General features: G+C 35.8%; 3 protein-coding genes, 4 long non-coding RNA genes, 1 other non-coding gene and 1 pseudogene across 10 annotated transcripts in view; 5 read left to right on the plus strand and 4 right to left on the minus strand.

Annotated features, from left to right (window-relative positions):
• Positions 1-1,668: 1,668 nt before the first annotated feature.
• On the plus strand, positions 1,669-6,270 carry LOC108208777 (uncharacterized). Its single transcript, XM_017379304.2, has 11 exons — positions 1,669-1,918; positions 2,074-2,170; positions 2,528-2,589; positions 3,402-3,458; positions 3,861-3,920; positions 4,159-4,215; positions 4,465-4,507; positions 4,639-4,716; positions 5,156-5,486; positions 5,555-5,708; positions 5,805-6,270. The coding sequence occupies exons 1-11, from the start codon at positions 1,820-1,822 to the stop codon at positions 5,892-5,894; spliced, it is 1,128 nt and encodes a 375-aa protein (XP_017234793.1). The 5' UTR covers positions 1,669-1,819; the 3' UTR covers positions 5,895-6,270.
• A 131-nt stretch (positions 6,271-6,401) lies between these two features.
• Positions 6,402-110,984, plus strand: LOC108207219 (disease resistance protein RPV1-like; annotated as a pseudogene).
• On the minus strand, positions 54,315-54,934 carry LOC135150228 (uncharacterized). The gene is made up of 3 exons (XR_010288509.1): positions 54,866-54,934; positions 54,663-54,776; positions 54,315-54,404 (listed from the first exon to the last, which is right to left on the minus strand). It is a non-coding gene; the product is annotated as an uncharacterized LOC135150228 (long non-coding RNA).
• LOC135150681 (uncharacterized) lies at positions 62,189-62,456 on the plus strand. The gene is made up of 2 exons (XR_010288917.1): positions 62,189-62,297; positions 62,386-62,456. It is a non-coding gene; the product is annotated as an uncharacterized LOC135150681 (long non-coding RNA).
• LOC135150135 (uncharacterized) lies at positions 73,344-74,203 on the minus strand. Its single transcript, XM_064086282.1, has 2 exons — positions 73,492-74,203; positions 73,344-73,402 (listed from the first exon to the last, which is right to left on the minus strand). Exons 1-2 carry the CDS (start codon positions 74,120-74,122, stop codon positions 73,386-73,388), a joined length of 648 nt encoding a protein of 215 aa, XP_063942352.1. The 5' UTR covers positions 74,123-74,203; the 3' UTR covers positions 73,344-73,385.
• Positions 92,058-92,164, plus strand: LOC135150948 (small nucleolar RNA R71). The gene has a single exon (XR_010289408.1). It is a non-coding gene; the product is annotated as a small nucleolar RNA R71 (small nucleolar RNA).
• Positions 110,985-116,890: 5,906 nt separating the features above from the next.
• On the minus strand, positions 116,891-119,333 carry LOC135150136 (uncharacterized). Its single transcript, XR_010288438.1, has 2 exons — positions 119,234-119,333; positions 116,891-117,163 (listed from the first exon to the last, which is right to left on the minus strand). It is a non-coding gene; the product is annotated as an uncharacterized LOC135150136 (long non-coding RNA).
• A 17,279-nt stretch (positions 119,334-136,612) lies between these two features.
• Positions 136,613-144,179, plus strand: part of LOC108208779 (uncharacterized) — an 8,996-nt gene continuing 1,429 nt past the window's right edge. The window contains exons 1-3 of one of the 3 annotated variants that reach the window (XR_010288708.1): positions 136,613-137,111; positions 140,984-141,048; positions 141,134-141,449. This is a non-coding gene — a long non-coding RNA (uncharacterized LOC108208779). Of the gene's footprint in view, positions 137,112-137,227; positions 138,567-140,983; positions 141,049-141,133; positions 141,450-144,179 lie in introns of those variants that run through there. The other 2 variants (XR_010288710.1, XR_010288709.1) reach the window with 2 other exon arrangements.
• Positions 139,694-141,058, minus strand: LOC108207220 (long chain acyl-CoA synthetase 9, chloroplastic-like). Its single transcript, XM_064086266.1, has 3 exons — positions 140,155-141,058; positions 139,907-140,024; positions 139,694-139,837 (listed from the first exon to the last, which is right to left on the minus strand). Exons 1-3 carry the CDS (start codon positions 140,214-140,216, stop codon positions 139,694-139,696), a joined length of 324 nt encoding a protein of 107 aa, XP_063942336.1. The 5' UTR covers positions 140,217-141,058.

The raw sequence follows: 144,179 nt of genomic DNA on the forward strand, positions 1-144,179 counted from the left end.
AAATTTTATTCGCTTAAAATAAAATAACACAGAGAAATAAGTTATATATATATTAAAGTATTAAAACTATAATTTTCATATGCCATACATCAATGTATAACATACGAGTTAAATAAAATGATTCAAACTATAATTAAATTAATTATTCATTTACAAATTAAACTAATAAAATATAATTAATTCTGGAATGGATAATCCGACGCGATAAGATGAAAACTAATATCTGATTAGACGGGAATAGAACAAGAATAGTTTTCCATAATCCAGAATATCGAACACCTGATTTGATCTTTAACAATTGAACATGATATGCTACATTGCTCACCCCTAAGAAATAAGAGTATCAAAATATTTAAAAATGTGAGTTTGCACAAAGCTAAAAAAGTAACTATACGACTAATTAAACTAAATATTTCTTATTTTTATGAACTCCATGGTGCCTAACTAAAATCTACTCTATTTTTGCTATTTGAGATCTGGTTTATAAAGATTACATGAAAAATATTAAAAGTCTTAGTCAACAAGCTCAGAAAACTAATGATAAAAAATTAATATTTTATAACAACACAATATTATAACACGCGGTATCAAAGTAATAATCATCTAATATTTTAAATTAACAAAAAAAATATATAAGGCATTGAAGTACTATATAATTGGAAAATTAAAAGGGTAAGCCACATCAAACGTGTCAGAATTTTTCGGGTACAATTATAAGGTTAGTAGTTCAATTAATGCTTTTATAATAAAGTAAGGTAGGTCTTTTACATATGTTTCAATTATTATTTATACAAAGTGTGTGCAACATATAATAAAAAAAAATGTGTTGATGGTCTGTCCATCATATATCACTTAACTATTACACAAACGTATGCTCAAAAAAAGAGAAATATATATAATATAACGCGGACCACACATATTCATCTAATCATGATTGAGGATATCGTAATTCACATATCAAGAACAAGTTTTCATATTTGATGGAATAATTTAATAATTTTCAGTAATAAATTACAGATCTTTTTAATGAGGTATATTATATTTAAATTTTAAAAGTTTCAGTATTAATTTCGAATATAATTTTGAACATGTAGATAATATGATAATGGCCTCTATATCCTAACGAATTTGAATATAGAAAAATCAGTTCAAATGTTGTTTTTGATCCATAATTTTTTTTTAAATACAGTACATATTATTACTATCAATGCTATTAGATTGCAAATGTTACATTTCATATTTACATATTCTGTTAAAAAATAAGACGTAATAGTTATGCTCGAAATAATATGATGACACACGAATATTATTTAAAACACAAAAAAAAAACTAGAGTCCCGTGCCTCGCACGGGCTTTTATGCTAGTTTCATGAGATTATGGAAATTAAGAGGTTTGGGACAAAATTATAGGTTTGAGGTGTTTTAGAGGTTTGACTACTAAAAAGTGTTTGGTAGTTAGCGGATTGAAATAGAAATTTGAATCCAAAAAGTTAATTTTGAAAAAGTTACTTTGAGAGAATTTTTGAATTAACGGTTTTGATTTGTTTGAGAAAAAACTAAACCAAACAGTTTCACAAGAAACAACTACCACTAATCAAAATATCTAATTCAATCCGCTAATCAAAAACAGTAGATTCCTCAGCACTGCTAATTCCCAAACATAGTTTATTATAAAATTCTAGCCCAGTAGCCCACCCCGTTTCATCTGCTCTGTTGGGTCTGTCAATTCAACCTATCCCTCTCCCACTGAATTCATGAAACTGCGTAGACACACAGAGTTAATCAATAAGCAAAAGGGTTGCAAGTAACTAGGTAGGCAATGGCAGAAACACCCAGAAAACTAAAGGGTCACAAGAGCTCAACCACTTATTGTATTGCCTCAACTCACCGCCCAGGCCTCATTGCCACTTCAGGAGAGGTACCCTCTTTCAAGTTCATGTCTTTCTTCGCTTACACATGCATACACACACACCCATGTAAGTATTTGTGATGATTATTAAGTATGAGGTGTGTGCAGTGTATTTGTTTTTGATTGAATTGGTAAAGATTTGATCTTTTTGATGTTTGGGACAGGATGGTTGTGTTTGCTGGTTTGATTTGAGGTGTAAAGATGTGTTGTTTGTGATGAATGTTGGTGATGATCCTGTTTCTTCTTTGTGTTTTAAGCAAGGTTAGTTACCCCGAGCCCCTTTTGGTAGTAAATTACATTTTTTCAGATTAGTGTGTTGATTAATTGTAGTTCTTGATTCTACTTGATGGATGAATTTGTTCGTAAATAGGAGCTATTTATTTATTTTTGTTGTGAATTATTTGTTATGTTAGTTTCATTGTTATATTATTTGTCAATTTCATGTAGCTACAGTTTGGTTCGTTGCACAAAAATGTTCTCTTTTTATTGTTAGAAGCAAGGAAGATAAAAAAACTTATTAGATTTTGATGTGGGGATGTATCGTTTATCATGTCGTGACAATTGGTGCGCTTTCTTTTGCTAAGTAATATCCTGCATTTCCTTTTTGGCTTGGTACAGATAATGAAGATATAATTTATGTATCCTCCGGGAATGGGGTCAAGAGTTTCGATGTGCATCAGGTTAGCATTTAAGTTCTTTCTCATTCGATATAATTTTCGCTACAGATTATCATTCATTCTTGTGTAAGCCAACATGAATTTGCTTAAAGCTCTGATGCTTTTATTAACCATATCAAGAAAGATGAATGCAAATAGCTGTTGCAAAGCTGCAGCCCTTCAAATATAGTTCAGCGCCATTTCAAGTGATGGAAAATAGAAACCATGTATGATATTAAGCCGTGCTGACCCATCAACCTAATATAATTACAGATATAGATATGTAATTGATCAAAATGAAAAAATTATTTAGTCATCTACAGGTTTTTAATCTCACATGCACATGACTTAACTGAGGTTAAACCCTTAACCTCTTATTACCAAAGAGAGAGAGAGAGATATCCTCTGGCCTATGGTCTGAATTCTTAGGATCATCCATTGCGAACTAATACTAAGAAGTTCCTCAAATCATGTTTCTCATATGCCGTGATTGGCTTACAACACTCACTAATCTAGTGTGATCGATCATTATTTATGCTCATATTAGAGAACTCGAACTCTGCTTATTTATTTATCTTTGTATGTGCATATACATTGTGCATATATCTTTAGAATGTGATATGGTTAGACCTACTTGCCTAATTTGTAGTCTAAAAGGATGGACCAACTAAAAACTCTTATATGTTTCTCCAGCTATTAGAATTTGCCAATAGCATGATTCCTACTAATAATACAGTACTACAGCATCTATAGCCTTCTTGTCAGAAAAGGTTCGTGCTTTAGTATCGAGTACCCATGTCTGTAGTACTAATATATGATCAATGTATTTCTGGAAGATGGGATCATCAAAGCCATTACAGAGTTACAACTACAATCAAGAGGAAATAAATCAGGTAATTATATGATTTTCACATTCCAAATTGTTTCCTCACCATTCATTTTACTTTTTAGAAAGAAGTTATTTGCATCATAAGTTTGTTCCACAAAACTATATATTCATCAAGTTATGAATGTTGGTGGTAGTCCTTTTCCATCTTTAAGTTTGAATTTTCTTGCCTATATTTTTGTCGTTTCCATTAAAATCCATTTATTGCTAAATTATTACTCCCTTTGTCCCATTGATTGTATACGTTACTTTTTGACACGCTTTATAAGACTTCTTTAAAGTATATCTCCATAATACTTTTTTAAATTTTTTCCTGAATAAAAGTTTAAACAATGAACGTATACAAATCACCGGGACGGAGAGAGTAATATTTTAAGCTTAAAGTATAAGCATAGTGCTTTTCATGCAGATTGTCTGTAGTTCAAAGTCATCCTTTGTTGCTGCTGCCGACGATGGTGGTGATGTCAAGGTATCATGTTTTGACTTGTAGATAATTAACTTACCATTACTTTTCTTTCCTTCACACACATATATAACTCATATAAAATGAAAGAGTCATGATTCTAATATCTATCTAAATTTTCGATATATTTCTTTGGACGTTTATTTGTTATAGAGGCACATTATTGATTGTTCCTGCTAAAAACTTGTATTTGGAAGAAACTAACTATGCCAGATGTTCAATTACTGATTGTTGATTCTTGCAGATCATTGACATTCGTCAACACCGCCCTTATAAAACATTACGAAATAGCCATGAAAGTGTATCCTTTCCGATCATCTTTTGTCTATAGTTATATGGACAAAATATTACAAAATTTTAAATGTTTTGCTAGCATTGAGATATGCAGTTTATCTGGTGTTTGAGCTGTTAATATCTTTCAAAGCTCCCTTCGTTCTTATTTCTTCTTTTGCATTCAACATTTACTTTTTTAAAGTTTGTTTCAACAACATAAATGAGTTGTCAATGTGGAAAAAACTATTCTGTAAGTTGCTTTGACTGCTTTCTTCAGATATGTAGCACCGTCCAGTTTCTTCCTTGGAGAACTTGGGAAGGTATTTTTTTGTAACTTGGTGCTCATGCTAGATGCTAGAGTCTTTAGAATAACTGCTAAGGAAATCTGAAGTTTATGCCTCTAAATGTGTTTAATACTGATGTGCTATTTCTTTGGGGGGATTTTTTGCAGTCATCACAGGTGGACTTGATTCAAAGCTCATTATGTGGGACTTCTCAAAAGGACGTCCGCTTAAAATTTTAGACTTTGGTGTGTTTCATCTTATTATTTCACTTTCATATCTTCTGCAAAAATCTGGATATTATTTTTTGAATTCTTAATTATATATTAGATGAACTTCTGACTTGTTTTTAGCTCCTAAATGAATCTGTGAAATCTAACGAGCACAAAACTGTCCACAGTAGAGAAAAAAAAACATATGCTCCTTAACAATGCTGTTGCTGTATTATCCCATTAATGACAGATTGGAACACATGAAACTACTGTTCTCATTTAAAATTAGGTAGTTTATTCAAATAAGGTACTGTTAATTGTTAAGAATTGAAAGCCAACTCATTGCAAAAAGAATGGAACTTTGAAGCCATACATTCTATGAAAATCTGTTTGGTTTTATCTTTTCTGTACATGTAACAATTAGTTAAAATACATTATCATTGGTTAATTGGTGTCGGTCTTGTCCTCGTTACAGGGAAGCCCGATGTCAATGCTAGAGGTAGTGCAGAACAGTGCTTTAACCCAGCTTTTGTCCATTCCATAGCAGTTCCTCAAGTGGATATGCTGGACAGAATAGGCAAAGTATGTGTTGTGGGAAGGGGTGATGGCATTGTTAGTGTTATTGATATAGAATCAGAACTCGATGATCCGAAGTTAAAAAATTCTTCAAAACATAAGAAAAATAGTCAATTAAGATCAAAAGGCAGTGTTTCTTCCTCGAATTCTGAATCCCAGGATCAAACTCGGAAAAAGAATATAAATCTGGATTACACTATTGGAGGACATACAGCTGCTGTTTCCTGTGTGTAAGCACTTATTCCCCGCCGTATTATTTCCAAGTGTTGTTGCTATGGTAATGAAATTTACTCCACAGGACACTTTCTACATTTGGAGAGAAAGGGAAATACATTATATCAGGTGCAAATGACAAATCAGTGAAGGCTTGGAATTGGTCTGCTTATGCTGATCCTTGTCAACCTAGCAACAACGATAGTCTCCTACATCTAAACATTAACTTGAATAGAAAAGTTAGCTTACCTCTTTTTCAAATATGACTTGTTCTCCTGATATTTTTCAACTTATACCCAACTCCTGACCTAGATTTGTATAACAATTGTTTACAGGTGAATTGGCTCTGCACCACTCCAAGTGATTCAGAAAACCTTATAGTCTGTGATACGTCCAAGCTGGTGAAAGTTTATACTATTGCATAAATCAAAATAAACTTCTGCTTACCTGAAAGCAAAATGGTCTGGGTGTTGCGAGCAGGCTGCAGCTTTTGAATGCACCTCACTTGTTCATTTAATCTTGTAGAATTGAAATTGCCGAGAAACAAGAATCTTGTGAATTTTTCAGGCAGCATTTGGAACATGAGACGAATCGAAATTCTAAAGGTTAGTAAATGTGAACAGCTAGAAGAATTGCATGATCAATTGGGGATGATTACAAGCTTAAGGGAGCTAAATGTAATGAAGGCTACTATGTTAAAATTGGCTCCTGATATTAGTCAGCTCTCGAACATAAAATATTTTGATTAGGTGATTGTTGTCATTTGTTGTGCATTTTATAACAACTATGCACCTTCAGATATGCAGAAATGATATAGGCATAAAGTCAAGGAGAAAAAAATATAAATATTAACATATAAAAGATAAAGTAGGTTTGTAGTACAATTTTTATTGTTCAGAGTGGATTTGCAGTAAAATATGAAGAATGATTAGAGAAGAAATAATGATATAAAGTGAAGAAGGTGAAAATTTAAAGATAGAATTGTTTTAACAATTGAGTAATGGTTGGAGATGCCTAACAAATTAAGCTAAATTGTTTAAGACTAGCAAATACTGGGAGCCAACCATAGATTTATTTAAAATTTATGCGGTCATTGAATTTTTATTAAATTATTTATTAATATTAATCAATAATAAACAATAAATATATTTATGTGGTAGCATATATCTTTCTTCCGGCCTTTCATTAAGGTGTCTACAGTGAGTACTACAATTATGTCCACACTGGGCTTGCCATCCTGCAACATGAAAGATGCAGACATCTCCCTGGGATATTTAGAGGAGTATCAAACAATAAAATGCAGGGAAAATTCTCTACTGGATTGGGTTGGTGGGAGGTACCCTGATATTTTGAAACATAAATTTTAGTGAATTTCAATGCTTCACCTTTAAATTCCTAAATTGAATGGAAAATCTAATAGTGAAAAACCCGAAAATAATATTTTGAATAGTATGCGCGGTGGAAAAGAAGAGTATCATACTTAAAACTGACAATGATGTGTGAAGAAAATTTTATATAAAGATAACAGACTCCAACAAGAGCATTTACAAACTCACAATCCAATTCAAACTTTAAACATAAAATGATGAAGTTGATCACCTGCTTTTTGGCAGCCACAGTGTTGCTTATTGTGTTGCAAAACCACCTAGTTGCTTCATTAAGTCGTAACCTGCAGAAAATTGCATTGTTCCAGTTTAAGCAAAGCTTGACAATTAGTGCTCCTACATATTGCTCCTATTATTCTTACTTGGATTCTATCAATGTTTATAGTATTCCTTCACACCCAAGAACGATGAACTGGAACATGAGTTCAGATTACTGTACATGGGAGGGAGTTAGCTGTGAACACGCGACAGGGGACGTAGTTGGACTTGATCTAAGTTGCAGTCAGCTGGTAGGAGCCATACTTCCAAACAACACTCTCTTCCAACTCTCTCATCTCCGGTTCCTCAACCTTTCTTGGAACGACTTTTCCCTCTCCAATCAGTTTCCTCAAGAATTCGGGTTTTTTGCAAAAGGTTTGTCACATCTCAACCTCTCTAATACTCAATTTTCAGGGACAGTCCCCTCAGATATATCTCATCTGTATAAACTGGTTTCACTTGATCTTTCTGAACTCCGTGTCAAGCTGGAATATCAAGTGTTCCGATTACTCCTGCAGAATTTAACTCAACTGAGTGTACTGAAACTAAGAAGTGTTGACATCTCCTCTGTTTTACCAATGAATTTGTTTGCTAATCTAAGAGTTCTTGACCTTGGGGGTACTGGCTTATATGGAGCACTACCCGAAGAGGTTTTCCACCTTCCCAACTTGGAAGTACTAGATATAAACAATGGTAACATTAACCTTAATGTTATCTTACCTAAAGTCAAGTGGGGATGTAGTGGAAGTCTCCAACACCTTATTTTCGTGGGCATAAACTTATCCAGAGGTATGCCAGATTCAATAGCCCTCCTAGAGTCTTTAGCCACTTTGGTTCTCTGCAACTGTAATATGTCCGGATCTATACCAAAATCAATAGGGAACCTTCGTCGACTTACTAAGTTGGACCTCAGTCTCAATCATCTCAATAGCCAAATTCCAAATGGTTTAGCATATACAAACCTAAGAGTTCTTGATCTTTCTTATAACAATCTCAGTGGACTATTACCCACTTCGTTGTTTGAGTTAACGTCATTGAAAACCTTAGAGATCAGTTGTAATGGTTTAAAAGGTCAACTACATGAATTCGATTCCTCTAAGTCTCAGTTGGAACATTTTTCTTGTAAAAATAATTTACTGTATGGACAGATTCCACAATTATTTTCTGGACTTGTAAACCTCAGTAAACTAGACTTGTCATCGAACAATTTCAGTGGTATTTTGGATATTGAGATGTTTTCACCCCTTAAATACCTCTCTACACTTTCTCTGTCATATAACAATATTTCACTCAGAAGTACTGGTATGGCCACACTCCCTCCCAAGCTCAAGTACTTGTACTTGTCATCTTGCAACATGAAAGACTTCTCACGTGTATCAAAAGATGCAGAGAACATTAAATATGTTGACCTATCATATAACCAGATTGATGGGGTGATTCCTCACTGGATTGGATTGGTGGGTAGGGACTCTTTGTCCTATTTGAATCTCTCTCACAACAGCATACAAGGTGGTCTTGAGGGACTGCCTTGGAATGTTTTAAATATTCTTGATCTCCGCTCAAATTTGCTCAATGGATCATTGCCTAGCTTGATCTGTAATACGAGCTCTCTCGAGATTCTGATTTTGTCTTATAACAATTTGAGTGGTGTCTTGCCAATTTGTTCAACGGACGTGAGTCGCCTTATAGTGTTTGATGTGCGGATGAATAATATTCAGGGGAGCCTTCCATCAAACTTAACAAATTTTAGGTATTTGAACAGTATACATTTGCATGGGAATAAATTAGAAGGAAGAATTCCGTCTTCTTTTGCTAAATTTGTTTTCTTGGAAGTTTTTGATCTTGGAAGCAATCAAATAACTGATACATTCCCGCAGTGTTTGGAAGCTCTTCCAAATCTTCAAGTTCTTGTTCTGAAATCAAATAAGTTTTATGGTCTTATAAACAAGAGTTCTAGCTCAGATCACCCCTTTCCAAGCTTGAGAATCATTGATCTGTCAAACAATGAGTTTTCAGGTTCACTTCCAGCGATGTATTTCAAAAACTTCAATGCTATGATGGATGGTGAGCCGTATAAAATAAGGCCTAGTTATATGGGGGATGACTATTATAGTGAATCCATAAGTCTAGTGATCAAAGGAGTAGAGATTGAGTTTTTAAGAATAATAAATGTGTTGACAACCATTGATTTCTCGAACAACAATTTTGAAGGAAAGATCGTGGACTACATTGGGAATCTAGTTTCACTCAGATTTCTCAATATATCTCACAATTATCTCACAGGCCACATACCATCCTCGATTGGAAAATTGTCAATGTTGGAATCACTAGACCTCTCATCCAACCAACTTGATGGAGATATTCCTCAACAGCTCACTAGTTTATATTCATGTGCATTTCTTAATCTATCTTGCAACCTACTTAGAGGCCGTATTCCAAAAGGGGCACAACTCGATACGTTTGAAAACAGTAGTTATGCCGGTAACTCTGAGCTGTGTGGACATCCCTTGTCTAGAAAGTGTGATAATTATGATGGGACTCATGAAGAAAAGGATGAGGATGATGATTACTTTCTTACTGGTTTTACTTGGGAAGCAGTGGTGATTGGATATGGCTGTGGAGTTGTTCCTGCATTTATCATCGGGTACTTGATGTTGCTAGCAGGAAAACCAAAGTTTGCTGGAATCATTGCCAAGGAATTGGGTCTCAAGATCAAGAGGTTGGATATTAGAATGCGATAAATAAAGATTCCCTTTAAATTGTAATATGTATTTTACGTTAACTGTCAGCCCAAGTATTCATTAATTGTGAAATAATATGTCTATCTGTTTCCTACCTGATCTAATTCTATAATCCTTTGGGCGATAATTCTTTTTGCAAAGTGCAGATGTATATTTTATGACAATATTTTTTCATTGGTGGAAGCAGAGTATGAAATAGGTTGTCTTTTGATTTGGTAGAGATCAAAGGAAAGACTATTCTAAGCTAGGATCTAAGATGACCTCTGGCTCTCAGCATGCAATCGTTTAGAGCATCTCCAACAGCCACTTAGTTAACTCTTAACTATAATATAAAATATTAAATTTCTAGTAAGTTAGTGCAAATTTAAGAGCCTTAACTCCAACAATGTTCTTTATACTTGCTCTTAAGTTTATGTTTTATTCTTGTTTAGACTTATATATGACACAAATTCAAATGCAATTGGAGTGAATGAATATTTTATTGTAAAAAATAAGTTAAGAGCTATGTAGTGGCTCTTAACTTTGAGGAGAGAGGAGAGAGAAACAAGAGACTCTTAGTGATTTAAAGAGCCACTAAGAATCTCTTGGAGCAACATTTTTTATCTTCTTCCTCAAATTTCAAGTTAAGAGTATCAATAAAGAGCCTCTTAGAGATGCTCTTATAGATACCGGAGTCGGCAGCTTCACAGCAACCTCTATTCTAAGTTCATAAAGTATCCAACTCTAGGGCTAACAGTTTGTTATAGAAAAGTGGCAGAGATAAAAGTTATAACTTGACTAACAGACAGAACAACACAAACTCTAATGTTAGGAATCAATAATTTTTGATGATAACATAAACATTTTGTAACATGTCTTACTTAGAATCTTTATCAAATTTCAGTTGTAATTGTTATATTTCTTGTCCTTGGGAATTATCAACGGATGGGTAGAATAGGATGGCTAATTGTAAATATCCAATGCCATGTAATTTTATCTAAGTGAAGGATATTCAACTGATAAGATGTAACTATTCAACTGATGAAGACTGGATGATGTTTCAACTGATGAAAATCAAGCATTCAACTGAAGACAAAGTATTCAACTGATGATGCTGAGGAATTCAACTGATGAGACTGGAACAGCATTCAACTGATGGAGTTTGTAATTCATTCAACTGATGAGCCTGGCATTCAACTGATAAAGTCAAGAGCAGTTGAAAGCAACCAAAACTTTCAACTGATGAAGCAAAGATCAGTTGAAAGTGACTAGAGCTTAAGTCTGACAAATCACATGGATCGAATTACACTAAAATAGACATGGAAGCCTAATTAGGAAAATAAAGAAGAAGCAGAAACATACTTATCTCATGCAGTGCAATATGGATCAAATCAAGATGATGGTCAAAGATGAAGACATCTCAGAAAGCATGCATAAGACAAAGTTGTGCAGCATTGTTTTTAGATTAGAGTGCATTTTGTAATCTAGCTAAAAGCTTTGTAAAACTTGGAGTATATAACCAAGTTAGAAGCATCAGTTGAACTTGTTCAAATTACTTGAGTGAAAAATCTGAGAGTTAGAACTTGTTTGAGTGATGAACCAGCAGCTGTGCGAATTGTAATCAATCCACAGATTCTTATATATAAAATCTCACGGGTGGATCTTTCAATCCACCCGTATTTTTAAATACTTGGTGTTTTCTGTTTTACTGTGATTAAGTGTATTGCTTCTTGAATCTTTTAATTTGTAAAAGATTGTATTCAACCCCCCTTCTACAATCTTTCTTATAGTTGGTGTAAAATAACAATTGGTATCAGAGCGAGGTTCCCAACAAACAGGGAAAAAGATCAACACTGCTAGAGAAAGATGGGAAAGAAGGATGCTGGAGTGAAGATTCCTGTTCTTGACAAAGACAACTATTTTCACTGAAAAGTGAGAATGCATCTGCATCTGTTGTCTATTGATGAAAGCTATGTGAACTGCATTGAAAAAGGACCTCATGTCCCCATGAAGGTCTGCACAAGTATGGGAGCTGATGGTGAAGACATGGTAGGTAAGATGATTCCAAAACCTATCCATGAATATTCTCAAGAAGATACTGAAGAAGTGCACAAGGACAAGAAAACCATGAACCTTCTGTTCAATGGTTTGGATCAAGAAATGATTGATAGTGTTATTAGCTGCACAAGTGCCAAAGAAGTTTGGGACACCATCAGGACCATCTGTGAAGGGAATGAGCAAGTAAGAGAGAACAAAATGCAGCTTCTGATTCAACAATATGAGTCATTCCATTTCAAGGCTGGTGAAAGTTTGAGTGATACATTTAACAGATTTCAAAAACTGTTAAATGGTCTAAAGCTCTTTGGAAGAGTATATCAAATTAAGGATTCAAACTTGAAATTCTTAAGAGCTCTTCCCAAAGAATGGAAACCCATGACAGTCTCTCTCAGAAATACACAAGAATTTAAAGACTATACTCTAGAGAGACTGTATGGAACCTTAAAGACTTATGAGCTTGAAATGGAGCAAGATGAAGAAATTGAGAAAAGCCAAAAGAAAGGGCATTCATCTGTGGCTCTAGTTGCATCTCTAGAGGATACTGTCAAGGACAAGGGAAAGTCTCAAGTTGAAGAAACTGAGAAGTTGGTCAAAGAGGAGAGCTCAGAGTCAAGCAAAGGAAAAAGGAAAGAGAAAGATGTAGTTGACTCTGGTGAAGAAAGTGATGGAATTGATGAGCATCTAGCCTTCCTGTCAAGAAGATTCTCCAAACTAAAATTCAAAAAGAATTTTAATTCTGCAAAATCATTTAAAGGCAATCCCAAGTCTGATAGAAGCATGGTAGACAGATCAAAATTCAAGTGCTTCAACTGTGGGAATGCAGGTCACTTTGCAAATGAGTGCAGAAAGCCTAAAGTTGAGAAGAAATCAAGTGAAAACATTGACTACAAAAAGAAATATTATGAACTTCTCAAACAAAAGGAAAGAGCATTCATCACAAAGGATGATTGGGCAGCTGGAGATGATTCTGATGAAGAGGAGGAGTTTGTCAATCTAGCTCTAATGGCCAACTTTACAGATCAAGAAGAAAACACTGGAAGCAGTAGTCAGGTATTCACTACAAACCTAGTTGAGTTAACTAAAGATGAATGCAATGCTACCATAAATGAAATGTCTACAGAATTGTATCATTTGCATGTTTCTTTAAAATCTCTCACTAAGGAAAATAGTAGGATTAAGGAAGCTAACACCTTTCTTAGTGATAGAAACAGTGCCTTAGAAGCTCAATTTATTGAGTTTGAGAAGCTGAAAATTGAGTGTTAGACAGCCAAGGATGATCTCTTGGTTGTTCTGAAAAGAGAAGAGATCATAAGAAAGCAGCTTGATAAGGAACAAGAGATTATTGCCAAATGGAAATCTGGAAGAGATGTTTCTACCAATATCATTAACATGCAAGGTAGAGAGACTTTTGTAGAGAATGAATGGAAGAGGAATAAGAAAGTGCTTGAGGTATCTGAGAACAGTTCAAGTGATGAGAATACTGATGATGATCATCAGTTGAAAAGCAAAGTCTCAACTGATGAGAGTCATCAGTTGAACAAAAACTCATCAGTTGACAAGAATGTTCTCAAGAAGCTTAACAAGAAATATGGCTCTGTTAAAAAGAATTTTGTTAAAGGTGAGAATAATTCTTCTGAGACCAGTGATAGTGTTAATAACACTCTCAATTCCAGTAACAAGAACAAAAAGAAGTTGGATACTAATGAGCATAAATCTGAGGAGACTAAAAAGAAGAAAGGAAATAGAAATGGCAAAATAGGAGTTAACAAGACCACCAATTACACTCCCAATGCTAGTGCTCTTAGGAAAACCTGCAGTAAGTGTGGTAGTGTAAATCATTTATCTGCTAATTGTAAAACTGTGATTGCTCCTAATTTATCTCTACCTGTTTCTATGACATCTGTTCCTCACATGAACTAATCTGCTATGAATATGATGCCTGGTTTATTGCCTCACAATCCTTATTCTCAGCCTAACATGCCATATATGTTCAATCCTTATTTCAATGCCTTCAACATGCCTCAATTTCATTCAAATTTGCATGGAATGAACAATGTATGCATGCCTCAAAGGCCTGTGTTTGAAAACGGAGTTGATATTCCAATTTCTCAACCAAAACCAAAGATTGAACCAATTCAATCCAAGGAAAAGGTTGAGAAAGTGGAAAAGGCTGTTAAGACTAACAAATCTGGACCCAAAGCAATTTGGGTACCAAAATCAACTTGATCTGTTTGTGAAATGTGTGCAGGGAAACCACAAGAAGAATTTGTGGTACTTGGATAGTGGATGCTCCAGGCACATGACTGGTGATTCCTCCCTGCTCACAAAGTTTGTGGAGAAAGCTGGCCCTAGCATTACCTTTGGAGATGACAGCAAAGGATATACTATGGGATATGGCTTGACTGCAAAAGAGAATGTCATCATTGATGAAGTTGCATTGGTGTCTGGTCTTAAGCACAACTTGCTTAGCATCAGTCAGCTCTGTGACAAAGGTTACAAAGTTAATTTCACTCCTGCAGCCTATGTTGACACCAAAGGAGATGACAACAATGTGGTTCTGATTGGACAAAGGAAAGGAAATGTGTATGTAGCTGACTTCAATTCTGTAAAGTCTGAATCTATCACCTGCCTTCTCAGCAAAGCAAGCTCAGATGACAGTTGGCTATGGCATAAGAGATTGTCCCATCTAAATTTCAAAACCTTGAATGAGTTAGTAAAGAAGGACTTGGTAAGAGGTCTACCTAAGCTGGAATTCTCCAAAGATGGACTATGTGGAGCTTGTCAGCTAGGAAAGCAAAAGAGAAGCTCTTTCAAAAGCAAATCTCTTTCATCAATTGTGAAGCCCCTTCAGCTCTTGCATATGGATTTATTTGGACCAGTCAACATAATGTCCATTTCAAAGAAGAAATATTGCTTAGTGATTGTTGATGATTTTTCAAAATTTACTTGGACTTTCTTCCTGCATTCTAAGGATGAAGCTGGGAAAATCATCATCAATCATATCAAGGCATTAAACAACAATCCAGATGTCAAAGTTGGAAGGATAAGAAGTGACAATGGAACAGAATTCAAGAACTCTGTGATGAAAGAATTTTGTGAGGAAGAGGGAATTATTCATGAGTTCTCTGCACCAAGAACTCCACAACAAAATGGTGTAGTTGAAAGGAAGAATAGAACTCTTATTGAGGCTGCAAGAACCATGATTAATGAAGCTCAACTTCCTACCTATTTTTGGGCTGAAGCTGTGAATACTGCATGTTTCACTCAAAACATTTCACTAATTACCAAACCTCATAATCTAACTCCCTTCCAACTCTTCAAAGGAAAGAATCCAACAATTAGCTTTCTTCATGTATTTGGATGCAAGTGTTATGTTCTAAGAAATCAAGGTGAAAATCTTGGAAAATTTGAGGCCAAGGCAGATGAAGCTATTTTTGTTGGATACTCTAATGGAAAATCATTTAGAGTGTATAATCTGAGAACCAACATTGTTATGGAATCAATCCATGTAGTTTTTGATGATAAGAAGATTCAAGGATTCTCTGATGAAGGATTTCATGATAATCTCAGATTTGAGAATGAAGGTGAAGGTGATCTGTATGATAGTGATGATGACTGTGATGACATTATTCAAAATGTTGAAATTAATCCTGGAACTAATGTTCCAACTGATGACTCTCTAGTGCAAGAAACAATTGCTATTGGAAATTCAACTGAAGCATCAGTTGAAACTTCATTGGAGGGATCAGTTGAAACACCTCAAGGATCATCAGTTGAAAGAATGTCTCAAAGTTTCAATCAGTCTAGAAATAATGAGATGTCAAATGTAGGGGGAGCTTTCCAACATGGGAACCTGAACTTCAATAATGAAGCCACATCATCAAGACAATCACTTCCACCACAAAGAAAATGGACAAGGGATCATCCTTTTGAGCTAATTATTGGAGATGCATATGCATCTGTACAAACAAGAAGAGCAACTCAAGATGAGTGTTTGTACAGTGCATTCCTTTCACAGGATGAACCTAAAGTCATAGAAGATGCTCTCAAAGATGCTGATTGGGTTCTTGCTATGCAAGAAGAATTAAATCAATTTGAGAGAAACAATGTATGGAAGCTGGTACCCAAACCTAAAAACAGGACAATTGTAGGAACAAGGTGGGTATTCGGAAACAAGGTGGATGAGAATGGAGTTGTCACCAGAAACAAGGCAAGGCTTGTTGCTAAAGGATACTCTCAATCTGAAGGAATTGATTTTGATGAGACCTTTGCACCAGTTGCAAGACTGGAAGCAATAAGAATCTTCCTGGCCTATGCTGCTCATGCAAACTTTAAAGTTTATCAAATGGATGTCAAGAGTGCTTTTCTAAATGGTGAACTGGAAGAGGAGGTATATGTCAGTCAGCCTCCTGGTTTTGAAGATCCAGAATTTCCAGAGTATGTTTACTTTTTATTAAAAGCACTCTATGGACTAAAGCAAGCACCAAGGGCATGGTATGACACTCTGTCTCAATTCTTGTTAGATAATCATTTTTCCAGAGGAACTGTGGATAAAACACTATTTTACAGAAATGTAAATGGTGCCTTTATTCTGGTTCAAATTTATGTAGATGATATAATTTTTGGTTCTACAGATGAGAAACTTTGCAAGAAGTTTGCTAATCTAATGAAAAGTCAGTATGGAATGAGCATGATGGGAGAGCTCACCTACTTTCTTGGTTTACAAGTTAAACAAGTAAAGGAAGGTATATTCATAAATCAAACCAAGTACATCTATGATCTACTTAAAAAGTTTGATTTATTGGATTGCAAAGAAGCTAAGACTCCCATGCCAACAGCCACCAAATTAGAGTTAAGTCCTAATGAGAAATCTGTGGACATCTCTAATTATAGAGGCATGGTTGGTTCTCTTTTATATTTGACAGCTAGTAGACCAGATATTATGTTTTCTACATGCCTCTGTGCTAGATTTCAATCTGATCCTAAAGAATCACATCTTATTGCTATAAAAAGAATATTCAGATATCTTAAGGGAACACCAAATCTTGGTATATGGTACCCTAAAGACTCTGGATTTGATCTAATTGGATATTCAGATGCTGATTTTGCAGGATGCAAAATTGATAGAAAAAGTACAACAGGCACCTGTCAATTTCTTGGTGACAGATTGATTTCTTGGTTTAGCAAAAAGCAAAATTCTGTATCAACCTCTACAGCTGAGGCTGAGTACATTGCAGCTGGAAGCTGTTGTGCACAATTATTGTGGATAAGAAATCAATTACTTGATTATGGATTAAATCTCTCAAAAATTCCAATATTTTGTGACAACACCAGTGCTATTGCTATAACTGAAAATCCAGTACAACACTCAAGAACCAAGCACATTGACATCAAATACCACTTCATAAGAGAACATGTGATGGCTGGTACTGTTGAAATGCATTTTGTTCCAAGTGAAGAACAGATTGCAGATATTTTCACCAAGCCTCTTGATGAATCCACATTCACAAGGTTGGTAAGTAAATTAGGTATGTTAAATTTCTCCTAATTTAGAGTGAATTTTTCTGTAATTTGGCAGCCAGAATTTGATTAATTTTGATTTATCAAAATTGAATTAGTTATAATTCTGGATAAAGTCCATAATATTTCAACTGATGAACTAGTGAAATTGTTTCAACTGATGTTTGAAACAATATCCTCTTGTTTTGTTTTTCATTCAACTGATGACACCAGTTGAAGACACCTTCAACTGATCTTTATCAGTTGAATAGGAAGTTTAAAGAGGCGCTTATTCCATCCGTTGAAAGCATTATCAGATCTGAGCCGTTGAAATTTCTTTTGTCTCTCTCCTACTTTATACACACGATCGTGTGTGTAATTTTTGTAGAGTTCAATAAGAGTAATTTCTTCTCAACGGTAATTTCTCAGCCAATCACAGCAATTTTCTGAGAAAGTATTTAAGTGCTTTAATTTATTTTCATTTATTTTCATCTCACTCTTTCGAATTCTCAAAGCTCTCTTCTCTCTCTGTGCAAAAGCAAGCTCTAATTTTTCTTCAAGTTTTCTCTGTAACTGCAATGGCACCAATGAAGAAGTACACTGCACCAAGTGGGTTCATTTATGAGAAGAACAACTTCGCATCATTTGTGGATACCAAGGCTGTAGAGGAGAAGGAGTATCACAAGATGATGGAGTTCATCAAGTCAAGCCAGCTCTCTTATGCTATGCTTGAAGCTCCTACCATCTACCATGAGATAGTGGAGGAGATGTGGACCTCTGCAGAGTTTAATAGTGAGCATGAAACTCTAACCTTCTCTGTCAATAATGAAATTCATTCTGTCAATGCTGATGTTATGAAAGCATGCTTTAAAATTCCTGAAGACACTGTTTTATCTTTGCCTAGTGATGTTCAGCTGGTTAATTTACTTTATGCCATGAATTATGTTTTGCCAACTGATGCCTTAGGTAAAATAGAAAGAAGAGGTCTTAGGAGAGAATGGAGTTATTTGTGTGATGCATTTATTAAGGCATTCTCTAGTAAAATTAGTAATTTCAATGCTCTTACTTCCCAGATTGTACAAATGCTTTACATGTACCTGACTAATGAATATTTCAACTTTGGTGGTTTGATGATCCAAGAAATTGGGGAGAAACTAGGTGATAAAACTGGTAGACCTAGGAATATTTATTATGTTAGATTTCTCATGATGCTAGCTAATCATCTTAATAAAAAGCTAGTTATCACTAACAAGGAAGCCAAGCTTCCCAGTTTTGTGCAGGAAAAGAGAGTCTTTAAAGACCTCTTTAGGATGAATCTATACCCCTCCTTGGAGGTGGTGTACCTGCCACTTATGGAGGCTGGAAAGGAAAAAGAGGTACATGGCTTTCCTAATACTCTTTCTCAACCCTCACCTTCTTTGCTTTCTGCCATCAGGGCTGTTGAAGAGGCCCATCAACAGTCCACACAAGTGGCAAAACCTTCTAAAACCAAATCTTCTAAACCAACCTCAGATGCCTCCCAAAAGGCATCTGTTGTAAAATCCAAGAAACACAAACCTGAGGGGAGTGTGATTGGAGGTTGTGAGGGGGAGGGAAAGGGTGAACATAAAAGAAGCCCTAAGAACAAGGATGGAGAGGTGAGTGTTGACCAGCCTGGCCACTCTGCAGTCTCCCAAAAGACTGCAGATGTTAATATGGAATTAAACTCATCCCTAGCAGCATCCTCCCAAAAGGATGTTGCTATTGAAAATAGTCCCCAACCAGGGACACAACTAAAAAGGGGGAGGGACACCACTTCTTCACCAATCAAAGCTTATGGGAGAAAGAAGATGAGAAGTGACAAGGTTAAGCACACTGCACACACACAGGCATCCATTCTGGATTTTATGCCTGCAATTTCTCAAAGTCAGATTGATGTGACTCCAATAAATGTGGAGTCACAGCCCCCTTCTTCATCTCAACAAATCACCCATATTTATGATCTTACCATCTCTCCTACTCAAACACAATCCCCAACCTCTTCTGTGGATGTGGAATTAATTCACACCACGCTTGTAAATTCTCCATCTTTGGATTTCATGGAGAAGCCCCCCTCTGAGATTGATCATCATCATTTTGATGATTTGTTGGATCTTTCTCTTCCATTTCCTTCTTCTGTGACAGTGTGTTCTGTGGATTTTCCTTTAAAATCAATCACCACAGACTCAACTATCACAGCCTCTAAACCTATTTCTTCATTTTCTTCAACTGATCACCCTCATCAGTTGAATAGTGTTTGTCCTTCAACTGATCTGCTTAACATCTCTCATCAGTTGAATGCCTCCTCTACTCATGTTTCAACTGATGTCCCTCATCAGTTGACAACTGTACTTCAATTAATTTACCTTTTTCTACAGCAGTTGATCACATGGTAGCACAAACACTTCTAGGATTGAGTGGAGTGAGCTAGCTATGGAGTGGAGAGGCAGCCTAGTGAGCTGGCAAAAGGAGAGGGTGTGGAGGGTCTGGCATTTTCTTCTAGCCAGGAAAAAGGAGAGGAAAAGAGTGACCCTTTAGTAAGGGTAAGTGAGGGAGAGGTAAGTGGTGTGGTGAGCCAAGGGGAGCCCTTGATGCAAGAAAAGAGAGAAATTGAGAGAAATGCAGGTGTCAATGAAGGGTTTAGTGAACAAGATTTTCAAGCTGAATACAGATCCATATTGGATAGTGTTTCACTAGACCCTGAGACTTTTACTCATGGGATGTCTTCTATTCAAGATTTTGCCAGATTGGATAATCAAGCAGCTAAGAGGCACCTCAATCTGATTCACACTACATCTTCTATGATTAGAGCAAAGGAGGCACTTACAGCTCTGCCTGCCAATGCTGGAGATGATTTTCAGTATGATGATAGTGATGAAGACCTCAATGATGCTCTTGAGGAATCTCTTGTTGAACAACCTACAACTTCTCTACCTTCATGGCTCTCCATGCAGTCTGCCAATGCAATTGTTGTTAGCATGGAGCTGCAAAGGCAAGCTTCCACCATTCTTCAACCACAATCTGGAAGCTCATCCTCCTCTCCAGCCATCTCTGCCACTATTGCCAGTCAGGCTCTAGATAATCTCAAGCTTCACAAATATCAATCTCTCCATTTTCAGCATGAGATAGAGCATCTCAATTCTCTCATTGCCTCTGTTAAAACTGATCTGACCAAGCAAATTGATGAAAAGCATCCAGCTAAAGTCAAATCAGCTCTTTCTGAATCTGTGCAAAAGCAACTCCAATTGGAAAAGCAAGTGGAAGTTCTGGAAGGAAATGTCCATATCTTAAACTCTAGAATGGAAGAGATGTTGCAGCATCAAAGAATTCAGACTGGACTTCTTCAACATCTTCTTCTTGCCTCTGGTGTTTCTCTTCCCAGTCCATCCCCTACACTTGCTGCTAACAAAAAGGGGGAGAAAGAATTACCAACTCCTGCAGAATTGATCAGCCAAATTCCTCCTCCTTTCCACACTGAAAGGGAAAAAACAAAAGATTGAAAGGATGAAAGAATTAGACTCTATTGCAAAGAGAGTGGCTCAACTGGGCAAGAAATCTTCATCTTCTGCAGCCACCACAGCTCAAATTTCTTTTCCAACCTCAACTACAATTCTCAGGGTAATTACACCTGAGATTGTTATTCCTTCCAAGACAGAAAAGGGTGAGCCATCATTTTTGAATGAGTTCAAGGCCATTCTATCTCCAAGCAATTGTGGTTACTCCAAGCCTGGAAAAGACTCAAGCTCAATCTATTTTCCACTAGCCAGGCCTGACAAAAATGAATACAAGCTTTTGGGCCAAGAGATCAAAAGTTACAAAGACTGTACAGATGTGGCTTTAAAAGCTCATTTTGCCATCATCTACAGAGAAGGCCAGAAGCTGTTTATTGGAACTGGCCATCCTTACTACTCATTTGCAAAAGCTGAAGAGGTGGCCAGAGAATGTGAAAAAGAGGAGTTTGAATCTCAACTCTCTTTGAATCAAGAAATAGAGGTTGATGAAAGATATGCTATTGAGCTGGAAGAGGAGTTGGCAGCTGAGCTTCTAAATGAGAAAAGATTGCCTCTTGAATCTTCTCCAAAGAAAAAGAGAGTCAAATCTAAAACTAAGATGCCTGAGGCAGCCAAGAGAAGAGAAGAAGTGCCAGAAAAGCCTATCTCAAAGCCTTCCTATCCAATCAAGGACACCACAGTGGTACATCCAGATGTCAACTTCCATGATGAGCCAATAATGCCAAAGGAGGAGCCAATTGACTTGGAAGATATCCCAATTCCAGCTTTTCTTGTTCAAGAAACTTCCAAACCTAAGAAGAAAGTCAAATCTGTGGCCAAGAGGATGGCCAACCCTCCTAAACCTCCAAAAGAACCTGAAAATCCTGATGACTATCTCATTATTGCTAACATTGAAGAAATTTCTGAGTTGGAGCTGGAGCTGGATGATCTTCAAGAAGTAAGAGGAATAGAAGCAACTTCAAAGTTACCTGAAAGATTGGTATTCTCTTACAAAAACAAAGGTGATGTCATCTGGCCTCTTCACAGAGTTCTGAATTCTGAGGGATTCAGCTCTTTAACAAAAATATATGGATCTATGAAGAGGACAGGAGGATTTACACCACCTGCAAAGCAAATGGTACTAAAGAGAATCCTTGAGATCAGGAAGGAATGGAACTCAGATGCTAGTCTGCAAAGAAGGCTGAAAATTCCCTACACTGGAAAGAAAATTCACCATGAACCTACTCCAGTCATGGAATTTAGGGACAATCAAGGTGTTAGGAGATTTTTCAGACCTAAAGATCAACTCAAGGTTGCTAGCTTGAATACTCTGAAGACTCTCCAATCCAAGCTCAACAGACAAGATAGTGATGAAGAATGGTTCTACAGGATCTTTCAGAAACAGATTAATATTCTTGAAGAAAAACTTAAGTCCAGAAGAAGAAGATCTTCTAGGAACAAGTAACTGCTCAGTCTAGAGGAGCATAATCATCTATAAACTTTTCTAACTCTTGTATTTAAATTCTGCATTTTATTTTATTAATGTTTTGTTATCATCAAGTGTAGAATTTATGTCTGCATCTTCTCCAGTCATAAATTGGGGGAGATTGTTAGGAATCAATAATTTTTGATGATAACATAAACATTTTGTAACATGTCTTACTTAGAATCTTTATCAAATTTCAGTTGTAATTGTTATATTTCTTGTGCTTGGGAATTATCAACGGATGGGTAGAATAGGATGGCTAATTGTAAATATCCAATGCCATGTAATTTTATCTAAGTGAAGGATATTCAACTGATAAGATGTAACTATTCAACTGATGAAGACTGGATGATGTTTCAACTGATGAAAATCAAGCATTCAACTGAAGACAAAGTATTCAACTGATGATGCTGAGGAATTCAACTGATGAGACTGGAACAACATTCAACTGATGGAGTTTGTAATTCATTCAACTGATGAGCCTGGCATTCAACTGATAAAGTCAAGAGCAGTTGAAAGCAACCAAAACTTTCAACTGATGAAGCAAAGATCAGTTGAAAGTGACTAGAGCTTAAGTCTGACAAATCACATGGATCGAATTACACTAAAATAGACATGGAAGCCTAATTAGGAAAATAAAGAAGAAGCAGAAACATACTTATCTCATGCAGTGGAATCTGGATCAAATCAAGATGATGGTCAAAGATGAAGACATCTCAGAAAGCATGCATAAGACAAAGTTGTGCAGCATTGTTTTTAGATTAGAGTGCATTTTGTAATCTAGCTAAAAGCTTTGTAAAACTTGGAGTATATAACCAAGTTAGAAGCATCAGTTGAACTTGTTCAAATTACTTGAGTGAAAAATCTGAGAGTTAGAACTTGTTTGAGTGATGAACCAGCAGCTGTGCGAATTGTAATCAATCCACAGATTCTTCTATATAAAATCTCACGGGTGGATCTTTCAATCCACCCGTATTTTTAAATACTTGGTGTTTTCTGTTTTACTGTGATTAAGTGTATTGCTTCTTGAATCTTTTAATTTGTAAAAGATTGTATTCAACCCCCCCCCTTCTACAATCTTTCTTATAGTTGGTGTAAAATAACATCTAATCAGAGTTATATATCGTAAAATCCGTGATTTATTTATTAATTAGATATTAGATATTAATTTAATTAGATAATTATTGTATTTAGAATATTCCGGAACCTTTTGTGCAAGCTAATTGATTAGAGATAATATTTATTATTTGTGGAAATAAGTTTAGAATTGATTTGAAAATCGATATCTTTTTGAATGAAGAAAATTGTGTATTTTAAATTTAGAATTTACTTGGAGAGGTTGTAAGTCAACTAAGAGAATTCGAATTAGGGTTTGTGCACCTATATATAAAGAGCCCTTAACATTAAGAATAAGTCGTACAGCTCTTCCTCGGCCAACAAGTACATAGCCTCTCATGTTCAATATATTTTATTTAAGTGATGCATCGTGTGTAATTGGCTTCCTGGTTGAAAAATTATTTTATTCATTATTGTGAAAATGATTGGCCATGCGTCCATTGCCATGCTAAGCTCCTGCTTCTTTTGTTATACATGATTTTGTATGTCTGATGATATTCATGTTATTTAGTTTTGTGTGTAGTATCATGCTTTTATTCTAATGTTGATGCTTCGGACATATATATAAAGGTAAATATGTGTAATATAATTGTGTGCTTGTTGATTACCTAATTTATTTATTTATTTAATTTAATGTAATTAATTTAGTGTGTCAGTTAATTTGAACTAGAACATGTGTTTCGATATTTATTGTGTAGTAAATTAATTTTTGTGATTAAAAGTATAAACATGATTGTTTTATTAGGTGGCTTTACACTTAAAATAAGTATAAGTTTTCGAATACTATGAACTTGGTTTAATATTGATAGGTTCACTATGACATTTTATTTGATTTAGTAGTTGACTGCTTGTTGAATTAGTTGATCAAATATGCATGCAGGATGTATTAGTGTATGTGTACATGTCATTTTTTTTATTTAAACAAAGTGAGCATGTGCAGCTTTGCAAATTGTTTAATTGTGTTAGTAGGCTTAAGCTCGGTTTTATTTTATTTTATTATAAATATATGATATTGCATTAATTTCATTACACGTTCCCTGGTTAAGACTAATTGTTAATAATTAATTTAAATCGTGTAAAATTTATTAGTGGACTAAAATGCATAAGTTATTAATTAAATTATTGCATCACTTTGTTTTAGTACGTTAGTTGAATATAAATTTTGCATGTGTATATTTGTCTGGTCAGAACATGTACTCGACTGCTCCTTCTATGCTAGGTGGATTATAATTTATTTAAATGTGTAAACTTAAGTGAATTCTATTTTCTTGATTTGATTAATTATAAGATCTGTTCGTGAGATTATTTGGATTTTAAATTTCGTATTCGAGGTAAGTACATTTGACTTACTTTTCAATTTTGAAAAGATATTTTGATTCTGCTTTTAATTTCGTATTAGATATAAGAGTTTTTGACTTTGAATTTATAAGATATAAATATTTGTGAAATTTTAAAACACAATCTCTAAGTTTCGAACCCGTTCGTAGTCTACGCTATAGTTCTGGAACTAGCCTTAGATACCCTTAGTAGGCGTGGATACCTGCTCAGGGTGCGTGATTATTGAACTTTAGATCCCGGTCACTGGGTAAGTGTGGCGAAAGAATAAGAATAAGTTCCCGGTCACTGGGTAAGTGTGGCCGTAGAGCAAGACTGTAATATTTATAAGGTTTTCGTTTTGTTTTATTTTGTTCTTCCCTGTTTTCTTTAAATTGTAAAATTGTTTTTTTTAAAACATAAACTTCGGGTTGGATTTAATTTTGCAAATATTTTACAAATTGTTATTGGTTTTCAGAAACAATGTTTTATAAACCGCCCATTAATTTTGAGATTTACAGTCAAATTGTTACTTGCTGAGCTGTGTAGCTCATGCGTTTTTCTATATTTCAGGTTCTTTTATGTGGAAGGATTTTGAGAATAAGAATGAGGCTTGTGGATTTTTGTGCTTCGTGATTGTTTGCATTAGTGAATAAAGACTTAGTGTTTATTTATTAAGAATAATTTGATGAATTTATTAGATATTGGTTTTGATATTTATGGAGCCGCGTCTCTAAGTTTATGATTTTTGGTTATTGGGTTTGACCGCTGCTTTGACTTATATATTATTTGACGATTTTTATTTAAGTAATGGTATTATTTATGTCGTGAAATTAGTTTTTAATATTCCGAAAATTCAGGATGTTATAGTTGGTATCCAGAGCCGAGGCTTCGACCTGTAGAACATCCCTATACACCCGTGGGTAATGGATTTCGTACTAACCTTAGATATTTATGAGTTACTTCGTAAAATTGTAGATGGCCAACAATGGAGAATTTTGGATTCTTGAGTGTGAAAGCGACATAGAAGACGACCCCGAAGAAGATCCAGAGCAAGAGAGTGATGAAGAAGATTTAGAGGGCGATGAAGAGGAGTGAAACGTAGTCGTTGCCGGCGATAATGACGAGGAAGAGGAAGAAAGACCAATAGAGATCGCTGATGAAGGGCCGATTGAAGAAGAAATTTGGATGGTTGTATGTTCCAAGACTTCTCGCAAGAAAACTCAAAACGGGGAGTGGGATCGACTTTCCTCTACTTTGAAAGGTGTGCCAAATCATATGAAGCAGCTGGAGAGACGTAAACGTCATCGACAGAACTATGGTGGGGAAGTTGACTCGGCAAAGTGAAAGATTGCCTGTCTTGAGGAGGACGTCCTCCAATTGAGAGAGGAACTTAGGAATATAAAAGACAGTTCAAATAATAGAGAATAGATATCTTGTTTCAGATAATTAAGTGTTGATGTGATTAGAATTGTGTTTCGACTCTATGAATATTATTGATATTTCCTTTTTTGTATTGACATGAATTATAGTTGTGTTTAATCTTTCGATTAATATAAGTTCATTGTTTGTGTATATAAGAGTTTGTTTTATTGTTTTAGAAAATATGGAAGGGGAGGGCAACCAGAATTCCAATTGTAACGTGAACAACAATGGAGATGAGAATGTATTTGATCAACTAGCTCAGACCCTGGCCGTACTTGTGAATCAGCAACCAAAGCCGAACATCGTCTCTCAGTTTAAAAGATTGAATCCGCCAACATTTGATGGGGCAACTGATCCAGCCGTGGTCGAGACGTGGATACAAGAGATGGAGAAAGCTTTTGGATTGAGGAGCAAAAAGTCACTCTAGCTGTCTATCAACTACAAGGAAGTGCTTACGATTGGTGGCTCTTGGAAAAGAGAAAGAACGAGCAGAATACGACAACAAACACTGAGGGGATTCACGAACCTTATACATGGGCAAAGTTCAAGAAGGCATTGGAGGACAAGTACTTTCCTCGAACAATTCGTGTGCAAAAGGAGAGGGACTTCATTCGACTCGAGCAAGGAAGGAAGACTGTTAGTGAATATGAAGCGGAGTTTGCAAAGCTTGCCAAGTATGCGTCGACTCTAGTTGCTGATGAGAGTAGCCGAGCAAGAAGGTTGGAAGAGGGACTTCGAAGCGACATTAGAAACTCGGTGGCGTCGTTTGAACTTCAGACATACGAGGCTGTCCTCAAAAAGGCTTTGGTGATCGAGAGGGGCTTGGTAGAATCAGAGAAAGCTACAGACAACTGGAACAAGAAAAGGTTCGCTCTAAGTGGGGGACAATCATCTGAAGGAGCAACTTTCAAAAAACCACACGTGTACGATAGATTGGGGGGCCAAGAGGATCGAGAGAAGTGTTCGAGGTGCGGTAAAAATCATCCAGAGAAGGACTGTCGATGGAATACGGGTGCTTGCTTTCATTGCGGAGAAAGAGGACACCGAATTTCGGAGTGCCCACACAATCCACCACCAAGGAAAGAAGCAAATAAGAAGACAAGAAATGGACGCGTATTTCAGCTCACCGGAAGTCGTAACTAAGGTATGCTTTCTCTTTACGTATATATTCATCATTTATTATTTACTTTGGAGAATTTGGGGACCAAATTCTTTTGAGGGAAGAATGTAAAATCCGTGATTTATTTATTAATTAGATATTAGATATTAATTTTATTAGATAATTATTGTATTTAGAATATTCCGAAACCTTTTGTGCAAGCTAATTGATTAGAGATAATATTTGTAATTTGTGGAAATAAGTTTAGAATTGATTTGAAAATTGATATTTTTTGAATGAAGAAAATTGTGTATTTTAAATTTGGAATTTACTTGGAGAGGTTGTAAGTCAACTAAGAGAAATTTTATATTTTCCTAATTAGAATTAGGGTTTGTGCACCTATATAAAGAGCCCTTACATTAAGAATAAGTCGTACAACTCTTACTCAGCCAACAGGTACATAGCCTCTCATGTTCAATATATTTAATTTAAGTGATGCATCGTGTGTTAATTGGCTTCCTGGTTGAACAATTATTTTATTCATTATCGTGAACATAATTGGCCACGCGTCCATTGCCATGCTAAGCTCCTGCTTCTTTTGTTATACAAGATTTTGTATGTCTGATGATAATTCATGTTATTTAGTTTTGCGTGTAGTATCATGCTTTTATGTATAAAGGATTTGGATTGAATTAAACTATTTTATAATTTTATTCTAATATTGATGCTCGGACATATATTAAACTATTTATTTATTTATTTAATTTAATGTAATTAATTTAGTGTGTCAGTTAATTTGCACTAGAACATGTGTTTTGATATTTATTTTGTAGTAAATTAATGAAATTACACACCTAGAGGGGGGGGGGGGTGAATAGGTGTTATGGCTAATATAACCGATTTTTAATGTTACCGAATAGTTAAACTGTCACAGACAACTTGCTGTTAATTTTCAGAGTAAACAGTCAGCTAGCTAACAATGCAGATGCAATGCAAAACAGATATAATCAGTAAGCTAGCAACACAGAGAATTTTAGCCAGGTTCGACCCCTAACCCTATTGGTCTACATCCTGGTCCCCTACCAACTGGTAAGAGATTATATTATTAATCAATAATGTTAACAATTATAAGATTCAATAATATAACTCCCTTTCACCCTTGTTCCTGTTATCAGCTTGCTGAAACCCCTGAACCACGAACCAAAAGCTCTCCAAGACCTATACTTCCCAAGTATACTCTTCTAGCTAACTAGTCCCCTTGTTCCCTTGTTTCACAAGCTGGATACACAGCAACAAAACTTTACACTTTGAACAATACAATGTATGAGTGTAATACAACCGAAACTATTAACTCAATATAGATATATAATCAAATATAAGTACTAGAGCTCAAAGAAGATTTTGCAATGAAGATATGTTGTATTTCAGAAAGCTTGAAGTGTGTTCTTGTCAATGAAAACGGAAACCACACTCAAGTATTTATGCACAAAGATCCAACGGTCAATTTGCTAACAAATTCCAACGTTCTTGTTCCAACCGAACTCACGTATAATTTGTTCCTAATTTGAACGTTTAATCTTGTGAGGTTTACAGAGTAAAAAGCGTAGATATGTTGTGAATATATCTCAGTAAAACGTTTATATGAAGACGATAATTTGAAATCAAATAGGAGTAGTTAGAGATAAGATCGAGTAAGAAATAAACTCTCCTATATTTTAGGAAATCGTTTTTGTTTAAAACTCTTGTTTAAAAACTGAGCTCTAATATTTATATAAGATATATATATATAGAGTTTTACTCCAATAGAAACCTGCTTAGTCTAGAAACTAAAAACCAAGCTGAAATATCACTAAATCCTAAAGTAGATACCACTAAATTCTTAAACAACCACATCTCCACCTCTATCTTCACCAACCCCACCTCCATCTTCACCAACCCCATCTCCACATCCGCCATTGCCACCACCTCCGTCGTCACCTCTTCCATAACCACCACCACCTCTATGCCACCCACCTCCTCCATCTCCACCTCCATTATTTCTCTAACAACACAATCTCCACCTCCATCTTCACCAACCCCATCTTGGTCGCTGCTTCAACCTCCTTCAGCCCCGTTCATACTTCTTTCTCCACCTCGGCTCAACTTCAAAACGCGGCGGAGCCGCCACTATTCCGGCAACGCTCCAACCCCCTACTTCAAGTCACCCACACCTTCGCTACAATCATCCTTCCTCCATCTCTACCTTCACCTCCACCATCTCCACCACCGTCACCACCATCTGAATCGAAAACGTGAACAGATCTGGAGATTTGAGCAGTTTTTCGAACATATATGGAGATTCTGGGCTGTTTCTGCAAGTTTTCACTAATTCTTGCAATACATATCACTAAATCCTAAAGAGAATATCACTAAATTGTACTGCGAATATCACTAACTTGTATTGGTTTCTAGTTTTTATTTTAAAAGTGGTTTCTATTTGATCATGAGCCTATATATATATATATATATAAATATTAAAGTCCTTACAAATCGTTTCCTAATAAATCTCCATGATTTTAGGACTTCATCTTTATCCAACTGCTGTTCTGTTCACGCTCTGAGCTTGCTGATAAGACTGGATAATATCCTGTAAGCTTGCTGACAGTTGAACATAATACTGAAACTTAGCAAACTGTTAGCACATGTTTATAACGTTGATAGCTCGCTAACAAGCACCAGTTTTATGCTATTAGCTTGCTGGCAGTGTGATCATCAAAACCTTGAGAGTATCAATTAATTTTTGTGATTAAAGGTATAAACATGATTATTTTATTAAGTGGCTTTACATTTAAAATAAGTATAGGTTTTCGAATACTATGAACTTGGTTTAATATTGATAGGTTCACTATGACATTTTATTTGGTTTAGTAGTTGACTGCTTGTTGAATGAGTTGATCAAATATGCATGCAGGAGGTATTAGTGTATGTGTACATGTCATTTTTTTAATTTAAACCAAGTGAGCATGTGCAGCTTTGCAAATTGTTTAATTGTGTTAGTAGACTTAAGCTCGTTTTTATTTTATTTTATTATAAATATATGATATTGCATTAATTTCATTACACGTTCCTCGGTTGACTAACTGTTAATGATTAATTTAAATCGTGTAAAATTTATTAGTTGACTAAAATGCTTAAGTTATTAATTAAATTATTGCATCGCTTTGTTTTAGTACGTTAGTTGAACATAAATTTTGCATGTGTATCTTTGTCTGGTCAGAACATGTACTCGACTGCTCCTTCTATGCTAGGTGGATTATAATTTATTTAAATGTGTAAACTTAAGTGAATCTATTTTCTTGATTTGATTAATTATAGGATCTGTTCGTGAGATTATTTGGATTTTAAATTTCGACTTCGAGGAAAGTACTTTTGACTTACTTTTCAATTTTGAAAAGATATTTCGATTCTACTTTTAATTTCGTATTAGATATAAGAGTTTTTGACTTTGAATTTATAAGATATAAATATTTGTGAATTTATAGAACACAGTCTCTATGTTTCGAACCCGTTCGTAGTCTACGCTATAGTTCCAGAACTAGCCTTAGATACCCTTAGTAGGCGCACAAGCGCGTGATTATTGAACTTTAGATCCCGGTCACTGGGTAAGTGTGGCGAAAGAATAAGAATAAGATCCCGGTCACTGGGTAAGTGTGGCCGTAGAGCAAGACTGTGATATTTAGAAGATTTTCGTTTTGTTTTATATAGTTGCTAAATACAATTCATTTTTGCTTTGTACAGTTCGCAGATATTACAATTGTGTCCTTCCTAAACTTCTGTGTAATACCATGATACAAAAAAAAGTCAACCCTAATTTTTTGTGCATTTTGAACAGGATTAATGTATCGCGCACTAACTAATTACTCCATTTAATTATCTTTTTTGAACTATTAAGTGATGCATGAATATTATTTGAATTATTAGGCTCTAATGGGCTAAAATCTCCATAACTTAAAATATTACAAAGTTAACACTAATATTTGATATGTTATTTTAGTCAAAATAAAAAGTACTTGGATTTTTTTATAATATAACTTTTAGTTGGTCTAAACCTTTTAACATGTATTAAGAATTTACAAAGATAATTTAATTGTATAAATAATCTTTATGCATGTAATTTTTATTTTAAATTTATGTATAATTATTTAATTTAAATAGAGTAAAGTGCATTGTGTGTCTTGCACTTTAAGCAAGACACCACTTACAATACTGCACTTCGAAAAATAGCACATTCAATACTGTAATTTATAATTCGATACAGTTTGTGGCTCGCCGTCTAAAATAACTAACGCCATTAATAAAAGTAAGGGTATTTGTATCATTTTACTTCTGTCAGTCTATAACCACCTTTTTGTGTCTTCAACAAGAAGTATTTGTATAATATCTTCAGCAACACTCTCTTTATCCTTCTTTCGACCCTTCAATTTCCCCATTTTACTAGTCTCTACCTTAACACGATCACCACCACTTGGTCCCATTTGTCAAGAACTCTTCAAATCAAACTCCCCTCCACCACCCCCCAAACAAGCCTAAACATAAAAAAGCAGCAATTTTTGACTTCAAAAAACGCCCCAGCAAACGTTTTCTCCAAAACCCACAAAATATTACACAAATAACATAAACCCAATTAAGATGTTACATAAAGATTCAATCTTTAAACACCAAAAGAAAATATAAGCAGATTTAGATCACCTAAATAAGCACATTACACATAATGCAAGCCCCTGAAAAGCTCTTAAAATCATCATTTATTTGCACACAAAGATACACACAGTTGTGTTTTTTTGTTTTCAGAAATGAAATGTATGAAGGATGAGTAATTATCATTCCTACCTTTTTAAAACATAAAATCGAAGATTATCAAAAGTGATTTACAGCTGCCCGGAAAATACGGGCATTGTGATAGACAGACTAAAATATCCTTGAGACCAAAATATTAAATTAATCTCGAATTTTCAATAAAATAAATATCTTAAATAATTTTATATGTTTAGTAAAATTGAAAATATACTATCCCTTAACATTAAAATTGGATAAGAATATTTATTTGACGAGATTAGGGTTTTGAAGATTTCTATTTATTTAAAAATTATCAAAAAAATTTAATAAATATTTTACAATTTATTGATTGCACCATCATCTAATTTAAATTATATGATTTAGCAAAAAAAATATAATATATTTTTTGTATAATATATTTTTAATAAATTCTAAATTGATAAATAAATTAATTAGGAAGAGCGGAAAAAGGTGGGCAGCTTGGGAGTCGGGAGGGAGAGATAGAAGTTAGAGTGGACCCATCGTATGGTGATGTGTTGTGTAAACGCAAACATGCGTGTCAGGATGATCTCAATGGTGTTGTGTTCGCACAAAATCACGCAAGCGTACGCGGTCACAAGTAGTATAGAATTAAATTCAGTTCGTTCCCACAGAGACTGGTGTATTCAGAAATATGCACTTATGCACCAATGTATGGTTATTATTCAAAGCTCGGACAAATACAATTTGGTTGGTTTTATCTAAATTAACTAATTAAAGTCGAATTATAACTAAGTGATTAACTGGATTACTAATTAGAATAAAACATGGGATTCTAACTTCATTATATACTTCATTCAGAGTTATGCCTTATCGATATGTGATGGTTGATAACTAATCAGATAACACGAAATTGATACACGCTAACTCTCGTTATACGCGCACCATACTGCTACACATCCACAATTAAGATAGAAGGTAAACATACACCAATTATGCTTAGACCCTATATGTCTATAGAATTTGAAAACATAACGGTTGAAGAACAAGTTATCTATCAAGATTACATAGGGCGATGCAAGATGGTTAAAATCACACCACTAATCATGTATATCGAATACATAATCCTATGTTCACATGGAAAGTTCTAAATCAATAGTCGCTTCAATAAAGATTAACAAACAATCTAAGATGTTAGCTACGCATCCAAGACGAATAAGCACAACCAATACGAAGAAATCAACATTCATCACACAAATAATTAAGGCAAATTAACTACTGAAATCCATATATAAATCCGCTAGAATCCCACGATAATGATTATTTCATAATCGAACTTCTCATCATCATGGGAATAAGAGTAAACATGGTACTGAATAGTCTAAACAATATCAAAAGAGTAAAACAAGAGTTTCGAAACAAATCCGAATGAGCATCCAAAGTTACGCCTACTGCGAAGAATTACAAAGGTAAAAACTATGAAATTCGATCTTGATCTTCTCTGTAGCCGTCACGTGCTCCTTAGAATGTTTCTAGGTTATATTTTAAGTCCCCCAAGCCTTTCTTTTACTTCCCCAGCGAACGGGCCTTCAAACGGATCAAAAACGGTCAAAACGGGCCAAAAATCCCACCCAGAGTGTGAGGTGGGCGCCACACATCTCAGGCGGGCGCCTCATAATGGCAGAACGCGCACCCGACACTTCTTTGCCCATAACTCTCTCCTCGTGAATCCGATTGCTTCGCCGTTTTTTTTCAATGAAAGCTATGAATCTCCTCTTCGTCCTCCTTCCAAGAAACTTACACAGCACAACACTGAAAAATATCAAAAACATCAAAAGCTTGAGGCCATTTCATCGTTTTAAGTCAAAACGAAGGCTTCCAAGTGGATATGAAATCCACTTATCATGTTGGGGGCATGTAGCTTATGTTGGGCTATTTTTCATTTTATTGTTAGTTAACGGCGTTAGGTGATTTTAGACGGCGATACACAAACTTTATGGAGTTATAAATCATGGTATTGCAGGTGGTATTTTTCGAAATACAGTAGTATAAGTGGTGTCTTACTTAAAGTGCAGGTACACAAAATGCACTTTACTCATTTAAATATTTGACTTTATATATAATTTTATCAACGTCTTTATTTTTTTATCGATGTGATTAATACTTTTTTTCTTTGTTCATTCTCATTTAATCAAAACAACTTAAAAGAACACGGTGGGATAGCTCAGTGGTAAAGAGCTTATCCTTTGTCGTCCCAGGTGCTGGGTTCGACCCTGGCTCACCCCGAGAGTTTCTGTAGAACAGATACTCATTTGTAAAGCTATAAGCCATATTTGTCAAAAAAAAAAAAACAACTTAAAATTTTGAAACTCTACTAACACGACCAATTTCCAATAATATAAAATATTAAAAAGTTAACACTAGTGTTTGATATAATATTTTAGTCAAAATAAAAGATACTTGATTTTTTTATAAAATAACCTTTAGTTGGCCTAAAATTTTTATTAAGTATTAAGAATTTAGAAAGATAATTTGTTATATATAATTTTTATTTGAATTTATGTTCACTTTGTTTCGGTATGTATGTATATATGTATGTAAAATTTATCATGATTGAATTATTAACTCATATTATATTCTTTAAATATTTTAATCATTATTTTAGATCCCTTTGAACGAAATTGTCTGGTTTTGATTCAAATTTCATGAAAACTATGGATGCTCCTCTAAAAGCTAGAGTCGAGGAATGGAAGTAGCTGAATGTTTTTATTTATAATATTGAATATTGTCACATATTTTAATGTATTTTTTAAATACATTGTTAAATATGAATTATTAATATAAATTTTAAATTCATTTTAATGTGTTAAATGTTTCTTCCCTTCTTTTATTTATATAAAAACTTGAATATATATACATATGTAATAATCCATCCAAAAATAACGATTACAAAATATTATGAAAGTATTTTTTAATAATTTTCTTGTAATTTTAATTATTTTCTTGTGAATAAAATTTACTTTTTGCACAAAAATTTAAATGTATTTAAAATTTATAAAAGTAAAGATCCCTTAACAGTCAACAATTTTATTAATTTATAATATTAATTTGACAAACTAATAGATTACTGAAAACGTGATAATCATACTCCCTCTGTCCCATTTTAACTGATGTTTGACTTTCTAGCACGTATATTGAGATGTAAAAAAACAATATCTACACTTAATAAAATAATTCAATTCTTATATCAAATAAAAGTTTAGGTTCTAAACTTTTATTTGATATAAATTTATAAAAAATTATTATGTTTAGATGTGACTTTTTTAACATTTTAAATACGTGTAAAAAAGTCAAAAGCAGTTAAAATGGGACGGAGGGAGTATTTTATAATATATTTATGAAAAGAGTGTGTGTTTAAGAATTAAATGTAGTGTTGTAGCACAGTCTTTTATGTCACAGCCTCACAGATAAACACGCTGTAATCAACCCCTTATTTATTAGGGTCTCACGCGTTTAATAAGCTAAAAGTTATATATGTAATCTCTGCAAACTGCACAAAAGAAAACTGAACTGTATTTAGCAACACCAAACTAGGGCTGGCAATTTCGGGTTTCGGGTCGGGTTCGGGTCGGGTTGACAGTCGCGGGTCAAAAAATTTACCCAACCCGACCCCGACCCGAAAATTTAATGGGTCAGAATACCCAACCCGAACCCGACCCGCACTACCCGCGGGTAACCCGAACCCGACCCGAAAATTAATATTTATTAATAAAAATATTTTTTAAATAATAAATAAATATTATTTTAATCCAAATAAATTAATTTTAATTAAATTAAATAATTTATATTAAATTTAACTAATAAATTTTATAAAAATAATAAAAATAATATAAATATATATAATATTTATATTATATATTAATTTTCGGGTAATTTCGGGTAACCCGAATTCAACCCGAAAATGACCCGATTTTTCTGGGTTGATTTTGAGTCAACCCGAATTCGACCCGAACCCGAAAACCCCCAACCCGAATTCGTATTTTGCGGGTCGAATTCGTGTCGGGTTGTTGGGTCGGGTCCAATATTTCCACCCCTACACCAAACACCTTGTTTTATTCTGTTCTTCTCTGCTTTGTTTAAATTCTGAAATTGTTTTTTTCAAAAATAAACTTTGGGTTGGATTTAATTTTGCAAATATTTTACAAATTGTTATTGTTTTTCAGAACCAATGTTTTATAAACCGCCCATTGATTTTGAGATTTATTTACAATCAAATTGTTACTTGCTGAGCTGTGTAGCTCATCCGTTTTTCTATATTTCAAGTTCTTTTATGTGTAAGGATTTTGAGAATAAGAATGAGGCTTGTGGATTTTTGTGCTTCGTGATTGTTTGCATTAGTGAATAAAGACTTAGTGTTTATTAAGAATAATTTGATGAATTTATTAGATATTGATTTTGATATTTATGGAGCTGCGTCTCTAAGTTTATGATTTTTGATTATTGGGTTTGACCACTGCTTTGACTTATATATTATTTGACGATTTTGATTTAAGTAATGATATTATTTATGTCGTGAAATTAATTTTTAATATTCCGAAAATTCGGGATGTTACATATTAACACTAAAATGTAAAATACGAAAAGATGAAATATAAAAATTTATCAAACGAATGAAATGGTTGTCAGTCACAGAATGCAAGTACCTTGACATCAGAAATCCTCCTGCTTGGACTGTGACCAGGACCTCGGTTACACTGATCCAAAATCCGGCAATATCTTAGCCTGTTTTCGACCCAACCACCCACATATTAGAGCATCTGCATTGGAGGGCGTCAGTTCCCCTACCCCCTGACAGTTTTATTGCACGTTGTTTGGACATGGTTTTTAAAAAAAGTGACCCCAATCCATCCACTACTAGAGCCCATTTCCCACATTTTGCAGGACCGCTTATATAACATATAATATATATATCATAAAATAATTTTATTATTTAATCTTAAAATTAATTTATTAGTATTTAAATTTTAATTATCGAATTAACATGATTAAAAAATTAAAAAATTATTAAGAAAAAACATGTTCTTCAATTAAAATGCATCATATTATTAAAAAACATAAAATAGAAAACAACACACAAGAAAACATTAAATTTAAACGTTACAATATAAAAAAAATTAAGGATTATTGTGGAACTACGAGATATGCTCAACCAAGTCATTTTCTAGTTGACGATGTGCCCGTCTATCATGCATTTGCATACTATTTTGAATATACGTTTCATACGGGACTGAAGGTTCTTCGCCTAAATTTGGTTGCGATAAGTCATTTGTTGCATCATCATAATTTGGCAATGGACCAAATTGAGTGGCATATGTGTCCCTTTCATCTTCAATAATCATATTATGAAGTATGATGCATGCTCTCATGATTCTCCCAAGATCTTCTTTGTCCCAAAAGCGTGTAGGACCACGTAAAATTGCAAAACAGGACTGTAGCACAACAAACGTGCATTCAAAGTCTTTTCTTTGGCTTTCTTGATATTTTGAAAACAATTTTCTTTTCTCACCTTGTGGACGTGGTATCGTTTTACCAAACGTTGTCCACTCTGGATATATTGCATCAATTAAGTAATATCCCATATTATATAATTGTTTCCATTGATAGTATAATTTATCTCTGCAGCACGACCTTGTAGCACATCATCAAATACTTGTGACCGATTTAAAAAATTTATGTCATTATTTGATCCAGCAACTCCAAAAAATGCATGTCATATCCAAAGATCGGATGAAGCCATCGCTTCAAGTATAATTGTTGCAACTCCTTTATGACCACTCATGAACATTCCCTTCCATACTCTTGGACAATTTTTTCATTGCTAATGCATGTAAGCAATGATGCCCATCATTCCAGGAAAGCCACGAGCTTCACCCATTTGGCAGTAGACGTTGCATGTCATTCGAGTTGGGCTTTCGTAGATATTCACCCTCAAATATCGTAACTGCATTTGAGATGAATTTTTTCAAGCATTCAACTGCAATACTCTCTCCAATACGAACGAAATCATCAACAACGTCAGAACCGTATGCCAACATACGCATCGCCGCAGTGCATTAGCTTCAAAAGCTTCATATTCTTTAACTTCGGCAGCTGTTGCCTTCCCCTTTCCTTTTCTTTTAGCTGCTTTTGTACCTCTAGGACGAATCAGTTCAAATTCATCGGATGTTGGTGTATCATTATTTCCCCCCGATGAGTAAGCTCCAGAACTACTTAATATAGTTCTTTTAGAACTCGCACTAGTTGTAGGAGTTCTCCACTTGGGTTGTCTACGAAGCTCACGCCAATGATTGTCAAAGTTAGACTTCTTCTTGTAATATTTTAAATGAAGTGCATGAGATTTCTTAATTATGTCGTCCAAGTTTGAACCGCTCCCGACTATTCATTGAGCCTCATCATGATACGATCCAAATTTCTGAGCACCTTCATTTATTCGTTGCCACCTTTTTTTCATTGCCATAACTCCTCTCTTAATGACACCGGGATTATATTCTTCACAATATTGACAATTTGGTTCCAAAATGCTTCAGCTTTTTGATCAGTACCGATTAGTGGATCACTTGACACATTCAACTATGCACTTATTAAGAGTTTATCTTCAACCCATTTCCACTGAGCAACTGTTTTTCGTGTCTCTTCGACTTCTTCACAATCATCATTAGAATCAGTACTCCCTCCGTCCCCCTCAATTGTTTACATTGGAGGGAGACACGGAGACCAAGACAATGTATGAAAAATGAGTAAAGTTAGATGAAAAGTGGGTAAAGTGGTGGGACCTATCAATATTTAATAATAGATTTGAGATAGTGGAGGAAAGTAGTGGGTGTAATAGTAGTTTTTATTGTTAAATATGCGATAGTAGGGGAAGATAGTGGGTGTAATGATGGGAAAAACTTATTATTTATAGTAACTTAAAGAAATGAGAGGGACATCCCAAAATAGTAACTGTAAAGAAATGAGAGGGACAGAGGGAGTAGTATTTTCATGACCAAAGGACGGAATTTGTGTTTTTGGAGAATTTTGAATATTGATAGGTGTTTGTTGTGTTTCAAATTGTGGATTTAAAAATGGAGGAAAAAGAAATTGATATGGAGAATTTCGAGGATATGAAAATGAAAATTGAGAATTTTGAGAATGTGGAAATTGGTATTGAGAATTCGGATTTTGAGAATTAAAAGTAAAATTATGGGTTTGGAAAATATGAATTTGGATATGCGTATGGAAATTGAGGGTTTAGATTTTGAGAATTTGGATTTTGGTTTGAAGATGGGGCATTATTTGGATTCATCTTTTGCTAATATTTTTTTTAGAATTAGAGAAAATAAATAATAGGAGCCTGGGAATTGGTATTTATAGGAGAAAAAAATATTACCGTTAATATATTCGTTATTATTACAATGTTAATATTAATAACAGTAACATAACGTATACATTTTTATTTTTTAACTGTACTACTCAGTTGGCACAACAGATTTTGACATGATTTGTTAATAAAAACACAAAGGAAAGCCAAAGTGGTCAGGGACGGCGAAGAGACACCGGACTACTTTCTACTTAATCATCCAAGGTTGTCCAGGGTCATTTTTATATAGCAAGGGCATTTTGCGCGTCTCAAGACGCGATATGTCCCCCGTTCCTGCTGCTCTTACTGCAACAATGACATGTGTTAATAATATATCAGTCTTAGAATAAAAAAAGACTTGCATCTATGAATATGACATCTTGCCTTCTTGTAATTGTAAAACAATCCTTTCCTCATTTGTATTCTGAGCAACCAGTTCCCTTTAATTAATGAGACAATCATACTTCCTTCTAGCATTTGCACAATATCAACAAGTTACACTAAGATCAGTTGGATCGTCCAAAATGATTACTTAAAAAATAATTACATGTTTCTAATAGGTATTCCATCAAAAGCCAAGTAATTTGACCAAATTTGACTATAAAATCCATAAAAGACTTATTTTTTGTCAAAAAAATAATAAAATAAAAGACTAATTTTATTTTAAAAAATAATCAATATTAACACATTACAATATCATCCGTACGGTTAGATCATCCAAAATATTTTTTTAAAAAAAAAGTTTAATCTTTTGGATAAGTATTCATTAAAGGCTAAGTAATTTGATTGTATTTTTATTCAATATTATCACGTTAAAATAACATCCGTACGACTGGATCGTCCAAATTATTTTTTATAAAATAGTTTCATATTTCAGGCAATTATTTAATTACAGACTAAGATTTGACCGCATTTGACTACAAAATCCACAAACTATATAAAAGACATATTTTTTAAAAATTTATTTTAATCCATCATAAATTTCAACACAAAAATGTCATCATTTTCGGGACTAGAACTTTTTGATCATTTTTGGGACTATAACTTTTTGATCATTTTTTAATTAAGAAAAAATATTTAAATAAGTGAATTTATGACGGGATATTATAACCGTCGTTATTCCCAATACAAAAACATCATCCTTCTCAGGAGCGGAACTTTTTGATTATTTTTAATTAAGAAGATATATTTACAAAAGTGAATTTATGATGAAAAACTATAGCCGTCGTAAGTTCCAAAAAAAAAACGGGCCGGAACTTTATTGATTATTTTTTAGTTAAGGGAAAATATTTAAATAAGTGAATTTACGACGGAATATTATAGTCGTCGTAAGTTCCTACACAAAATCATCATTCTAGAATTTTTTGATTATTTTCTAACTAAAGAAGAATATTTAAATAAGTGAATTTATGATGGATTGGATTTCCGCCGTAAATAATCCTGTTTGTATACTGTATGTTGGTGTTGCTCACTCTCTGTTCCTGATGTAAAAAGTTAGTTTTCAATGTCTGAACTGTGCTCCTTCCTCCGTAAATGTTACATGATAATAATTGTATTATGTTATTAAAATATATTTTATTAATATCTATTGTTATCAAAGTTTAGAAAATATAAATGTTATCACTAAAATATGCTCAACGAAATTCCCATAATGAGTTTTAATTTATTTTATTTTTATCTTCTTCGATATCTAAAAGAATTAACCAAGAATCGCAAAATAATAGTTGAACTAGAAATATTTAAGAAATAGTGATAATAGTTGAAAATGGTTAGTCCGAGATGACCTCAGAAACCCGTCCCGGACACCATTCTACCAAACAAATCAAAATATGTCTACATAATCTTCAAATTAATACTACAATAAAGCTTAAAGACATTTTTAGTCTTACATCTTAGGTTTCTAAAACTTCAGAATAAAAGTCTAATACGAATACATGTTAAAACACTTCTTTCAATTACAAAATACTACTATTAGAATTCTACGCCAATCCATCTAAGTCTGTATCTCAGTTTATCACATTTTTACACTTGTCTGAATATTCTTCTCTGAAATTCTTTCATTTAGAGCTATTAACATCAAAAAGATGAGCTCATAAGGCTTTAATTTCTTCAGTGCCGTCAAAAATATTTTTGAGTTTAAAAATATGTATGAGTATTTAAACACCTTCAATTCAAAAGTTCACAAGTTCTACTAGTAGTGATCCTCACTAGCTAAACAATTGGTTTAGCTTTACATCCAAAAGAAAATAACACAATTCATATATCAATGTAAGAATACTCGTTTTTCATTAGTAAATCATCAATAAGATATTCACCAAATCATCATAAATTATCAAAAAAATATTAACAGTAAAAGATACAATATATACTTAAAGTGCAGAACATTCAAGTTTAAATATTTCCTTTTTTTTAAAATCTCGACTCCCGCAACTTTGTTCCTTGTATTTAGTCTCTAATTATTACTAATCTGAAATTTAAATTAAAAATAATTAAACTAAATCATAAATAAACTAATAATATAATTAAAAACAATTAAATTAATCACAAATTAGGAATAGGCCAGTAGACTTACCAACATAGGAAGGTTGCGCTTTGCTTGACTCATATGTTTTAGTGTTTGGGTAACTAGGCCACTCATTTTATTCATGAGGATATCATATCTTGTTATAAATGTGGTACAAAGACAAAGGCAAAAAAAAAGTCCAAGGAAAGCTAGCAATGGTGCCAAAGAATTAACAAAAGATGCTTGAGTTAGTAGTGCCTTGCTTGATATACTAAATCAAACAAATTTAATTAAACATAGACTTGTCTCTTACCATTTATTCTCAATTCTTTTCTTTTCAATTGTCGATGTGGGTTGTGAGATTTTTTTCTCAATCTACGAGGCTGCATCTATCCACATTGAAATGATATTGGAACTAAATTCTTTTTAAAGTCCATATAGTTAAACCCGACTTTGTTCATTTTCCCACTTATGAAAATTTGAAAATTTCTCTTGGCTTCAATATAACCAATCAAATTCAAGTTTTTAAAGTAAAATAGATAAGTTAACGCATAATTCAATTAGTCACAAAAATAGAAGATGGGGCGTTGAAATCGTAAGACATGATTTCACTAAGTCCCACATAGATGAGATTTAATATATATATATATATATATAGGCTCATGATCAAATAGAAACCAATTTTAAAATAAAAACTAGAAACCAATACAAGTTAGTGATATTCTCAGTACAATTTAGTGATTATCTCTTTAGGATTTAGTGATCTGTGCTGCAGAAATTAGTGAAAACTCAATCTCCAGATATTAACTAGCTTAGAATTTCCAGATCTCTTCATGTTTTCGATTCAGATGGTGGTGATAGTGGTGGAGATGGTGGAGGTGAAGGTGGAGATGGAGGAAAGATGATTGTAGCGGAGGTTTGGGTGGCTTGAAGTAGGGGGTTGGAGCGTTGCCGGAATAGTGGCGGCTCCGCCTTTGAAGTTGAGTCGAGGTGGAGAAAGAAGTATGAACGGATCTGAAGGAGGTTGAAGCGGAGATTAAGATGGGCCTGGTGAAGATGGAGGTGTGGAGGTTGTGTTGTTAAAGAAATAATGGAGGTGGAGGTGGAGATGGAGATGGAGGTGGTGGTTATGGAGGGGGTGGGCGGCATAGAGGTGGTAGTGGTTATGAAGGAGGCGACGACGGAGGTGGTGGTAGTGGAGGTGGGGTTGGTGAAGATGGAGGTGGGTTTGGTGAAGATGGAGGTGGAGATGGGGTTGTTTAAAAATTTAGTGGTATTTGCTTTAGGATTTAGTGATATTTCAGTTTGGTTTTTAGTTTCTAGGATAAAGAGGTTTCTATTGCTAATGATCAAATAGAAACCAATTTTAAAATAAAAACTAGAAACCAATACAAGTTAGTGATATTCTCAGTACAATTTAGTGACATTCTCTTTAGGATTTAGTGATATGTGTTGCAGGAATTAGTGAAAACTTAATCTCCAGATATGTTCTAGCTTAAAATCTCCAGATCTGTTCATGTTTTCAATTCAGATGGTGGTGATAGTGGTGGAGATGGTGGAGGTGAAGGTGAAGATGGAGGAAGGATGATTGTAGCGGAGGTTTGAGCGGCTTGAAGTGGGGGGGTTGGAGCGTTGCCGGATTAGTGGCGGCTCCGCGTTTGAAGTTGAGTCGAGTGGAGAAAGAAGTATGAACATGGTTGAAGGAGGTTGAAGCAGCGATTAAGATGGGGATGGTGAAGATGGAGGTGTGGAGGTTGTGTTGTTAGAGAAATAATGGAGGTGGAGGTGGTTGTTATGGAGGGGGCGGGCGGCATAGAGGTGGTAGTGGTTATGAAGGAGGCGATGACGGAGGTGGTGGTAGTGGAGGTGGGTTGGTGAAGATGGAGGTGGTTTTGGTGAAGATGGAGGTGGAGATGGGGTTGTTTAAGAATTTAGTGGTATCTGCTTTAGGATTTAGTGATATTTCAGATTGGTTTTTAGTTTTTAGGATAAGGAGGTTTCTATTGGAGTAAAACTCTATATATATATCATGATCAAATAGAAACCACTCTTAAAATAAAAACTAGAAACCAGTTTCCCTACCACTATTTATAACTACGGGTATTACTAATTTATACTGCACTAATCACTGTTTTTATACAGTATGTAAACAGCGATTTTTATTATCAAAATTGAGAAAATCTACTTATCCAAACTATTGATAATCGATTATAGATGATCAATTTCATCCGTAGGAAGGTTCTTCACGGTAGGAAGCCGCAAAAGAAGTTGTATGATGATGGTAAGTAGTCGTTAGTTTTGTAAGTTATGATGGAAAGTGTATGTGACTATTGGTGATGATAGACAATGGTGGCAAGTCATGGAAACGTCTGGTAATAGTGGTAAGAGGTCCAGTATTACGATTTGGGTGAAGATGATGGTCATATACGTTGCATATATGTGTGTATATATATATTTATATCCGCGAGATATGCTATATATAAATTAGTGATATGTTATGTACAAATTAGTGATTTCTGTAGTTAAAAATAGTGATAAAAAACCGTCCAGAAACTGGTTTTTAGTTTTTAGGCTAATTTGGTTTCTATTGGAGTAGGACTCTATATATATATATATATATATATATATATATATCATCTATTTTACTGTATAAAAAGGCTATGAAGTTAACACTTGACAACAAACTAAGACAAGTTGCTTGGTTTTGGATTATCTATAATCCCCACGACGAGAAGATATATATAATTCAAATTAGTTAAATTGTTTAGCTTGATTAACTAAATAGTTCAAGGATTCTAAACCTGTTAATATGAAGACTAAAGAATCGACTACTATGAAATTAGTACTAAGATCGAAACAGTCATCTAAGTTGTAAAGTATAATGTAACGTAATATGTAATAGTGATAACTCAACAAGATAATTAAGACAAAAAACAATGAATAAATAAGACACAAACATCTATAAAACGAATATCAGGTGATTGCAGTGAGCTGGCGGTGTTGATGGTTGCAACGTGGCAAAGGTGGGTGGTGGTAGTTACGATGCAGGCTGGATGGTTGAGGGAGGGTGGGTGGCTGGTGATATTGCATTGAGGGTTTGGGGTTTGTTTAGTGATTATACTAAAAAATTAGTGACCGTGTTTAGTTTTTAGGCTTATATTTGTATTTGATAATCTCCCTATGTATATGTGTGTTGTAAAGCATGAAGATCCACCACTGATCATATGACACGACTCTGAAATCTTTCGTTATTTCAAGAAAGATACTTATAGAGAATTTGTGGTGATCCACATAGAAAGAAGAATTATTCGCATGATACAAAGATAACGATTAATCCCAGGGATCACATAGAGAATTTGACTTTACTAAAATAATAAACATATAACATATTGGGATATTGGACGACATACATGGTCAAGTATTAACCTGTGTAGTCAACCTAACTACACGGGGCCCAAAATTTTGAAGGCCCCCCAATTAGTTTAGACCTAAGTGTATATGTTGCATGTATTGGACAGAATTATACTAGCTCTGTAAATAAGCAAAAGACATGTAAATAATACCTAACACATTTGGTGATTACTAATTTTTTACATAATGAAATATGTAAATATTGTGAAGTTATGATCAATGTAATAAAAATTTAAAATTTATGTTAAGGTTGTATTGAAATTATTTATGTTGTGTGCATTTTTTTAATAGAGGGACCCAACATTGAAATTTATCACAAAGCCTTTTTTTATTGAGTCGGGCCACATACCCTTGTTAATTCAAACATTTCTACAAGCATTGACATATATATAAGTACAATCAACAAACATTTCGATAACTCAAACCTATATAATTGTAATAAGGTTTAGGGATTCAAAAATCCCTCCAACAATAGAGATTTAGTCGACCATAGTCATTGGTAAAACAAGTAAGATTCATGAAGAGATTAAAATATAGAGCCCGTAAGTCACGTTAAGTCATAAATCATAAGCTCAGTCAAACATACTCTTAGTCTATTACCCGTTAAACAAGTGTTGTATAAGACTTCAGATGGTCAGAATTATAGTAATCCATACTTCACTTTTACTTATTATTGGCATTGTTATGATATGTAATTCTGGAGATACAAACTATTTGTTATATTTATCTCTTACTCGGTGAACTCATGAAGTTAATAGAATAAAAAGGTTTATGATTTGATTCATCCATGACAAAGCAAAGAATGTTCGTTCAGGCCATACATGTGTCAGAAATTGAATTTTTGTGTGCCCAAGTCAGTGAGTATGAATCAGTTTTTGATAAATTTCGCATGTCCGGTTGACAAAACAAGAGTGTCGGTTTCTTGATTGAATAGATAGAATAAGTTTTGTTACGCCTAAAATTCGCATGGGCCTCGGCAGGACTATATTCGGATATGGATCGTTAAAATGGGCTCACACACCTATGTTTATGAAAGGTATTTGCTCTCCATGCCAAGATGAAATTGGACCAGCCTCCTGGGCCCGTTATCTTGCTAGGGCGATCTGCTAGAAAGCCCTAGGAAGGGGGACCGCTTGGGGTGCCCGTTATCTGACCCTAGGGTCTCTATAATAAGGCCTCACTAGTCTCTGGGTTGTTACCCCTGGGGTCGCTTGACCCAGGGTCGCCCTAGAGGGTCGGTGCTTCATGACCCCAAACCCTCGTGGCCTCGTTTATCTTGGGGTCGCCTTTATTGGAGATTGCTAGCCTAGGGGTCGTTTCCCCTAGGGCTCATTCTCTAGCTAGGCCATCGTGCCTCATCACTTCAGTTACAAGACAGGCCTCATCTAACGGGTCATCCACTTATTTTACTAAGTCCTTTGTGAGCTCTCACTAGGGTTACGCTCTCTATTTTGGGTCCCCTCGCCCTATAGGAGGATGATTGGGCTCCCTCACCCTTTATGAGGATGATCAAGACATGAAGGCTTATGACCAGTCCTGGCTAGGGCTCATGGGTATGCATCTCGAGTCTCTACCTCTGCTTATTGGATCAATATCCATTCTCCGACTCGCTCCATGATAGCCCCTTGCCATATAGGCCTATGCCATGTGAGTACGGGCCTCCTTTGACGGTGGCTTTCACGTTCCTACGGACTTGGGCCCTGATGGACAGGACTTACATATAGCTCGGGCTAGGAAGTTTGGCCCGAAAGAACTACGTGGTAGGTTGAACCCCTATAAATAGGGTACGTAGGCCTCTTGTGACTCAAAACCTGATTCTGGCTGAGAACGTCTGAGAACACTTTCTCTCGTTTGCTCAAGGATTAAACACATGCAGGATCAGCTAAAATATCCATAACTCTCTATCTCGTGTTCTTCGTGACATTCTTCCTACAATCACGCAAGTGCACACATTTGTTGTAAACCATTTTATCCCGTTAACAAGTTCAAAAATGTTTTTGACAAAAAAATATATATATATCCCAAAAACTTTGATTCAGAAGAGAACTAATAACCAATTGATTTCATCCAAGACGTAGTCTTTGTTATGGTGAGAGTGCGACAACTTATGATGAACTTGGCATGTCAACAAGTGACCATGTTTCAAGAGTTGATCTATGTCTTGTAGTTCTTCCGTTCCACCAATTTTTTAGTGTTTTTGCATTATTTGACACACATCTTAACATTTTTATAAAGAACAATTTTATAACTTATTTTTTGAAATTTGTGTTTTTAAATAAAAATTTAAATACATAATATGAAATATACGAAAATGAAAATATATTTTATAAGAATCTTAAAATACGTACCGAACCGTTCGTCCCAAACATATACAATTACAATTAAAAGGGATATAGAGAGTAATACATCTTTAATAGTTACTACGAGTTATCTTCATCTATTGGTGGGTAAACTCAACAAGAAAATTACGTAAAAAAGTTCAAATCTTCTTATAGCTACAGGTCTAGTAACTGTACTCTGCTTCTAGTTTTCTTCTTTAGTTTTGTTTTTGTACCTTTTATTATTACAATCATTTGATTTCTCTTTACTAACATTTTTAATTAAATTTCTTTGGACCCCTTCTTGTTTTCTATGCTTTTCTTACTAAATAAATTGAAAAAAGAGATATCAGGCTTTCAGTATTTCTATCATTCTCAATGTACTTACATATATACAGATGATTCTGGACAAATATATAAAATCTTGGGCTAATTACTATAAACAAAGATTGTGTTAAGGTGGAATGAAATTTGAAAATAATGAGGCTGTTTGAGCAAGTTTAACAAAAGTGACTTCTCGTTTAAAGTAAAAAGGTAGATTAAAAGTTAAATTAATAAAACATTTGAAAAAGAAGTAGAATTCTGAAGAAAAAAAAGGTAGCCTTCTCAACTTCTTAAAAGTGCTTCTACTAATTTACACAAAAGGATCAGGAAAAAAAAACTAGAAGCAACTTCTGCGTCTGTTAAACAAACCGGCAAAATGTAATGGACTTTGTACACTTCTTTGAAGGAGGCTGAGTAACATGTTTACATCTATTCTTTCTCCCTTCATTTTATTCCAAAATATTTAGATTATAAATCCAGGGTCACAAATATAGGGTCATGCTGAAGAGACAACCCATGCTTAAAATAGAATCTTAAAACCACTAAGATTCTGCCGCGGAACCCTAAATTTTAAATAGATTTTCAGGATCTAAATCTAAATACATGTTTCTTTGCATCGTTGTTTGTGTTCAAAAATAATTTTACATATTTTTTGCATCGTTGTGTGTGTTCAAAAATTATTTCAAAATATAATACATAAACACGACATTTTTTGCATGTTCAATTCTGCTGCAAATCTTAATTGATATTAAAAATAAGGCTAAGGGTTGTAAGGATTTTTAGAGGCTAACACCCTGCTCCCGAGTTTTAAAAAGGGAGGAAAGCAAGTAAAGAGGAAGGAAAGTTATCTAACTTTCACTCCTACTCGTGCTCCCGAGTTTTTTAAAGGAAGGAAAGCGAGTGAAAGTGAGTGAAAAAATAGCATACTTTCACTCTAAAACTTTCACTCCAAAAGTGGGATTGCATTCACTTGCTTTCTCTCCTAAAAAAACTCGGGAGCAAGGTCTAAGGGTTCTAAGTGGAACAAGACCGTAGAAATCTTAATCATATTAGATATGGATCACTAGTTTGACCTTTCTACATTATGGGCCTCTCTTACATTTCATGGACGTTATTGAGATATTACTAATTTTAAACCAATTATTATGATATGGATCATCTTTTCAGTCCGCTCCTAGGCCCAAAGTGTGTTTTTTGAACTAAGGAAGATTCTGGAATGACCTGGGATCACCTGGCGATCAACCTTTTTTTATTATATATATCATGTTTGTGATAAGCCATTAACCTACAACAATAGAATGCTACCCTCTCCATCTTCTCCATTTCGGAACTTTTATCTCCCTGAAAACTCTTTAATCTCATATATTTATATTGGTTCAGCTAGTACTATAGTATATACACACACATGTGTGTCGATATTTATTAACAATTTTGGTTTCAAAGTATGTATGTTATTACATTTTATAATACCACCATCATGTATGTCATTTTCATCACTCATACTTCATCTTTATAATCAGCGATATTTATTATAGTTCTAAATAAATTTAGATTATTTTCTTTAATTTACTTGATTTTGTTGAAATAATCTTGAATCATTATGATCGGTCCGAATTTTGATTGACCCGATTAAGACCTGAATCGACTTAACGAACGGAATACGTTGACAAATATTCCTCATTATGCTTTTTGATTTAATTTGCTACAATTATTTCTTCAAAATAATATCAAATATTTATGTAATTTGTATAATCATTTACAGTCTTATAGTGTTTTCATATCTTGTAGTAAACAATGAAGATAATACTCCTCAAAAAAAAATTTAGCCCACAAAATTGGGCGAGATCACATCAATGTTCAAGGTAATTTTTAATTTTCTCATATTGTTGCCAGATTAGTTAGTGCGGTCATTACTCAATAAGCAACACCCATTTTTAGAAATATTATTTAGCTACAAGACCATATGGAGCATGAAACTTTTTGTATTGTATAATAAGTTCTCTTCTGAGTTTTTTGTTTAAGATTTGTAGATCCTTGGAATTTGGAGAAGCATTGTAACAATAAATTATATTTGTTAACTGTTATTTGGTGTGGAATATATATATATAATCTAAGAAACTTAATTGTTGCAGGAAGATATCATTCACTACACCATAGAATGCATATAGAAACAACAAAAATATATTGCCTTATGGGCTATTTATGTTGAAGTATAGTGTATTGCAATAAATATGCAAATTTTTGGCGTTGCATCCGCCCGTGTTGCAATAGAGGCCTTATAGCAACAATTTGAGCGATGTAGTGCAACACCAAAAAATCATTGCAATAAAGTATATGTAGCAACAAAATAATTTTTATAGCAACACGGGTAAATCATTGTAGTAGTAGTTTTTTTTTTGGCTAACTAACCACCACTACAAGGAAAACAGCATCAGACAAACGTTTTTGCCCGTTGTCTGATACCAAGAAAAACCGTGGTCTATTGCGATGCCGTCTGATACGCGCCTCAGACAACGGTACCGACCGTTGTGTGAGATGAAGAAACACATCGGTTTATGTTTAACTGCGTGTTGTGTTAAACCCTTGAACGACAACGGAATCATTTTACAAGGTGTTGTTATAAACAATTAACAACAACAGACATGTTTTCAATTCGTGTTGTTATTAGGAGTATCCACAACAGTTCACGGGTTTACCCAGTTGTTGATAAGAGTATCAGACATGTTTAGTTCTGTTATTACAGCTCGTGTGTTGCTTTCTTGTACAATGGTCTGATAGAAGTGGCCACTTGTGTAAGGGTCCATATCACAATACTTTTTATACTAGAACTATTGTGTGAAACCTTTTCTACAACAGTTTTTGTTTTGAGATTCTCGAGTGATATTGCTTTAGACAAGTATAGTTCTGTTATTAGGGCTCGTGTTTTGCTATCTTGTACAATGATCTTGGAGAAATGACCACTTGTGTAATCCTCCATATAACAATACTTTCTATGTTAGAACAATTGTGTGAAACATTTTCTACAACAGTTTTTATTTTGAGATTCTCGAGTGATAGTGCTTTAGACAATGGTTTGTTCTTAATATTGTGTCGTTTGTCTGGTTTGGGACAACTGTTTTTTTCATCTACTTTGTTGTCTCTTAAAAATATGAACAATTGTTTTTGTTTCATTACTCTTGTAAGTCGTTTGTTTGGACAATGGTTTAATAAAAAAGAGTAATTTTTTAAGTTTTTGTGAGACAGTACTTTTTATCACAGTGGCTATTGTATAATGTTGTTTATAACAATGGTTATTGACATGTCTCATTAGCTGAAAATGTCATAGACAATGGTTTTATCAGAGTGACCATTGTATTATGTGACTTGTAACAATGGCCCTTTACATGTTCCATTAGGTAAAAGTACAACACACAATGGTTTTCCATGATTCAAATATGCTAGCCTAGACAATATAATTAATAATGCCAAAAATTGAAAAACAGAAGTTTTCATTACCAACAAACCAACCAGTACAAACAAAATACCAACCAACAACCACCAACCAACAACTACCAACCTATATATCCACCAAGTAATAATATTCACCAACCAATATTCACCCAAGAACCAACAATTCCATCCAACAAAAATTTTTTACATGAAAATAAACAACTCCTGACTGGCCAATGTTAATATATTTTTGGATGCACATATCCAAAAAAGAGAGACAAGTCTGATTGCATGCAACAAGAACAACAATCTAAGTCAACGACAACTCCCAAAATATATATATGTGTGCATCCTAAAATAAACCAGTCATGTAAGCGGCTTAACTAGCATGCTGCCTCATGAAATACTTCGCCCACGTACACTTGATTTCATTGAGGTCATCGGTATCACAAACAATGTTGGTCCTCTGCGCCCACTGAAATAATAAAAATTATTAGTGCAGGCGAGCAATGAAAAATGATGACAAAAATTATGCACAAAACACAAGCATACTAACACAGAACTGGAAATTGTACTTTTTATACCTTTGTTGCAAACTTCAGTTCCTTGTCGAGAGAGATTTCCTTCATATAATGCATTAGAAAAAGACCACAATCAGTGGTCCCAGTCTGGGCAGGAACTCCCTACAAAAAAAAACTACCACATAAAATGCTTATAAAAGTCCCAGAAATTAATAAGACTTCAAGTTTGAGAATATTTATACCGCTAAATTCTCCCAATTTATTTTCTTCTTAACAAACCTCTTCAGATCCTCCTTGTAAATTTTGATGCCACCACAACAAAATAAAATGAAAGAGCATAAATACATTTTTCCTTAGTTGATTCATAAATTAACACAGAGTTTTTGTACTCACTTGTTAACCACTTCGGTCCATTCTTCATTTGCGATTCGTCACTTTAACGGGTCCATATGGTAAACCATTTGTGCATCTTGATTAACCACAGTAAGTGCCCAGTGGTTCCTACAAGTAAAAACCAAGTCATCCTTCAACTTTTATTTATTATTTTTAAGTAATTGACCGAAGTGGTATTAATTAATAATCACGTTAAAAAGAAAAAAGACATGTACTTACGTGTGGTGATATGGCAAAAGAAAAACTTGGCCTGGCTTGGCATTTTTGAATCGAAGAGACAGGGCACGTGACCTCTCTGCTGGAGTACCACAACCAATGGCGCCAATCTTGGCCAGATTAACAAAAGTGATCATGTATGTCATTTTGTGTTTTCTCAAATTATCTTGGAGAACACTGCATAAAAAGAAGTAAACAATCATCACCAAAAAGTATAAATTGCATCGAGGAACTAATATAAAAGTATAGGAAAATTTTCAAATTTGGCACTTACTTGATAAACATGCAAATGACCGCTCCTGAAATTTCACCTCCAAAGCACAAAGCTTTCATATCTGATTGAAACAAACGCTTCTTATCCTTCGATCCAAAAGCTTCTTCGGATAACTGAAAAGTGTGTGAGCGACCATCTTTCAAAGAATCGCTTGCCCAAAGCCATAATTTCTTCAAATCAACAGGAAAGTCAGGGCCCATGGTAACCACATACTCTGGTTCCGAGACCAAGTCATTCATCTTCTTCATTTTCCTTGCGCCATTTTTCTTGCCTCCCTGTAAATAAAAATTAAAAACAAAATTAGAAGACAAAACTAAAATAGACCAGCTAAGTGATTTGAGAATTATATAACTTAATATTGATAACAAATCTAAGTATCCACATAATTAGTCCAAATAACATGTTAATAATCTATCTTATTATATTACAGATTTTCTTAATAATGGATAGCCATGTAAATCAAAATAAATAAAATGAAAACTAAGTACCTTGGTACATATGACAGGCATATACAACAATTATCGTATATTATTTCACCTATATTTTTAGTGTAATACTTAACAAGATAAATGACAAAGAAAAGATGGGGTATGTACATGTACTTTCACAGTTCTAGATTTCACCAAATCATCACTTGTTGCCTTCACTTCCCGTAAGTGGTTTCTCGGCCACGCAATAAATGTCCCAACAGCTTGTTCAACAGTCGTGATCTCATCTTCAATCGGAAACGGGATCTGAGCAGCTCCTTTAATTACATGAGTAATGGAGACTCGTGCATTATCTTTTCCAATTGGCTTTCCATGAAGAACAGTACAATCCATGTCAACTGTTGCATGAGCAACAACATTGTTGGGCGTTTCAATAGACAATTCTCATAGAGAAGGACACTCATTTTTCAATGCAGTGTCCATAGGGTCATCCACAACTACTACCTCAGCTCCCTTCTGTTCACCATTTCTCTTCCTTTGAAAACCATCTGTTTCTTCAATATTTTTCTTCCCTTTAACATCATCTTTAAAACCAGACTCATCTTTTTCCGAATCTTTCCCTTCAGCAGAACCAAGATCTTCATTGAGATCCAATTTCTTTCTCGCTGCTAAATCCAACTCCACATTATCAAGTATGCCTTTAGAACAACTTCCTTGTTGTGATCCAATATTTGGACTCCCATCAAAACACAATTTCTTTCCAACTAAAGCTTCTTTGAGCTTGGCCATTTCTGCAGCCCAAAATGCATCTCTATCTCGAATAATCCTATCAGTCTCTTCACTCATAAACTTTTGAATACCTTCCTGTATCTTCTCTTCAATTGTTCGGCTTTTTCTCTTTTGTCTGGGAAGATTGAAGTAGACAAATTGTTTGACATAACTCCCTTGACCACGGACCCGTCCGTGGTGCTCAGGATTCCCAAGAACTTTGGTCAACACATCATCTGTGCCTAACTCTATCACATCCCCTTCATGAACTTTCTGCTTCATCTTCACCTATATTAAACAAACACACTTTGAAATCCATGGAATTCGATGATCATAACCAAAAAAAAAAAATCAAAACAAAACCAAACAAGTTTTACCATAATATGGGAGTGAAGTTACATAATAAATATTCAAATCACCATTTATAAGCCATATTTGAACACAAGAATAACACTTTAAACTAAACACAATTTAACATAATTATCATAAATATACAGAACACAAAAATAATACAGTTATAACAAATTTATGATTAACAGCCCTTACAATATCTTCAGCAATGGTCTTAATTTTATCTGTCTTATAATTTCCAGCTTTATCGCACCGTGCACGAAGCCATGTGCTTGACCGGTCTATCTCAATTTCTGGATCACCACCAGACTGCATGTATGAGGAGGTTTAACAAATTAATTTCAGAATATAATTAAACAATGTCAAGTGGGAAAAAAAATGACGATATTGATACTTACAATTTCTTGTTCCAGGTTGGCATAACCTTTCCGAGACATGTAGTGACCATATACATTCAAACTCCTTCTAGATTTCTGCTTATTGTGTATTTCCTACAGAAGAATATCAAACATATATATTAGCACACACCACAAAGTATGCATCGATTTGTAATCAAAAAAGATTTTGGAACTCACTAGAAAATCTTTAGATAAACGATCAGCAACAAAAATGTCCCAATGTGCCTTCTCAATAAATGTATAGTCTGCCGGTGGATGTGCAAGCAACTCAGGTTGTTCACGAAAAGGAAGAATATAAGCTGTTGTTAAACGGATCTTGAACTCCCTCCACTTCTGGCAAGCAGATTTTAACACCATCCTCCTTGCTGTTAATGGCACATCAAATGCCATCTACAATCATAAGCATGTTCAATAAGTTAGTTAGTGTTCAACGTGAATAGAAATTAGTGATATTTGAAACAAAAAGTGTCATGGAATCGGTTTTACCTGAACACAATCCCAGATTTTGTTTTTTCTTTCTTTTGGAACTCGTTTCCAAGTTTCGTACCAAATAGGGGCCTTAGTTCTCGCAAGAACCCCAATGTAAGACTGCATCTCTGTGGCAACAGTACCGTATGGCTCGCCCTTTGCGTTGAAACTCACGGTCTTTTTGATTCCTAGCATCTTTCTCCTAATAATCCTATGCATCGTAACTGCGCCCCGTTTTAAAAGCTTAACTCCTTCTTTACTAGCCACCGGTTCTTCCACCCGTTTCCTCTTCTTATTCAGTTCCTGTTGTAGGTTGGTAGAAATTGCCTTTTTCTTTATAGACTGTGGGGAGGAATCTTGAGGTGAAGGCTGCAGCACCAGCTTCTTCTTCGCCTTTTTGTTTACCCCTCCCGTTTCCACTGAATTGTTTCTTTTTAATGCCTTTAAAAGGTTGGCGGCAGTGGTATTAGGAGCTGATTTTGTCTTTGTTGCTTTCTTTGAAGGTGCCATGATTAATTTCTACAAGATATAACCAAAAATATATTAATAAGACCTAAGTTAAGAAAATAAACTATACATTAACTTAAACAAATAACCAACACACATAACACACAACCTCTGTTGCAAATTAACAAAAGCAAAGCACTCCCAAAAACAAATTAGGCAAAGAACTACCTTAAATTGTTTCACATAACACGCATAAACACTCTAAATACCCCAGTTACCAAAAAATTAAGCATGACCCTTAAAAACTCATAACCCACAAACATTAGAGACTCGTTAAAACAAGGATAGCACACCCACAAACAAATCAGACCTAAAATCGTTTCACATAACACACATAAACACTCTAAATACCCCGGTTACCAAAAAATTAAGCAAGACCCTTAAAAACTCATAACCCACAAACATTAGAGACTCATTAAAACAAGGAAAGCACACCCACAAACAAATAAGACCTAAAAATCCTTTCACATAACACATATAAACACTCTAAATACCCCAGTTACTAAAAAATTAAGCCAAACCCTTAAAAACTCATAACCCACATACATTAGAGACTCATAAAAACAAGCAAAGCGCACCCACAAATAAATAAGACCTAAAAACCCCAATTACCAACAGTTTGAGCATACTGTAAAACCAATTAAACATATACAAATGACATGCAACCCTTAAACTCATATCCCACATAATTACAAGCATAACCCATACACCAGGTGTAAACAAAAGGGCTATGGAGAAGACGAAAACAAAAATCTAAAACACATTCATAGATGTTAAACAAAAATCAAAATGAGCTACGAAGAGAGAGAGAGAGAGAGAGAGAGAGAGAGAGAGAGAGAGAGAGAGAGAGAGTGTGTGTGTGTGTGCGACATAGAGAGAGAGAGTGTGTGCGAGAGGAGAGGAGAGAGTACCTAGAGTGAGTGAGATGAGATGCGCGCAACTGAAAGAAAATGGGGGTTTGAAACGAGGGTTTGAAAAAGGGGGGAGAAATGAGTGGGAAGTGAAAAAGGGGTCAAATGACTGTGAATTGTAGCCATTTTTTATATTATTTTTTTTACATTATTTTTTCTTATTTTTAATTAAGAAAAATAGTGAAAAAATCATTAGATGCTAGAATATGAAAATATACAAATATAAAACAACTTATATTATATAAATAAAAATAATTAGGAAAATATAAAAAAATTGAAAATATTTAAAGTACTTGGTGTAATTTGGATGAAAAATCCATTAACATTCATACAACCGTTTACTCGGGAAAGTATTGTTGTAACGGCTTTCAGATAACGGCTTCTGAGCGCGAAACCGTTGTGTTATTCACACAATGGTTTATATAAAATAAACCATTGTAAGAAGACCAATTCTACAATGACACAGATAAAAACCATTGTGTCATAAAATTATCAACAATGGTTTATTAGACGCAAACACTTGTCTCATTATTAAGTGCTTTTGTTCCTAAAATAGGCCACCCGTAAACAAATCAAATTACGCAACATTGTAAATATATAAATGAGTACATTATAGCAAAAGACTAGTATTATCATACATTATATTCGCTTATTAACAAATTAGCATGATATTTTAAGTATCTTGTAACATTCGATACACATTACTCTTGTTAATTTACCACATTACAGTTTGTTACACGACATATGACTGTGATGTATTGAATTCCGATACCGATATTGTTGTTGTTTGTAATTCTTTTTCTAATCATCATTCCTATATAAACACCGAAGGTCGGACTTGATAAATTTACGATAATATGTATAACAGAACCACTAGAATCGGGTATATCCTATTAAGTATCAATGATGTAGTCATGATTACTACTGGAAAACACACATCTCGACAAGATTTCATACCGAAACTATAAAGTAAGAGAAATATATCATATATAAATATGTAATTGTTACTGTAGTGGGTCATTTGCGTTTTTGACGGGACATATATTGTTAATCCGTACGGTAAAGAATAAAATTATTCGTGAAAAATCCATTAACATTCAAACAACGGTTTAAGCGGAAAAGTATTGTTGTAACGGATTTCAGATAACGGTTTCTGACCGCGAAACAGTTGTGTTATTCACACAATGGTTTATGAAACCGAAACCATCGTAAGAATACCGATTCCACAACGACTCGGTTAAAAACCATTGTTTTATAAGCCGATGAACCACAGTTTTCTGTTAGTAAAAGCTTGTCTAATTAGGAACTTTTTTGCCACCTACTTTACACAATTCGAACTTGCTTTTATGAAATCATTTAATACAGTATCTTTGTCATTACCAAATCTTTGTCTGAATTGAAGCCGATTAAACCATATCTGGGCGACAAACATCCTCTCTACCCGACAAAAATCTTCACATATCAATCTCCACATCTCATCTTCACATCTCATCTTCACATCTCAATCTCCACATCTCAATCTCCATCTTCATCTCCGACGAAGAACACAATCTTCTCAAGATCTCATTCTGTGAAAGGTCTCATTCTCTAACCAAGAACACAATCAAGCCTCAATCTCATTCTGCGAAAGGTCTGATTTCAAGGTATTACGCGCACTCAATCTCATTCCTATCATTTTTATGTAATTTGTGATGAGTTCGATTTAATTTTTTTGAAATTAGGGATCATACGTAATATTTGGGGATTTTGGAGAATGTATGGGATTTTGAGAAATTAAAACTAGGGTTCGTGCTCACTTTTGGAATCTGTAGCTAATACATTATTTACAAGCAACTATGTAGCTAATTTATCAAGCAAATTTGCTATTCCCTCTGTTAACATCTCTAATTTGCTATTTCCTCTTTTAAAATCTCTAATCTGTAGCTTTTGCTTTTTACTTAAAAATGATCATAATATAGTTGTAGTAAACTGATTATATTTTTAATGTTCAATAGATGGACAAGTCTTGGTTGAGGGCTGATAGAAGAACAAAGTAATTTCAAAGAGGAGTAGATGAACTATTGTTGTTTGCATTTGAGAACGGATTTGATGAAAACAAAATCAGCTGCCCGTGTTTAAAATACGCACATAGTAAATTTTGGAAAGCTAAAACAGTGAAGTGCCATCTTTTTGAAAATGGAATAGATCAGACCTACACTCGTTGGATTTGGCATGGTGAATTAAATACAGAAAGTGTATCTCCCGCTGAAGGGACGGCCAGTTCTGATTCTGTAGACCAAATCCCTATCAATGCAGAGAAGAATGATAGTGATGATGATGTTTCCCTTGATTCCTCAGATTTCTTTAACCATGTTAAATCTGAACATGAACCACTTTATCCGGGATGTGAAGGATTTACAAAGATGAAGGCTCTAGTGAAGTTGTATAACTTGAAAGCAAAATACCAAGTATCGGAAGCTTGCTTCACTGAACTTCTTCTACTGGTTGGATCTATGCTTCCGAAAGGCAACCATTTTCCTTCTTCATTTAGCGAGGCTAAGAAAAGCTTGTGTGCTCTTGGAATGGAGTATGAAAAAATTCACGTGTGTCCAAATGATTGTTTATTATACCGAGGAGAAAGAGATGAAGATGAGACAAGTTGTCGTATCTGTCAAGCATCTAGATGGAAGTTGAACAAAAAAGGAGAAGAATTGGAAGGGGTTCCGACAAAGGTTCTATGGTATTTTCCGTTAATACCACGTTTGAGGACTTTATTCAATTCTCCTCAAATAGCTAAAAATATGACTTGGCATGACATGGGGAGAATAAAAGATGGTAAATTAAGACATCCGACAGATTCAAAAACATGGAAGGATGTCGATGAAAAGTGGCTCGAGTTTTCTTCAGATTCTAGAAATGTCCGGTTAGCTTTATCCTCGGATGGATTCAATCCTTTTTATAGCACAAATGTTGATTACTCTTGTTGGCCAGTTTTGATGTCAATATATAATCTCCCACCATGGCTTTGTATGAAAAGGAGGTACATCATGCTATGTTTATTGATATCCGGACCAAAAGAACCCGGCAATGATATCGATGTGTTCCTTCAACCGCTTATTGAAGATTTACAAAAGTTATGGACCGGAAAACAAGTTTATGACGCATACAAGAAGGAGTACTTTTTGCTGCGAGGCATTTTATTATGGACAATTAGTGACAATCCAGCCTATGGTAACCTTTCAGGGAACATTGTAAAAGGGTATAATGTGTGTCCTGTTTGCGTTGATGGAACAAAAGCAACAAGGCTGGCTAATTACCGTAAGTGCGTGGTCATGAGGCATCGGAGGTGGTTGCCCCGTGCACATCCATATCGCAGGAAAAAAGAAGATTTTGATAACACAGTGGAAAAGGGAACTGCCCCTATTCCATTAACCGGGGAGGAGGTGCTTCAGAGAACGAAACACTTAAAGGGTCATGTCTTTGGTAAGACACAACGCCAACCTCGATTCAAGAAAGGTGATGTTCGACCTATTTTTAAGAAGGTTTCTATATTTTTTGAACTTGAGTATTGGAAGTTTCTGCCGGTTAGACACGTTCTCGATGTGATGCACATCGACAAAAACATTTGCGAAGCTTTACTTGGTACTATGCTTAATATACCCAAGAAGACAAAAGATAAGGAATCTGTCCGGCTAGACATGGCTGAAATGGGAATAAGAACGGAGCTAAGGCCAAAAATCCCAGGAGAAAGGAGAAGTTACCATTGGTATCTTGGAATTTAACTCATTCGGAAAAAAAAGTAGTTTGCTCGTCATTTCTTGGCATGAAGTTGCCTGATGGCTTTTGTTCAAATATTAGAAGTTTAGTTTCAATGGAAACTCTTCGACTTACTGGAATAAAATCTCACGACTGCCATATGATCTTGCATCACTTGCTCCCAATTGCGATATGATCGTCACTGCAAAAACAGGTCAGAAACACTGTCATCAGGTTTTGTCTCCTTTTTAAGGCAATTTGCAGTAAAGTTATTGAGGTTGATAAGTTGGAGAAAATGCAATCCCAGCTGGTGGAAACTTTGTGCCACCTTGAAAAGTACTTCCCCCCTTCCTTGTTTGATGTGATGTTTCATCTCTCGGTCCATCTTGTACGAGAAGTAGAGCTTTGTGGACCAATTTTTTTGAGGTGGATGTATCCATTTGAGAGATATATGAAGACATTTGAAGGGTATATAAGAAATCGGGCTCGCGCAGAAGGTTGCATAGCTGAGGCCTATATTGCAGAAGAAGCTGTTGAGTGTTTGGTGAACCATGAGGAGGCTACTGTTGGGATACCAAAAAATGGCAGGCATAGGAATGATGTTGTTTGTAGGCCATTATCTGGTGCATCAGTTATAACTCCGAGCGACAATGATTTGCATTTAGCCCATTTATGTGTTTTACAAAATACGGCTTCGGTTAGGCCATATTTTAAGTAATTCATTTCTTAATTTTCTGCTTAATTGTCAAATTATATAGAGTAAATGACAAAGTGGTGGCTGTAGTTTCCCAAATTTTACAAAATGTTGGCTGGAGTTCAAAAAATACAAATTGGTGGCTGGACTTTATCTCCGCCTTTTAATAAGGTGGCTGCCGTCAAGGTCCGTTAAATCTGGCCGTTAAATCAAAAAAAAATTAAAAAAAAGGGGTAAAAATTGATTTTTACACCACTGTAACTCCTGTAACCAATCTGCCACCCACCGTGGATTTAACCTCCCACCACATGAATCTCGACAACAGCAGCAGCTCAGGTGTGCTTACCACGACTCTGCACTCCAATTCAAACCTCCAGCCTACAATCTCACCTACGAACCATTAACTTCAACTGCTCAACATCATCCTGTACAATTCATCTTTGCAATTTGAACTCACCACCAGCCATTGATTCTCCCATTACAACTCCCTCCCATATCCCTCGCCGACTATACAAAACCGAACCATTTCCCATCTCGTTACGCACACCTAATCAAGCACTGCCTGACCTTCACTCACCCTCCGTTCAAGCATCATCCGACTTCCTTCAACCACAAACTATCGCAGCCACCTACCAGTCAAGCTCGCCGTTTTCCGGCGAAGCTTCGCTTCCCACCATATCCTATAATGCTGAGCCTGGTCGTGGTCGTGGTGGTCCTAAGCAGAGAACAGAGGCATGAGATGATAGGGAGGCAAAAGGAGATTGATGGGTAGTCAAAATAACGTTTTTACCCTTATTCTTTTTTTTTTTTTTATTTAACGGCCAGATTTAACGGAACTTAACGGCGGCCACCTTATTAAAAGGCAGAGGTAAAGTTCAGCCACCAATACGTAGTTTTTAAACTACAACCAACATTTTGTAAAATTTGAGAAACCACAGCCACCACTTTGTCATTTACTCAATTATATATCATTATTCTATTATTTACATAGTCTTTTCTAATTGTATGCAGTGAACACATGTGTTTTTTGATGACCAAATATCCGGAAAATGAAAATAATGAAATGTGGCTAAAGAATAAGCAAAATGAGACATTCCCAGAATGGTTCAAAGAAAAGGTATTATGTGCACTTTATTTATAACATTTCTTTGCATTTTTAAAACTGTCACATAAGTCATTTATAACTTTTATGATGTTTAGGGCAGATTGCTTCAAATTTTCTCGACGAAATGGAGATATCACAAGAAATCAGATGGATCGCAGATGGGCCCAATAAGGATCTCCCTATATTCAATGGTTACAAAATGGATGGGATTACCTTTAGCACCAAAGATCGTGATGATACACGTAATGTTCAATGCAGTGGCGTGTGTGTTCAAGCCGATACCATGGTTGTGCAGGGTAAGGATCAAATTTTTGAGCATGCCTCGCCTACATTTTATGGACTGATAATAGGTATATGGGAGTTAGACTATAACAACTTTAGGATCCCTATTTTTCGTTGTAATTGGATTGATATGAATAGAGGGACTAAGGTAGATGACTTGGGTTATACTTTGGTTAATTTGAATAGGTTGGGGTTTTTTAATGATCCATTTGTGTTAGCAAAACAAGTTAAACAAGTATGTTACATAGATGATCCTCTTGATAAATTATGGTCCGTGATGTTGAAATTACCCGAGAAAAACTATCATGAGGACAATGATGAAGAAAATGAGGGATCCGTGGAAGTAGAACTTGAGAATGAGTTCTTTATACCAAATTTGCCGGATGTTGATTTAGACGAGGCAACAACTAGTTATATGCGAGACGTAGATGAACTAATTCAACTTTTATGATGTAATTTTATTTGATTCTTAGTTTGGTGATGAACTAAACTAACTTTCATGATGTAAGTTAGTTTCTTTGTTTTTATCTCTGTTGGTTGGCTCTGTTTTGAGTCAGATCTGTTAGATTTGTTGGTGTACCTCTGTTTTGAGGCTGGTTTACGCAGTTTTTCTTGCTATTTTTTTTCCCATGGTGGCCAATCAGACAAGCGTTTTTGTAGAAAAAGGCTTGTCTGATAAACATTCACATAACGCTAAACAAAACAAGTCTTGTCTTTATAGTCTATTAACAACACTTTTACAATACAAACTGTTGTATGTTGCTTAAAAGTCATTCAGTCAGACAACATTTTATATATTAAAGGCTTGTCTATAAGGCCATGTTACAATGGTAACAAAAACACTTGTATGTTAGCTTTCCAGTCACACAACACTATATAAAACCCTTGTTTGAACTGCTCGCAAACAACACAACAAATAAAACACTTGTCTATTTACAACAACGGTTTCCTGAACTATTGTGTGAAGTTTCTTCACACATCGGCTCCAAAAACAGTTGTCTGACATGCATATTTACACAATACCACAGTTAACAAAGTGTTGTCTGATTGAATTTACCAGACAACATTTTTTTAACCATTGTAGGTCGTGGTGTTAGACAATAGTTTTTCCAGGGCGAAAATAAAGTGTTGTGTCTTTGTTTTGGCCAACGCTTTTTTCAGCGTCCGTTGTATGATCAGTGTTGTCTGATTCCAGTTTTGTTGTAGTGCACCTTGAGGCAACATTAATCAGTCCAATCGCGATGAATTTTGAAGTCAAATGTAACAAAAAATGCAAAAATTTAGACCCAATTATAATATATTTATAGCTGTTAGTGATACTAAATGACAACATATTTGGACACAATTGCAACAATATTTAAAAAAAATAAAAATATATGATTGAAAATATACTAACCAGGCATAAAAGCCACAAATTTCAATTGTCAATTCACAATCCAAGCATCAAGTATCCAACAATCCTAAAGCGGTACCATGACCCTTACAAAATAATCCTACAAACCATTCCAACTCTAAGTTAGAAGACAAATAGAGTGATCCTTGTATTTTACTTTTCTTCAAATTTTAAAAAAGATTGCAGTGCTGCCTCGTTATTCTTTTCTTTGTTCTCATATGCAGGCTTTCTAGTCAGACTTTGTTGCTGAAATTCAACTGGGAGCAATGCAGTTGCAAGCGTGGCTAATGCTTCTTTTCCTGCTACTGTGATGTTTCCTTTAAGGTCCTGCATATTAGGGAAAAAATCAGAAATGAGATAGGAAAGATATATCATTTGTACATCGTATTTAAGATCCCCTGGCGTATAAAATACTAAAATGATGTTCTGTCACCTATTAGGACAGCGTGCATAAAATAAATGGATGATGAAAGATAGAAGATTAAGCTAGTGAAATTAATAAATTAAGAAGATTAGAGATAGTTAAAACTAACGGGGGGGTGTTCGATTGGGATTTTAATGGATTGTTTTTAGTCTATGGATTTTAATGGATTGTATGGGATTTTGATTTTGTGCGGATTCTTGATAAAATGTCGCAGAGTTGATAGGATTTAAGTACAATGCTTCAAAATCCCATTGATTTTGGTGGGATTTCAAAAAACTTAAAATACACTGAAGAATGCTACAAAATCCATCATTTTATGAAATGCAAAAAAATCCATCAGCATTTGAATACCATCAGATTTTAATGGATTTTAAACAATCCCAATTGAATACCATCGGATTTTAAAGCATAATTTAAAATCCCAATTGAATACCACCAGATTTTGTAGCATAAATTAAAATCCCAATCGAATACCTTAAGATTTTAATGGATTTCAAACAATCCCAATCGAATACCCTCGAATTTCATGAATGCAAAAAAAAGCTTTAAAATCCCAATCCAATACACCCCTCTAAATATCTAAAAGTTTCCGGTTAAGTTGTTCTGTCATTTTTCCTGCAAGCTTTTTATAGTCAGGAAATGGCAATCGATACAACCAAGTAACTCAGATTTCAAGGCTGCTAAATGGATCTATCAAAGCTCCAAGATAAACAATTGTTAGCATGAAACTTGGTTCAAAAATGATAACTACAAATGAAACAGGATATAAATATAGATATGGAATGAAGTGCTTAACACAATGACTATTAGGAGCTAATTTCCTCAATACATGACAACTTCAATGTTATTTTAGAAATAAGCTCGTCATGGCTACCTGCTTCACTTGATCATAGCTTGCAAGTTCCACAACATTTATAGTTGCATTTCGCGCAATATTGTCTCCCAGTCCAGTCCAAAATGCGGACAGTCCTTCCTGATTATTTTAAAGTTAGCTGTAAATAGTAAAATTATAAATATATATTCATGAAATCTTATTCATCAGACGATAATGGATCCACCTGTTGCACTATATATGGTGTAATATGCACTCAGTGCACTAGAATAACGTCTAGCAACACCAGCAAGCAATTTACCTTCTCATTTAAGTCGAACTTTCACAAGATCAGATGGATTAGTTGTAGATTGACATTATGAGACCAGTAGCAGTAAGAGGCTGGAGAGAACTACAAGCATGTGTGAGATTTTGGGAATCACTTAGAGTAGCTTCTGTAGTAATGACACGTGCATTGTCTTGGCAACCAATCAAAATTTTAACAGTAGTTCACCGCATCTATAGCCAAGGCACTCCCCACAATATTGATTAAAAAAAATCTCACCATTCAAAATTTTAAGGACTTGTACAATCCCAAAATACAAACAAACTCAAGTACATATAATGGATACATAAAAATTCCAAATTAACAAAATAGACAAACATAAGCCAAATTCTTTTCTAATTTTCTCAATCAACAGCCCTAATTTTCGGAATCAACACCAAAAATATCAGACCAATAATATCGGAAAACGAAGTACAAACATAAGCAAATAGTGCACAAACAATAGAAAAAATAGGATTAAACCAAAAAACTCACAAAATCAACTCCAATGGTGCTAAGAGCAACTCCAATGCACCCATTCCTTACCTATATTTGATCTACATGGACAAGATTTGAGGATCGAGAACAAAAAGAGTTTCTCCAACGTAACTCCCTATCCCCTATTAATTTTAGGTGAGAGAAAGTTCAACCCCTTATTTGAGGGATGATAAAGCAACCTCTATATGATCCATGTCATCACCAGCTCATATCTCCTCTTATTTTTCTGTTATTTATTAGTGCAATCTTTCTCTCTCCTTGAGTTGTATATATAGATTTAAAATATAGGGAATCAAATAGGGAACACCGTTGGAGCAAAATAGCTTTTTGATCCCCAATATTTTAGGTATCCATTAATATATAATATTTCAGGGGTTGAAATTAGAGAATTGCATTGGGCTTGCTCTAATGTAACTATCAACATAAGAATCACCCTGAAATGAACAATTAAAGTAAGAAAACACAAAGGGGCAAGATGGACAAAGAAAGAAATACATACAGCAAATCTAAGGAGAAGACAAGATTTGCTCAAAGAGAAATCTCCGATTAAGAGAGGCTTGAACAGATAATCACACCAACAAACAAGTAAGAAGTAGAAAGTAAAACATTAATCTGAAAGAAGATCGACAAAGAAAGAGGAGTCACTAGTCGTTGTTTATGTATGAACAAGGGGAGAAATTGCAGCAGAGGGTTTTCTTCTCTTTGGCTTTCTTGATTTGCTTTCTTGTTTCTTGGCATGACCTGCTGTTCTAATCAATTAAAGATAAATATTATCCAAATCTTTTTTAAAATAATTTTCAAGTTAATCGCTTGTTTTTGAAAGCCCAGCGGAAAAAAATTGAAACCCCGCTTCTTTTTTAACAGCCCGCCAAGATTTGGCGCAAATAATATAAGTTAATTTCAACAGTTTTTCGAAATTGTTGGCAAATACTATGAATTTTGCAGAAAACATACTCAATTGTAACAAATTTAAAAATAATTACAGTAGATATAAACTTATCAAAACTTTTCCAGAATTCGAAGTATTCTCTCACCAACACATCACTCGGAACAGTAACACACAATATTGTTCTATTCTCTTGAGCATTCACGATGATTTCTGCAAGATCATTTCTCCAATTAGAAATTCTCACTGCCCACATAATTGCATTCCCTTCAGGTATTTGATCACACAATATCCATGTCCAACTGAAGGTAGATGAATTCTTAGAACTTTGGTTAGCTATCAACGATTTAATAATATAACCAGGATGGCTGGTCATTATAGTGAATGCATCCTTTTTCAGAAAATCCTTGTCCTCAAGGATAAAGCCTTGAAAAGTTTGTGGTGATTTTCCCTCGGTATTCAAAGAACAAAAGGATGCCTTCCTTAATGCTTCACTCACTTCAAGCTTGATGGTTTTAAAATACTTTTGAATACCCTCCCTAATGTAGCCAACAAGCTTCAAACTAGCTCCAAAATCAGTAAGAACAATTGTCAGGAATGAGGAGGTCTCAACTGCCTTGTTGCTTTCGCCAGTAATGTAATAGATAGCCTTATACTGAAGCATCTCATGAGATATGTTGAGAGGCAGGTCATTATAGTCAGGTACTTTTTCATATTCCTTCAGAAACTTCATGTGAGCAATCTTCAAAGTACGCACAACTGCTTGATTAAGCTCCATTCCCTCCATTTTTGTGAACAAAATTGGAGCAATGAGGCCTCTTTTTTGACATATTCCTGCCAACAAATCAATATACAACACTATTTTCGTTTCTAGCATCCATTTGAGGCTCGCTTCTGATTGATCAACGAGTCCCCTTCTTGTTGAAGCCATTAACATGTTGTCCAGCAACTTTTGATCCAATTCAAATTTTCTACAAAGAGCCTTAACCTTGCCATGCTCATCTTCATGTAACTTATAAAATATTCTTTTACCTTCGCCATCCCAAATCATTAAATTCCTCTGAAACTTACTGTTAAACAGTCTGTATCCTCTAATGTTAAAAGACTTATATACCAACCCAAACAAATTTATATTCCAAACAATCTTATCTTTACCAAACAATTCATCAGGCATTTCAGTAGCATTAATGACATTTTTGTGAATATCATATGATTTATTGTAGAGTTTACCATACTCATTTTCATGAATCCTATAGGCCATCACTAAATTAGCTCCAGTAAGTTTACACGCAGAATATGTTTTCAAAGCATTCTTAATCAATTCATCCAGAATAACCAAGGAGATGATGGTAGGTGTAGTTAGCACTGGGGCTTTACCAACATACACTCTTTCACAATTGTCATCAAACATTTGGGGGTCTGACTTTTTAAGTGGGGACACATGTAATTGGATTATATCATCACTCTCAACATGAATAGTTTCCTCAACTATACCCAAATTATCCAATGTATCCACAACTGAAGTGTAAGTTGGAGTATTAGAAAATTGACTTGCCTGATGTGTGAACAACTCCCTTGACTGAAAATCCTCTTCACCATCGCTATCAGCCTTTCCAACCAAATTCTTCTCAACTAGCTTTGGCAAATCTGCGTAGATCTGCCCCATCTTGTCAAGCGTATGAAGCATTTCAGTGAGTTTCTCTTCTATTCTATGTCTATTATCAATGATGGCATCGGAAATTGGTATATGTGCGTCAGAAATTCCATCAAACATCTGAGGACGAACGTTACTTCTTGTTGATAGTGTATAGAAGAACTCACATAACCGCCAGATATAGGCTGGGCATTGTACAAATGAGATGTTAGAGGTGGTTGGAATCCGGCATGGTAAGTGAAATATCCAGGCCATTCATCTGTGAGTGGTAAATGTGTAGATATGTAAGGTGTTTGAGGAGTATAAACTGTTGGGTTTCGGGGCAACAAACGCAGCGGATAATCGACGTAAAATAAAAAAAAATCCGAAACCCTAACCCGAGGATCCATCTATAAAGAACGGCTGATCATGGAGATACGAAATAATACCTTGTTGAAGCTTTACGTTAGCGAAAGATGGAGGTCCGGAACAAGCAATCACCACGCAGCCCTCGTCTAAGGATCGCGTCTCTAAGCAGTCCACACGAACGTCTGATCGCCAAAGATCACCGGAGCCGGTACTAGCCGAATGCAGCCCCTCTCTCTCTCTCTCTAGCCTCTCTTGATGTAGAGCTGCTAGGGTTTTATAATAAAACGAATTTTATGTTACTTAACCCTAAAACAATACATCATTATGTATTTATAGGGAAGAGAGATAGATGGGCCAAACCCTAATCGGATTTGGGCTTCTCCAAACCTAATCCGATTTTTGGTTTTAATATTAAATTCGAAATTCTATTACTTAATTAAGACTGGCTCAATTAAATAATTTATTTCGAACTTAATCATTTAATTTAAATTCAGAATTTAAATTAAAACTCCTTTAAACGTTCAAAGTGTGTGACCCTTTAGGTTATTATTACGTTGGCAATAATTTTAATATCCAATAATAAAATTATAAACAATGAGCGGCATCTAGTAATACATCATTGCTACCCAAGTAATAATAATAATTGGTGATTCAATTAAACCTTTTGTGAATAATGTACAATGTAATATAATCCCTTTAACCTTATATTATAGATCAGACTCAAGGCATGTATTGTGTCATCCTCTTCATCATCTAATCCGAATTTCCTTGATCAATGAGTAGACTATTAAACAAATCAATATTTGAGCACGGCCATGCATTTTATAGTCTCACTCAATCAAGAGGCCAATAATATCACTCCTAAAATAGGAGGGTTAAATCCTTTCTAGATCATTCATATTTCTCATACGATTCATAATATACCCAATGTACATTTCATCATCACCCGGTCAAAGGCAACTTTTAGTGCAACCAAAGTATATTAATTCTCATATAGAAATATAATGATATCAAGTCAGAGGATCATTACATCATTATCACAGTGAGAATTTCCAATGACACTTATTAACATGTAAAATCTCACGGTGGGTCATTCCAGTGCCATGTGTCGATACATGCACTTATGTTCTTGACTTTAACATCACTATACCTATGATCAATGAGATGTGATCATCAGTCAACAAACATACTAGTCTTAATGCATCATTATTGTCCCTTAACAATGATACTCGACTAGGGACATTTAGGAATATTGATATTATTCTCATAATCTCATTTCTAAGTCACGTACTTAGAGATATAGAATTACATATAATATTCCAAGGACATTTATTACGCTTTCAATTTATTACGCAGTAAATGAGGACATAATAAATATTTATTCAATAATCAATATAACATAATCCATAAATGTCTACAATAGAACACAATAGCATTGTCTCTAGGACACCAATACTAACAATCTCCCACTTGTACTAGAGCCAATCTCTGATGTATCTAATACCCATGGAACTAGTATGACCTTCGTGCTTCTGCTGCGACAAAGCCTTGGTCAGTGGATCTGCAATGTTATCATCTGTATGCACTTTACATATATGTATATCCCCTCGAGTATTAATCTCTCGGAGCAGGTGGTATCGTCTGAGTATATGCTTAGTGCGGGAATGTGATCGGGGTTCCTTAGCCTGTGAAATGGCTCCATTATTGTCACAGTACAAATCTATCGGATCTGATACTGAAGGAACCACATCAAGTCCTGTAAGAAATTTTCTGATCCAAACAGCTTCCTTGGCTGCTTCACAAGCAGCTATATACTCAGCCTCCATTGTAGAATCGGCAACCGTCTCTTGCTTTGAACTTTTCCAACTAACAGCACCTCCATTTAGACAAAATACAAAGCCAGACTGAGAGATCGAATCATCTTTGTCTGTTTGGAAACTAGCATCTGTGTAACCTTTTACAACTAGTTTCTCTTCTCCTCCATATACCAAGAATTGATCTTTAGTCCTCTTTAGGTACTTAAGAATATTCTTGACTGCCGTCCAGTGACCTTCACCTGGATTAGACTGGTATCTACTCGTCATGCTCAAGGCATACGAGACATCAGGACGAGTACATATCATTGCATACATTATGGAACCAATTGCCGAAGCATATGGAACTTTGCTCATACGGTCCTTATCATCCAATGATTTCGGACTGTTTTCTTTCGAGATCAATATCCCGTGAGACATTGGGACGTATCCCCTTTTTGCCTCTTGCATCCCAAATCGATGCAATACCTTATCAATGTATGTACTCTGACTTAGGCCGATTAGTCTTCTTGGTCTATCTCTATAGATCCTGATCCCTAATATATAGGTCGCATCGCCCAAGTCTTTCATCGAGAAATTTTTGCTCAACCAAGTCTTAACAGCCTGTAAAGAAGGTATGTCATTCCCCATTAGTAATATGTCATCCACATATAGCACTAGGAATGCCACATGGCTCCCACTCACTTTCTTGTAAACACAAGGCTCATCTTCATTTTGAATGAAGCCAAACTCTTTGACTGTTTCATCAAAACGAATATTCCATCTCCTTGAGGCTTGCTTCAATCCGTATATAGATCGTCGCAACTTACAAACCATTTTGGGAAATCTCGGATCGACAAAACCTTCAGGTTGTGTCATATACACATCCTCTTCTAGGCTTCCATTCAAGAAGGCGGTTTTGACATCCATCTGCCAGATTTCGTAGTCATAGTAAGCAGCTATTGCAAGCAAAATCCTGATGGATTTGACCATAGCAACTGGTGAGAAGGTTTCATCATAGTCAATACCATGAATCTGTCTGAAACCTTTTGCAACTAGTCGTGCCTTATAGGTCTGAACATTTCCATCCATGTCGGTTTTCTTTTTGAAAACCCATTTACACTCGATAGGTTTAACTCCCTCGGGTAAATCAACCAAAGTCCATACTTGGTTTTCATACATGGAATCCATCTCAGATTTCATGGCATCAAGCCATCTCTTGGAATCTGGAGTGTTCTTAGCATCTTTGTAGGTTAGAGGCTCATCATTATCCATAAGCATCACATCACCAGTTTGAGTCAAGAGAAAACCATAATATCTCTCTGGCTCATGGCGAACCCTACTAGATCTACGAACAACCTGTGTTTCCGGAACAGGATTACTCTCAGTATTTTGATGTACATCCTGCTCAGGTTCCTGCTCTGGTTCAATGTTATCATGTGGTTCTCGAACTTCATCGAGATCTATTATCCTCCCACTGTTTTTCTTAGAAAGCATCTCTCTTTCAAGAAACACAGCGGTTCGAGCAACAAACACTTTGTTCTCAGAAGGATTATAGAATGAATAACCTCTTGTTTCAATTGGGTATCCCACAAAATTACATTTATCAGACTTAGGTCCTAGCTTGTCAGAATTTTGACGTTTCACAAATGCCTCACATCCCCAAATTTTCATAAATGACATGCTATGTCGTTTCTCAGTCCATATCTCATATGGAGTGTTCTGGACCGTTTTAGTAGGAACTCGGTTAAGTGTATAGGCAGCCGTCTCTAGGGCATAGCCCCAAAAACTAATTGGAAGATTTGCATGACTCATCATTGATCGCACCATGTCCAACATGGTACGATTCCTCCTCTCGGAAACTCCATTCCATTGTGGTGTTCCAGGAGGAGTAAGTTGTGATACAATACCACACTCTTTTAAGAAATTCTTAAATTCTTGGCTTAAGTATTCACCTCCACGATCTGATCGTAGAGTCTTAATACTTTTGGTAGTTTGCTTTTCTACTTCAGCTTTGTACTCTTTGAACTTTTCAAAAGAATCGGATTTATTCTTCATAAGATACACATATCCATATCTACTGAAATCATCAGTAAATGTTATGAAGTAGTAAAAGCCACCTCTTGCCATAGTTCGCATTGGACCACATACATCACTATGTATTAGTTCCAATCTCTCAGTGGCCCTTTCACCTTGTCCAGTGAAAGGTGCTTTAGTCATTTTTCCAATGAGACATGGTTCGCATGCTTCGTATGATTCAAAATCAAACTTATCCAAGTATCCATCCTTATGTAACTTGGAAATGCGCTTCTCATTTATATGGCCTAAACGACAGTGCCAGAGGTATGTTTTATTTGAGTCATCAGTTTTAAGTCGTTTATTATTCACATTATAGATGGGAGTATCCAAGTCAAGAACATATAAACCGTTAAATAAACGTGCAACCCCATAGGTAACATTATTCAAAGAAAAGGAACAACTATTGTTCTGAATTGAAAAAGCAAAACCTATCTTGTCCAAACAAGAAACTGAAATAATGTTTCTGCAAATTGCAGGCACGTAAAAACAATTCTCAAGTTCTAAAATAAGCCCAGTGGGCAACGATAAATGATAAGTCCCTACAGCTATAGCAACAACTTTTGCTCCATTGCCAACTCGTAGGTCGACTTCTCCCTTTGCCAATGGCCTACTTCCCTGTAGTTCCTGCACATTAATACAAATGTGAGAACCACATCCAGTATCTAATACCCAAGATGTTGAAGTAGACAAATTGACTTCTATAACATAAATACCTGAATCAGAAGCGGCAGCAGCCTTCTTCTTCTTCAGATCCTCCAAATAAGCATGACAGTTCCTCTTCCAATGACCTGGTTTCTTGCAATAGTGACAATCACCATCCTTCTGAACACCACCTTTCGGTTTCAAGGCCTTAGTCGGACCAGGTTTCGGATTGGCATTAGAATTAGATCCCATCTTCTTCTTGCCTTTCCATTTACCCTTTCCTTTGGCCTTCCCCTTATTCACCATCAATATGGGAGTAGGGGACACCTTCTGAATGTTGGTTTCAGCAGTTTTCAACATTGCCAACAATTCGGCGGGGTTCTTGTTTATCTCATTCATATTGTAATTCATTACAAACTGAGAATAGTTATTGTTTAGAGATTGCAAGATCAGATCAATTTGGTGCTCAGGACCAATCGGGGCACCCAATTTTTCAAGATAATCAATATACCCTATCATCTTCAGAACATGCGGTCCTACCGGATCACGTTCACCCTGCTTACAAGCATTCAAAGATTTGAAAGTATCAAACCTCTCCTGACGAGCCTGTCCCTCAAACATACGCTTAAGGTGCTCAATCATATCATAAGAATCCATATTCTCATGTTGTTTCTGAAGTTCAGCACTCATGGTCGCTAACATGAGACATTGAACATCCGTGTCATCATCGATATGCTTCTGATAAGCAGTATGCTGAGCACGGGTTGATCCTTCAGCGAGAGGTGTAGGGCGAAGAATATCTATGACATAGAGCTTGCGCTCTTGTTTGAGGACAATCCTCAAATTCCTTTGCCAGTCAAGGAAGTTGGTTCCTGTCAGCTTGTCCTTCTCAAGGACTGATCGTACAGAGAAGTTGTTTGAATTATTTGCCATTGGATATCTACAATATTTTCAAATGCATAAGATAAATTAGTCTACAGATGTTTATTAAATTATGTTCAAGTGATTATAAATATATATTCAAAATATATATCTCCCACTATTTTGTTCAAATCAATAGCCCTAACTATTAATTCGGAAAGCATTTCTGCAAATCTTTCTAGTGAGCCAAGATCCATATTTCATCCATATTTTAAGTTAGCGTGGGCTAATACTCTCAAAACATGACTATTTAGGTAGACAACATTTGTCAATTATATCAAATATAACTCTTGGATAGTTTGGTGGAGCAACCCTTTGCACATATTTATGTAATAAATCTCACCAAACTTCATGCCTCTAAACCCACAATCCTATTGTGATGGTTTAGTTAAGTTAGACCCAATAATTCAATAACTAAGTACATTTACTTATCACGTCTTCCCATGATTGATTAAAGCACTTTGCTTTGGCAAACCTACTTCTTTCAATCTAGATCTTGACGAGTATTAATCATTGGAAGGCATCTGATTAACTTAATATTTTAATTAGGGATTTTATTAAAACGACCATGATCCTGTCATAAAGAGATCCTCAATTTTTCCTTGAATCAAATATTTCAAATCAATACTCTTTGATTGGTTGAAAACCCGACCTGAGGTGTTGGCACAACGGCTATACTTAAAAACCCCAAATCCGACGGAATCTTCCTCTCATTGAATATCGAAAATCCATAATTAATTCCGTGTTTCATAAACACGAGAATCTCATGATCGTTGTATTCCTTTTTAAAATCTTGAGTCGTTACAGATTTTATCTTGTTTAAACAAGCATGGCATGGGTGTCGTATCGAATACATACATCTTAATCTAATTAAGCATGCATCTCTATAACTACGCATATATATCATCATCTCATGCATCATATATGTAAAGTGCAGTATGTAAACGTGCATGGTTATGGCCTTTATCCTATATGATTCTTTCAAGCTAATGAAAGAATCTAGGTCAATCTATGGTGAAGATGTATAACTATTACAAGTCTTCATGCTCCTTGATTGCCCCTCCTTGTGGATCATCCTTCAATCTTCAAGTACATTACAATGAATAATTGAATACAACCTATTCTAATGTACTTACATGAGAAAACTCGAGTTACATTCGAGATTTAAAATTACAAGAATAAATATCACGACATGCAAGTCGTATTTATACAACCAAAACCAAAAACATTAAACTAGGGGTCCTTAAGGCCATAACCAGCACCATGCTCAAGTAAACAAATAAGAACACATAACCATACAAAGCGGGGGTCCGGGGGCGGCAGCCCCTGGGCGGGGGTCCGGGGGCGGCAGCCACCGGGCGGGGGTCCGGGGGCGGCAGCCACCGGGCGGGGTCCTGAATACAAGTGCTATACAAAAATCATCAATTTCGGAACAACAGATCATATCTGTTACCTTCTGCCACTACTGCATCATATGCAGTTTCAGAAGCATGTATCATATACATACTGATCGTTCCCCAGTGACCAGATCATGTCCATACACCATCTTAATAAACAGTTTATATCATTATATAAACAACACATCATATGCAGAACATACAAATCGCATACTGATCAGTCATGGCAAATCATAATCATGCTAGTATCATCATATCACTATATTTAACATAACAGAATCATATATGATCAATATAGCATGTTATAATCAACACATCTCAAAACCATATAAAGGCAGATTCATAAAACATGCATACATGCATCGAATACTGTAAACACGTAACCAAATCAGCCCCTTATAGACGTAGCTCTGATACCACTGTTGGGTTTCGGGGCAACAAACGCAGCGGATAATCGACGTAAAATAAAAAAAAATCCGAAACCCTAACCCGAGGATCCATCTATAAAGAACGGCTGATCATGGAGATACGAAATAATACCTTGTTGAAGCTTTACGTTAGCGAAAGATGGAGGTCCGGAACAAGCAATCACCACGCAGCCCTCGTCTAAGGATCGCGTCTCTAAGCAGTCCACACGAACGTCTGATCGCCAAAGATCACCGGAGCCGGTACTAGCCGAATGCAGCCCCTCTCTCTCTCTCTAGCCTCTCTTGATGTAGAGCTGCTAGGGTTTTATAATAAAACGAATTTTATGTTACTTAACCCTAAAACAATACATCATTATGTATTTATAGGGAAGAGAGATAGATGGGCCAAACCCTAATCGGATTTGGGCTTCTCCAAACCTAATCCGATTTTTGGTTTTAATATTAAATTCGAAATTCTATTACTTAATTAAGACTGGCTCAATTAAATAATTTATTTCGAACTTAATCATTTAATTTAAATTCAGAATTTAAATTAAAACTCCTTTAAACGTTCAAAGTGTGTGACCCTTTAGGTTATTATTACGTTGGCAATAATTTTAATATCCAATAATAAAATTATAAACAATGAGCGGCATCTAGTAATACATCATTGCTACCCAAGTAATAATAATAATTGGTGATTCAATTAAACCTTTTGTGAATAATGTACAATGTAATATAATCCCTTTAACCTTATATTATAGATCAGACTCAAGGCATGTATTGTGTCATCCTCTTCATCATCTAATCCGAATTTCCTTGATCAATGAGTAGACTATTAAACAAATCAATATTTGAGCACGGCCATGCATTTTATAGTCTCACTCAATCAAGAGGCCAATAATATCACTCCTAAAATAGGAGGGTTAAATCCTTTCTAGATCATTCATATTTCTCATACGATTCATAATATACCCAATGTACATTTCATCATCACCCGGTCAAAGGCAACTTTTAGTGCAACCAAAGTATATTAATTCTCATATAGAAATATAATGATATCAAGTCAGAGGATCATTACATCATTATCACAGTGAGAATTTCCAATGACACTTATTAACATGTAAAATCTCACGGTGGGTCATTCCAGTGCCATGTGTCGATACATGCACTTATGTTCTTGACTTTAACATCACTATACCTATGATCAATGAGATGTGATCATCAGTCAACAAACATACTAGTCTTAATGCATCATTATTGTCCCTTAACAATGATACTCGACTAGGGACATTTAGGAATATTGATATTATTCTCATAATCTCATTTCTAAGTCACGTACTTAGAGATATAGAATTACATATAATATTCCAAGGACATTTATTACGCTTTCAATTTATTACGCAGTAAATGAGGACATAATAAATATTTATTCAATAATCAATATAACATAATCCATAAATGTCTACAATAGAACACAATAGCATTGTCTCTAGGACACCAATACTAACATAAACTTGATATGGCTGTTGCGGTGGTGGTTCAAGAGGGCAGTATGTATAAGGAGGTGCTTGTGGTGGGGGTTCAAAATGGTGGTATGTATAAGGAGGTGCTGGAGATGGTGTATATTGGTAATAGAAATTAGGGTTTTCGGATGGATTCGAAGCATACGGAGTGAATGAAAAATCAACAATAACAGGGTTTGTCGGAACCGAGAAATTGGTGGCTCTGATACCAATTATTAAGAATGGACACACCATTCCTACTTGAGTCTTTATATCAGTTCGTTACGACGTCGTCTTGATAAGTAATAAAAAAGTTCTTTAGTACATACGGTGTCGTTTGACCATCCCAGAAGTATCAGTATTTTACATGTATTTTCCTTTATTAATTGTTTAGAAGGCTGACGCTAGGTGGTGGGCAAACCAATATATATATATATATATATATAGACTCTGATATATTTCTAGGCTTTTTATGCAAGTAATGAAGTAAATTCCTCTCCAAGTTCTCTCTTATATTTCTGATCAAATTCACAGACGTATACATTTTAGTTCAATCTGTCTGGTTCTTTGTTACAATTGGTATCAGTAGCCATGGCTGGGCCATCCTTAGCTAAACATGAAAGGGAATTGAAGTCACTGGAAACCCATCTGGCAGATGTCCGCAGCGAAGCAGCCCAAAAAGCTTCGGAGTATGGATCGCAACTAGCTGCGATGACGACCCAGATGACAGAGATGGGGTTTAAGGTGAATACGTTGGCGGAAGAATTGAAAAGTGACCGCCAAGATCTCACATGTCAAATCAGAGAATTAGTGGATGTGATGAAGCTTCATAAATCAGGTACTCCACCACCCACTACTGGATCTAATGCTAGAACCCCAAATTCTTCCACTAATTTGTCTACCACCACTGTGACTAAAACCCCACCAGTTAATTTACACTTTGGCAGTAATGTTGGCCACAAACCCAACAACACCATGACCCCCCAGTCAATATGCAGACACCACCTGTCTTCTTCAGCTCTCCGCCGGTCAGCCGCCCTCCGATGCCCCACACCGTTGCCCCAATTACTACCACACCTCCAATGTTTCAACCCAACCCTACCTATATTGATAGAACAAACCCTTTTCCCTTTACACAACCAAATTATAGTTACACAACATACCCAACTTACTCATACTCCAACTCAATCCCTACGTACTCCCTAACTTCACCGTCATTTCCGCAACACACTGGCCAAATTAGTGATATGACCTCATTCAAGCCGGTAATGAATACTCCGTACAAATTGGCTAAAGTGGAGTTTCCTAAGTTTGATGGCAGTAATGTCAGGGGCTGGATTCTGAAGGCAGGCAAATTCTTCTCCCTTAATCCCGTTATGGATTCTCAAACCAAAGTAACTTTTGCCTCCATGTACCTGGAAGGTGAGGCTGATTATTGGCTACAGGCTGTGCAACAAGAGCATCCAGGCCTCACTTGGGAGTTATTTCTCGACCTTCTACTACAGCGATTCTCTACAGGAAACCAAGAGAATGTTGTGGGTAAATTTAACAAGCTTACTCAGACAAGCACAGTCAAGAATTATATAGCAGAGTTTGAAGAATTGAAAGGATATGTTATGGCACGGCACTATTTACAGACATACGAATTTTACTTGTCAAGCTTTATGAGTAGGTTGCGAGCTGACTTACAACAAGCTCTCTATGTTCACAAACCTCGAACCTTGTCTGAGGCAATGGAAAAAGCTCGAGAACAAGAGACGTATATTGAATTGATGGAGAAACGAATTAAAGGGGTAACCAAGTCACCCTTTCTGCCATCTGTTCCCTACCTTGCAAAAGACACAGCCAAGACAGTCACATCGGCCAACACAACCAAAGTATCTAAAATTAAACGAATCTCGCCGCAAGAAATGGCCCGCAGGAGAGAACGAGGATTGTGCTATAACTGTGACGAGGTTTATACAAAAGGGCACAAGTGCCAAAAACCTCAGTTGTATTTGATGGTGGGGGAATCATTGGAAGGGAACCTGACATATTCTTAGAGGAGGAAGAAGAGCTCGATTCAGGAATCTCCATACATGCTCTACATGGCACACAGGGCTTACATACCCTGAAACTGGAGGGTAAGATCAAGGGCAAGGATATTACAATGCTAGTAGACACCGGTTTGACCCACAACTTTATTTCCCAAGCTTTTGTCAAGGCCCGTAACATTCTTGCGGATCAATGTCAAGCTGTCAACATTACTCTAGCTAATGGAACTAAGACTGCTTGTACACGAAAGATAGTCAACTTAAAATGGAGAGCCGGCGTTGCAGAATTTGTTGCTAATTTTTATGTTTTACCTTTGGGAGGGTATGATTCCATCTTGGGCATTTAATGGCTTCAAAAAGTTAGTCTTGTCTGCTTTGATTTTTCAAACCAGGAGATGTCTTTGAATTGGAAGGGCAAAAAGGTCATCCTCAAACAGTCCATGAAAACAGCAGCAAGTGTGCATGTCACCCTTGATAGTGACAGACTAGGGAACCTTGGTGAGCAAGCGTGCTTTCTTGTCCAATTAGTAGCCGTACCAATCTGAAGAATCAGTAACCAGCCAGGTACCAACTATGGTAGCCCCTCTAATTGAAGAGTTCCAGGACCTCTTCAAACCACCTACAAGTCTTCCACCGAATTGAGCCCAAGATCACCTTATCCCTCTTGAAGAAGGCAGCTCACCGGTTAATCTTAACCCGTACAAGTGCCTTTACCTGCAAAAAGTGGAGATAGAAAAGATGGTTAGGGAAATGTTGGACAGCGGAATTATTAAACACGGTCAATCTCCTTACGCATCACCAGTCCTACTTGTCAAGAAAAAAGACAATAGCTGGCGTTTTTGTGTAGATTACAGAGCCTTGAACAAAATTACTATAAAGAATCGCTTCCCTATTCCATTAATAGAGGAAATGTTAGACCAACTCTATGGTAGCAAGTTATTTCGCAAGTTGGACTTGCGAAGTGGGTACCACCAGATCAGGGTACATGCCGCGGATACACACAAAATTGCATTCAAGTCACCTTTGGGCCACTACGAATTTCTAGTAATGCCTTTTAGCCTCATGAATATTCCTACCACCTTCCAATGTGTTATGAATGAAGTTTTTAAGGAACAAATTGGTAAGTTTGTCTGTGTATTTTTCGATGACATTTTAATTTACAGCGCCACACCAGAGGAGCATGTAGCGCATCTCAGGACAGTGTTCCAGCTGTTACATGAGAATCAATTGCGTGTAAAGCTCAGTAAATGTGACTTTGCAATGAACCAAGTCAAATACCTTGGTCATATCATCAGCGATAAAGGGGTGGCTGCTGATCACAAGAAGGTGGAAGCCATGACAACTTGGCCCACTCCCACCGGTATCAAATCTCTTCGAGGATTCTTGGGCCTCAACGGTTATTATCGCAGGTTTGTCCAAGGATATGGGGTCCGTAGTAAGCCTCTAACTGATTTATTGAAAAAGGGAGCATTTAAATGGACTGAGCAGACTCAAAGGGCTTTTCACCTGCTGAAAACGGCCATGACTCAGACACATGTTTTGGGCATTCCAGATTTCAGTAAAGGCTTTGTAGTGGAGACAGATGCATGTCAATTTGGTGCCGGAGCTGTCTTAATGCAAAGTGGGCAGCCAATAGCTTACTATAGTAAAGCATTTTCTTCCAGGATCATGGGCCTATCAACCTATGAAAAAGAACTACTAGATGTGGTTTTAGCTGTAAATAAATGGAGGGGGTATTTGCTGGGATCTCCCTTTGTCATCCGAACAGACCAAGAAGCTATACAACACCTTCTCAGCCAAAAAATCACTACCCTCATGCAACAGAAGTGGCTAACTAAACTTCTAGGGTTTGATTACACAATTCATTACAAGAAGGGAAAGGATAATGTAGTGGCTGACCCACTTTCTAGACTTCATGACACACACCCAGAACCAACCCTGAATGCTATCACTGTGGTTGTGCCGCAATGGAAGTTAGAACTCAAACACTCTTGGGAGAACGCCCCAGAACTGCAGGACACAGTCACTCAGTTGGCAATAGATCCTTCCTCTATTCCTCACTTCACTCTGGTCAATGATGAGTTACGCTATATGGGCAAGCTAGTGGTGGGAAGTGTTGGCACTTGCAGAACACAAATTTTAGAAAACTTACATGGGGGATCTGAAGGAGGACACTCCGGAATCAGTTCCACCCTTAAAAGGGTCAAGAGCTTGTTCTGGTGGGAAACGTTAAATAAAGATGTAACCAGTTGGGTCCGGGCTTGTGAGACTTGCCAACGCTGCAAAGGGGAGCATCTATCCTATCCGGGCTTATTGCAGCCTATACCTATTCCAGAGCATGCCTGGCAGACGATTACAATGGATTTCGTAGAATCATTACCCAAATCTGGTGTTAAGGATACAATTTTGGTTGTCATTGATAAATATACAAAATTTGCTCACCTTTTTGCCCTGCAACACCATTTTCAGCTTCTCAAGTTGCCCAAACACTTCTGGATAACGTCTTTAATCTTTATGGTCCTCCACAAGTTGTCATTACAGATCGAGCCAAAATATTTACTTCACAATTCTGGACTGAATTGTTTAAAAAGATAGGGTGTGCCCATAAACTTACCACAGCTTATCATCCGCCGAGTGACGGACAGAGTGAACGCCTTAACCAGTGTGTCGAAATGTTTCTCTGCTGTCTCACCTTCCAAAGGCCGCACCAGTGGCACCGCTGGTTACCCATGGCTCAGTGGTGGTACAACACCAGCCATCACTCAGCAATTGATATGACTCCATATAGGGCCCTCTATGGACAGAATCCCCCGAGCTTCAACTATCATCAAGCTGGCCGTACTAACAATGCCTGTGTGAATGATTTCCTCCAACAATGCATTAAGATCCAAAGACTCTTAAAGAGTAACTTGCAGAAGTCACAAGAGAGAATGAAATTTTATGCAGATAAAAGACGTACTGAACGAGAGTTCCAAGAGGGGGATGAAGTTTTTGTAAAGCTTCAAGCTTTCAAGCAAACTTCACTCAAGGCCATTAAAGACAACAAATTTACCCCCAAGTATTTCGGTCCTTACCGTGTTTTGAAGAGAATTGGAGCCGTTGCTTATAAGATGCAACTTCCGGCTACTGCCAAGGTTCATGACACCTTTCACGTGTCTTTACTCAAGAAAAAGATTTGCTCTGGAGACTTTGTTCAGTTAGACCCACCCATTCATGTTGATTTCCCAGCTCCAACTTACCCCAGCAAGATTCTGGATCGGAAATTGATCAACAGAAACAACGCGGCCGTGGTCTCTGTTTTGGTTCAGTAGGAGGGTATGACCCCTGAAGATGCTTCCTGATCGATTATGATAAACTCCGCTAGAGCTATCCCCAATTCGTCGGCGAGGACGTCGCCGCTCAAGACAGCGGCATTGTTAAGAATGGACACACCATTCCTACTTGAGTCTTTATATCAGTTCGTTACAACGTCGTCTTGATAAGTAATAAGAACTGTTCTTTAGTACATACGGTGTCGTTTGACCGTCCCAGAAGTATCAGTATTTTACATGTATTTTCCTTTATTAATTGTTTAGAAGGCTGACGCTAGGTGGTGGGCAAACCAATATATATAGACTCTGATATGTTTCTAGGCTTTTTAGGCAAGTAATGAAGTAAATTCCTCTCCAAGTTCTCTCTTATATTTCTGATCAAATTCACAAACGTATACCTTTTAGTTCAATCTGTCAAGTTCATTGTTACACAATTGTAACAAATTTAAAAATTATAACAGTAGATATAAACTTATCAAAAGTTTTCCAGAATTAGCAACGATTTTTAAGAAAATTTATTGAACTGCATTGCAATAGCCAATCTATGGTGTAGTGATTGATGTGTCAGAATTTAGATGATGTTAAACGATATGACAACCTTGCAACCCGTATTGCTGATTCTAGTTATGGTAATCTCCGCAAATCATTTTGACATTTTGAGTTAATTTTCTCATATTATGTACATTAAAACACACAAATGTAGTTCCAAAGTATTTTATCATAGCTAGATTATAGAATATGTTGACTTAATTATTCAATTAAATCAAAAAAGGAAGAAGATAGTTTGAATGTGTATACATGGTGCAGGCAGGGTTTGTGGGGGGTGCCTCCTAGATTATTGCTTAATTACTAGGACACTAGAACCAAGAGCACGAAAGACAATGTTCTCAAAGCTTCTTTTGAGTACTGCCATCATCCTAGCATTCATCGACTATCAACCTAGCAAGAATGCCAAGCCCCATGTGAAGTGTTGTGATTTTATATGTTTGTGAATGTTTTGAGAGGATCTAAATAAGAAGAAGATGGGCATAAATTATAATGTATGTATTACTTAAAAAGAGATCTGCTTATATAGGCAGATTAATACATAGAAATTGAACAGATTTTCTGAACCTCCCAAAATACAAGGCTATTAAATAAGATGCATGAACAGCTTCATTTATGTATTTAAATTTCCAAGAGATAAACCAAATAGATTAGAGATTATAGTCAACAAATTCCTCCCTTAATCTCGAATCTGATTTCCATTCTTCATCCCTATCATCTCCATGAATCTGTAGAGCAGAAGTTTTGATAAAGGTTTTGAAAACATATCAGCAATTTGATCACGACTCTTCACATGAATTAACTTCACCTTCTTCTCGGCCACCTTCTCTCGGATAAAATGAAATCTCACGTCAATATGTTTGCTTCGTTCATGATGTACCAGATTCTTTGCTAATTCAATGGCTGACTTGCTATCCATCTTGATCTCTATTGCTTCATTTTATGGAAGATCAATTTCTTTTAGAAAATTTTTCAGCCAAACTGCATGACATACACACCAGGAAGCCGCTACGTACTCAGCTTCACATGTTGACAAGGTCAGTATAGGTTGTTTCTTAGATTGCCATGTAAATGCCGTATCACCGATATAAAACACATAGCCAGACGTGCTATTTCTGTCATCTATGTCTCCGCACCAATCTGAATCTGAATATGCCCTTAGTTTGTATTCTTTTGACTTTGAGTAAAACAAGCCCATTCCTTTGCATCCTTGAATATACTGTAAAATCCTCTTTGCTGCCTTCCAATGTGAACTCCTTAGTTCCTCCATAAATCTACTAACCATGCCAACACTGAATGCTAAATCAGGTCTTGTACAACACAAGTATCGTAAACATCCTATGAGACTCCTATATCTGGTTTGATCCACTCGACTTTCTCCTTCTGCTTTTGACAATCTTGCACCAGGCTCCATTGGTGTAGAAACTGCTTTACAATTCACCATCCTGAATTTCCTTAGAATATCATCTGCATACCTTTCTTGAGACAAAAATATGCCTGATGTAGTCTGTTTTATCTCCAAACCCAAAAAATATTTTAACAGACCAAGGTCTATCATCTCAAATTCAAGTGTCATATCCTTTTTGAACTCATCAATAAGCTTTTGACAATTACCCATAAAAATCAAGTCATCGACGTATAAAGCAACAATTAAAATTTTACCTTCAACCTTCTTTACATAAACTGAATGCTCATAAGGACATTGTTTAAATCCCTTTCTCTTGAGGTATCCATCTATTCTGAAATTCCAAGTCCGTGGAGCTTGTTTTAAGCCGTATAGTGCTTTCTTTAACTTTAGGACTTTCCTTTCTTCTCCAGCTTTTTTATAACCTGGTGGTTGTTTGACGTACACCTCCTCTTCAAGAATTCCGTTTAGAAACGCCGATTTTACGTCCATCTGGTAAATAGGCCAATTATATTGAGCAGCATGTGAAATAAGTAGTCTGATGCTTTCCATCCTTGCTACGGGAGCAAATACTTCATCATAATCTATCCCTGCCTTTTGTTTGTAGCCTTTCACTACTAAACGTGCCTTATGTTTTTTTTAGCTCCATTCTTCTTCTTTTTATAAACCCACTTCACATCTAAAGGTTTGTGACCTTCTGGAAAATCAACACGCTCCCAAGTCATGTTCCTTTCTATTGCTTTAATCTCTTCATCCATAGCATTTTTCCAACTTTCTTCTTGTATAGCTTCTTCAAAGCTTAAATTTTCTGCATCCGCCATAAAACATATTAGCTGCACTTCATTAGTCTCATCATAGATATCTTGCAGACTTCTCATTTTTTGATTCTTTTCTTCTTCATCAGATGATGTACCCTCTTCTCTAACTGCATCTGAATTTGTTGTCTCATCTGTTTCTATATTGGAAGAGATTGACCCTCTTTGGAATGAAGCAGACGCCTTTTCTGATTTCAAATTTTCTGCAGTGTTTGTTGTCTTCTTCCAATCCCATGAGTCTTCCTCATTTATAAGAACGTCCCTGCTGACTACAACCTTATTTTGATCTGGATCAAAAAGCTTGTATCCTTTTGTCTTCTGATCATATCCGATGAACACCAATTTCTTACTTTTATCGTCAAGTTTGCTTCTTTTCTGATCAGGTACATGCATATAAGCTATACTGCCAAACCTTCATGTGTTGTGCGGTTGGTTTTCTTCCATTCCATATTTCTTGTGGTGTTTTATTTCCGAGCCTCGAATGTATACATCTATTTTGAATATAAACAGCGCACTGCACTGCCTCTGCCCAAAACTCCACTGGCATTTCCTTGTTTTTCAACATGGATCTAACCATATCCATGATGGTTCTATTTTTCCTCTCTGCAATTCCGTTTTGCTAAGGAGAATATGGCGCCGTCAAGAATCTTCTAATTCCATGTTCCTCACAAAATGAATTGAATTCTTTGGAAGTGAACTCGCCACCATTATCTGATCTCAAAGCTTTAATATGACATCCAGACATTTTCTCTACCATGACTTTAAATCTTCTAAATACTTCAAAGGCTTCTGAATTTTTATTCAAAAAATATACCCAAGTACGTCGAGAGAAATCATCTATGAAAGTGATAAAGTACCTTTTGCCACTGAAAGATCCAGGTGAAATGGGTCCACATATGTCTGAATGTACCAGATTGAGTCGCTCTCTTGTTCTGTATGTTGTTCCCTTTTGGAAAGAGTTTCTCCCTTGTTTTCCATATGTGCAGCTTTCGCAGAACTCACTATCAAATACAATATCAGGTAGTCCATGTATCATGTGATTTTTTGCCATCAACTTCAAAGCTCCATAGTTAAGATGTCCGAATCTCTTGTGCCACAAAGATGCCTCGCCTTCTTTAATTTGTAAACATTTTTCTTGTGAATATTCCATGTTCACCTTGAGCATTCTATTGCTTTCCATCTCAGAACTTAAGATCACCCTACCAATTTTGTCTCTTAATTGCATCTGATGCCCCTTTGTATGAATTTCGTATCCCTTTTGTAACAACTGTCCAACACTTAAAATATTAACTTTAATATCTGGAACATAGTATACATCCTCTATTGCTCCCGTTTTTCCATTCTTCTGTAGAAAGCCTATTCTGCCTTTTCCCATCACCTGAACTTTTGATGCATCTCCAAATGAAACACTCCCACATGCTACTTCTTTTAGACTTTGAAACAAATGATGGTGCCCACTCATATGATTACTTGCACCTGTATCCATGTACCATGTTGACTCGTCATCTGGAGTCACTCCTTTCTTTGCGGTCAACAGCAAAATTTCTTCCTCTTGCTTTGTCTCCAGATTTTTACATTCTTCATTCTTCTTATTATGCCAGCACTCCTTTGAGATGTGCCCAAATTTGCCACATGTATAACACTCTTTTCCTTGAGTTGTTGTTCGCACAAAATCACGCAAGCGTACGTGGTCACAAGTAGTATAGAATCAAATTCAGTTCGTTCCCACAGAGACTGGTGTATTCAGAAATATGCACTTATGCACCAATGTATGGTTATTATTCAATGCTTAGACAAATAACAATTTGGTTGGTTTTATCTAAATTAACTAATTAAGTCGAATTATAACTAAGTGATTAAAATCGAATTACTAATGATAATAAACATGGGATTCTAACTTCATTATATACTTCATTCAGAGTTATGCCTTATCGATATGTGATGGTTGATAACTAACCAGATAACACGAAACTGATACACGCTAACTGTCGTTATACGTGCACCATACTGCTACACATCCACAATTAAGATAGAAGGTAAACAGACACCAATTATGCTTAGACCCTATATGTCTATAGAATTTGAAAACATAACGGTTGAAGAACAAGTTATCTATCAAGATTACATAGGGCGATGCAAGATGGTTAAAATCGCACCACTAATCATGTATATCGAATACATAATCCTATGTTCGCATGGCAAGTTCTAAATCAATATATCCACTGTCGCTTCAATAAAGATTAACAAACAATCTAAGATGTTAGCTACGCATCTAAGAAGAATAAGCACAACCAATACGAAGAAATCAATCATTCATCACACAAATAATTAAGGCAAATCAACTACTGAAATCCATATATAAATCTGCTAGAATCCCACGATAATGATTAGTTCATAATCGAACTTCTCATCATCATGGGAATAAGAGTAAACATGGTACTGAATAGTCTAAACAATATCAAAAGAGTAAAACAAGAGTTTCGAAACAAATCCGAATGAGCATCCAAAGTTACGCCTACTTCGAAGAATTACAAAAGTAAAAGCTATGAAATTCGATCTCGATCTTCTCCGTAGCCGTCACGTGCTCCTTGGAATGTTTCTAGGTTATCTTTTAAGTCCCCCAAGTCCTCCTTTAAGTTTCCCAGCAAACGGGCCTTTAAACGGATCAAAAACGGGCAATTCGGGCCAAAATTCCCGCTCAGGTCGTGGGGCGGCCGCGCCAAAGTTGGGGCGGCCGCGCCAACGGGGAGGCCGCGCCAAAGTTGGGGCGGGCGCGCCAAAGTGGCAGCCTCCCGTCCAGGAGTTGGGGCGGCCGCGCCAAAACAGCAGCCTTGACGTCCAACTTTTACGCGTCCGTATCTTTCTCCTCGAGCATCCGATTGCTTCGCTGTTTTTTTCCAATGAAAGCTATGATTCTCCTCTTCGTTCTCCTTCCAAGAAACCTACACAACACAACACTAAAACATATCAAAAACATCAAAAGCTTGAGGCCATTCCATCAATTTAAGTCAAAACGAAGGCTTCTAAGTGGATATAAAATCCACTTATCACACCCCCAAACTTAAACCGATGCTTGTCCTCAAGCATAGACACACACACAAATACTACTAACGCAATGCATGAATGCAACTAAATGCCTACATCTAATCGAATCATGAAGTGTAATCCGTGTTAACATATAATCCTCGGAATATGCAACATTCTCGGCATTCATCTCTTTCACATATTAGCCATGTACTCTTCCACTACAAGTGTGACGTGCATCGTGTGTGCTAGCATGCTCTCTAATGAAACAAAACAAAGACCATCAAACTTCAACAGAGTCCTCACTATGAGCCGTTTATAAGAATAAGGGTTAAACACTTCTTTACTAAAGAGTCAACTACGGTTTAGAGTCACTAAAGAATCCTATGCCTCTCTTATTTTTTTTCTATTTCTTTTTTCTTTTTTTTTTCTTGCTAAGTCTAAGGTTAGGACGCTTCTCAGTGTAAATGAGTCACGACCCCCATTCGACTTCGCTTATTCTTTTTTTTTCCTCTTTTTTTTAATCAAGTAATTCTCCAGTAATCAAGGGTTGTGAAAAGTCACCAAGAATTTGCTTATTCTAATACATTTGCACTTAATACCAGCACATGTACATGGATCGTCCCTTTCACATGACATTGCATTCTACCCATTGATCTCAAAGGTGTACCTGATAATTTTTTCTTTTTTTTTCTCTTTTTTTTTAGAAAGACATATTCATCCCTTAACTCCCCCAAACTTAAGATTTACAAACTCTAAGTTCAAAATGGGAATAATCCAAACTCTACGCCCGACTCAACGCAAGGACTCAAGAAATAAGTTAGTCAAGTCTTATCTCTAGAGCATAAGTGTAATTACAATTTTCACACAAGCAGTTTCCATGTAACGCGGCATCACATGCGATCAAGACTACTAGCCAAGAAATTATGCACATAAACTCATCATAGGACATCAACTTGGAACACAACGTCAAGATTCATGCAAATGCGACTATATGAAACTACTAAGAACTACTAAACAGAAGAATATATAAAAAAAACACGTACTAATATGCAAACAATATGAGATAATATGCTAAACTATATGAAACATGCAACCTACATGAACACATACTAGTCCTTAGATTACCACCCCCAAACTTAAAATATTCAATGTCCTCATTGAAGGTGATAAAAAGGATCGAATGGTACCTAGAAGTCGGGAGGATCACCCTCCTCAGGTGGAGGATCAGGTGGTGAATATACCATGCCATCTCCAAACACTGGCCAATCAACCTCAACACCAATGGCTCAAAAAGCACTCCCAAGAGCTTGAGTCAAATCCTTTGCAAAACGGCGGTGAATTTCATGCATGTCATCTATGCGCCGTGACAACCTTCTAAATTGCACATCACTTAAGAGATCCGGTGGTAGTTTGAGTTCGATTATGGGAGCTTCTTCAAAAGATGGTTTAAGATGCTCCTGAAAATTTCTAAGCTCTTCTACTCCTTCATCTTCGAAATCAGAATCCCCTATTAAGACGGTCTCTAAGGTACATGACCTTGGCTTTTGCTCCATCTCAGACTTTTCAACAGCTTCTAGTGGCTCCACCTTAAAGCATTCTTCTTCGTCGGTTGGAAATTTCATTGCGTTGAACACCTTAAAAGTGACACTCTGATCTTGAACTCGCATTGTAAGCTCTCCTTTTTGCACATCGATCAAAGTTTTTCCTGTAGCTAAGAACGGCCTTCCCAAGATAATAGGAATCTTCTTATCCTCCTCAAAGTCTGGGACGACAAAATCCGCAGGGAAGATGAGCTTATCCACCTTAACCAAGACATCTTCCACTATACCTCTCGGGTATGTGATGGACCGATCAGCCAGTTGTAAGTACATGTTTGTAGGTTTCGGCTCTGGCAAACCAAGTTTCTTGAAGACTGATAATGGCATTAGATTAATGCTAGCTCCCAAGTCACATAAACACTTGTCGAATGACAATGGTCCAATGATACACGGTATTGTGAAACTCCCCGGATCCTTGAGTTTCGGGGGCAATTTTTGTTGCAACACAGCACTACACTCCTCGGTCAAAGCCACAGTTTCCAATTCCTGAAGTTTGAGTTTTCGAGATAGAATACCTTTCATGAATCTAGCATAACTCAGCATTTGTTCCAGAGCCTCCGCAAAAGGTATGTTGATTTGTAATTTCTTGAAGACCTCTAGAAATTTTTCGAATTGTTTGTCGAGCTTTTGCTTTTGAAGTCTCTTCGGGAAAGGTGGAGGTGGATATACTTGCTTGACCCCAGTATCAGTTTTCGGGCTAGACTTTTCGGCTGAATCCTTGCTTGCTTCCTCGTTGATTTTATTCTTGTCAGCTTCAACAACAGTTTTTCCACTATAAGACTCAGATGAGAGCACGGGTGTTTCAACCTGTTGATCACTCTCTTCCTTGTTTCGCTCTGTTGCTGATTCTTTATCCTTCGTAACCTTTCCGGACCTCAAGGTGACAGCCTGTACCTGTTCCTTCACTTCTTTCTTGCCCGGATTGGCCTCAGTATCACTAGGAAGAGTTCCTTGTGGTCTATTAATCAACGCATTAGCAATTTGCCCAATCTGATTCTCCAAAGTCTTGATTGACGCCGATTGGATTTTAACCATTAGTCTTAATTCTTCCAATTCTGATCTGTCATTGGAAGACTGTCCAGCCACCCCATGATTTTGTTGTTGGAATCCGGGTGCATGGAATTGCTGCCTCGGTGCAAACTGTTGTTGAAAACCAGAAGGGTTAAAAGGTCTAGATCCTTTCTGCTGAAACTGTTGCTGCTGTTGTGGCATGTAGTTCTGATTATTGCTCCAGCTGAAATTCGGATGATTCCGATTATTCGGATGATAAGTGGCCGGAGCAGGCTGTTGCGACCTCTGAAAGTTGCTCACAAACTGAGCGGATTCGCTCGATATAGCACACTGATCCGAAGAATGTGCTCCAGCACAGAGCTCGCAGACTGAAGGTGGCTGTTGATTTCCTAGATTTGCCAAAGAATCCACCTTCATAGTAAGAGCCTTAAGCTGAGCAGCTATGGCTGAAGTAGCATCAACATCCAGAATCCCTGCTACCTTACCCTGATGAAGACGCTGAGTAGGATTCTGATATTCATTCGCGGCCATCATCTCGATCAACTCATAAGCCTCATCATAGCTCTTAGCCCATAGAGCTCCACCTGATGCTGCATCGAGCATTGGCCTCGATTGAGGACCCAAGCCATTATAAAAGCAATTTATCACCATCCAATCAGGCATCCCATGACGTGGGCACTTTCGAAGCATCTCTTTGTAGCGTTCCCAAGCTTCACATAAAGTTTCACTAGACAGCTGAGAGAATTGAGTGATAGCATTCCTGATTGCAGCTGTTTTAGCCATAGGGAAGAACTTAGTGAGAAATTTCTGAGCCAGATCCTCCTATGTCGTAATAGATCCTGCAGGAAGAGAATACAACCATCCTTTAGCTTTATCCCTCAGAGAAAATGGGAATAGCCTCAATTTGATGGCCTCATTAATAACCCCATTGAACTTGAAAGTGTCGCAGATCTCAATGAAATCCCGAATATGCATATTAGGATCCTCTGTCGGAGAACCCCCAAACTGCACTGAGTTCTGTACCATCTGAATAGTGCTCGGTTTGATCTCAAAAGTGTTGGCCTCGATCGCTGGCCTGACAATGCTTGACTGAATATCATTGATTTTAGGCTCAGAGAAAGCCTTAAGAGCCTTAGTATCATTCGCTGGTGGTCGATCACCCATTGTAGTGTTCACTATCGTTTCTTCCTTAACCAATGCTTCCTTACGAGCCTGAGAACGTGTTCGCATACACGTCACTCAAGTACCTGAAACACACACAAAGAACTAAAGTGAGAAAAGAATCCAAGTCACTGAACTTTAACGACCACTAATGACAAGCACATAAACTAAAGTAAACACCGAGACCCCGGCAGCGGCGCCAAAAACTTGTTCGCACAAAATCACGCAAGCGTACGTGGTCATAAGTAGTATAGAATCAAATTCAGTTCGTTCCCACAGAGACTGGTGTATTCAGAAATATGCACTTATGCACCAATGTATGGATATTATTCAATGCTTAGACAAATAACAATTTGGTTGGTTTTATCTAAATTAACTAATTAAGTCGAATTATAACTAAGTGATTAAAATCGAATTACTAATGATAATAAACATGGGATTCTAACTTCATTATATACTTCATTCAGAGTTATGCCTTATCGATATGTGATGGTTGATAACTAACCAGATAACACGAAACTGATACACGCTAACTGTCGTTATACGTGCACCATACTGCTACACATCCACAATTAAGATAGAAGGTAAACAGACACCAATTATGCTTAGACCCTATATGTCTATAGAATTTGAAAACATAACGGTTGAAGAACAAGTTATCTATCAAGATTACATAGGGCGATGCAAGATGGTTAAAATCACACCACTAATCATGTATATCGAATACATAATCCTATGTTCGTATGGCAAGTTCTAAATCAATATATCCACTGTCGCTTCAATAAAGATTAACAAACAATCTAAGATGTTAGCTACGCATCTAAGAAGAATAAGCACAACCAATACGAAGAAATCAATCATTCATCACACAAATAATTAAGGCAAATCAACTACTGAAATCCATATATAAATCCGCTAGAATCCCACGATAATGATTAGTTCATAATCAAACTTCTCATCATCATGGGAATAAGAATAAACATGGTACTGAATAGTCTAAACAATATCAAAAGAGTAAAACAAGAGTTTCGAAACAAATCCGAATGAGCATCCAAAGTTACGCCTACTTCGAAGAATTACAAAAGTAAAAGCTATGAAATTCGATCTCAATCTTCTCCGTAGCCGTCACGTGCTCCTTGGAATGTTTCTAGATTATCTTTTAAGTCCCCCAAGTCCTCCTTTAAGTTTCCCAGCAAACGGGCCTTTAAACGGATCAAAAACGGGCAATTCGGGCCAAAATTCCCGCTCAGGTCGTGGGGCGGGCGCGCAAAAGTTGGGGCGGGCGCGCAAAAGTGGCAGCCTCCCGTCCAGGAGTTGGGGCGGCCGCGCCAAAACAGCAGCCTTGACGTCCAACCTTTACGCGTCCGTATCTTTCTCCTCGAGCATCCGATTTCTTCGCCGTTTTTTTTCAGTGAAAGCTATGATTCTCCTCTTAGTTCCCCTTCCAAGAAACCTACACAACACAACACTAAAACATATCGAAAACATCAAAAGCTTGAGGCCATTCCATCAATTTAAGTCAAAACGAAGGCTTCCAAGTGGATATAAAATCCACTTATCAGTTGTTCTTCCTGATCTACCTCTTCCACGACCACCTTGGCCTCGATAATTATTTTGGACCATTGGTGCTTTATGTTCTGGTCTGTACATGCCACGTCCATTGCCCCTTCCATAGGTATTAAAATTTCTGCCTCCTCGGCCTCGTCCTCGATTTCCTTTATACTGTTGTGTATACAACATCTTTTCTTTATATTCGACCTTCACTTGCAAAGCTTCTGCAATTGTCTCCTTTTCTTTTAACTTCTTTCGCTGTTCATGAGCTTCAAGGCTTCCAACTAAATCATCTACCTTCATCTCTGAAAGATTTTTTGACTCCTCTATTGCACAGACAATATTTTCAAATTTGTCTATCAAAGATCTAAGGATCTTCTCTACTATTCTTGCTTCAGTCATCTCCTCTCCATTGCTCTTAGTTGATTTGTTACCTTTTCCACCCTTGTGATGTAATCTAAAACACTTTCTGTCTCCTTCATTGTCATAGATTCCATTTCACCTCTAAGTGTTTGTAAACGCACTTGTTTCACCCTGTCTGCCCCCTTGAATGTCTTAAACAAGATGTCCCAAGCCTCCTTGGATGTTTCAGCTCCTGCAATCTTCTCAAAAATTGAATCTTCTACTGCATTCTGCAAAGCACTTAGAGCTCGATTGTCTCTCTTTCTTTCATCCTTTACTTTATTTTGTTGAGCTTGTGACAAAGCTCCCAGATTTTCAGGTTCTGTGAAACCATCTCTGACCATCTCCCAAGTTTCTTCAGCCTTTAACCAAGTCTTCATTTTTATGCTCCAAGTGTCATAGTTGAGCTTTGTGAGTTGTGGGATGGGAGTCTGTGTATATGATGAACCTCCAGCCATGCTTCTCCTTCACCTAAGCTCTGATACCAATTTGTTGTGATTTTATATGTTTGTGAATGTTTTGAGAGGATCTAAATAAGAAGAAGATGGGCATAAATTATAATGTATGTATTACTTAAAAAGAGATCTGCTTATATAGGCAGATTAATACATAGAAATTGAACAGATTTTCTGAACCTCCCAAAATACAAGGCTATTAAATAAGATGCATGAACAGCTTCATTCATGTATTTAAATTTCCAAGAGATAAACCAAATAGATTAGAGATTATAGTCAACATGAAGGACACAAATCATGATTACTTGCTCTATACAAAAATCAACCAAATGAAAAAAATATATGTTTCTGTTCCAAATATTAATAATTACTCTCTTTTTCTTGTACTAAAAAACCTACATGGTATCTGAGATTCAATGATTTTAAGAAATCTGTAAGTGCAAGTGTATAGCCATGACTTCCCACATGAGAGGCTTCGACTTTGAATCCAATGTATAATGATCAGTTCAATCAATGATAAATTTCGGTTGATTTATATTTCTATCTCGTAATTTCGAGACAAAGTTTTGAGCCTTGTTTATAAATAATTTATTAATAAAATAATCATTGATAAGTAATAACATACGATTTTGGATATATATTGAAATCTGAACCCTAAGTATACTAAACTTAAAGCGAAAATGATGATGAGGAAGTTCATCACCTGTTTCTTTTTGCAATCATTATGATGATGATCATGGTGAGGAACTCTCTTATCTCAAGTTGCTCAGCCTCTCTGTGCAAAAGGTCTTACACATCTGAATCTTGCTAATACGGATCCTATTGGATGTCGTAGGAAGCTCATAGAACTGGATTTAAATGATAACACTAAACTCAAATGTCTTGAAGACACCATATAGAATTTGACAGCATTGGATATTCAAAAATCGCGTTGATTATGGCCAAAGTTTTGAAGCGTTGCCTGCCACAGTTCGGAACATTGCATCCCTGAAAGAGCTCAGTGTGGAGGGACTGACTGTTTCAATACTACCAAATACAATTAGACTTCGAAGTTCAGCTGAGATTATCACACAGCACGAACCTTACAACTCTCCCCCACAGCGTTTGCAACTTAATATTATTGGAAATTTTAGATATAAATGGTTTTTAAAAGTTCAAAGAATTGCCGGATCAACTGTGGAATATTAGAAGCTTAAGGGAGATACATGCAAGTGATAATACTCTGTTACAAATGCTTCCTGATATTAGTCAACTGTCGAACATAAGTCATCTTAGTCTTAGTAGTTGTGATTGTCTGTCCATTTTAGAACTTCCTTGTAATCTTAAAGTGTTGCCAATAATTAGTTGTATGTCTATGAAAAGATTCCCCGATTTGTCTAAGTTAAAACAGTTGAAAGAATTGGAACTTACACATATTCGTAGTTTGACATATATTCAAGGCTTGGTCCTTGGAGGAACTCACTTTTGTAGAAGTACTTAGGTTGACAAAAAGTTTCTTTCAGGTTTGGCTGATCTCAAACTCCTTATGATTATATGGTTGCTTCAAAAATAATTTTTTCTGGTTAGTGTTAGATGTTAAGTCCTTATTGGTTGGTTAAAATTTGTTCTGATCCTTAGTCTTTAAATATATTACAACAGATACTCTCTGGATTTGTACAACAGCAGGGTCTCTCTACTATGAAATGGCTGAGCCTGAAAGTGTTATTCAGGAATCCAAGATTTATATTGTTGTCTTTTGGGAGAACTATGCTACTTCATCTTGCTGGATGAGCTCGCAGAGGTCCTCAATTCTCAGATAACAGTGAAAAGAATGGTTATTCCTGTGTTTTACTACATTGATCCCTTTGTTGGGGACACCAAACTGGGAGTTACAAAGATACTTTTGATAAACACCAAATTCGTTTTGGTGTAGAGAAAGTAAGCAAATGGCAACTTTTTACTAGACATGCATTGAAGTAAAAGCAAAATACAAGGTGAATCGAATGGATAAATATGAGTCCCACCAACTTTTTACCAAACATGCATATGCAGATGATAAAATATCGGAAACATCCACCAAATTATCCAAAGAAATTCTTGCATGTGCTGGAGGGCTTCGGTTAGCGCTCCATATTTTTGGCTCAATCTTGCTCAACAAATATGAGGAAGGATGAAGATCATTCATTGAAAAATTTAAGCGAGTTCCAATTGATGATGTTGAGAAACACTTATGATTAGCTAGAAGTTTCCAGATCAAATGGGGATGATTACAAGCTTAAAGGAGCTATATACAAAGGAAGGATCTGTTAAAAATGCTTCCCGATATTGGTCAGCTCATAAACATAGAATATCTTGATCTTAGTGGTTTTCGCCATCTGTTGTCCATCACCGTACTTCCTCATAATCTGAAATGGATAACAGCAGCTGGTTGTACTTCCATGAAAAGATTACCAAATCTAGCAAATTTTAAACAGTTGAGGAAGTTGGACTTTAAACATTGTTGTGCTTTGACAGAAATTCTAGGCTTGGAGGGACTCACTTCCTTGGAAGATCTTAATCTTAGCAACTGTGGCAAACTTCTATCCATTCCAAAAATTGTCCCTAGTCTATGTATAGAGGAAGAAGATTGTTCATCTATAAATAAATTACTGAATATGTCCAATATGAATTAAACAGTTGGCAAAATTGGACCTTACGAGTTCTAGTGGTTTAACAGAGATTCAAGGCCGGGAGTAACTCACTTCTTTAATAGATCTTAATCTTGGTGATTGTGATCATCATCTGTTCATTCCAGAACTTCCTCCTAATCTGAAATGGATGAAGGTTGATGGCTGCAAGTCTATAAAAAGATTACCAAATCTATCCAAGTTGAAATAGTGGAAGTTGTTGCACCTTGAAGATTGTATGTGTTTGACAAAGATTTTAGGCTTGGAGGAACTCACTTGTTTAGACATTCTTAAGATTAGTCATTGTGAGAATCTGCAGTCCATACAAGAACTCGCTCCTAATCTGAAATGGTTTGTGGCAGAAGGTTGCAAGTCTATAAAAAGTTTACCAAGTCTATCCAATTTGAAACAGTTAAGTAAATTGGACCTTAGGTTGTGTTCACTTTTGGCGTGAATGGAATGCAGGGAGAATGGAATGAATTTTGTACTCTAAAATGGTGTTGATTAAAGAAAATATATATATTTTTCATTCCTTCAACCATTCCAATCATACTATTTTAACTATAATTCTAACCCACATGTTTTGGAAGGAATGCTCATTCCATTTCTACAACATGTTTCTTTATCTACTTTCTCACAAGAAATTTAACTACATTCATATTTTGTCACTATTATTTCATACTTTCTTTTTTTCTCCTTAAAACTTCTGTACAATTTTTCATTCCATTTTCCCCTCATTCCTTTCCATGAAGTGAACACAGCCTTAGAAGTTGTATTTGATAGAGATTCAAGGCTGGGAGGAACTCACTTCGTTAAATGTACTCGATATGAGATGTTGCAACTCATCTCTTTTGGCATACACTTTGGCAAAGCGCATTTTCCAGGTTTAAGCCTGTACTCTTATGATTATGATTGGTTGTGCTTAAATAATATGAGTCATAGAATTTTCTATTTTCTAGTTCATCGACCAACTAGTAGTGATCTGACAAAACTATTCTATGCTTATAACTAACTGTAACTGACAGAAGGATTACTTATTTCAGTAGATATGAAAACGGAAGATTGGTAGATTATACAGTTGAGATTAGTGACTTTGACACTGAAACTAGTGATTGGATTTACTGATTACAACTCCAACCACCTACACATGTTACTCATAATTTGATTTGAATGAACATCAATTTTTGCACACACAAATCACCTATACATGTTACAAGCCCCCAAAATCTGCTGCATTCGTATCATCATATATAGTACACATAAATTAACAATCTCTGACGATAATCATAATCACCAACCAAATCCTGGTAATAAGTTGAGTAATATGAAATTTTTTGAACATTGCAGTGTCCGTTTTCTGGGAGAGGGAGACAAAATGGTATTCGATATATCTAAAAGGAGTGTGATATTTATGAGATTGCATATCTAAAAGTTCATTTTGTGTTTGAGCTGAATCAATTGATATTGAAGGATAGCACCATAAATCTAAGAATGACGGTGAAGAAGAATATCTAAAATGTGGAAGAAATAATAGTCAAGATGGTGAAATAAATCCGATTTGCTATGTGAAAAAATATCGTCATATACTCGTTTTGTATTTTATATCACACTCTTAACTGTGACTAATGGCAAATATGCCAAACATTTTTAGTTCTTGTTATACCCATAATTTGTGATAATTTAGGATGACATGGAAGTAGCACTGCTGACATGGCGAGCTCCGCACGTGAAGATGCAACGGCTGGCAGATGAGAGAATGGATCACTTCTAAAGAAAAAGTCATACTTATCATATAGCCACGTGGGGTAGTTTAAATGTTTTAATGGATAAATAAATTAGCATGAGATACGGGGAAGTTACAGCTACACGAAGCTAAGTGGAGAGAAAATAGGAATAGAGTAAAGGTGGGACTCTATGCTTGTGTTGTATAAATAGGTTTCAGTGCTCAATAGAAAAGCACACTGAAAACACTTAGCTTTACCCTACTTTTACAAATTGTACGCACATCTATGAGCTACTGTACTCAAACATTTACATAGTGAACAATTCATTTCGGCTGGGTATTAATCCCCACCCGCGGTTTTTACCCTCTTCGGGGTTTTCCGCGTCACCAAATTCTCGTCTTATTTAATTTATTTTATCGCTTAAATTAACTCACTTGGCATTCACCCGTACAACCAATTTTTTGGTAAAACAATTTGGCGCCGTCTGTGGGAAGTGTGCTAAGATCGAGTTGATTTGACGATGACTACCGACAGCTCACGACCGGAGTTGTCACAACCACTAAGTGACGTCGACAAGATTAAACAGATGGAAGAGACGATGAAAAAAATGCAGACGACGATCGATTCCCTACAGAAAGAGGTCATGACACTACATAAAGACAAGAGCACAGGACACATCAGGTCGACCAACAGGCCGAAGAGGACCTTGCAGAGTGTGGCACGTCGTCTGGACATGAATGATGGTGAGGACGAGGCACCACCAGAAGAGAACGCTGAAAATGATCAACCTCCACCTGAGGATGACGAGGAGGAGGACAGGGATGGTCGACATGATGAAAGACGAGATGACGACAAAGATGACAAACGGGACGACGACAGGGACGACGACGGGGACGACGACAGGAATGGTCACCGTGACGACTATGAAAGACGGAGGTCCAGGCACATATCGTCAAAGTCACGTGACAAGGTCCCAGAGTCAGTAAAGAGGGAACTCAAAGAGTTCCGTGAGTTGATCCAATGAATCCCAGGAGTGCCTAAACCTCTGGAGAAGGCGACCCCCACAAGCTACGCTAATTCACCTTTCACCAACGACATTGCACTTGTCGAGACACCAAAACGTTTCGCGGTGCCATCTATGAAGACGTATGACGGGTCGACGGACCCTCTGGAGCATATCGCCCAGTACAAACAACGTATGTTTACCGTGCCGATCACGAGAGATTTGAGGGAGGCATGTATGTGCAAGGGATTTGGTTCAACATTGGCAGGTCCAGCCCTACAATGGTTCGTTAATCTGCCCAACGGATCAATAGAGACGTTTGCAGACTTGGTCGACATGTTTAATTTGCAATTTGCAAGCAGTCGGGTGTTTGAGAAGACGACCAGCGATCTCTATAGAATAGTCCAACGACACAGGGAGCCGTTGAGAGACTACTTGATGAGGTTTAACAGAGAAAAAGTGACGATCACAAATTGCGACATCCCTACAGCTATAGAAGCCTTCAGACGAGGATTGGAGAGGGATTCACCGTTGTATGATGAACTGACAAAGTACCCATGTAGGACAATGGAGGACGTGCAGGCCAAGGCCATGGCACAGGTCAGATTGGAAGAGGACAGACGGGAGGACGACGAGGAGTACTACCGTCCAAGTAGAAAGATCACGACGGCCAGAATAAGAGATTACAAACCATACGACAAGACATCATCTAGTGTTGGAGGCGGTTCAAAACACCATGGACGCGACAACAAGGAAATTCACTGACACCTGCAAAGGCCCTGATCTTATAGACATAGTGGTCGGACGAGGAGCATATCAATTGTCCACAATGGACGGATCACAAGTACCAAGGACCTGGAATGCTTTTCTTTTAAAGGCATATCACGTGTAATGTGCCTTACTATCTCTTTTCCTTTATATTCTAGATGTCATGTTTGAATAAGTAAATTAGGATGATTGTTTTTTGCTTGGCATTTCGCCACTTTGGATTTGCTTGATGTTTGCCAATAATTACCATGCTCCGATTGGTTTCAATTAATGAAATATGCTCGCACCTTTGTCCGATATTACGCATGTGCTATAATATGTATGCCTCGATGAACATACACTTTTTTTGATTCTTTGATATGCCATATGATTTCTGCTTATGTTACACTCGTTGACTTGCATAATTTTTGCTATAGTTGTGTTAAATTACTTGTGCTTAGATTCACTTATCACATATTTTATGGGTTGATCACCCTTCACAATTAATCGACGCTTTCGCAATATGTAATATTATACCGACACGTCAAAATATTTAAGTATCGCAATAAAATGACACATGACATTAATCAGTCCTCGACTTCTACAACTACAATTACGAGCTAAGTTTCAAGAGGGATTTTGGCCTTTTAACTAGCCTACGAATGCATGCATCAACGTTTGAAAATTATATATTTGTCGAATACATATACCACATGCATCAACGTTTAAAAATAAATTTGTCGACTACAATTACGTATATTTACAAGTTTAAATACATCGACGTATTTAATATACATGTCGACAAAAACTCTACACACGTTACGACCCTTGGTCGAACACATTACACATGACGTACGACTTACATGTTTACATGTCATCACTTACACTTGTCATGACAGATTGCATTGACTACATGTCACACATTACAATTACAAGTGACATATACAGTTACAAACAACATATCACGTTATGATGGCGAGTTACACATCATGTCTATAAGTTACATTTACGGACCGAAGACATGCTACAAAACAATTTACTTGTTAGTACATTACATCACAATCACTCCAAATTAAGGGGTCACATGAATCAATTTCAAGCCATGGACGCATAGGAATATTATATTGATAATGACAAATATGCGACACCTTGCACATGTCAGAATTATATACAAGGGGCTTTACAAATATAATGAAAAGTAACGTCACAACTTGACATATTAATACTACGGGCTGATTGTATTATGTCAAGCCTTCAAGAAAATATAATAGAGCGAATACAAAGTGTTTTCATCTTAGAACGTGGAACCGACGACAACAAAGGAGCTACTCGTCGATGTTTTCATCAATGGAAGATTTAGACAACAATGACAACTCGAGAGAACATTATAACGACACAATGAGATGAGACTCGATACATGACTTCTATGACGATGGAGCTCTAAATTATGTCGACACGTATATTAATCGGTTCAAAAGGTGCTACAAGAGCCAGGCGACATGATACACTAGTTTTCTATCCGTATATCACATCACTTTGTTTGACATACAAAAAATATTTCTAGTTACAAACATGTAGCTGTCCGACGGGTTGGCTGGGGCTGTCCGATGAGTTGCCTGAGCTAAAAAATAAAAATAAATACGTCGCTCAACACACATAATGGATGTCTACGATACTCATCTTTAACACATTATGAAAGCCAACTATGAGTAAGGGTTTCGGAATTACATCGACTCGTCCAACATTACAACATCTCATAAGACTGTCCGACGAGTTGATCAACTTGTCCATATGTAGCCGACACCTTCAATCTACAACACGTGATAGTGTGAGAAGATGACGACTTACATGTATCGCATTGTTCAAAGGTACACAAAAACTTTAAGAGGGTACTTGTCAGGATAAGATCATCATTAATAATCTAAAGAAGAGGCTGACGACGTGTAAGGGACGGTTGACGACATGTAAGGGACGTTGCGTTGAAGCATTGCCATGAGTCATGTGGTCGACATGACAACACTGAAGATGTCGACGGGACAGACATATAGTCTTGTTTATGGAACTGAAGCTGTCTTGACGCCTGAAGTCATGACACCGACGACAAGGTATAAACATACGACGAGAGGATGCACTAGCACATGACATTGACGTTGTGGATGAACTAAGAGAAATGGCAAAGATACGGATGGAGTCGTACTGACAGAGGGTAGCAAACGCCTACAACAAACATGTTCGTGTCAAGACATTTAATGTTGGCGACTTGGTCTTGCGGAAAGTATTTCAGAATACTATGGACATGACGACCGACAAGTTTGCCGACACATAGGAGGGGTCCTACCTTGTTGACGCTATAGTTGGACGCGGACCATATCAGTTGTCAACCTTGGATGGAATTCAGATACACACGCTAACGTCAAACAAAGAAACACTTCGTATGATTTGGGGAGATTTTATTAATTAATTAAATTAATTAATAAAATCTGGGGCTATTGTTATACCCATAATTTGTGATAATTTAGGATGACATGGAAGTAGCACTGCTGACATGGCGAGCTCCGCACGTGAAGATGCAACGGCTAGCAGATGAGAGAATGGATCACTTCTAAAGAAAAAGTCATACTTATCATATAGCCACGTGGGGTAGATTAAATGTTTTAATGGATAAATAAATTAGCATAAGATACGGGGAAGTTACAGCTACACGAAGCTAAGTGGAGAGAAAATAGGAATAGAGTAAAGGTGGGACTCTATGCTTGTGCTGTATAAATAGGTTTCAGTGCTCAATAGAAAAGCACACTGAAAACACTTAGCTTTACCCTAATTTTACAAATTGTACGCACATCTATGAGCTACTGTACTCAAACATTTACATAGTGAACAATTCATTTCGGCTGGGTATTAATCCCCACCCGCGGTTTTTACCCTCTTCGGGGTTTTCCGCGTCACCAAATTCTCGTCTTATTTAATTTATTTTATCGCTTAAATTAACTCACTTAGCATTCACCCGTACAACCAATTTTTTGGTAAAACAGTTCTCACTTAAAAGATTGACTTTCTCTCTATCTTTTTGTACATATTTGGACATACAAAGAAAACTTACATTTCCCCGATAGTGGTTTGGGATTGGAACAGTCAATCAGTTGAGTCGATCAGGATTAAAATATCTTTTGTTATTAGCCTTGTTTCTTAGTTGACGTTGATGGAACTTGCAAGCTTTGGTTATACTTGGGACTGTTTGGTGAAACCTAGATAATTATGGTTACTTCAATTCTGAACGCCACCTTACATTTCTGGTTGTAGAATTAGCAGATGCGTTGATGCTTTTTTTTCCCACTTTTCGTATTTGTTTGGATTTCTGTATCACTGATGCTGATTGTTCTTGTCGTACGTTTAGGCCATCTCTAGCGTAGAACCAGTTTTTGGCCTAAATCTTTGTCCAAATCTAGACTCAACCATTTTTCCATTTCAATAGTTTGGCCTAAATTTTGGTCCAAATTCATATATCAATATTTTATTCTTCTAACTATCTTTATATTATTATTCTAATCTTTTAATAATAATACAAAATTTCATATTAATATTAAACTCAATAAATTCATTAAATTAGAAAACACATTACATTTAAACAAAGAAAGAAATTTAACATTTTACTTAATTAACTAAAATAAAAATTACAAAGATTCGCTAATTGTCCACCCCTTCCACGTGTGATTTCTATTACTACTCCGAATTAATAAATTGTTCCCACAAATATCTTATATATAATCTTTATCTTATTTTTAATGTATTGTTAGTTTGAACTATTCTAAGAGTGTTTAATTTTAAAATATTTCATATTTAATATTTAATATATATATTATATATTTATATATATATAATTATTTAAGGGAGATATATTAAATATAATTTATCACTATTTAATAATTGTATTAACATATAACCATTCAATTAATTAAATATACAAAAGATAAAAGGTATTGTTATATTATTAAAAAGATTTAGGCCGGTGAATAGTGCCCGCCTAAATTTTGGCCAGTACTGTTCACCAGGCTAAATTTGGACCAAGATTTAGGCCACTGTTAGAAAGATTTAGGCCAGTGTTAGAGAAATTTAGGCCGAAACTGGCCCAAATTTGGACCTTTAGGCCACTGTTAGATTTGCGCTAGCAATTTATGTTGTTACTTTGAGTCTCCCCTGTTTGTTAACCTGAAGTGGCAAGTTAACCATATGCAAATCCATGAACATCTCAAATCTCAGTTACTCACTTGCAGTTGCAGACTTCTGATCTTTTGGCTATCTTCTGAGAACCAAATTTTGATCCCTATATGTGCTTTATTAAATATGGTTCTCGTTTATTAAAAAATTTAGATTATATTTTATATGGATTGAAATGTTATGATCACGAGTTTGGAGAGACCAAAAGGATTGATTCATATAATTAACGTAATTGCACTAACCTGCAGAGTTTGCTGGACAGGGAAGAAATCACCATCAACATCGATAAGTACCTTAAGTCCCTAGTGTCACACACTCACACACGCGTTACGCGATAAAAAAAATCAATAAAAGACATCAGTCAAGACGGATAAACTTATAATTGAGTTACAAATATTAGGATGGAGAAAATTTACTCAGAGACTATCGTGTTGGACTATTTAATATTCAAATCTGAAACCTAAATATTTGGCGATCAACCAGAAAAACTAGTGAAGTACACACTAATAAATTTAATTCTGGCCATCCACTTATTATGTAAAATAAGATGAAATCATATGTGATACAAATATCAAGATTTCTTTTCCTTTTTTTTTTAAAATTTTTAGTGGCACTACATGATCTGTAAAGTTGTTTATAAAGATTGATCACTATTAAACTTGTTTTTGTTGTCTGATACATATTCGTCATGGTCCATGTCCATAAACCATATATATGTGTGCTTTACCATAATATATTATCCCCAGGAAATGATATCCATTTTATCAAAAAATATTCTTGTTGAGCTGCATAATTATTGATCTTACCAGCAGAAGTTCCAGATTTTTGTACACGAATTCATGGCTTCCACAAGTTATAATCAAACCCCATCATTTTCCACTCCAGCTCCACCTACTACATGGGATGTTTTCTTGAGTTTCAGAGGTAAAGATACAAGATACACATTCACCGATCATCTTTACAAAGCCTTGCTCCGCACTGGCATTCGAACGTTTAAGGATGATCCTGAGCTACTCAGCGGAGAAGTAATCTCTCGCGCATTACCTCAAGCTATTCAGGAATCCAAGACTTACATTGTTGTCCTCTCGGAAAACTATGCCACTTCATCTTGGTGCCTAGACGAGCTAGTAGAGATCCTCAATTGTTACAATCGAATGAAAAGATTAGTTATTCCCGTGTTTTACTAACTTGATCCATCTGTTGTTCGACACCAGATCAAGAGTTTTAAAGAAGTTTTTGAACAACATCAAACTCATTATGATGAGGAGAAAATGAAAGAATGGCGCCTCACACTAAATCAAGTTGCTAACTTTTCCGGATATCATATATCTCAAAACAGGTGAAAAATACATTTATAGTGTCTTTAAATGTTGAAATAACATTGCATCTTTGGTCATCAAGATTTGATCTGATCTTTAATTTTTTAACTTATATGCCAAACATAAGTCTCTGTGATTGATATGATTGCATGGTAGGTCTCAAGCTGATATTATAGAAGAAGTTGTTGAAAGGGTTTTACTCGAAATAAATCCCATAAATTTAAATGTTGCCAAATATCCAGTTGGGTTGGATTCTCGTGTTAATGGCGTAACAACATTGTTCAAAAGTGAAACAGGTGTCATCAGAATTGGTATATATGGTATGGGTGGAGTTGGCAAAACGACGCTTGCCAAAGCTGTGTATAATCTGAACTATCGTCGATTTCAGGGCAACTGTTTCCTTGCAAATGTTAGGGAGGTTTCAAAAACAAAAGGCCTAGTATGTTTACAGCAGCAACTTATAGCCGTTGTTCTGAAATGTAACAACATAAACATTGGCAATGTTGATCAGGGAATTGAGTTGATAAAAGCAAGAGTCTGTTCCAAGAAAGTCCTCATTGTTGTTGATGATTTATATGACCCAAAACCACTAGAACATCTAGAGGGCTCATTTGCTTCGGGAAGCATGGTCATAATAACAACGAGAAATGAAGATTTGCTGGATAGAATTAATGTAAAAGCAAGATACAAGGTAGATAAATTGGATAAAAATGAGTCATACCAACTTTTTATCCAACATGCATTCGGTTGGAATACCATATCGGATACCTTCCCACAATTGTCCAAAGTAATTCTTGAACGTGCTGGAGGGCTTCCATTAGCTCTTCAGGTTTTTGGCTCAAACTTGCTTAACCAATCTGAAGAAGGATGGAGATGGTTCATTGACAAATTAAATCGAGTTCCCATTGGCGATATTGAGCAAAACCTTATGATTAGCTTTGATGCCTTGAAGTTGGTTGATCCTTTTTTACAAGATATTTTCCTGGATATTGCTTGTTTTTACATCGGATGGAATAAAGACGAGGTTGCTAAAATGATGGAGACTTGCTATACATTTGTGAATCATAATATTGACATTCTAAAGAAGATATGTCTAATAACGATTAGTGACAAAGATAGGCTGGGGATGCATGATCTGCTTCGTGATATGGGAAGGAAAATTGCGCGTAACAACTGTCCTGCAGAGCCGGAAAAACATAGTAGATTGTGGATACCAGAAGCTATAGAAACTGTGTTAACAAATCACCAGGTAATTCTAACATATATACACATTTCTTTACAGTCTTTGGACAAATGAGATTTATAAAAACCATCAGTACAAAAATTTCTCCAAAAAATGGAAGAACCATAACAAAATATGCAGAACTACACCAGAAAGTGCAGAACCACTTTGTTTCTCAAAGTCTTCTTGTGCTCTGCTGAATCTGACTCTCCCTATTTGTATATCCAATATCAGCCTTTAACTCATCTGACTTTGATCACATATTTGTTTAACTCTGTAGAACCTTATCTTTTTGCTAACTTAATTTATTTAACATTGAGGGAACCGAAGCAATTCAAGGTATCATCTTTAGAAACTTCAACTACAAGAAGGAAATGAGACTCATTACTCAATCATTCAAAAAGATGAGTAAACTAAGATTGTTGTACCTCGAAAACGTAAATATCACTGGATGCTTTAAACAAACTTTTGAAGATTTGAGGTGGCTCCGGTGGAAGTATTGTCCTTTAAATTTTTTACCTTCTGAATGTCACCCTGGAAAACTAGTTATACTTGAGTTGCCTCGAAGTGAAATGCTAACTTTGTGGAAGGAAAACAAGGTTGGTATTCCGAGTATGCATCCTATAAATACGACTTTCTTTTATTAACAGATGATTTATCTTCTCCCAATTGCATTCATTTCAGGTTTCACGAGTTCTTGGAAACTTGAAAACTCTTAACATGATGGATTCTCAAAATTTGACCACAACGCCCGACTTCACTAAGTTTCCATGTCTTGAAACTTTAAATCTTAGCGGATGTATACGGTTGAAGGATGTCCACGTATCAATTGGAAGTTTGGCGGGGCTTTTATCTTTAAATTTGGGGAGTTGTAGTAATCTAAGAAGTCTTCCGGACACTATTTGTAGCTTGAGGGCACTGGAAGTTCTATGTATCAGTGGTTGCAGTAGGCTGGAAGTATTGCCTACAGAATTGGGCAATATTAGATCCCTAAAAGTGCTTGATGCCTGGCATTTAAGTGTTTCAAGTTTACCAGATTCGATTGGACGTCTAAGTAATCTTGTAGAATTAAAATTATCAAGAAACAAGAAACTTTTGACTATTTCAGGGAGCATTTGGAACATGAGATCACTCGAAATTCTAGATGTTAGTGATTGTGAACAGCTAGAAGAATTGCCGGATCAGCTGGGGATGATCACAAGCTTAAGGGAGCTAAATGTAATAAGGTGTGCTATGTTAAAAATAGTTCCTAATATTAGTCAGCTCTCAAACATAGAAGGTCTTGATCTTGGTGATTGTCGTGATCTGATGTGCATTTTAGAACTTCCTCCTAATCTGAAATGGTTAAAGGCAGGAAATTGCAGTTCTATAAAAAGATTACCAGACCTATCCAATCTGAAACAATTGCAATATTTGGAACTTATAGGCTGTAATGCTTTGACAGAGATTCAAGGCTTGGAGGAAGTCACTTCTTTAGAATATCTTAATCTCGGTGACTGTGGGTCTATGGAAAGGTTACCAAATCTATCCAATCTGAAACAATTGGAGAGATTGGACCTTAGGTATTGTTATGCTTTGACAGATATTCAAGGCTTGGAGGAACTTACTTCTCTACGACTGCTTAAGTTGGGAGGTAGCAACTCATATCTTCAGTCGTCATATACTCTCACAAAGCGTTTTTTTTCAGGTTTATTTGATCTCAAACTCCTAAAGATTTGATTTTATATTTCACACTTTGACATCTATTAAAATGTCCAAATGTAGATAGTTGTGGGACAATAATCATCAATCAACTAAGTTAGGAGCTAATATCAGAATTATGATAAATCTTTTGTAACAGATGTTGTCTGGAATTGGGCAAATTATTGAGATTAACATTTCAGACACAGAGTTGCTGGACAGTCTTATTCAGTCAAGTGGATATGGTTCTAGAATGTCATTAAATTTACAGCCGAATGAATCACACAATTTCCTTGCCATCATCTTTTGCTTTTATGCATATTATCCTGGAGTTAGATATCGGGTTAAAAATATCACAAGTGGTTTTGTATGGAGTGATATTTTTCATCCACATTCTGGTAGCTACGGATCAATTGTAATTGTACCAAGTTCAAGTTTGTCAATCAGAGATGGCGACGATAGAATTGAAATAACTTCTAATATAGAATTATATTATGGGATTCATCTTCTGTACAAGACAGAGGATTAGTGTGTAAGTTTCTTTTGTTCATATATACTTGTTTATCTTTTACATACAAAAGAAACTTAGTTCATCACAAAATTAACGGCGTTGGTTGCTTAGGATATAGTCTTGTGACATTTCTCCTCTTCACAGCAAAGCCTGATGTCGACATAAATACTGTGTGTGCAGAAGAGAGGAGGAGAGTAAGAAGATGAGAGTGGTCATAAGGACTGAGCATATTGTGAAAGTCGATTTTTTAACCTGAAGACATTCTGTCACATATGGAGATTGTAGGTATTTTGGTTTATTTTCAGTACTTTTGGTAGATTGTTCTTGTTTCGTATTTACTGTTGAGTGCTAGTGAATTGTGTGAGCTAAAAGTGTAATTCTTGTATATAATACACTACATTTATGGATTATAAATTAACAGAAGTTTATGTACTGAGGTATGTTTCCCCTTTTCCATATATCATTTATGCTGATTATTCTTCTTATGTAAACAATTTTTTTTGGTTCCTAGTTAGTGTTTTGGTGATTCTTTCTCTTAACTTCGGTTCACTTGGCAGTGATGCTGGGTTCGGCATCAGGCACTTGGTGTCAGCCAGTGCTAGAGGCATTTAAGATTCGCACATGTGGCAGCAACACTGCCTCAGTTTCAATAAGCTACCATAAAAACATGCCAGATTATTTGGCGTGGCAACCACTGGTTGGGTGCACGGGGAAACTTGAGGAAACTGCTAAATTTGTGGCTTGTCTAAATATGTTAGGCGGTCAGTTGTAAACATATGTTGTATGATTTAATAGTGCTTGTAATCAGTGGGGTTATAAGGTTTGAGCTAATTGTAGACTACCATTAGTGAAGAAACTTTGGGGAGAAAGACATCTAAAGTCTAAACTCCTGCCATAATTTTTGTGTTCCTCTGTACTTGTGTGGTGCAGTATAAAGGTTGGCTTTGGCTGTTTTTTTTGTGTACACTTTCATTCATATTGTGTACTTAACTAGTATAGTCATTTTGTGGGTAAGGCTGACTGGTTTTCATGGGAAGATCAGGCCGCACGAGGAAGATATATAGTTGGGTTAATTTCTAATCTCAAAACCATATCAACACTGATTAAAAAGCGAAGGTTTCATTAGGATTGGCATACATGGTGTTGGTGGAGTTTGCAAAACAACTCTTGAAAAAGTTGTGTATAACCAAAATAATCAACAATTGAGGGCAGCTGCTTCTTAGTAAACATTAGGGAGGCTTCAAGAACAGAGCAGGCCTAGTAAGTTTACGAAAGCAACTTAATGTTGATGCTCTTAACTTAACAACATTAACATTGGAAATGTTGTCCAAGAAATTGAGTTCATTACAAAGAAGATGATCAGTCTTGTCAACTTTTTGCTTATTATGCATTTGGAGACTATTAAATATCAGACATATTTAAGGAATTGACCAAAGTTATTCTAAAACGTGCTGGAGGGCTTCCATTAGCTCTTGCGGTATTAGAGCATCTCCAACGGCGTTGGCTATAATCGTTGGCTAAATGGGACCTGTAAGACATTATGTAAAATTTGCTGAACCTGTAAGACATTTTGCTTCAATGGTATTGGCTATATTGGTTGGCTATAATTTAAAAATAATAAGTTATTAATATTTTAGATTGTTAAAATAGAATATATCAGTTCAATACGATAAGAAATGATTTGCAATCTTCCTACAGATTTCTTACAAACCTGTAGAGGTTCGACAAATTTAGCCATCCATAGGAGGTTGGCTAAATTTATAGACAACAACTGAGTATGGTTGGAGTTGAGCTTTTCGACCTGTTGACTAAATTTTTTTATTTTAGGTATGCCAACTCATCTTTTAGCCAAGGGCTTTCAATGGTTGGAGATGCTCTTAGGATCATTATGCTTAACAAACCTTAGGAAGATTGGAGTTGGTTTATGGACAGACTGAACCATCCTCCTTTGGATAATATTGCGGAAAAACTTGTGCTCAGCTTTGACGCTTTGAGATCAATTGATCATATGTTGCAGAATTTTTTCCTTGATGTTGTGTATTATTACATTGGACGAGAGAAAGAAGAGGTTGTTAAAATACTGGAAATTTGTTACATGTCCGTCAATAATAATATTGACATTCTAAAAAAAAGTCTGATGGGGATGCATATTATTCAGCTCTCAAATGTCGAATATCTTGATCTTAGTTTCTGTCAACATCTATACTCTAGATCAGAGTTTCCTCCTAATCTGAAATAGATAGGGGCAAAAAATATTTAGTCTATCAAAAAATTACCAGACTTATCAAATCTGAAACAATTGGAGAAATTGGATCTGACGGATTGTCAAAGTTTGACAGAGATTCAAGGCTCTGAGGAACTCACATCTTTGGAAGTACTCAAAGTGACAGTTTGCAAGTCGCCTCTTAGAAGACAATTTTACAAAACGTTTCTTTCAGGTTGGATGATCTTAAAGTCCGATAGATTACAAGTAGTCATATGACGATAATTTTTTATACAAGTACTCATTTGACAATACTATTCATTACAAGTATTCATATAGTTGTATAATCATATTGACAGGTAGATTATTAAGGCTCTACAGATTTGTTTGAATGGTTGGCAATTAATATTCTCTGGATTTGAACATGACACCATAATTCACCTTCCACGGGAGGAGTATCCGCATTGGATTGGTCTAGAGATGTCCAAAAAATCTGAAATCTGAAATCCGATCGGCCCGGTCTGGAAAAAATCTGAAAAACCCGATCCGAGAAAAACCCGGTCTCGCTCGGCCCGGTCCGAGGGCCTAAAACAGGCCTAGTATTTTCAATAAAATCCGGATTTATCCGGATTTTTGAAAATCCGGCTTTTTATAAGTAAACTAGGCCAAGTTTTTTTGGAAAAGCCCGGCCTTGTCCCGCCCGATTTCTAAAAAAGCTCGGCCCGATCTATTTTGAAAAAATCCGGATTTTTTTGGCCCGATCGGGATCCGGCCCGAAGGCCCCGAACATATCTTTTGTGCATCTCTATATTGGTCAGTCAAGTGGATGTGTTTTAAGAATGTCACTAGATTTCACTACAAGAAAATTCATTTCTAATGACAGAAAATTCCGTTGGCACGATAGGGATTTCCGTTGGTAAATCACCTTGCCAACGGAATGATAACAAAAGTAGTTTGTTGGCATATGGCCCGTCGGGAAGTTCATGCTAACAAAACAAATTCGTTACTAAATTTACCAACGAAATACAGATACACTAATAACAGATTTCTAGTTTTTACAACAACAATGTTATAACGAGCATGCCAACGGAATATTTGGTTGGTATTGTTAGCGATGTTATCCCAACGAAATTTTGTTCGTACAATTAATAACAGAAGTGCTAACGACTTGTTACTAACACTTTGCCAACAGAATTTAAATTATTTCTAGTATAAACATATTCTTTCTAGTTTTCCAAGACCTGTACATTTTAAGATATTTATAAAAAACAATGAAGTAACAACAAAATATATATAATAATCTCAACATTTATAATGTCATATGCAATAGTTTTAAGCCATAAGCGACATACATAAATGTAACTAACACTGTAGTTACTAAAACAAATCTTAATTATCATCATTTTGACTATCTACATCAGGTCCCTGAGAATCTCGGACTGAATTAGCCTGAATGAACCTGGCAATTTGATATTCCATCACTTCCATCCGCTCATTCATCTCTATCAGTTGTACTTCAGCTGCTCATTTTCTTCATTGACAACGGTTGAAGTGCAAGGCATAATTTCAGACTGATAGAAGTTGCTTGTGATGAACCAACTCCATATACCCTGTTCAATTGTCTGGACCTCCAACTGCATTAAGAAATAATGCATTTCTATCCATAGGCTGACCAGAAGTATTCTGCTGCTCGCAAAGATTCACAAAGGTTTCCTAAACATAGCTACAGTACGAGTCAAACTTGATGATCAGTTAACTATAGATCAGCCGATAAAAAAAAGTATACTAGGTTGCACATTATTATCATCAACCAAGCCATTCTCATCATAAAACCAATACGGTGTGTGCTATCCTCTCTTATTTGGCCAAGTGCATCACATAATTTCATCACACAATTTCTTGGCGAGTATCTTGGTCTTCAAAGATGATTATTATGTTGAATATTCTCTTAAGAATATCATAAGTGGTATGAAGTCACCTTTATAATTCATATATACATGGAATATTGATTGTAGTAGTACCGGTATCAATCTTCTCAATTATTGACGGAAACTGTAGAATTGAATTGACATCAGCTTGAGAAAATATTATTGGAAGAAATCCTGTACAAATAGGATACTACAATGGTGGACGAGTATGATAGTGGCTCTGTCAATCTTAAAGATGAAGAAACTCCTCCAATAAATGGTTACTTCTGGGTAGCACTACTGACAACTGGCTCTAGAAATGGTTTGATGGACTTGAGAGACACACCGACAGATATCGTAATAGTGTTACTTAGACCTAACAGTTGCATCTAATATGATGCATCATATTGTATACTTGATATGCACATATTCCAAATTTCAGTCCGTTTACCATTTTCAGAGCATCAGCTTGGGGGCTAAGGTTATTTCTGGGATTTTCTTGGTGAAAGACTGAAAGCTGGATGCATATGGTTACTTGAATTCTGAATGCACATCACATTTCTCACAATATGCAGATGTTTTGAGGCGGTATTAAATTTTTACTCAGAACAAAATATATTTAAATAAATTATGAAATTATTTTTTATAAAAGTCTTCAAATACGTGTTGAATCATCCGTCTCAAATATATACAATAACAATTAAAAGACACAAAGGAACACTTCAATAATTACTACCAATTATCTTCATCTTTTAGTGGGTAGAAACTCAAGAAGAACATTAAGTCAAGAAGTTTTAGTGGGTGTTTGTGGGGTGGTACTTCCGGGCTTAAAAGCCCGGAAGTCCACTTCTTCGGTTTTGATTGTCGTTTGGCAGATCGTTTTAAGCTGAACTTAATTAAAGTACAAGAAGCTCAAAAAAAAAGTAGCTTTTTCTTGGCCCAGCTTCTTTCTGTCGGCTTTTTTTTTAACACGGGTATGTTTATTCTGGTTCATGTGATTGGCCGCTTAACATTGTACCCTCTTTATTTATTATTATTTGACCACTACAAGAAAAACGACTATTTTCAACCGGTTAATTTCGACCGGCGGTCATTTTCGACCGTAAACGGTCGAAAATAAATACGGTCGAAATTAACCGGTCGAAATTATTTATTTCGACCAAACTCGGTCGAAAATATTTCCGGCCGAATTTAGTTGGTCGAAAATATTTCCGGCCGAATTTAGTTGGTCGAAAATAGACATAAATTCGACCGTTTTTTAGTTGGTCGAAAATTTTCAGGGGAATATAAAGGGGGGAAAGCTCCCGCCCAAAAAAATTCTAACTAATTTCGACCATTTTTGGTCGAATTTATTAATTTCGACAATTTCTGGTCGAATTTATTATTTTCGACCACTTTTGGTCGGATTTATTTTGACCACAAAATGAAGGGGGAAAGTTCCCGCCCAAAAAATTTGAGCGGGAAAATTGCCGCCTAATTTTGTTCTAAAAAAATTGAACTGATATCGACCAATTCTGGTTGAATTTATTATTTTTGACCAGAATTGGTCGAATTTATTAATTTTGACCAGTTGTGGTCGAATTTAATAATTTCAACCAGTTCTGGTCGAAATTATTAAATCGGCCAAATATAATTGAATTTATATTTTTTTATAAAATCACAAATGTTGCTAGTTTAATACAAATTCTTGCATAGCCCAACATAAAAATTAAAACAAACAAGAATATCATTTATTATGTGTTGTCATAAATTTTATTTTATTCAATCATACTAGATATGACTAGACTAAAGCTGGACTAGAAATACTAGCTGACTATTAAAATCTTATATCAAATAAATTAATATTTTATCAAACTTTAGGATTATTACTAAAATATATTGATAATAATTTTTTGCGATTGGATCAGTGATAATTATTTCATAAAAATTCAAATGACAATTCCGGACTAAACACTAGTACAAAGAACTAGTCAAATTATCGGTTGACTCTTATAATTTCAAATCATATTAATTTAATAATTTTTGAAATTTTAGAAATATGATTAAAATTAATCAATCTTAACATCTGTAAGGTTGGATCATCGATAATTATTTAAAAAAAATTCAAAATACCAAATCACGAGTATACACGATTTAAATGTAATAGTCAAATAATCAGTTGATTATTAAAATCTCAAATCATATAAATTTAATATTTGTTGAAATTCTAAGAATATGATTAAAATATATCGATCTTAACATCTATAAGATTGGATCATTGATAATTTATTTTTTTTAAAATTAATCTAACAAACCAGGAGTATACAATATTTAGATGTACCAATCAAATTATCAGTTGACTCTGAATTTCAAATCATATAAATATAATATGTATTGAAATTTAGGAATATGACTAAAATATGTCGATCATTACATCTATAAGGTTGGATCATCAAAAATTATTTTAAAAAAAAATTAAAACTGCTAAACCAGGAGTATACACCATTTAGATGTAATAGTCAAATTTTCAGTTGACTATTAAAATCTCGAATCATATAAATTTAATATTTATTGAAACTTTAGAAATATGACTGAAATATATATACAACTTAACATCTATAAGATTGGCTCATCGATAATTATTTTTAAAAAAAATTCAAACTACCAAACCACGAAAATACACAATTTAAATTTAATGGTCAAATTATCAGTTGACCGTTATGTGACGCCCCCAGATCCACATCCCGCAGATCTAGCCCGTCACTAAACATCTGGCTCAAAACAACACTTGCATTACATATTAATATTACATAATCCAACTCTTGCCCCACAAGTCCAGGGTCGCTCGTCTTACAACATTACTACCGAGTCTAACTTTATTACATAAAGGGAAGTCTGGTTTCAGACCATTATAATCACTATAGCTCGTACTAACAAGCAGCGTAGTCTAGCAGTCTCAACTTGGGTGATGCGCCTTTTCCCTGCCTTTGCCGAAAACCCATTTCCGGGCGGTTCTCTTGAGTTGTGCCATACTCACTATTTACTGCTCAAAAGAAATAAAATAGATGAAAGAATGAGCAATCAAATTGCTCAGCAAGTCCACATAGAACAAAACAACAATCAACAGAATATGCACGTAAGGCATAGAAAATAATTCAGTCAAAGCAACAAAGCAGCTACCGTCAAATGACAACACAAGTTCAAGTAAAGAAAACGCTGGTCTTCTACCTCTCGGTAACACTACGTGGCTCGATCAGCACCATTTCGTGAATACCGTTCTCCTGTGTGATCTTTGCAGTCTGATCGTAACCGCACAAGACACACCTACCACTCTCATCTGCTAGCATAAGGGTTAACATTTGTAACCCTAAACTATCTACCTTACCAGATAGTAAAATTCAACTCTACCACGAATTTAATAAATTCGTGTTGACCAGCTTGAACAGATTCCTTCGAATACAAGAAATTTCTCCCAAACAAACACTTCTCAATCGATACTGCTCATCTCTACCAAAGAAGTGCGAACAATGCACTCTCTTAACAACGATTACCCGAAGGTAGGCGTGAAGGATAATTAAAAGAATTAAATTCCAAAGAATAAGATGATCTCCAAAAAGGAGTAAGTTAATTGTGGTGAGATCATCACTACAATGTATTCATATCAAGTTTCGAAGATTCAAAATATCACCGTTATTACGATCAGCTCATTCCCGAACAATGGGAGGCTCGAATTATAGAAAGTAATATGTGAACAATATCTTTAAAGCCTTCAAAATGAAACAGAGGTATTTAATCGATTCGCAATGGTATGAAATATAATATCTTCACAATTAATACTTTTCACAAAATTATGAAACATGCATGAAAAACTTCATGTCAAGACAGGGATAGTGAACTTGCCTGACATCCTTAGCTTGATAAGACTTTCCAAAAATTAATACTTATAAATTGGCTCCGCTTTCCGGATATTATATTCTAAGTCACACCAAAAATAATAATTTAGTATCTCACAAATAAGGAATTTTATATTTATATCTGATGAATATTATTGCATATTTGATCCGACATCATTCTTCTTTAGGATTAATACTAGTCTCAAGTGTCCTCGGTTAATAACAATATCCTCATTACTTAAATCCAGTCCTTTACTTTATTTATCACTCAAATTATTAATGAATCATCTCTAAATTCCAAATCTCGTTCAAGTATCTCATTTAAACTTATTACGTATTATAATTAATAACACTAACTCTTTACCTTTTAAATCCCCAAAATCAATTAATTAATTAAGAATTCTCCTTTTTCTAAATAGCTTAACCTTTACAATATTATAATCCAAATTCTCACTTTCTAAATCTAATTTCAAACCTTTATTAATTATCAACTTAACTCTTGAATTTGTCTTTATGTCTCCAGTAATTAGTCTTTTTAATCACTATGTAACAAACTTCATTAGTCTTTCATATGATCCGAATTTAATTATCAAAATTTTAATTTCACACTTGAGGAACTATTCCTCAAACTTCTCATGTTTCTTATTTTGTATATATTATCCTCCTTATCGGGTAGTCACCCTATATTCATTTTTCAATTAGTATTGTAAAATCAAAATGGTTATATAGCTCCCAAGTTCCGAATATCACCAGTATTTTACTTCATTTATTTATCAACGAACTTAATTCTGTTAATCCACAATTTGTTATTCTTCCAATAATATTAAATACTTCCTCCTTGAATCTAAATCTTATTTATATTAAAATCTATTTTCATTTTCTATTTTAGTTACCCAATTATTTCATTTCTATATTGAAATTTAATCAATCTACCCTCCTTCCATCACTTCACCTTCCATTTTCTTTGTTTCCCCGAACCCAATTCCTACAAATTCCAAACCCCAAATCAAAAGCCCCAATAGTTTAATTAATAACCCTCATTATTTATTTATTTTTTTTTGAAAGAAAGTGTCAGCAACTCAAGTGTACTGTCCATATCCCTCTTTGCGGTACTGACTACCATTAATAAAACAACTAGACCTACATGCTTGAAACTTGCCATAATATATAAGTTTTAATTGGAAAGTAACAAAAATGGAGTTATAGAAATAATTACTAACCTTGTAATAAATATTGAAACTTCACAAATTCTCCTGCAAGATTCTCTCCTGAAAACTTCATTGCAAACTCCTGACTTGCTCACCTTGTTTCTATACTGACTTTATTTTGTGAAAAGAAAAACAAAGTGGATTGGCTTGGTTTTTATAGGACTTTATTAATCGAGATTAGCTCTTAATTAAGCTATCATTATTCCTAATTAATTTATTTGCTTGGGCACCAAGTGAACTTGGCCACCAAGTTTTATTTTTTTATTATATTTTATTTTTATAATCTTCTTTTCTTGCGCGCCAAGCAACGAGTCGCTTTTAGAATTAATGGCTCGTTTTATTCCTGGATATTCTCGGCTCGGTTTATTTAACGCTGCTATTTAAATATATAAATATTATTCGAGATAATAAAAATAATAAAATAATTAATAAAATGATTATTCTAATATTTTCTAAATATTACGCAATTTATGAAATAATTACGACGAAAATATTCATCCTGTCTAACCTGTAATATTTATTTATTCTCGAGTAGTAGAATAAAAAATTTCACATTTACCGGTTTATTTACGTAGCAAATATCTAACTTGTACGTATTTGACTTAATTCATTGGCCAGCACCAACATATATTCTAAACTCATACCAACATTAAATATTTTACATACTAATATTTTTATTAAATAATAAATTCACAATTTATCTAAATACTAATTTTAACCGCATAAAATTTAATAGTCAATCTATTCACGTACTTGAGAATTTGCGATTGTTACACGTTAAAATATCAAATCAAATAAATTTATTAATTATTGAAAATTTTTAAATATGACTAAAATATATACATCTTAACATCTATAAGGTTGGATCATCGATAATTACATTTAAAAAATTCAAATTTCCAAACCAGGAATATACACCATTTAGATATACTAGTCAAATTATAACTTGACTGTTAAAATCTCAAATTATATAAATTTAATACTTATTGAAATTTTAGGAATAGTACTAAAATATGTTGATATTAACATCTATAAGGTTGGATCATCGATAATTATTTTTAGAAAAGTTCAAACTACTAAACCAGGAGTATACACTGTTTAGATGTACTAGTCAAATTATAAGTTGACTATTAAAATTTCAAATCGTATAGATTTAATATTTATTGAAATTTATAGAATATGACTAAAATATATTGATCTTAACACATATAAGATTGGATTATCGATAATTGTTTTTAAAAAGTTTTAAATACCAATATGAAAATAAACACTAATTAGGAGTATAAGACAATTACTAATTGATTATTAAAGTATCACATCAATTAAATTTAATAATTTTTTTTTAAATTTAGGATATGACAAAGGATAATATTCTACTTAAATAAAATTAATTCAAATTTAATATCATGAATATTATAAAAAATTTATATAATTTACACTAATTCAAACACAAGTTCAATATTATCGAATTCAACTGAGTATATAGGTTGTTAGAATTAATATTAATATAAATATAATTTCTATAGTTTGCTTTAAAAGAAAAATCTAGAAAAATCTTCAAGACTTCTAGAAAAATCTTCAAGACTTTTCAGTTTGTGACTTTTCACTTTGGAGCCTTTTTACCTCCTTGAATTAATGGTGTCTTTTGGCCATTCTTGGAGTTACAAGTTTGAGCTCTTATAAAAGGAGGTCTCCCCCTCATGTTTGCACACACACAAAAACAATTTTCCTCTCATATAGATATAAGTATATTTTTGGGCAATGATCAAGAGTGTTTTCAATCTATTTCTTTGTACTACACCAAAGAAATAGAAGTCGTGTAACCTTGGAGGTTGATTGCCAAGAGGCCGTGTGTACGTAGCGGGGCAAATTCAACTTTAGGGCAGTGTTAATTCACGCCACGACTCCTTCATTCTCTCAAGTTCTTTTCGGTTTGCTCTCTTCTTTTCCTACATTTTAAAGTTGAATTTTGTGTTAGCATATATCTTATCTGCCACCATGAATTCCAATACTTTTATTCCTGATATGTCCAAATTAGACCCTTTTGATGGGAAAAATTATAAAATGTGGTCCGATAAGATGGAGTTTTTCTTGAGTCAAATTGGAGTAGATTATTGTCTCACTAAAGACTCAGCCCCTGAAAATTCTGGAAAAGATTTCGAGAAGGATAATAAGACTTGTCGTGGAATGTTATTGCATTATATGACATCTGCTTTATATTTAATCTATAGCAAGTCCTTAAAGGCCAAAGAAATTTGGGATGCTTTAAAAACCAAGTATGGTTCTGATGATTATGGGACTAAGAAATATGCATGTAGTCGTTGGCTAAATTTTCGTATGTCTGATGATAAGCCTGTTCTTCAACAAGTTCATGAGTATGAATATTTATGTGCTGATATTATTGCTGAAGGAATGAAAATTTGTGAAATGTTTCAAGCTAATTGTCTTCTTGAAAAATTACCACCATCTTGGCAAACATATGTTCATTCTATGAAGCACAAACAGAAGGACTTCACTCTGCAAGAGTTAGTGTCTCACATCAAGATTGAGGAACAAAATCGAATTCAAACAAATGAAACAACACTTGGTCATTCTTCATTTACTGCTAATCTTGTTGAGTCAAAAGATGCAGGTCATACGAAAGGACCAAAAGGTAAAGGTCCAAATCAGTTCCATGGCACTAAAATGAAAAATAAGAACTTCAAAGGGAGAAGGCAGTTTAAAGGAAATTGTTTCACTTATGGAAAATTCGGGCATGCCGCAAAGGAGTGTAGGCAAGGAAGGGGACCTGGTTCAAAAACAAAGGAAGACAAATCTCAGACTCAGGCCAATCTCACTGAAGAAATCATAGCTGCTGTTGTATCTGAAGTAAATTTGGTGAGCAATATTTCTGAATGGGTGGTGGATACCGGTGCAACTCGTCATATTTGTTCAAATAAGGATATGTTCCAGGACTATGATAAAGCATCTGATGGAGAATGTGTCTTCATGGGCAACTCAAGCACTGTGAGTATACTTGGAAAGGGAAAGGTTTCTCTTAAACTTACTTCTGGAAAAACTATTGCTTTGCATAATGTTTTGCATGTCCCTGATATTCGTAGAAACCTGATTTCTGGAGCCTTATTGAACAAAGCTGGTATTAAATTAACCTTTGAATCTGATAAACTTGTTCTTACTAAAAATGGTGATTTTGTGGGCAAAGGCTTTTGTAATGGTGGGCTGTTTGTACTTGATATTTTGACTGATAATAAAATTGCTACTACTTCTGCTTATATTGCTGAATCTGTTACCTTATGGCATGCTAGACTGGGTCACGTAAATGTTGCTTCTGTGAAAAGGCTTAAACAACTTAGGCTAATCCCTGAATTCAGCAATACATCTTTTGATAAATGTGAAGTATGTGTTGAAGCAAAGCACCCTAAAAAGGCCTTTAATAAAATCAGAAACCGGTCTTCGACATTGCTTGAATTAATTCACAGTGATTTAGGTGACTTTAAGAACACTATGAGTAGAGGAGGTAAACGTTATTATATTACTTTTGTGGATGACTTTTCACGATTCACCAAGCTCTACTTGTTGAGTTCGAAAGATGAGGCCGAAGAAAAATTTCTTATTTATAAGGCTGATGTTGAGAAACAATTGAATAAAAATATTAAAAGGTTAAGAACAGATAGGGGTGGTGAATATGATGGAGCAACTCTAAAGAAATTTTGTGAACTTAATGGGATTATTCACGAGGTTACAGCGCCATATACGCCTGAACAAAATGGGGTAGCTGAACGAAAAAATAGAACTCTTAAAGATATGATGAATGCTATGCTTATCAGTTCAGGAATGCCTTCTAATATGTGGGGTGAAGCTATTTTATATGCTTGCTATGTGCTTAATCGTGTGCCGCATAAAAAATCTGATAAAACTCCTTATGAATTATGGAAGGGTTTCGCGCCCAACTTGAGTTACCTTAAAGTGTGGGGGTGTTTGGGAAAAATTGGGCTCCGAGATTTTCAAAGAAGTAAAATTGGTCCCAAGACTGTTGATGGTATTTTTGTTGGTTTTAATGGTGGTGCATATAGACTTATTCTTAAAGATGCATCTGGTTTTGGTCCATTTAAAGAGTCAAGAGACGTTGAATTTTTTGAGCATATTTTTCCTATGAAAGCTAATGTGCAATCATGTTTAGCATCTGGATCTTCTTCATCAGTGTCACATCATAATATTACATCTACCGACTACCGATGCAAATCATGAAGGAGTAAAAGAGCTAGAGTCGAGACTAGCTTTGGGCCTGATTTTCTAACTACTTTTTTGACTGAAAAAGAGTTTGTAGGTGAGCAGGAGATAAATGTTTTCATTCTTGAAGAAGATCCTAAAACCTATGAGGAGGCTATGAGATCAATTGATTCTAATTTTTGGCGAGAGGCTATTAATAGTGAAATTGAGTCCATTATGAATAATAATACTTGGGTTTTATGTGATCTTCCTCGAGGTTGTAAAGCACTGGGAAGCAGGTGGATTTTTAAAAAGAAATATAAATCTGATGGATCAATTGAAAAATACAAAGCGAGGTTAGTGGTTGGTGGACATCGACAAAAGAAAGGTGTTGATTTCTTTGATACTTACTCTCCCGTGGCAAATATTTCCACCATTAGAGCCATAATAGCTCTTGCATCTATTCATAATCTCATTGTGCATCAAATGGACGTGAAGACTGCCTTTTTAAATGGAGATTTAAATGAGAAGATATACATGAAGCAACCAGAAGGATGTGTTGTCCCGGGATATGAAGACAAGGTATGTCGGCTTATAAGATCATTGTATAGCCTCAGACAAGCTCCGAAAGACTGGTATGAAAAATTTCATCAAACTATCATCTCTGATGGCTTCCAAGTAAATGATTCTGATGCATGTGTTTATTCTAAATTTGATCAATTTGGTTGTGTGATCATATGTCTATATGTTGATGATATGTTAATTTTTGGTACCAATATTGATGTGGTAAATACTAGCAAGGCCTTCCTAAGTTCATGTTTTGATATGAAGGATTTAGGAGAGGCAGATGTGATTCTTGGCATAAAAATTACTAGGAATTCATATGGGTTGTCGTTAAACCAGTCTCATTATGTTGAGAAAATTTTAAAGAAATTTAATCAATTTGATTGTACCCCTGCGAAGACACCATATGATCCTAGTATTCATTTGAAAAAGAATAAAGGTCATAGTGTTTCCCAAGAAGAGTATGCCAAGATAATTGGAAGTGTAATGTTGTTGATGAATCATACCAGGCCTGATATAGCATATGCTGTTAGTAGACTGAGTAGATACACTCACAATCCTAATCGTGATCATTGGGGTGTTTTGATTAGATTGTTGAAGTATTTAAAGGGTACTATAAATTGGGGTTTGCATTATCAAAGAAGTCCTCATGTTTTGGAAGGATATTGTGATGCAAATTGGGTGTCGAATAATGATGAGATTCAATCTACTAGTGGTTATGTATTCACTCTTGCTGGAGCTGCTATATCTTGGAAATCTTCAAAACAAACTTGTCATGCTAAATCCACACAAGAATCTGAGTTTATTGCGTTGGAGTTGGCTGGTCAAGAAGCTGAATGGCTAAGATGTTTACTTGCTGATATTCCTTTGTGGGGGAAGCCAGCTCCATCAGTTTCAATGCATTGTGACTCACAAGTTGCAATGGGACTAGCGAATAATCAACTCTACAATGGGAAGAAAAGACATATTCGCTTGAGGCATGCTATAATTCGAAGTCTGATCAGAAATAATGTGATATCACTCGAGTATGTAAAATCAGAGAGGAATATTGCAGATCCTCTCACCAAAGGCCTTTGTAGAAAATTAGTGTTGGAGTCAGCACAAGGAATGGGTTTAAAGCCTATTGTGGAGTGAATTGTGATGGACACCCATCTTAAACTTGTTTAAGTTCAATGGGTCAAACGAAATCATAAAAGAACTCATGTTTATATACTACAACCATTCCTATTAATAAAGTGATGTAGTATTTTTATTATTGTCACATGTGTTAGGATGAGCTAATGCTCTTAATAAGTTCATAGTCTCGTAAGAGGTGGTTTGCGACAATATAAACTTGATGAACTTACCTATGTGAATGTGGGGCTATTGCCCAACCCCCCTATGCGAGTCCTTTGGCGAAGGACCTCTAGAGCGTTCACGAAAATCCAGGTATAATGTGGGGGCACTTATATAAAAATATAATTTGCGAAATCACTTCTTGATTTGAGAAAGGTTAAAGTGCGCAAATATGTTTTCACTAACTTCCGTGAGAGGTTCAAGTATTTTTCTACCTCACATGGTTTTGAGGCATGTTTGTATGCACCGGTATCAATTCAAGTCCACAAGACATTGGTGCTTAAGAAACCGACTATCCATTGCCCATTAAATTACTTAAATTATTTTTCTTTTGCAGCATGTGGGGGAATGTTAGAATTAATATTAATATAAATATTATTTCTATAGTTTGCTTTAAAAGAAAAATCTAGAAAAATCTTCAAGACTTCTAGAAAAATCTTCAAGACTTTTCAGTTTGTGACTTTTCACTTTGGAGCCTTTTTACCTCCTTGAATTAATGGTGTCTTTTGGCCATTCTTGGAGTTACAAGTTTTAGCTCTTATAAAAGGAGGTCTCCCCCTCATGTTTGCACACACACAAAAACAATTTTCCTCTCATATAGATATAAGTATATTTTTGGGCAATGATCAAGAGTGTTTTCAATCTATTTCTTTGTACTACACCAAAGAAATAGAATTCGTGTAACCTTGGAGGTTGATTGCCAAGAGGCCATGTGAACGTAGCGGGGCAAATTCAACTTTAGGGCAGTGTTAATTCACGCCACGACTCTTTCATTCTCTCAAGTTCTTTTTGGTTTGCTCTTTTCTTTTCCTACATAGGTTTGCTATATTTCCACCGCCATGTGTCACACTTTTATTGGTCAATAACAAGCACATAGATTGTCCTTCTACTTGTATGAATCCTAACCATCGGTCACTCCTTATTACTAGTACAACACAGTCTATTATCTGTACTCTACCAGCTGGATTTCACACACTTAAATATACTCCATTTTTATCATCATTACCACACCTAACCTAATTATTTCCCCCATGGCTCCCCTCTCCACCAAACATCTTCACCACTACACTCCTCCTCCTCCTCCTCTTACTCCCCTCAATCTCCCGCACTCAGCAATGACCTGGCTTCCACCGTGTCTACGACGACAATGACTTCTCAGAAGATGAAGCTTTAGATCTTGGCGAGCAGGAGGTTGATGATGAGAGTGTGTCGGGGGGAGATCTTTTCTGTGGGAAAGAATGCATAGGAGGTGGAGCAGATATTACATATGGTAAATATAAAACACTACTACACCCACTACATCCTCCCACCATCTCCATTATATAATAATAAAAACACTATTACACCCACTACTTTACTCCACTGTCACAAATCTATTATTAAAAAATATGTGGGTCCCACCACTTTACCCACTTTCCACCTAAGTTTACTCATTTATTACACTTTTTCTTGGTCTCCGTGTCCGATCCCAATGTATATAATTCATTGGGACGGAGGGAGTACCAAACAATCATCGCATCAGCAAGGCATATAAATTCGGTTGTTTTTTTTTAAATTTGGTCCGTTAAATTCGACCGGGTTCGATCGAATTTGGAATTTCGACCGAATCCGGTCGAACTTATAAATTCGACCAATTTCAGTCGATTAAATATTTGTGGGCGCTAAATTCAAATTTTTCAAAAGTTTTTGAAATTTTCAAAATTTTGAATTTCGGTTGAATTTATTTCAAAATTTTTGAAATAATTATTTTCGACCGATAACGGTCGAAAATAGCTATTTTTGACCATATTTTGACGGTCGAAAATAACCGCTTTTCTTGTAGTGGACATTTGACACACATCTTTAGGTGAGTTGACTAGATAGTAAAAATATTATTTTTAATTAATTTTTTTGTGAATTAAAATTTTGATTATATATTTTTATTTGAAAAAAGAAAGTTTAAAAAATAATATTTTTAACTACTCGGTTAAAGCACTTAAAAGTACGTGTTCAAAGTCAAAGATTCAAATTAAAAAAAACAAAGGGAGTAATACTTCATCGTATTAAAATACACACATAAATAGGAATTTAACAGATCACTTATGATTATATTTAGACTATATTTAGTCTTACAGATTAGACGTAAATTAGTAATTTATCTCATGTCGTGAATAGTACCGACATCTAAAACGAGAAACATATATAACGGATGGAGTATCAAATACGAATATTTCCTTATGACAGAATATAAAAATAATGAATATCTCCTAGATTATGAAGAAGAAAACAAATCTCTTTCAAATTTAGATTATTCCTGTACAAATTATTTATTTGTAAATTAATTAAAAATAATAATTTTTAGACTAACTTATAAGTTAATTTATCCAAACACTTAAAAGACTTATAAGTCTCGTATCCAAACACTTGTAATAGCTTATAAGTTCCAACCAACTTCTCACTTCTAATCTACTTTTTTATTTTAAGCAATAAATCACTTCTTTTAACTCTAGCCAAACGACCCCTTAATCTTCTTATTGCTACTGGTACAGTAACCGTTACTCTGTTCTTGTTTTCTTCTTTATTTTTGTTTTTTACCTTTTATTATTACAATCATTTGATTCCTCTTTGCCAACATTTTTACTTAAATTTCTTTGGACCCCTTCTTTTTTTGTATGCTTTTCTTACTAAATAAATGGAAAAAAAGAGATATCCAGCTTTCATTATTTCTATCATTCTCAAATGTACATACATTTACATATACTCCTGGATAAAAAGCATCTTGATACTATAAACAAAGATTATGTTCAAGTGGACTCGAATGAGAAAATAATGTAATGGACTTTGTACACTTGTTAAAAGAGGTTGAATAAGATGTTTATATTTATTCTTTCTCTCATTTCATTCCAAAATATTTAAAATACAAATCTAATCATATTTAAAAGAAACTTTTCTCTTAAAAACTTTAATCTCTCTGAAAACTCTTTAATCTCATATATTTATATTGATTCAGCTAGTAAATACACATATGTGTGTCGATTATTGTTAATTTTGGTTTCGAATTATGTATGTTATTGCATCTTATACTGCCGCCATTACGTATTTTATTTTCATCACTCATACTTCATCCCTGTAATCACTGGTATTTATTATAGTCTAATTAAGATCGGACTAGATTTTTTAGTTTACTTGATTTTGTTGAAATAAATCTTGAATCGTTAAAATCAGTCAAAATTTTGATTGACCTAAAATTAAGATCTAGAACGACCTAATGATTGGAATACGTTGACAATTATTCCTCATTATGCTCTAAGATTTTGATTTAATTTGCTAAAATTATTTCTTCAAAATAATATCAAACATTTATGTAATTTATACCATTTACATTCCTTCTTATAGTATTTTTCCTTTATTAAAAAACTGCAGTAAACAATAAAGATGATACTCCTGAAAAAATTAATCGGTCCATCAAATGGAGCGACGATAGTTTTTACAATTTTCATATTGTTACTAAATTAGTTTGTTTGTGCATTACTTTGTAAAGAACCTTAAAGAGCATTTCAAGAAATTTTGTTTAGCTACAAGACCATATGGAGCTGCAAACTTTTTATATAATAAGTTCTCTTCTGAGTTTTGTGTTTGAGATTTTTTGATCCTTGAAAATTTTTTATGGGAAGCATAGTAACAGTAAATTATATTTGTTAATTGTTAGTTGGTGTGGAATATATACACTATATCAAAAACTTAATTGTAATGGGAGTGCAAGAAGATATCTTTGATGTGTCAGATGATGTTAAACGATATAACAACCTTAGAAACCAGTACTGCTCATTCTGGTTGTGGTAATCTCCGCAAATCATTTTGATATTTTGAGTTAATTATTTCATATTGTGTACATTAAAACACACAAATGTAGTTGCAAAGTATTTAATCATAGCTAGATTATACAACTTTTTAGAATATCTTGACGAATTTTTCAATTAAATCAAAAAAAAATAATAGTTTGATTTTGTATACATGGTGGAGGCAGGGTTTGTAGGGGTGCCTCCTAGATTATTGGTTAATTACTGGCACACTAGAACTAAGACCGTGGAAGACAATGTGACGTTGTTTACTCGAAAGCTCTTTAGGAAATGATTTCTGAAGTTGAAGCAAAGAAGTACTGCTGTCATCCTAGCATTCATCGACTATCAATCTAGCAAGAACACCAAGCCCCATGTGAAGGACACAAATGATTACTTCATTTGTATAAGCTCTATATAAAAAGCAATGCTATGAAATGAACAAAATGTATGCTTCTATTCCAAATATTAATTATCACTCTCTTTTTCTTGAACTAAAAAACCATCATTGTATCAGAGATTCTGTGATTTTAAGAGATCTGTGAGTGGAAGTGCATAGCCATGACTTCCCGGATGAGAGGCTCCGACTTTGAATCCAATGTATAATGATCAGTTCAAATCAATGATAAATTTCGTTCTATTGATATTTCTGTCTAGTTATTTCGAGACAAAGTTGTGAGCCTTTTTTTTTTTTGTCAGGAAGTTGTGAGCCTTGTTTGTAAATAATTTATTAATAAAATAATCACTGATAAGTAATAACATACAAGTTTTGCTATATCTTGAAATCTGAACTCCAAGTATACTAAAATTAAAGCGAAAATGATGATGAGGAAGTTCATCACCTGTTTTTTTGCAACGATTGTGATGATCAACTTCTTGCAACAACACCTAGCTAGTCCTGAAAAAAAAATGAAAAAAAAAACAACACCGCCCACCACCTAGCTAGTTGCTTCATTGAGTCTGAACCAAAAATTTGTATTATTTCTGTTTAAGCAGATCTTGACAATTTGTACTAAAGTTCTGATTACTCCACCTCCGCGGGGGGGGGGGGGGGGGGGGGGGGGGGGGGGGGGGGATTTTAGTGCAACCAGAAGGAAGGAGATGTGATCGGACTACTAGTCAGCTGGAGGGAGCCATACTTCCAAACAACACTCTCTTCCAACTCTCTTATCTCCAGTTCCTCAGCCTTTCTTTGCAAAAGGTCTAAAACATCTGAATATTGCTAATACGGATTCCGCTGGATGTCTTAGGAAGCTAGTAGGATAAATGATACACAACTAAACTCAAATGTCTTGCAGACACTAGAAAGCAGGGATACTTCACTCACCTGCCGCACCACACACTCGATTCTTGGGGATTCTTCGATACTCGGGGATTCTTGGGGATTCTTGTTATATAATTAATTATGTGATTAGTTGAATACTCTATCACTTAACTACCTTATAATATGATAATTGTGGTATTAAATAATTATATTGTATATTGTTAAAGATATTGAACTTATTTATTTAATTATTTGGTTTAAATATGAATATAACTCTTCAAATACATGTATAAAATATATTTTTAATATATTAATATTTGCCGAATCGCCTCGCACCCGAATCCCCATAATTTCATTTTTGCTGAATTCCCTTATCCCCGTACCGCGCACCCCCGTACCCGCACCCGCACTCATGCTTCCTAGCAGACACCATACAGAATTTGAAAGCATTGGATATTCTAAAATCGAGTTGATTATGGCCAGAGTTTTGAGCGTTGCCTGCCACATTTGGGAACATTGCATCACTGAAAGAGCTAAGTATGGAGGGACTAACTGTTTTAATACTACCCAATATGATTCATATTGAATTTATGTGGGAATAGTCTTGAATCTCTTCCAGATACCATTGGCCATTGGCAATCTGAGATCACTTGAAATTCTAGATATTAGTGACTGTTAGAAGCTAGAAGTATTGTCAGATCAACTGGGGATGATTACAAGCTTAGAGGAGCTATATACAAGGAAGGCTCTGTTAAAAATGCTTCCCAATATTGGTCAGCTCATAAACATAGAATATCTTGATCTTAGTGGTTGTTGCCATCTGTTGTACGTCCATGGCCACACTTCCTCTTAATCTGAAATGGATGATGGCAGCTGGCTGTACATCCATGAAAAGATTACTAAATCTAGCAAATTTTAAAGAGGAAATTGGACTTTAAACATTGTGGTGCTATGACAGAAATTCTAGACTTGCAATTATTGAAAATCTACTATATCTATTATGCGAGAACAGGTTGTTTACCTGAGCAAATTAATTCATTGGCTCGGGCGTTCCAAACCTGCTTCCCAACCTGTAATTAAACCGCACATATATAATACATACACGCACATCTCTACAGCTTCATAAGCAGATTACTACAGCTTCTTCCCGATCCCCCAACGCACTTTAATCGCAACTTTAAACGCCTCCAATCCTTGGCACAATGGCTCGAAACACGAGATCTGGTGACAATTCTGATGGTGAAGGAGAACGTCTGGACCTGCAGCGAATGGAGGTGACTCTTCGTACACTTTTAGAAACTCAGAATCAACGTGTAGTTCAAGCTTGTAGTAGTAATACTCAGAATATTGAACAGAACACTAAATCCATTGCTGAGCTTAACGAGTTGTTATTGGGGTTGTCAATGCAAGTGTCTAAGTTGGTGTCTAATGAGGGTAAGGGATCAGAAAAGGGTCCTGAAGAACACGACGCACACACTAACAATGGTCATCACAATAAACCACCCACTTTTCTTGCACGTATGACCAAGGTTGAATTTCCCCGTTTTAACGGTACCCATTTAAGATCATGGTTATATAAGTGCAACCAGTTCTTCTAGTTAGATGATATAAAAGACCCTCAAAAGGTTAGGCTTGCAGCAATCCACCTTGAGGGTAAGGCCTTACTTTGGCACCAAACTTATATGACAAGATGTGATAATTTAGCTCCACCCTGGACTAAATACGTAGAAGATATCACTCTGCGTTTCGGTGACCTGTACGATGACCCTATGGAGGATCTTAAAGCACTTAAACAGACGGCATCTGTTCAGGAATATCATGATGCCTTCGATGCCCTCACTAGTCGACTGAGTTTACCTGAAGGATATTTATTGAGCTGTTATTTGGGGGGATTGGATGATGATATTCAGTTGTCCGTAAGAATGTTTGCTCCTAAGACTATTCAGCAGGCTCTCTGTTTGGCCAAATTTCAAGAAGCAGCGGGGCGAGCTAAAAGAGCCAAGCTTTCACCAAAGGGCCCATTACTTCCTACACCAACAAAAAATTACAACACCGCCAACAAAAGTGATGTTGGCAAACCAAACCCAACCCCTACGCACAGTGCCACCAACAGAAGAACCCTCACTCCGGCGGAGTATAATGAGAAGCGAGCTAAGAACTTGTGTTTTTGGTGTGATGAAACGTATGGTCCAGGTCATAAGTGCAAGGGGAAGAAACCTCAGTTTTTTCATGTGGAAGTAGAAGATGACATTGTAGACGAAGAATTGACAGAAGTGCTAAATGAGGCAGGTGAGGCAACAGAAAACCAATGTGCTCAGATTTCTCTGCAAGCATTGGATGGTGTGTCTACTTTTCAAACCATGAGGGTAACCGGGCATGCCGGAAAAAAATCATTGCAACTACTGTTGGATAGTGGGAGTACCCACAATTTCATTGACGCTGCTATAGCACTGAAGTTGGGCACTAGAATAGAACAAATAACACCCATGACAGTAAGGGTGGCTGATGGGGGACAACTAGTGTGTGATAAAATCATTAAAGGATTTAAGTGGAAGATGCAGGGTGTGGAATTCATCGCAGATGTGCTTTTACTACCTCTAAGTGGGAGTGATTTGGTCTTAGGAATACATTGGTTCTCTCAGTTAGGTCCAATACTATGGGACTTTGCTCAACTCACTATGCAATTCACATACAAAGCTCAAAAAATTAAATTGAGAGGTATACAACAGAAAAGGCTGAAAAACATTCAATCTCAAAAGCTGGAAAAATGTTTGCAAGAGACGGGGGAATTGTCAATGCTCCAGATTGTACCACTAAATGTGGACATAACTCCTACTGTGTCCGCAACCAAGGCTATTGATAGCAGCACTGACCCGGAAATTCAAGCAGTCATATCAGAATTTGCTGAGGTGTTTACAGATCCTCAAGGTTTGCCCCCACCTAGAGAGAAATTCGATCACCAAATCACACTCAAAGAAGGCACAAATGCTATCAACTTGAGGGCTTACAGGTACCCCACAATACAGAAAAATGTGATTGAGGAGATGATTAAAGAACTGTTGGAGCAGGGCATCATCAGGCCTAGTAACAGCCCTTTTGCTGCACCTATTGTACTGGTCAAAAAGAAGGATGGAGGGTGGAGAATGTGTGTGGATTATAGAGGCCTCAACAAATCAACGATTAAAGACAAGTTTCCTATTCCAATCATAGAGGAACTTCTTGATGAATTACACGGTACACAATTCTTCTCTAAAATTGATTTAAAGTCTGGCTATCATCAAATTAGAATGCACCCACTTGATATACACAAAACAGCTTTTACTACCCACTTTGGGCACTTTGAATACTTGGTTATGCCTTTTGGGCTAACAAATGCACCCTCAACCTTTCAAGCTTTAATGAACCACATTTTTCAGCCTTTATTAAGAAAAGGAGTCTTGGTTTTTTTTGATGATATTTTGATATATAGCCCAGACAAGTCAACACACGTACAACACCTTAAAAGGGTTCTACAGATTCTGGATGACAACTCACTCAAGGCCAACTTTAAGAAATGTTTATTTGGGGTGGGAGAAGTACATTATTTGGGCCATGTTATATCAAAAAGAGGAGTAGAAACTGAAAGTGAAAAGATTAGGGCTGTGCTGACTTGGCCGGTACCTACTACTCTTAAACAATTGAGGGGGTTCTTAGGCCTTACAGGGTATTATAGGCGTTTCATACAGGGCTATGGTCAAATCTGTAGACCTTTGACTCAGTTGCTGAAGACAGAAGTTTTTAAGTGGAACAAAGAAGCACAAGGTGCTTTTGAATTACTGAAGGAAAAGATGACTAACCCACCAGTCTTGGCTTTACCGAATTTTCATCAACCATTCTGTGTGGAGACAGATGCATCCGGAACTAGCATGGGAGCGGTACTTATGCAAAATTCTCATCCAATTGCCTATATTAGTAAATCTTTTTCCGACAGGAATGCTCTTCGATCAGCCTATGAAAGAGAACTGTTGGCTATTGTTTTTGCTATTAAAAAGTGGCAGCACTATTTGAGTGTGCAGTCATTTGTGATTAGGACTGATCAAAAAAGTCTAAAATACCTTTTAGATCACAAGTTGTCAACACCTTTTCAGCAAAAGTGGCTTTCAAAGTTAGCTGGGTTTGATTTTTCTATTGAGTACAAAGCTGGAAAAGAAAATCGAGCAGCTGATGCCCTTTCCAGGATTCCGGGGTCACAACTGTGGGCTATGACTCTATCATCTATTCATTCTACTTTATTGGAGGACTTACAAAAGCACTGGCAGGAAGATAGCAATTTGAGCGGCATTATTGATGAGCTACAGCAGAATGAGCAATCACATCCACAATACCGGTGGGAGCAAAATAAATTAACTAGGAAAGGGAAGTTAGTGGTGGGCAATAATAGTGTTATCAAAAACACCATTCTCCAGTGGATGCATAGCTCATCACAGGGAGGGCATTCAGGCATTACCGCGACCCTGAAGAGAATTAAAGAAGTATTTTACTGGCCTAAAATAAAAGAAGCAGTCACCGAGTTTGTGAGACAGTGCCTCACATGCCAAAAATGTAAGTATGATCATGCTGCGTATCCTGGCTTACTCCAACCGATTCCGCTCCCGAACTCAGTATGGGAAGAAGTGACAATGGATTTTATTTAAGGTCTCCCATCATCACAGGGGAAAGAGGTGATCTTGGTGGTTATTGATCGTCTAAGTAAGTACGCGCATTTTATGGCACTTTCGCATCCCTTTTCAGCTATGTCAGTTGCTCAAAGCTATTTAGATCATGTGTACAAGTTACATGGCTTCCCAAAGGCAATCATTTCAGATAGAGATAAGGTGTTCCTTAGTCACTTTTGGTCAGAATTTATGAAGCTGCAGGGAGTGACTTTGAAGATGTCAACAGCTTATCACCCCCAAACAGACGGCCAATCCGAGGTATTAAATCGTTGTGTTGAAACTTATCTTAGATGCATGTGTCACGAGCATCCTAAAGAGTGGTCTAAATGGCTGTCATTAGCTGAGTATTGGTACAATACAAGTTATCATACAGCTTCCAGAAAAACACCATTTGAAATTTTGTATGGCCAACCACCTCCTGTTTACAGACCTTACTTATTGGGTACTAGTAACTTGGATGCTATTGATCGAAGCTTAGCCCGCAGGGATCAGACCATTGCCATCCTCAAGCACAACCTGCACCGTGCTCAGAACCGTATGAAGCAAATTGCAGACAAACAACGATCTGAGAGAGAATTTGCAGTCGATGAGTGGGTGTATTTGAAGCTTCAAACTTACAGACAATCTTCAGTAGCTCGACGACCAGTTCCTAAACTAGCTGCAAAGTACTTTGGACCTTACAAGATTCTTAAACGTGTTGGGGCAGTGGCTTATACATTACAGCTTCCCGCTTCTTCACGTATCCATCCCACATTTCACGTAACCCTCCTCAAACGACATCGAGGCCCAGCTCCTACTGAGATAGATACATAAATCCCTCCAACTTATGATTCAGCTAGCATAATCGAGCCAAAAATTCCGGAGAAGATTATTGAAGTTAGGACTATTAAGCGTCGGAATGCAGCAACTGTACAATGGTTGGTTCAATGGCAACATCTACTTGTGGAAGAGGCGACATGGGAAGATGCTAGAGTGATAATGCACCAGTTCCCGAAATTCGATCCTTGGGGTCAAGGATCCTCTCAAGCGGGGAGTATTGATATAATCACAACTGTTGAGCTGGCACAAGGGGACCAGAATAACTGCATGGGTACAACTGAGATGGGCCAAGGTGGCAGGAGCCGTTAGAGCATCTCCAATGGGGGTGCCAAGAAGAGTGCTTAAGTGCCATGTGGCATGACATGGCATGGCACTCTTGTTGGCTCTCCATTGGAGTACAAGGAGTGCCAAGTAAAGTTGCCAACTTTTGACACCCTCTTAAAATAGATAAAAGTTGATATATCACCCTAAAGTCATATACTTCCCTATCTTATTATACTTATGTTTAATTTAATTTTTTTATATAAATGTGTGGCAACTTTGGGTGCCAACCATTGGAGCAAATATATAGGTAGAAGTTGCCAAAAGTACAAATGAAGAGAGAGAAAATAAAATAGTAGTACTTTTGATGATTTGGCATTTTAAGCAACTCTACTTAGCAACCCCCGTTGGAGATGCTCTTAGAAGATTTGTGGTCCTGTGCGTCCTATACTACCTGCATTTCATTTACATTTACATTTAGCTATCATTTGCATTTTGTAACAGCTATTTAGACAGTGTCTTGGGGAGTAGGAAAGGCATCTAAATTGTTATCTCATTTCTAATTCTCTGAAAACTCTCTGTAATGAACTTGGCACCTATGAGTTGATTTCCATCAGAATAGTCTCTCTCATATATAGACTTATTCTCTGGAGTTGACATCCTAGCTTTCATCTTGAATAAAGATTGAGTTAGTCTGCTACTTATTATTATTTGTTGAAGAGTGTATCAGTAAGTTCCTTGGCGACTGGAATCCTTGCTCATGTAAATGATATAAGATGATTATGTCACAACGATCCTCTTCGCTCTTTGCGACTTCTCAGTAAATTAGGGATTTCCCTACAAATTAGGGGGTTTTCGATTTTAATTTTCTCAATCCGTCAGTCGCCGCCCACCTCCCATGCGGACTACAAAGGTGCGATTAATAGGTACCACCGATCATTATAGAGTTCTGAACTCTTTCATAAATTGTCTGAATTGCAGCTAGCCATAGGTGTTTTCCTTATATTATCAGTTTCAGTGTGTTAATATAATAATTGTATGTCGCAAGCAGTCTTTAGGACAAACAATCATTCGTTATTTTTTATTAAGTTTTTGTGTATAGTCTGAAACACACAAAGATAATGTGGAACAGCGATAAGTCATTTATATTTTCATAATTTTTTTTGTTTCAAGGATTTGGATCATTTGGATTTTGTTCGTAAAATGTGGGGTTGCCTAGTATTTGATTTAACTACTCTGCATTAGCTTCCAAATGTGGTTTATGCGCTGTTAATATAAAGTATATGGTCAAAAAGTTGGCTTTTTCCAAGTATGCATCTAACTAAATGATATACATAAATTCTATTTACAATTTGTTCATCTTTTTATATTGTGTATATGGAACACGGGCACAGATTGGTATTTGGTTGATTATGTAAAAAGCAACAGCCAACAAATTTATTTCCCATGATCCGGTAGAGGAAGGATTGCATGTATTGTTATATATTTGAGCATTTTCCCATTATCTGGCATATTAATTGAGCATGGTTCTAATAATATAATCTATTAACTTTTCCATTGATTTCTTTGAGTGTATTATTTATGTGTAATGTTCAATGTAATTATAGAATTTTATAAAGAAATTCATTGTTCACTTCTATGCAATGCTCTTATTCTGAGGCTTTTGCACTTAGGTATGTTTTGGATCCTCACAACCGTGGTGTGAAATTTTTATGATAGGCAGTTAGTTCATTTTTCTACTTGTTTGTTGACAGAGTTAAAATAATTGACTAGGGATCTGTAAAGAAGGTGAAATGGCCAATCAAGTTGGGTGGGGGATAATGACCACCAATCGAGATTCTTGTGGGTCCAGTTTTCCGCATTATATAGTTTGTTTTCATCTACATTCTGTAATCCTAAGCTTCATTATTAATTAAATTTTTTAACTTTGTTCAGGATAGTAGCATTGTGTCAGAAAGAGAAGGACAAAAAAATTGACATGAGGACATAATAAAGAAGACTAGGGCTGAGCAAAACCGAACCGAAACCGAATAACCGAACCGAACCGTGCAATTCTGGTTAGGTTCGGTTTTTATTTTTCTGAAAATTTCGGTTAGTTCGGTTTTCGGTTATTGACCGAATTGTTATTCGGTTCGGTTCGGTTATTAGAATTATAAATACGGTTATAACCGAAATAACCGAATTATATATTTATTATTTTTTAAATAATATAATATATATGTAATATAGAATAGAAAATACAAAATAGAAACAGATTAGACTTGCGGCTTGCCCACACCCAGTTTCTCGTATACCTAATCTTATTACACGCCGCCGCCGTGACTCCGCCTCTCCCTCATCCCTGCATCCGCCAACTTCAAGAATCAAAGATTCTTTCAGAGGTATCCAAGCTAATCCGTATCAAGTTGATTATGTATCAATTAAGTTGCATTGAAATTTGGCAGAACAGATCACAACTTCACAAGCACCTCCATTTAAATTCTGTTTTTTATTAAGAACCAGTACCCACGCACTGTCCTGTGATGTTGAAATTGAACTGAATGTTTGTCATTTGTGTACCTAAATTCTTGATGATTTGCTAATTGCTAAAAATTCGGTTTTTTCATAACCGAAACCGAATTATTTCGGTTCGGTTTCGGTTCGGTTTCGGTTCGGTTTAATAGATAATTCGGTTCGGTTCGGTTTAGTAAAAAATTTGAATTTCGGTTTTCGGTTATTTCGGTTCGGTTCGGTTTTGAACCGAACCGACCGAATGCTCAGCCCTAAAGAAGACTACGAGGATCTGGTATAAATTTAATCTTAACTTTTGTTTTTTTGGCTTATCTTTTGTAAATCATACTTTAGATACATAAATTGATTTCTCTTCCTTATTTTCCAGTCATTTTGGGGTTTTGTGGATTTATTTTACCAATCACGGTAACATAAATATGATTATTACAAAAATCACCTTCTGTAAAGAAGAAGCTCATTGCATCAGTGCTTGTAAAATGATAGTGATATTGACAGAAATTGTTTGTCATGTTGTATATACCTTTCTGAGAGATCCAAGAACTTCCTTAACTGCATCTTCCTTGAAGCATAAATCTGAGAAACTCACATATTTGATGCCCTGACTTAACGCCCAATCCTCCAATGCTGGCCGGCAGACCACCACTAAAGCCACACAATGGTTGCGATAAGGATCAGCGTGCAACACAATGATCTCAACATAAGGGCTGATAACAAGAGCAGCCTCAACCTGCAAATGCAGAACAAGTCGACATTGAAATCTGAATACGATACAATCTGAAGTAGAGAACTCGGCTTACTCATCTACCTTTCCTAATGAGACATATTCACCATGCTGAAGTTTTACAATATCTTTTTTGCGATCAATTATCTCAAGGCAGCCATCAGCATGAAATCGCCCTATGTCGCCCGTGTAGAACCACCTCTGGCAACAGTCTATTAATATGGTGCATCACTCATAAGAAATTCAAGGATTCAAGTGATTGCACAGTACAGTATGTCATGTAAGTACCTTGTATACTTCCTTTGTTTTCTCATCGTTTTTAAAATAACCAACACTAACATGAGGTCCCCCAACCACTATTTCTCCCCGAGGAATTGGAGAATCATTCGCCAAATAGCCGCCTTCAGGCCAATCTATCAACTAAAATACAGAAAGATTTGTTTAGAGCGAGCTGATATATTGTGCTGAATTGTTATTAGACATGATTACCTTGATGATGGCGCAAGAAAGTGGAGGTCCAACACGGCCAATGGATGTATCATCATGCTCGGAGAAAGTTGCAGCAGCACAAGTCTCGGTGAGCCCATACCCTTGAACTACCGGGACACTGTAATATGATAGACGCAACAAATTCAGTAATAACAGAAATTTTTTTTGTATTATGGATGTAGCTTGTTACATTGTGGACGTTTAAGGCAACAAATTTAGTACTAACAGAATTTTTTCGTAGATCTTACCCGAGGCAGATGTTGGTAAATCTTTGAGTATTTCCAGAAAGAGGAGCACCTCCAGACAGCATAAAACGAACACGGCCTCCTAAAACTCAGGTCGTCTGGTAAATTACTTATTGAGATATGGTAAATTTACAGAGTCTAAAGAGTCAGTTCACACCTTTTTCCACACACCATCCCTGATACGATCAAGAATTGCTGGAACGGCTGGCATCAGAGTTGGCCTTAACGCGGAGACATCCCCCTTTGTCCCGCTCTTAATCTTGTTTGATGTATCTGTTAGAGTCAATGGAGATCCATATCCTATTGAGCATCACGAATGCTGCAAATTTGCAAATATATAAATTTGTACTTTATAGGGGGTAGCGCTACCAAGTTCCTGGTCGTTTCGTTGTTCTTCGTTGTTCAGCCTGTCATGATTATTTAGTTGGCTGTTTGGCGGATGCATGTGGAAGGAGATGTTGATTAATAAAAGATGCCCATAATGCATGTGTGATATCTTGCATGTGTTTTTACCAAAAGAGGGGGTTTATAAGTTTTGGTTGAATGTCTAATATCTGTGTGCGCTTTTTATTGGTTTGTTAGTAAGGAGCTGATATAAAAATATCAATTGGTATAGAATTTGTTAAGGATGTGATTTAAATATCGATATATTTTTTTTTGTTCTTGTATAAACTTGTCTTCAGATTTGTTCGTCCGCTCAGTGAGCTTGTTCGTTTTCAGATGTGCATTGGAAATTTATTCGCTTTTTTGGAGTTATTGTGTTGATTTTGGTAGACATTTTAGGGCTTTGTGGATGAAGTTGTATGTTCATTGCCGGTTTCATATGTATCAGGTGGTTATGGTCCACTCCTACTTCCCCAAAGTGTGATGCCTGTTCCAAACTGGAGTCCTTAATTGGTAAATTAATTTGCTTTTCCCTTTTTGAAGATCTAACCCATCTATGGCTATTATTCTTATGGTGAACACAAATGACATGATATAGGGACCTGTAAGCCCTACAATGTCTCCTGGTGTGCAACCTTCAGTCAAAGTTGCTTCTTTGTATGGCATGACACCACTATCTTCTTCCACTCCTGCATTTGGAGGACCTTGTGCTCCTCTACCTTCATATGCTGGTCCTTCAACTAATAGCCAGATGGAACAACTGTTTTTGCAGAGACCAGGCCAACCGGAGTGTCAATATTACATGAAGAACGAGGGCTGCATCCGAGCTCTCTTGCAAGTATCACCAGCCAGCAGACTGGATGGCATCAAAGAAAAATTGTGTTTTTAGCCACTTAGGGCTACCATTATGCCAGGTATGATCATTGTGCTCATCTGAAATGATTTATTACATACATTGTAAGTTTCCGTCAAAACTTGGTAACTTTTAGCCAAAAATTTATTTGTTCACTGAAAAAGAAATGCATAAACTGTTAGAATTCAAACTCTCCCAAATGAAGTAATATGAAAGAAAGAAAATGAAAACAGTTGCCAGCAGCAATTCCTGGATAAATGGTGGGCTGAATAAATGTTCTATAATCTGCATGCATGCAAGGAGAAAGTCAAACCCGTGTGTGATAAAGAAACAGAGGTGCAAATGTACAACAATATACGGGGAAAGCAGCCAACAAAGTGTTGGTGTGGCGGTAGAGCTCTTGTACCCCCTTGCGGGAGGTCGGGAGTTCGACTCCCCACGTGTGCGTGTGTATTCAATTAGCAAAAAAAAAAAAAAAAAAAAAAAAAAAAAAAAATATATACGGGGAAAGCAATAACCTAGAAAGGTGAAAGCTGGAGGTTACATTATTTGATAATAGCTGAGCTGTGTATGAATGACTTTGTCATATAAAACAAAAGAAAGAACAAACATATAAGTAGCAGCTAAGTCACAGCTAAGTAGTCAAGCAAAAGAATTAATTGCAGCAGCTAAGAAATAACTTGCACCAGATAAACATCCCTGAAATATGGTAGGCTGGTATTTAAGTAGCCTATGTAATGGTTTAGATCAGCAAGGTAAAAGAAGTAAGCGCTGATGTAGGTACTTATATTGTGAAGGCTATAAATAGCTAGTTGCTGTTATTGAAAATACACACCGAGTGAAATAGAAAGCAAAAGAAAAAAAGAGCCGAAGCTCTCTGTGAGAAAAGAGAAAGGTTGTAACCCGTCAGTGTAAAAGGCTGTAGCCTAGAGTTTGTAATACTGAGATATTAATATATAAAGTGTGTGCTTGTTATACTGAAAATTTAGTTTTATTTTCGTAGAAACCCATACACGTTTCCAACATAAACTTCTGATTTGGGTTGCACAAGTGGTGAAAGCTCTGCTTGGGGATCATGATTCTTGCCATTTTGCTTAGCTATTTTTAAGTTCTATACCCTATCCTGAATATGTCTTGTTTGGGATTACTTTTATCATGAAAACCAAAAGAATCTCATTAGCTTTAAGCTAGCTATTAATATACCCGTAATATAAATCTTGGATATTTTAATTGTAACACATGAGGACATGGAATTTTGCAATATAACTTCTGAAACTAGACACATTACTTATGACAAGTCAAGATATCACCTACTTACAGCTGCAGGTTTGCCAATGGTAGAAGTAGTTGTAGTTCCCATTAGTTTCTGTATTATAGGCACGTGAATTCATATTTTCTTATATAACATATGTGGACTGTGGTCATAAGACTTTTTTCTACAAACCACAACACCAATTCAGTCCCTCCTTATTCAATTTCTCAATTTTTTTTGTGCTCCAGAGTTCGGATCCTTACTTTGCCCTTTTTTAATTCTTTTCTCCTTTTATGTTATAGTTTGTTTCACATTTGATGCATGCATTATATATTTCTTTTCACATTTCTTTGTGTTAGATCTCTTTTGCGGTTTTATACTTTAATTCTATGATGATTTACTTGGTGCAGATTGGTCTTTATATTGCTAAGTTGTTATATTATAACTTTATGTTTGTCCGAAGGATATACTTTGCAGAAGATTTGTATAGATTATATAAAAAACATTGTTTGCTCAATCGAATGCGTAAATCTGTTACTGCATCATATATGATGGCAATTCTTATAATTGATGATATTACCCTGCAGATCAAATTAGCTTTGAACTTTATAAGTTATTTATTTATTTTATATATTAGTTTTACTAGTAATTAGTCTCTTACCCGGTGAGCACGATTTCTTACTGTCTGAGCAGGCAATACCCAAATTTAGTCCTATTCTAAAAGGCGAAATATAGTCTTATAAGTGTTTTATATGAGGGTTTATTTTGTGGAAGGAAAGGTTCGTGAGAAAGGTGAACGTTGGTTCTAGACTTAATTTAGTGTTGAAGATATGTGGAACATCTCCATCGTGCTAATATTGTTAAATCATTTAAAAATTGATATATACTTTGTTTACATTGTCAAATTAATTTATATTCCTCTCTCTGCTTTTGTGCCTTATTGCAATGAAGCTGAATTGCAAGCACAATCAATACTTCGTATTGCGAATATTCATCATATGGTTTTTGTAAATGTATAATAATGTCTTGAGATTAGCATGTAATATGCCCTTTTAGAGAGTCTGCTGGTCTTTTAGAACTTACAAGGACGCTCTCTGGTTCATCTATATTTTAACCTTTTCAGATCCAGACATATTTATATGTATATGGTCATGATAGAAGTTGGATCATACTTATGTTATCCTCTAACTAAATAATATTAATCATATATATATATATATATATATATATATATATATATATATATATCTGGACATGTTTGTTGAAGTATGCACCCGATTTTAATTATTTGCGCCATAATACAACTCAGGTAAACTTGTTTTTTTTTTGTAGGCATGATTAAGTTGAAAGAATGTGAAATATATTTTAGTTTGTGCACAACCTCATTCCTCTGTCTATTCATGATGATCAACAATTGCATAGTCCTCAAATGGCTAATATTTGTTTTGGAGTTTATTAGGGGCGAGTGGGCGTGCCTTTCCGTTTGTTATTTCTCTTTCCCAGTTTTGACACATTTGAGGTCTTTGTGATACTCCCTCC

Source organism: Daucus carota, chromosome 2 (assembly GCF_001625215.2).
Source record: "Daucus carota subsp. sativus chromosome 2, DH1 v3.0, whole genome shotgun sequence".
Classification (NCBI taxonomy): Eukaryota; Viridiplantae; Streptophyta; class Magnoliopsida; order Apiales; family Apiaceae; genus Daucus; species Daucus carota.

Bases quoted from the DNA above. Each gene is read 5' to 3' on its own strand.
- LOC108208777 (XM_017379304.2), top strand. From the start codon at position 1,820: ATGGCAGAAACACCCAGAAAACTAAAGGGTCACAAGAGCTCAACCACT. The intron at 3,459-3,860 runs GTAATTATATGA...CTTTTCATGCAG, and splicing joins ATCAAGAGGAAATAAATCAG to ATTGTCTGTAGTTCAAAGTC. The intron at 5,487-5,554 runs GTAAGCACTTAT...TTTACTCCACAG, and splicing joins ACAGCTGCTGTTTCCTGTGT to GACACTTTCTACATTTGGAG.
- LOC135150135 (XM_064086282.1), bottom strand. From the start codon at position 74,122: ATGTTAGCGACCATGAGTGCTGAACTTCAGAAACAACATGAGAATATG.
- LOC108207220 (XM_064086266.1), bottom strand. From the start codon at position 140,216: ATGCTGTCTGGAGGTGCTCCTCTTTCTGGAAATACTCAAAGATTTACC. The intron at 140,025-140,154 runs GTAAGATCTACG...ATCATATTACAG, and splicing joins TTTACCAACATCTGCCTCGG to TGTCCCGGTAGTTCAAGGGT. The intron at 139,838-139,906 runs GTAATCATGTCT...TCTGTATTTTAG, and splicing joins TTTCTTGCGCCATCATCAAG to TTGATAGATTGGCCTGAAGG.